Source organism: Arachis hypogaea, chromosome 18 (assembly GCF_003086295.3).
Source record: "Arachis hypogaea cultivar Tifrunner chromosome 18, arahy.Tifrunner.gnm2.J5K5, whole genome shotgun sequence".
Lineage (NCBI taxonomy): Eukaryota > Viridiplantae > Streptophyta > Magnoliopsida > Fabales > Fabaceae > Arachis > Arachis hypogaea.
This window is the reverse complement of record NC_092053.1, coordinates 4,469,122-4,613,300: the sequence shown is the minus strand read 5'-3', so window position 1 is coordinate 4,613,300 and position 144,179 is coordinate 4,469,122. Positions and strand designations below refer to the sequence as shown.

The window sequence follows — 144,179 nt, the reverse complement described above, 5'->3', positions numbered from 1 at the left end:
TGTCATTAATTAATTAACACACATAATCGCCTTTTTATGATCTGTACCTTGCAAATTTTAAACCACCTAACTACTTGAGTTAGTTGGCAGTTACATTTGCACCCCCAAAAAGAATAATAAATGAAAGCTGATTTTGGTTGTTACTAGTATTTTGGATAACCTAATTATTATAATTCTTATTAACAGTGCATGCACATTTTATTATTAATTACAAGTTAGTAAGTGCATGCATCATCAAGGTTATGATTATATTAGGCTTGGGGTTCGAACCAAATTAATAGTAAAAAAGGGTGCAAAAGTTTATTAATTACTTTTCACTCTTTAATTTATGAATGTGTTACCTGAGTTAAATCCTAAAATGATTGTGCTGTTTATTAAAATTGTCTCTGAGATTTCAATTACACCAATGACGTTATTGAGACTAACAAAAGTGTATCACATTAGTCACTGTTCATTTTCTATTAACGACGTGATGACATGACTTAATAACGTGGGTTGTTAGTGACATGTGTCACTCCATGGTTTAGCCACGTATAATGGTATGATAATGTGGTGACCAGTGACACATGACATACTGATGTGGATGGTTGTGTCATGTGTCACAATGCTATTTTTGGCCACATGTTTGTTTGTGTCACGTGTCGCAACAGTATTTATCCACATGTCATCCATTGTGTCATCATTGTATTTGTTCACCAAATTAGTCCCTCACTTTACATTAAGTGACTCATTTTAGTTTTTGAAATTGAATGTCATGCACCAAATTAGTCCCTTCACCAGTTTTTTCTCATTTTTTTCTATAAATTCAAAATTCTCAATATCTTTGAATGCATTAATTTCAATTCTATTTTTCACATGTTATTCAAATACAAGTGCCTTCAGTTTAGCCCATTTACACATAACGGAAACGTGTATTCCATAAGTACAAAAAAATATTTATTTTAATTATTGATTTCTTGTTAAAAATACATATTTTTATATGAAAAAATGTGTCTAATCAATCATATAATTCTTTTTTTATAATAACATACTTATATATTACAAAATTTACCAATGTTAAATTATGGGTAAAGTACTAAATTGGTCCCCTAGGTTTGGGCGTAATTCTGTTTTGGTCCTTAAGGTTTAAAGTGTTCTATTTGAATCCAAAAAAGTTTCATTTAGCATTAATTTAGTCCCACAATGAGGTCAAAACTAAATAATTAACAAAATGTCCTACATAACAACAGTTCAAGAACAAAATCGATAATCTGGAGAACAAGTACAAGCTCCAGAGGCACAAAATCAATCATTGATGCATAAATACATTTATTTATCATTTTCTTTAGTTTTATAGAAAATATTTTATTTATATTATAAAAAAATAATAAATAAATGTATTGATGTATCATCAATGGTTGATTTTATGCCTCTGGAGCTTGTACTTATTCTCCAGATTATCGATTTTGTTATTGTACTGTTATTATGTAGGACATTTTGTTAATTATTTAATTTTGACCTCACTGTGGGACTAAATTGATGCTAAATGAAACTTTTTTGAATTCAAATAGAACACTTTAAACCTTAAGGACCAAAACAGAATTACGTCCAAACCTAGAGGACCAATTTAGTACTTTACCCTTAAATTATTATAGAAAAATAATTATAAAATTAAAACTAAAATTTAAAACAAATTTTTGAAAGCATTTGTATTTAAACAATATATGAAAAAATAGAATTGAAATTAATGTATTCAAGATATTGAAATTTTTAAATTTTTTAAAAAATGAGAAAAAATTGGTGAAATAACTAGTTTGATGCACGACATTCAATTTTAGAGACTAAAATGAGTCACTTAATACAAAGTAAGGGACTAATAATTTGGTGCATTTACAATGATGACATAATGCACGACACGTGGACGAATACTATTGCTACACGTGGCACAAACGAACATGTGGCCAAATAGCATTGTGACACGTGGTATAACCATCCACATCAGCATGCCACATGTCACTGGTCACCACATCATCATACCATTACACGTGGCCAAACTATGGAGTAACACGTGTCACTAACAACCCACATCATCAAGTCATGTCATCACGTCGTTAATGAAAAATGAGTTAGGGACTAACGTGGTGCACTTTTGTTAATTTCAAGAACGTAATTAGTACAATTAGAATCTCAAGGACGATTTTATTATACGACGCCAATCTCAAAGACCATTTTAAGATTTAACTCGTATTAGGTACCATAAATATTTAACAGACGATATATTATATATACGAACAACCAAATATGAAAATGATAGCATTTGTATTTAGTTAAAAATTTAATTTTAATATACTGTTATTTAATTTTAATATACTCTTATAATATATAATTTATTACAAAATTTGTATAGGTTAAATTGGATTTTGTTAAACCTAAATTTGATCTAGATATTTTATTGAATTATTTTTTTTAAAAAAAATCTAATCCAATTTTAAATTAATTCGAAATATACTAGATTAAATTGTGACTATCCAAATTAAATTTTACAGGTTAGATTTTGCACATTTATAATTTTTTACGTAATTTTGTTATATTAATATTATATTAAAATTAATTTTTTAAATTAATATTAATTTTTTATTAATAATAATGTTAAATATATTAAAAATATAATTATTAATATTATTTTTTTTATTGATTTAAATTTTTGGGATAAATAATGAGACGATAGAATAGGCTATATTGGTCTAGAAGGAATGAAGGATGGTTCGGTTGCTTACTATAGTCGTACGGCTATACGGTCCAATTAATTAGTATATTTTATAGTAGATGTTGTATGTCCCTCTAAGATCAGATACTATTAACAGGTAATCTTTTGGCATCAATATAAGGTATACTAAGATATCAATTTTTATGAAGTATTGATATTTTGCTGTGTTATTGTGTTTGTATATTGGACATATTTTAGATACGATATTTATCGATATTCGTTTAATATGTGTGTTTGTTGTGTCCAATCGTATTTTAATAAAAACTAAAAAAATTTTGAACATATTTGGACACATTTAAATATAATCACGTGTCAGCGTGTCCAATCTTATTCTTAATATATATTCTTGAAATAAATTTAGATATAGTATATATTATTATTTATTAAAATAAAAAATATTTTAAATACTTGATATAATTAAAATAAGATATTAAAAATAATTAAAAAATAATTTATATTCTAATATTAATAAAATACCAAAATATTATTACGATTTATCTAAAAAATACTTTATATTTTATATCTATACGTGTTTCCGTATTTTATAAGATTTTAAAATTTATGTATTAACGTATCCCGTGTCGTATCGTATCTCGTATCCATATCAGTATCCAAACATCATAAATTTCTATTATTTATAATTGTATTGTTACCATTTTACCAGACACCTAATCACATAATATAAATATTCAACAAAGCAGTACTCGTAGTCTTATATTTTTATTCTTACACAATTCAATATAAAATTATAAACTATCAAAATTTATTTATTTATTAATATGTATTGTCTTTTTTCTCTTTCTATCTCTCTGCGAATATCAACAATAATTAAACGACAAACGCATAAAAAATTATAATTATATTAGATGTATATTAAAATTAATTATTAATATAAAATATATATTAAAAATAAATTAAATAACATATAAATATATAATAATTGATTTTAATAGTTAATTTTAGTATATAAATAATATTTTTAAAAGAATAATAATGAGTATGGCTATGATATATACTTGTTGGTGTTGGTTTTAATATTAAGACTTTACAGCGACATGTCACGGCCTTGGACACACTCCAACGCTACCGTGATGGCACTCGGACTTACTCAACCTCTTGAGCTAAGACCAAGTCAGCCTAACCCTCAATACTTAGCAAGAAAGCTAAGAACACAAGAGAACACAAGAGAAAGGAAGCTTTGGTGGAAAGAACACTTTATTACTCAAGTGTTGGTTACAAATGATTCACACACCCAAACTCTAACTCTTATCCCTATTTATAGCCATCCACCTCCTCAATGGATGGTTAGGATTAAATCTAATCAATGGTCCAGATTAATCATCCAGAACCTTCTTTACAAATATCTATCCTACCACAACTCTCTAAATGTTTCTAGATTATTCCATATCACTCTTTATACTTCTATATACATCTACACTCTTCTAGAATACTCTATGACCTTCCAGAGTCTTCTAGAACCTTCTAGGGTATTCCAGAAGCTTCTAGGACATTCTAGAACGTTCCGGAACCATCTAGAGTATTCTCAAACACTCCAGAAAGCTATTCAAACACTGTTAAATCTAACCTTCAAAAATTCTCCGTGACATTCTCCCCCACCTAATGCGCAGACGTCCTCGTCGCGTTCTGTTCATGATAGCGCTCTAGGTGTTCTTGGAATTGCCACAGATCTTCGCGAGTTTCCCAGCTAGCTTCAGTTATCGGGAGCCCTTTCCACTTGATCAAGTATTGGATACTTGGTGGTACTCCTCTTCGTCGCACGACGCGATTAGCTAGGATCTCTTCGATTTCTTTGTCAAAAGATCTTGTCTCCCACTTGATAGCTTGCATGCCTCCTCTTCTTATCTGCCCATTTCTTCATCCTCTTGGCAGCTTTGTCGAGGTAAAAACGAGTGACATCTGCTTGTTCTTCCCATGACTTAATCATATGATAAGCTCCAGGGCTCTTTCCTGAGTAAGAGGAAGAAAGAGAGTGAGGTGTAAGCGGCTGTTGTCCAGTCACAATCTCAAATGGGCTCTTCCCTGTAGACTCGCTCTTTTGCAGATTGTATGAGAATTGAGCAATGTCTAGGAGTTTTGTCCAATCCTTCTGATTAGCGCTTACAAAATGCCTTAAGTAACACTCAAGTAAGGCATTCACTCTCTCAGTCTGCCCATCGGTTTGAGGATGGAAGCTTGTTGAGAAATGAAGCTCCGACCCAAGGAGTTTGAACAGCTCTGTCCATAGTCGTCCTGTGAAGCGTGGATCTCGATCACTAATGATGCTCTTAGGCAATCCCCAGTACTTCACCACATTCTTGAAGAATAGTCGTGCTGCTTCCTCTGCAGTGCAGTCAGTAGGGGCAGGTATAAAGGTAGCATACTTCGAAAATCGATCCACTACTACGAGAATAGATCCAAACCCCTCGGACTTCGGTAAGGCAGAGATGAAATCTAGAGAGACACTTTCCCACGGTCGCTCTGATGGAGGCAGAGGTTCCAACAACCCACTTGGTGTCTTGTTTTCAATCTTATCTTGTTGGCACACAAGACAAGTCTTCACATAGCTCTCCACTTCATCTTTCATTTGAGGCCAATAATAAGAAGATTCAATGAGTGCTAAGGTCCTTCGCTGACCTTGGTGACCAGCCCACTTGGTGTCGTGGCATTCTCTTACCAACTTCCTTCTCAGATTGTCCCATTTAGGAACGTATAGTCTTCTCCCTTTTGTGTAGAGAAGGTCATTTTCTAACCAAAATCTTTTGGTCTTACCTTCTCTAGCCAACTCCACCAACTTCTTGGCTAATGGATCGTGATGCAACCCTTCCTTGATGATATGCATAATATCTCCTTCCACCATAGAAATGGCCGCTAACTCAGCCTTGCGACTCAGCGCATCTGCTACGACATTAGTCTTGCCTGACTTGTATTCGAATTCGAAATCAAACTCAGCCAAGAAGTCTTGCCACCTAGCTTGTTTGGGGCTTAACTCCTTTTGAGTTTGGAAGTAGCTTGTAGCCACATTGTCTGTCTTGACGATGAAGTGTGAACCAAGCAAGTAGTGACGCCAAGTTCTCAGACAATGCACCACCGCGGTCATCTCCTTCTCTTGGACAGTGTATCGCCTCTCTGTATCATTCAACTTGCGACTCTCAAAGGCAATAGGATGTCCTTCTTACATCAGAACTCCTCCAATAGCGTAGTCAGAAGCATCAGTGTGGACTTCAAATACCTTTGAGTAGTCGGGTAGTGCTAGTACTGGTCCTTCTGTGATAGCAGCCTTCAACTCATCAAAGGCCTTTTGACACTCCTTTGACCATTCCCAAGAGTGATTCTTCTTGAGAAGATCAGTTAATGGTGCAGCCTTAGCGGAGTATCCCTTGATAAACCTCCGATAGTAATTAGCCAACCCAAGGAATGACCTCAATTCGGATACCTTGTTTGGCGGCTCCCACTCTTTGATAGCCTTCACCTTTCCTTGATCCATGCAGAGAGTTCCACCTTTAATGATGTGTCCCAAGAAGTGGACTTCGTCCCTTGCAAAGGAACACTTTTCCTTCTTCACATATAGGTTATTCTCTCGCAAGATCTTGAACACGGTTCGTAAGTGTTCTACATATTCCTCCAAAGTATTGCTATAGACAACAATGTCATCCAAGTAGACCACTACAAACCGATCAAGGTAAGGTCGAAAGATCTCATTCATCAAGGTACAGAAGGTCGCAGGAGCGTTGGTCAAGCCAAAAGGCATCACCAACCACTCATACGATCCATACCTCGTGACACACGTGGTCTTAGGCTCATCACCATCGGCAATTCTCACTTGGTGATATCCTGACCTCAAATCTAGCTTTGAGAACCACTTGGCTCTACCAAGTTGATCAAACAAATCGGCTATCAAAGGAATGGGGTATTTGTTCTTGATGGTTACCTTGTTAAGTGCTCGATAGTCGATGCATAACCTCAATGAACCATCATGCTTCTTTTGGAATAAGACTGGTGCGCCATAAGGTGCCTTCGATGGACGGATGAACCCAGCATCTAGCAAATCCTTGAGTTGCTTCTTCAACTCCTCGAGTTCTGGCGGTGCCATTCTATACGGTGTTGAGGCGGGCGGTTTTGCTCCTAACTCCAATTCAATCTTGTGGTCCACCTTCCTCCTAGGTGGTAGTTGTTTTGGCAACTCGGGAGGCATCACATCCTTATTTTCTTCAAGGACTTCCTTGATTTCGGGAGGAACGTCTTCTCTTTCAAGTGTTGGCTCCTCTTGTAGTAGAGCCAAATATGTAATCTCTCCCTTCTTGAACCCTTTCTTGAGTTGCATAGCGGAGAGTATCGGTGGTCCGCCAACTTTAGAGACTGTAGGGACCATGCATGGAGACCCTTTCTCCATGATGCATACTACGTCGTAGTATGGCATAGGTATTATATTTGCTTTCCTTTGCAAATCGAGTCCGATGACTATTTTAAAATCGTCCATGGGTGCTACTGAAAAATCCACAAGGCCCTTCCAAGAACCAAGAGTCATCTCAACCCCTTTTGCTACTCCTTTAAGGGGTTCACCCTTGGTATTCACGGGTTTGAACCAGCCATTCTTTTCGGTGATCTTTAACCCAAGCCTCTTTGCTTCATCAGGCGTGATGAAGTTGTGTGTAGCACCAGTGTCGATCATAGCCATGACGGGTTTTTCATTGATAAAGGCTTTGACATACATCAAGCCTTTCTTTTCTGCAGTACTTGTCTCTTTGGTCTTCACAGCATTTATGTGTTGGATAGATCCAACACACTCAGTTACTTGAGTTTGAGCTTCTCGTTCCTCAGCTATAGATGCCAAAGTTCCTAGCTTGGGACAATCCTTCATTTGGTGCGGTCCCTTGCACACGAAGCATCCTCCTTTGGGCACGAAAGCCTTCTTCTTTTCTTCGTACTCTTTCTTTGAAGAGTATTTTCCTTCCTTCTTGGTTGAGAAGCTCTTCCCCTTGTCTCCCCCACCTTTAGCAGAACTAGGCTTGGAGGAAGACTTAGGTTTAGAGTCTCCCCTATGATACTCAGTGAGTGATTCGGCCACCACGATGGCCTCATCGACATCCTTAACATTCCTTCTTTGTAGTTCTTGCTTTGCCCAAGGTTGGAGTCCATCAATGAAGAAGAACAATGCATCCTCTGATGCTAAGTTGGGAATTTTAAGCGTGAGAGTAGTAAACTCCTTTACGTAGTCGCTAATCGTACTCTTGTGCTTCAACTCCCTCAACTTCTTCCTTGCTTCATAAACCACATTCTCAGGGAAGAATTGTCTTTTCAATTCCCTTTTGAAATCTTCCCATGTGGCTATGTTGCAAGTGCCCTTTTCCATATCTACGCACTTTCTCCTCCACCACAAAGTAGCATTATCAGAAAGGTAGAAAGCTGCAGTGCGTACCTTTATTGCTTCTTCGACCACCCCTTGGCCTTCGAAGTACCTCTCCATTTGCCATAGGAAGTTCTCCACCTCGCGAGCGTCCCTTACGCCCTTGAACTCCTTTGGCTTGGGGAGATCAATCTTTGTCGTCTCCCTTATAATGGTTGGTCGAGATTTCGCCTCCTCGAACCAAACTCGAACTTCCTCAAATAGCTTTAAGGAATTCTCAAGCTTCTCTTCAATTTGGAGCATGCTTTCTTTGAAAGCATCTAGTTCTCCTAATACGTGAGCCTCGAGGGTCTCCTTGTCATGTTCTATCCTTTGGAAGCGCTCATCCATAGAGGATAGAACATTTTCCAACATAGAAACTCTTTCTTCTAAGAAGTTAGAGTCCTTACCTCTAGGCTCACTTGAAGAACGGACCTTCTTGCCTCTCCATTGAGAAAGAATAGTATCCCTTCCCCTTTGAGACTCAACATGCTCCATGGTGATACTAGAAGCCATTCCCACAAGCGACTTGTGCTCCCTCTCGAACCTTGCTCGGATACCAAATTGTCACGGCCTTGGACACACTCCAACGCTACCGTGATGGCACTCGGACTTACTCAACCTCTTGAGCTAAGACCAAGTCAGCCTAACCCTCAATACTTAGCAAGAAAGCTAAGAACACAAGAGAACACAAGAGAAAGGAAGCTTTGGTGGAAAGAACACTTTATTACTCAAGTGTTGGTTACAAATGATTCACACACCCAAACTCTAACTCTTATCCCTATTTATAGCCATCCACCTCCTCAATGGATGGTTAGGATTAAATCTAATCAATGGTCCAGATTAATCATCCAGAACCTTCTTTACAAATATCTATCCTACCACAACTCTCTAAATATTTCTAGATTATTCCATATCACTCTTTATACTTCTATATACATCTACACTCTTCTAGAATACTCTATGACCTTCCAGAGTCTTCTAGAACCTTCTAGGGTATTCCAGAAGCTTCTAGGACATTCTAGAACGTTCCGGAACCATCTAGAGTATTCTCAAACACTCCAGAAAGCTATTCAAACACTGTTAAATCTAACCTTCAAAAATTCTCCGTGACAGACAAAAGACAAAACATTTAAAGTGCAATGAAATTAATGGCTACTGCTTTCAAAGTTCAAACAACTCAATTGAGTGTGCAACAAGAATGTCTCATCCTCATCTTCAGCAGATACATGTTCATTCTATATTTCTATATCACCAATAAGCTTCCGGCCACACAAGAAAGTTTAATTTGCACTTTTAATATATATACACAAGTGAAGTCTATATTGTTTATAATAGGATAGCTATGATGGTTACATAATTTTAGTAATATTTAAAAAATATTATTAAATAATAAAATATCATTACTTTAATTTAGTAATATTTTTCACATGTTATTAAAGTTGTATAGGCATTATAGCCACTATAGTCACCTATTGGGTGTACTATTATTACTAGTCATTTGCAGGCTCATTTTTTTGGTTATGGAGGAGGGACAGGTGTTGTGCCGGATTATAAAATGAGGGGGTGCTACACCGAAATGTATGACAGTTTTTGGCTCAGATTTAGTAGGAAAAAATTGAACCCTCTGAATTTTTTGTTTTGAAAAATTTGTAAGCAAATCAGAGGGTCCGTTTTGCTCGTGGTATACGAAATTCACATAGAAGAAATCAGACCGTGCGATATGTCCTCATTAAAACGGATGATCCGTTTTCTTTGTTGGATTTTTTTTTTTAATTTGGTTATACTAGTTGCTGGGTCCGATTTTTGCTTGAGAGATTTTTTTTTTTTAATTTACAGTAAATGAAATCGGACGGTCCGTTTTAATTATTATATAATTTTTTTGAATTAGGTTACACAACTCGGTTGGTCAGACTTGTGTGTGTATATATATACTTGCGAAGGTGTGCGAACCAAAGACAGCCGACCAGATCCAACTTTCTTCATCTTGTTCGACTTCTCTTCTTTCTCTAGGTCTAGTGTGTGTTTACTTGGGTTTGGAAAAAAAGTTGATGGTGAAGTTGCTATTTTTATTTAAGTGAGTGAGAAGAATGGATGATAGAGTCCTTTTGAAAGTGTATTATTTTGGTCAGATTTTGTTGCAGACACCTGAAGGAGTAAAATTTGTTTGTGAAGATCTGTTAGATGTTGTTATTCCCTTCACAATCTCATTTGAAGAGCTTAAAGGCGTGATTTGTGAGAAGATAGATTCGGAGATGTCAAGAAAAATATCATGTATTTCATACAGATATCATGTACCAGTATTTGGTGGATTCGTCCAATTTCAGACCAAATATGTAACGGACGAAGCAAGCATGCAAGAGATGTTTTCAATGTATATTGAAAGTCGTGCTCAAATTTCGTTCATCGAGTTGTACATTGAATTCGAACAATCTGAGGCTGACCGAAATATTTTACGAGAAGACTACAATAGTGAGAGTGAGGAAGAGTTCGAAATCAACGAAGTTGTTGGTCAAGACGGAGATGAAGATCAAGCCGACGGCAGTGTGGCTCCGAATGTGACAGACGTTGCAAATGCACTCGCGAACGAAGAGCCATTTGAGGAGCCATCTTTCTTGCGAGTTTTGGATTTAGAAACCATGCATGCTCCGGAGTTTCCGGACTATATGAGTGCATGTACTCGTTTAGCATTTGTAAAAGAGGTTATTTAGACAAGTTTAATATAAAAAGAGTTTGAGTTAATTAGTATTTAGGGTCTAGTATTCATTTAATTAATATGTTAATTAGGATTTATTAATAAGTATTTGTTAGAGTATTTATGAAGTTATTTAGGCGATTGGAACTTATTTTTAGTTATTTAGGGAATTTATATTTATTTAGTTATTTAGTTAATTAGGATTTATTTATTAGTTTATTTATTAATGAGTATTTATTATAGTCTTGATGAAGTTATGTAGGCGATTAGTATTTATTTTTAGTTATTTAGTTAATTTATATTTATTTAGCTAATTATGATTTACTAATGAGCATTTGTTATAGTATTTATTTTTAGTTGTTTAGGTGATTAATAATTATTTTTAGTTATTTAGTTAATTTGTATTTATTTAGTTATTTACTTAATTAGGGTTTATAACTGATTGTTTATTATAGTATTTATGAAGTTATCTGGAAGATTAGTATTTATTTTTAGTTATTGAGCATAATTTGTATTAATGTGTTTGTATTTTTATTTAATTGAGATTTAGATAATAACGTAATGTAAACCTTATTTATATCATTATTGATGATGTGAGTGCTGATTTAATATTTAATTTTGGTCATTAAACAATCGTGTATTAAATACTTATGGTATAGCTGCCTTCCTGGCAGAAGTTCCTTTTGTCGCAGATGGTGAGTTCGCCATGGGGATGGAATTCAGTTCTAGGGAAGCTGTTATTAAGGCGATGAAGGAGTATACCCTCCGAAGATCTGTAGACTACCGTGTGTATGAGTCGGAGTCGTTGACATTTTATGCGAAGTGTACACAGTACGGGTCAGGGTGTGATTGGCTTATCAGAGTTAGCATGATCAGCAGAAAGCACTGTTGGGTTATTAGGAGGTACAACGGCAGTCACACTTGTACCAGAGCAACCATTTCTCAGGATCATTCGGAGCTGGATTCAGATACGATTGCCGAAGCCATAAAGCCGTTGATTGAGGCTGACCCCTCTTTAAAGGTAAAATCAGTTATTGCAGAAGTGCAGTTGAAGTTCAACTACACCGTCAGCTATCGGAAAGCATGGTTGGCAAAGCAAAAGTCAGTTGAGAAGATATTTGGAGGTTGGGAAGCATCCTACGAAGCGTTGCCCATATGGTTCGAGGCCATGTGTCATAAGGAGCCATCAACTGTCGTACATTTTGAGACTATGCCTGCATATCAAGGGGATGACTTGGTAAGTGATATCCGGGTATTGCATCGAGTCTTTTGGAGCTATTACCCCTACATTAGAGCGTTCAGACACTGTAAGCCAGTTGTCCAGGTGGACGGGACTCACTTGTACGGAAAGTACAATGGTTGCTTATTAGTGGCCGTTTCGTAGGATTGTAACAACAATATCATCCCGATTGCATTTTCTATTGTCGAGGGAGAGACCTCTGATGCTTGGCACTTTTTTCTTAGTAACATACGTCAACATGTTGTGACTCGGGATGGTGTGGGGCTTATATCGGACCGACATGAGTCCATAAATGCAGCTGTGAAACGTAGTTACGGAGATTGGTCACCTCCTAGATCTTTCCACATGTTTTGCATCAGGCATATAAAGTCGAACTTTCTGAGGAAATTCAAGGCACCCTACCTGCAAAAGCTTGTCGTCAATATAGGTAACATTGATTCCTTCAAAGTTTGTTATTAATGAAACTGCGAACAATCTAGACATCCTGAAACTTATTTCTTGTTTGGTATATGATATTGTTTAGGATATTCGCGGACGGTTCGTGAGTATGAAGTGTGTTACCAGCATTTACGAGAGCGGGGCGAGGCGTACACTAACTAGTTAAACCGTATTCCCCGTGAACAGTATGCGTTGGCCTTCGACGGTGGCTACCGATAGGGTCACATGACGACTAATCTAGTGGAATGCATCAACTCAGTCTTGAAGGGTGCACGCAATCTCCCCATCACTGCACTTGTAAAAGTAACGTTCTACAGACTTAATGAGTTGTTCACACGGAAAAGAGCAGATGCGGAGGCGAGGATTAATGCATGCCATGTTTTTACTGAGCATGTGACCTCCAAAATTCATGCAAATCAACTTGCATCAGGAAACATTCAAGTTAATTGCTTCGACAGGTAGAATGAAGTATTTGAAATGCGTGAGATGCCAAGTTGAGTGGAGTATGCTGTTGACCTCCGTCGTCAAAGATGTGACTGCGGTGAGTTCCAGGTGGGCCGGATTCCTTGCCGGCATGTGTTTGTATGTTGTGCAAATCAACGACTAGATTGGCAGGTGTATGTGCATGACGTTTATAATATGGACTAGGTCAGACGCGTTTATCGGGCTAGGTTTAGGCCACTAGGGAATCCTACTACGTGGCCTTCTTACAATGGTCCTCGATTCGTACCGAACCCGTACCTGAGACGCGTTTCCAAAGGTCGGCACAGGATGACGCGCTTCTTGAATGAGATGGACACACGTATGTTACGCCGTCCAAGGCAATGTAGGCAATGTGGAGTTGAGGGACACAGTTGTAGTAGATGCCGTCAGGGAGGTGGTCCAGGTACCGACAATAATGCGCAGTAGATGTATATGATATTTGAAGCATTGTAACCTATGTGAATGCCTTGTATGATAAATGAATAATTGCTACCTGTGTCACTGTACTTTATGGTAATTGAACCATCGTAACATGTGTTAGTGTACTTCATGATAATTGAACCAGTATAACATTTGTGAATGTACTTTATGGTGATCGAATCATTGTAACCTGTGTCAATGTACTTTATTATATTTGAACCGTCATACATAATTGTCAGAACCGAACCGGTAATCAAACCGGCCAGACTACTGTGTCACTGGGCTTTCAACAGTTCATTCTGGGTTTGACCGGTTTGTACCGGTTTTCTTCCTTGCATGGTCCAAATGTGGGACCGGACCGATATAGGATCCAGTTCACTGGTGTTCCGGTCGAACCGGCCGATCCGGTCCGGTTTTGATAACACTGCCATCGTAACCTGCTTCATTGTACTTTAATGAACATAAGGAACATCAACTGAAACATACAATACAATATTTAGTTGGTACTTAGGAGACTTTAGTCTAGGGATGTCAATGGGGTGGGGCGGGGGTGGGGGATGCCTCCCTGCTCCCCGTCCCCGCCCTCAAATTTTGTCTTCTTCCCCGCCCCATTCTCCGCCATGGGGGAATAATTGCTTCCATCATCATTCCCCACGTTCCCCGTGTTCCCCATTCCCCATCTGCTTATGTTGAACATTTATACGAAAATTACCATAAAAAATTTAAAAAAAATAAAAAAACAACAAAATGTCAAAACAACACACAAACATACATATCTTATGGCGAACGACGCATAAGAGGGCGAACGGAATAGGGTGCACGGGGCGGTGCGGTGATGATGCAGTGAGTGGGCCGGCTGAAACGACAGTGGTGAGGCCGTGACGATGGTGGTCGGAGGTGGCTGGCTGGGACGACAGAGAGAACGCAGAGGAAGGGTGCAGAGACGAAGGGTTTCACGAGGAGCAGGGTGAGGGACTGAGGTTATTTAGGGATTGGAATGCGGCGCTTTATGTGGGAACTGGGAAGAGGAGTTAGGGTTTTAAATTATATATATATATATATATATATATGCAAAGTGAAATGACTTAAAAACCAAAATCAAAACTAAATTCTTACGGGTATTTAAGTAATTTAATATATTCAGGGATTGTGAGGAATACGGGGATGGGGACGGGGATCCCCGCTCGGGTCCCCGCATTTGCTTCGGGGGAATTTTGTCCCCCATCCCCGTCCCCGCAGGGAAAATTTCCCGCCATCGGGGCCCCATTCGGGGCAGTCCCCGCGGGATCCCCACTTCCTGGGGATTTTTGACACCCCTACTTTTGTCATACATAAATAGTTAAAGTATACATTAAGAAAGATAACTGATACATTGATAAAACTAACTACTACTTTCTCGCTGTCTACTTTCCAAAGTTCACGATATTCTTGCATTTCTTCGCGGTCTTTTTGAACACAGACGGAGTGTATTGACTCGCGCTACCACGCGGTGGATCAATCCTGAGATTGTAGCCTTTGCCTGTCTCACCTGGAGTACAGGTGTCACCTGTATATAAAACCATCAAACCAAGCAAGTATATAGTATAATCAACCATAACCAACATACCATACATGAACATAATATCATCAATTGAGAAAGCAGGTATATAGTATAATCAACCTTAGAAAAGCATACCATACATAAACATACTATCATCAATTGACCAAACATTTATATAGTTTAATCAACCTTAACCAACGTACCATACATGAGCATAATATCATCAATTGACCAAACAGTTATATAGTTTAATCAACCCTACACAACAAACCATACAATAGTATGATAACATCAATTGACGGGAAAAGCTTATATGATAATTGTACCTGCATCATTACGGGATTCTTCATCCTGGTCCATGTCCTCATCTTCTTCCTCCTCCATGTCCTCATCCTCATCCTCCTCGTCTTCCTCGTCATCTAGCTCATCCACTAAGTACTCAGCAGTCTCATGCTCAAAAGTCTTAGCATTTTCTTCAATCATAGTCATTGAAACACGGTTCGGGTTTTGACTATTAAGAACTCCTCGACCACCGTCACTCCTACTAGAATCACCAGATACAAACCCTCCAGAAGCACCCGAGTAGGTATGAAATGGAAATCTCGCGTCAAACGAATACCTACCCGCCATGAAGTCGGCCTGGTGGCTATATTGTGCTTGGCCGGCATCTGAGGCCATGAACCCAAGCAAATGGCTAAAAGAACCTCCCTCTCCTGAGTCAAAATGTGGCTGATGTATCGGGAACGACGTAGGAAATTATGTCTGAGGTACATACTGGCTTGTGGAATAAGGTTGTTCTTCTGGCGGTGGAGGTGGAGGTGGAGGTGGAGGTGGAGGCAGAGGCGGTGGTGACTGTGGCACCTGCTCTTCATTATCATCATCCATAACCTAGTCACCCTCAACATCCTCTTGGACCGCAAGATCCGACAAGTTCAAGTGATCGCCATACTTTGAACGGTACCAGTACATATAAGTATCTAATGGCTGCTGTGGAGCCATGAGTTCCTCAGTAAGAACGTGATTATACCTGTTTGTCTACTGCATCACCCAAAATGAATGAGTCGTGGCTGTGGCCCAGTTTAGATTCTTAGGACCAGTTAAGACTTCTCCGTGTGCGTGGTTTAGATTCCGTTCCTAATGAGGAACTCCCTGAACGAAACCGAACTGTCGTCTAAACCTGTCGGTAGCATGCCATTCAATACACTCAAAAGATACCAGTGGCACCGTTGCACTCCAAATCACCGAGTGCATGTAGATGTCAGCAGGAATTATGTCTGGATCAACACGATCAACAGAATATGCAACCCACAAAAACTGGTAACAGTAAAGCAAGCAAATAATTAAAATCCAAATAACTAAATCACTAGACCTGACCCAGATACAATGTGAATGCAAACACACCTGGCCTTCCTGAAGTTTATCCAAGGCCTTCTTAAAATGAGCAAGCTTAAGATATCTATAGACTCGGTCTCCACGCTTCCAGTTTCGTCACCTAATATAACGCATCTCATTAACACAATTGATTTCTAAACATGAAGATACCAGGTAAATATAAGATAGTGTAACCTGTTTGCAAGCAGAAAATTGCGAGGTTCCCTAGGAACCGGTGCTAGATATGGTAGGCGCATCCATGCCCAACACAGTAGAAGTGTCAGTGGACCATCGACTTCCTTACAATCAAAACGTGAGGCCCTGCATAAACTCCTGTATAGGTGTGCTAGGCAGGCTGATCCCCAACTATACTGTCCAATACTAGCAAAATCACTCAGTAGAGGCAGAAACTTTCAGTGGACAGATGCCCCAGACTTGTCTCCAAACAATATCGTACCGATCAACAACATGATGTGGCACTTAACGTACACCTGTATACTATTCTCATCAGTCAACTGTAACCGTTCTTTTAAATCCCGTAGCCACGTCAGTTTTATGCCGCTTCCTCGACAATCAGACTTTCTCGGTGCGACCCCAAATTGATGTAGACACTCTGCCTCTAAGGCCTTAAAACTACTCAAAGTCATGCCTGTCACTGGAAGGCCGTCGATCGAAAGACCAAAGATCATAGCCACGTCTTCCAGTGTCACGGCACATTCACCAACTGGAAGGTGAAAGGTATGTGTGTCCGGGTGCCACCTTTCCACTAAAGCATTTACCAGTACTTTCTGACATTGAACTACTCCAATCTGACTAACATGGTAAAACTCAGTTGATCGTAAATACTCCTCCACTCTCTCATTGTACCGATCCGGAGGGACAGGGTGATCACATGTCATCATCCGTAAAGCCTACAAAAGCATAGCAAAAGCACGATTCAAATTACACAACTATCATACATAATTTTAAAAATCTAATTAAAACATATAATTATATTGAATCCGATTTACTAAGTAATAACATTTTCATCTCTAATTTTAATTAATGTACATAGAGCCTATATCTAACTTACTGCAGATAATAGTCACTAATACATACTTTCACTTTCTATCTAACTAATAATGTTCCAATGTAATAATAATAAAACCTCAACTAAAATAACATACTTCTATACATTAAAAGGCTAATAGGAAACAAGTTATTACTACCAAAACCGCAAATAAATTATACTTGACAGATCCTAATTTACTATTTGAAATTATCAACATTGTTCCAGAAAAATATACACCAAAAGTATCCTAAAATTATAATTTTTAGAATTAATTATAACAGTTAACTAATTAATTATTATTTCTAAAATTATTATAAAAAATTATAAACAAGTCATTCTTAATACTAATCTATTATATTGAAAAAACGTCTAAACAATAATTACTTATTTTTAAATACACATGTTGCTAACCATTATTTAAACATATAACCATAAATTCTTAAAATTAAATATAACAGTTAACTACTTAACTCTAATTACAAAAATTATTACAAAAATTTATAAACAAGTCCTATTTAATATTGAATTATTCATAACAAGTCCTATTTAATACTGAACTATTCATACAGTGAAAAAATTTCTAAACAAGAATTAATTATATTTAAATCCACTTATCTAACTATTATTTAAATATATATTTCTAAATTTTTGAATTTAATTACAGTTAACAACTATAATTTCTAATATTATTACAAAAAATTCTAATATTAATTTTTTTACTTCTATTCTGTTATTAAAAAAGAATCTAAACAACAATTAACTACATTTAAACATATATATTTCTAACTATTATTTAAACATATATTCCTAAATTTCTACAATTAACCATAACTTCTAAAATTATTCCAAATTTTTTTAAAAACTAATTTTTTTAATAATCTATTATATTACAAACAACTCTAAACAAGAACCAACTACACTTACACCTTATTTAAACATTTATTTTTAAATTTCTATCAATAAATCTATACACTAATTCATATATATGTTCTTCAGATCAACTCCTAACAACCATAAATATCCTAACAACTATAAATATAATTAAATTTCTAAAAATAAAAAATAAAAATCTGAAAACATAAAAAAGATTTCAAAAAAAACTTACATAATCAGAATAGCTCAAATATTTTACAATGTGAAGTTCCGGACGATCAACATTTCTAGATTTTGATTTCCTTGACATTTTAGCTTTTTTTTTTTCTCAAACAGCAGAAGCTCAAAACGTTGAGGGAAGAAGAAGATGGAGTTCTGTATGTTGGGTGGGGAAGGAAGGAAAAGTGAATTCGGTTGGTACGCATGCAATGACTCGGTTTGGTAATGTTAAAGGGGCACCGTTTGTAGGGAGCAAGCATTCAACGACGCGTGGTTTGGACAAGCGTAAATCGGATGGTCCGTTTTTGGACCAAAAAATCGAAGGGTCCGAGTTTCCATAAACAATTCGCAGAGTCCAATTACTGTGTTCCTGACACCATAGCTCGATAAAACTTTCCTGCTCTCCATATCCGCGTCCTACACGAATGAATAAAATTAATTTGCGGTCATTTGCATCATCAACATGTAAATACAATATAATGTAACGTACATGTATAACAAAGTAAGTTGTAATTAAGTTTAATTTAATTTTAAAAATAATTAAATTATGCTGATGAGGTTTTATTAGTTATGAAGAAAAGTTTCACCATGTTAAGTAGAGAGATCTGGTCAAATTTATTGAAAAAAAATTAGGCGTTCAAACTTTTTTAATTAAGTATTTAATCAAGCCACAGTGTATTTTTTTAGAACGTATGTATATATGTATTGTCATAGCTGCTGGTTTTTTTTTTCTTTTTTTATTATCGTTTGTCGACGTTGTTGTTGTCTTTTTTTTCTTCGTTTTTTTCTTTTTTTGTTTATTTTTTTTTCTTTTTATTCTTTCGTGTGTCATTATCATCATTATCATTATCGTTTTTTTATTGTCTTCTTTTATATATGTTTAGAAACATTATTGTCGTCGTCTTTTTTATCGTCTTTTTCTATATGTATTTAGAAAATTATAACACAAATTTTGATTCACAGCATAGAAAATTTTGATGCATACAAAAATTTTTAAAAGACCATATATGCACAGTACAGAAATTTTAGTACACATCACAAAACATTTGGTATATAATACAAAAATTTTGGTGACCAACATAAATTTTTGAAGAACTATATATATGTTTCAAATATTGATATTTAACTAACAAAATATATACAACACAAAAATTTTTTATGTACAGCACAAATTTTTGAAGAATCACTTGTCAAGAACATTGACTCACCCAATTAACAAATTATATTACTAGCAAAAATTTATGTGTTATATACAAAAATTTCTATGATATATCGATAAGTTTGTGCTTTGTGCAAAAATTTTTGTACTATGTCAATAAATTTTTATGCTCTCCAATAAAAAAATTTATGCTAAAAAAGCATAGAAAAGAAAAGTGGTGATGCATATATGTATTTTTTTTTTAGACTTAATTACAAAAAGACTTATATGTATAATATCTCTATTTTTTATATTTTTAAAATTTATTTATGCTAAACTCTAGGAATATTGAGTTTCTTTAGTTATTTTTTAAATGAACAATTATTCGAGAGTATCGCGAAATTACAATTTATTACTATTGTTTCATTTTGTAATTAAATTTTCTTTTTGGTAAACTAAACTACTAATTTTAGATTATTATAGTAAAATCATTCACGAATTAATTTAATTTTACTTATAAAAGGTTTTATATAGAAAATTTTATGTAAAGAAAAAATGTATATTTTATAAATAAGAAGGTGTGATAAAAAATATCATTTAACATTTTATAAAAAGAGTTATTTTCTCTAATAATTTTCATTAAGCTTCAAATAAACTAATTGTCACTTAATTTGTTTATTTATCCTCAAATTTTATGTGTATAATTCGATAATAATTTATACCGGTAATAACTCAAAGATATATTTTTAGCCCTCTATTTTGAATCTTCCCCTTCAGTGTATACATTAGACAAACACATCTTGAAGTCCACAGACATCAATACAAGGAATAAAAAGAGAATGAAGAATGGAAGATTTATTTGAATAGCCATATTATATAGAGAAAATTTTACTTTTTTCTTCTTATAGATGTTAATATGATAATTTTTTTATTTGTAAAATACTAAAATGTATATTCTTTTTTTTTATAACTTTTAAATTTTTTTTTTAATTCATTTTAAATTTTTTGTGTTAACTAATGTTGATTTTATCAATTTTTAAGAAAAAATAAATTATTTTTTACAAAAATATTTTTTAGTAAAAAATTTATTTTTTGTCATTAAATTTTGCTTAAGAAAATACTCTTTAATAATTTATTTTTTTATTGATTTAAATTGTATTTTTACCAAAATATTTTTAAAAAAATTAATGATTAAATTATTTTTTAAGATATCCCTCAATAATTTTTTAATTATTAAATTGTGATTTTACCAAAATTTTTGTTAACAATTATTTTTATATTTTACTATTAGTTTTTCGATATCAATATATATTGTTTTAACATTAAATAAAAAAAAAACTTACCACTGTTAATATGTATAACAATTAATATATATTAATATCGAAAAATAATCTTATCAATATTTTTTTTATTTAATATTAAAATAATATATATTGATATCGAAAAATTAATAATAAAATATAATTATATTTTTTTAAAATTTTTTTAGTAAAATCATAATTTAATAATTAAAAATTATTGAAAGATTTCTTAGAAAAAATAATTTAATTATTAAATTTTTTAAAAAATATTTTGGTAAAAATACCATTTAACCAATAAAAAAATAGTTTATTAAAGGATATTTTGGTAAGCAAAATTTAATGACAAAAAAAAATAAAATTTTTGTTAAAAGATATTTTTGTAAAAAATAATTTTTTTAAAAAATGGATAAAGTTAATATTAGTTAACACAAAAAATTTAAAATAGACTAAAGAGAAGGTTTTTTAAAAGTTATAGGGGAGGAGAATGTACATTTTATAAATAGAGGGGAGAGGAGTATCATTTTAGCATCTCTTAAAAAAGAAAAGTGAAATTTTTTCTATTATATAACTAATAAAATTTATTATTTTTATTAATAATTTATTAATTTTAAATTTTAATAATATAAAAATAAAATATTAGTTTAAAGTATTGGCTAACAATTATAGAGGATGTTGCCAATGAGTTAAAACTCAAATGACATAGTCTCTCTATACTCATCTAAGAGATCGTTTGGTAAAAAAAAAAACAAAAAACAAAACAATTATAGAGGGTGTTACTCTTAAAGATTGATCTCAACCCTTAGGCTTCATTTATTTAGTGTATAGCATAAGACATAGACTATATAGACATAAAAATAAAATACATGTATACATATTTTATGTTTGGAAAAGAACATACATAAAATACAGAAAATTTTAAAAAGTCAATAATATTCACCATCACTACTATCTATATTTTTTCATCAACTATTACACTGATTTTTTTTATATCTTCATTCATAACGATTACAGTGTAGGAACCAATGGAAAGAAATTGTCTATAACATTCAGATTATAATTTTTCTTAAAAGTACAGATTAATAATAAAAAATAAAAAAATAGAACTTACTACGACAGGGTAGAGACACAAGTTGCAGATGTGAAGATTTGGAAGAAGGCAGAGAAGGAGATTACGAGGAGGAAGCGGCAAAAAAAATTAAAGAAAGGTTGAGGAGAAAGAAGAAAAGGAAGATGACAATGAAGATAAGATGGAGGTGAATATGAAGACGTGACATGTCAACGTCAAAGCCAGAAGGTGACACAGTGACAGAGGCACTTCAATGTCTTTCTGGCAGCAGAGGAGGTTGGTTGGTAACGGAAAGAGAAGAGGCAAAAGTTAAAACGGGGGAGAAGGAAGGAGAGAAGAGATGAAAAGATCTGAAGATGGATGAGAGGAGAAGACAAAAGTAAAAATATAAAAATAAAACAAGAGTAAAACTATCAAAATAATTCGTGTTTAAATATTAATTTTTATGTCTCAACTTATTAGAGGTACACTGAATACATGTAATCTGTATCAATCTATGTACCTGATAAAATCGTGATCTGGATATGATTTTATTGAAGAAAATAAGATTGAAGTGGAAGAAGAAGACTCAGAGAAAGTGAATTTGCCATATGAACAAATGCAAAACCTAAAATTAAAAAAAAAACCACAAAGTACATTAGAGTACATATTGTTATCCACTATTTATAGCTATTAGAAAATTAACCTTACTAAAACCAAACTCAATATGCTAAATAAATTAACTATGGTTATGAGGTAATTACTATTGCTAGCTTCAGCCTATAACCAAAACAAACTTTTCTATCATTCTAACTAAAGTTACAAAAATGAATACTATCAAAAAATTATTCAACCATAATCAGTTATACAGCTTGCTTTTGTGAGCCATTAAATACCAGCTTAATATCATCTCCAACATCCTCCCTCAAGTTGAAACTGATTGAATTAGTTACAAGTTCAGCAACATTATTATCATCTTTCCTTGAATTAAGACTTGACCTCTTATCATCCACAAAATATCCTCCCTCAAGTGGGACGTGTAAGTCAAGCATGCCCAACTTGAAAAGTAAAGGTTCAAAGACACCCGGTGATAATGCTTTAGTAAGTAAATCAGCCGTTTGATGAGCTGATTTAATAGGTAGCAATTTCAGTACCCCTGTTTGAGACTTTTCACGAACAATGTGACAATCTACTTCAATGTGCTTGGTTCTTTCGTGAAAGACCGGATTAGCTGCAATATACAATGCAGATTGATTGTTACAATAGAGATTGATTGGCTGAGGATGAGATACATGGCAGTCATTAAGAAGATAAAGAAGCCATTAACCTTCTCGAGTTGCTTGTGCCATGGCACGATATTCAGCTTCTAAGGAAGAACATGCTACAGTTGTTTGCTTCTTACTCTTTCAAGACACTAATAAAGAACCTAGAAAAAAAAATACCCAGTTATTGATCGACGAGTATCAGAACAAGTTGCCCAATTCGAATCAACATAACCAGTCAATTTGAGATCATTATTTGAAGAGAATAAAAGACCCTTAGAAGGAGATTTCTTGATGTATCAAAGAACATGTAATGTTGCCTTGTAATGGTCATTAGTTGCACAATCCAAAAATTGGCTGAGCTTCCCAACTACAAAAGCAATGTCCGGACGAGTATTGGTGAGATATAGGAATCGTCTGAGCAGTCTTCTATACTGTAATAGATCTGTTAATCTTGTGCCATTCTCTTTAGAAAGTTTTCCATTATACAGCATAGGAACTAAAGCAGGTTTAACTTCCAACATACCATATTCCTCAAGCAAATCAAGAGTGTACTTACGTTGATACAAAGCAATTCCTTTGGAACTACGAGCAACTTTCATTCCAAAAAAATATTTCAACCGGACTAAGTCTTTAATACTAAATTCAGCATCAAGAGCCCTTTTAATATCTTCGATTTCAAATAGATTATCTCCAGATAAAACAAGATCATCAACATAAACAATAACAATATCCAAGCCAAGCTTAGTGTGCTTGATGAACAGAGAGTGATCATGAGGAGACTTGATAAAACCATGTTGTTGAAGAAAATCATTTAATCTTAAATTCCATTGATGGCTTGCCTGTTTCAAGCCATATAAAGAACAATTCAACTTACAAACAACACCATTTGAAACATCGGGGGAGGTTTCATATAAGCCTCTTCTTGCAACTCACCATGCAAGAATACTGTATTAACGTCTAATTGGTGAAGTTTTCAGCCATGGACAGCAGCAAGAGTAAGAATAAGTCGTAAAGTGGTGATTTTTACAACCGAACTGAATGTATCAAAGTAATCATAGCCAACTCGTTGACGAAAATCTTGAGCCACCAAACGTGCTTTGTGGCGTTCAACACTACCATCTGGATTAAACTTCACTTTAAAAATCTACCCGCATCCAATGATACACTTTTCAATAGGCAAAGAAGTAATAGACCAAGTCTTATTCTTCTCAAGAGCGAGCAATTCTGCACTAATTGCATTTCTCCAGCATTCGTGCCACACAGCTTGTTCATAAGTCTTTGACTCAATTGTTGTGGTTATTGCTAGGGAAAAGGCTCTATGGATAGGGGACAACTTCCCATAATCTACCATATGAGATAGACCGTACCGCTTGAAACATGATTGGTTACTAGAGCTTCCTGTTCTAAGTAACATACAATGATAATCTTGAAGATAAGAATGTGGTTTACGTGTACGAGTTAGTTGTCTAAGATCCTGATTATGCATGTTATCATTTGAATGAGAATTAGATAATGCACTATTTGGTGGACTAGTAGAGACTACATGTGAATCAGTGAGTGATGTATGGTTACTAGGCTCATGAAAAGAATCAGTAGTTGCATGAGATGGATGAAATACATTTAAGGAATCATAAGTAAAAAGATCAAATCCATAAAAATTAGAATCAACAATAGGTAGAGAAGAGGCACTTATGGATTTTGTGAGCATGTCATCATGAAAAGATTTATAAGAAAAATAATGTTCATAAAAATTCACATTTCGAGACAAAAATAGTTCTCTAATGTGAATATCAAACAGAATATATCCTTTTGGGCCAGTTGGGTAGCCAAGAAAAATACTCTTTCTTGCTCGTTTATCAAATTTCTTTCTTCCATGAGTTAACGTCGAAGCAAAAGCCAAGCATCCAAACACTTTAAGGTGACTAATGTTTGCATCCTTACCAAATAAGGTAGCATAAGGGGTTTTATGTTTTAAAACTGGAGTGGAAAGTCTATTAATTAAATGAACAGCTAAACCAATAGCGAAATTCTAAAAAAATTTTGGCAAGGACGATTGAAACATTAATGCTCTTGCAATGTTAAGAATATGTTGGTGTTTCTGCTCAACAATACCATTTTGTTGAGGCGTCTCAATACGATGTTTGATGCACTATACCTGTGAATTATAAAAAAACATCAAATTTAAACTCAGGACCATTGTCAGTTCGAATAATCTATACATGAGAATTAAAATGTGTTTTCACATAGGCAACAAAATTCTGGACCAAAATGCTGGCTTTTGACTTTAATTTCATGAAATAAATCCATACAAATCTGGTTTTATCATCTACTACAGTTAAAAATTATTTATAACCTTGTAGAAAAATAAGTGACATATCGATATGTATTAAATCAAAACAGTTTAAACTTGTTGTTTCACTAAGGGTATATGGTAACCGTTTCTGTTTGGCATAATGGCAAAAATCACATGGTTTAGAGCAAGTAGATACAGGAAACTGCACACAAGAATATATTTGTTTGATAATATCAAATTTGCTTTGGTGTACATGACCCAATCTAAAATGCCATAAATTCTCAATAGAAAAATTTAAAGTTTGTGTAACCAAATTTGCTGTCCTAAGATTAGAAGAAAGTAAAATTTTGTCACTATGACTTTGCATGTCTAGAATTCTAATACTCCTATTATATGTTGTATTTTTCATGTTGTCCTTATGTGCTAACTCTAATGCAGGAAAATCTAGCATGTATAATCCATGCTTTGCTCTAGTTGTGCCAATCATCTTCAAAGAGGACCGATTCTGTATCTCACAAAGTTTGTCAGTAAAAACACATTTGCAATGCAAGCCTTTTGTAAGTTTGGAAATAGATAAAAGATTGAAGTTAAAACTTGGTATGTACAGCACATCCATGAGATAGAATGTAGCTGAAAATACCATAGTTCCACTTATAGTTGCAGTAGTGTGTGTTCTATCTGGTAATTTTACCAGAATTGGTCTTATATGTCTAAAATTTGTAAAAAGATGCAATGAGTGTGATACATGATCAGTAGCTCCTGTATCAAGCACCCAAGAATTTGAGAAAAAAAATTATTGACAAAAATCGTGCAATATGAGAGCTCATGCAAAGTTTATAAGTCTCTCAAAGTATACCTCCACCCCCTGCATTTGATTGACTGACATCTCTCACATTTGCTCCTTGAAAAAACTGTGCACACTCCTGTCGAAGAAAGGTAAGCAGTGCATCTCTCAAACTCTGATTGAATTGGGATTGACCATCAGCTTCTTTGTCCTGGTTGACATTGTGGGTGCTGCTCTCTTCAATTCCAGCAGCAAGATGATTAGTCATAACTCCGTTACTAGTTTCTCGTGGCCATTTCTGCCTTTGTAGATGAGGTGTAAATCCATGTTTGTGGTAACAAGTATCCACAAGATGCCCTGCCTTGTAACAATAAGAACAGGTCTTAGGTGCTGAATTCCTTCCACCTCTATTTTCACGAGTTTCTCGTCCTCTTTCTCTAAAAACACTGCTTGGATTATTGTTGAAATTATGAACTGAATTGCCTAAAGTTAGGTGTAGGAAATAAACACTTGCTGGATCTACAAGTAAATTGGTACTCGATTGTGGCTGCAAACTCGATAGTTGGCTTATAATGCGAGCTAGATTTTGAAGCTGAAAGCTCTCATGTGACCTCGACATTAGGTTAGAAGGAGTGTTGACCATTGATTAGCATCAATGCTCTATTTGTATAAAAAAACTTCACCTCTTTCACGATCCTCCACGCTCACCGCACCATGATATAATCGTGATTTGGATCTGATTTTATTGAAGAAAATAAGATTGAAGTGGAAGAAGAAGACTCAAAGAAAGTAAATTTGCCATATGAACAAATACAAAACCTAAAATTGAAAGAAAAACCACAGAGTACTTTAGAGTACATATTGTTATCCACTATTTATAGCTATTAGAAAATTAACCTTACTAAAACCTAACTCAATATGGTAAATAAATTAAATATGGTTATGAGGTAATTACTATTGCTAGCTTTAAGCTCTAACGAAAACGAACTTTTCTATCATTCTAACTAAAGTTACAAAAATGAATACTATCAAAAAATTATTCAACCATAATTAGTTACAACTTGCTTTTGTGAGCCATTAGATACCAGCTTAGTATCATCTCCAACAGTACCAACGTGTTCTTCAAAATTTTTGTATCTTAATAACTAAATAGAAAAACATGTGTCAGCAGTTAACGTGTCTCTATCTTATGTTGACACACTCACTAACTAAACACTACCTTAAAAAAAGAGACAAACAACCCACAATGCTTACAAATATTACAAAACAAATATTCACATCTCAAATAGGAGAATAAAATAACAAAAAAAATATACACTAAAAAAACTATACAAACACTTTTACTATTTCAAAAAAGTTAAATTATATAGTTGGTCTCTATATTTTTATTGAAATTGAAAATTAGTCCCTACACTTTAAACGTTTGTAATTAGGTCCCTAAACAAAATTAAATTTTGTAATTTAGTCCCCACTGTTCAAATAACATTTGATTTAATAGAATATTCGTCAGCATATTCGCTATCTTAAACATGTGACTTGCACGTGTTCGACAGTAGGGTCTAATTTGAAATTTTAGTGAAAGTATAGTAACCAACGGTATAATTTAACTATTTGAAAATGACCAAAAACTCCCTAGGCCATTTGAACCCACCCCTCCCCTCTCGTGCTCTCTCACTCTTACTTTTTCACTTTCCAAAACAGCACCCCCAACTGCTACTCCCCCTCCCATTGTTGCTGAACTCCACTTTGGCGGCATTCGTGCCTTTAGCGTAAGAGGTGAAAGAATCTGCACCCACATTGGATTGCTCTCTGTAGGTGGTGAAGCTCTCGACGATGTCGTTTCTGCCGCTGGCGTAGTTCGAGAAAGTGTTGGTTGGGTTGTTCATGTCCACACCATATCCTTTGAACATGTTGTTGCCGGCGTTGGTCAGAATAGGATGTGAACCCAAGGTTAGGGACATTGACACTGGTCCTACAGCGCTGGAGCTGTAGGTGTGGAAGGATTGGTCAACAACATTGTTGGGTACATACGCATATTTATACTACTAGGGGATGCAGAACTTTTATAACTCGGACGATGTGGGACTAACTCATAACACAATATAATAATATATGCTAAACTAGACTACTTTAATTAACGACACAAACATAAAGATACATGCTCCCGCATTATTCGCCCTGGGTTGGAAAGGGGTCCTGCATTATCCTCCCTGGGTTAAAAACGGCTCATCTTGTATTGGCGAAAGATTCAATTGGTGAGTGCATTTGAAAGATGTGAAAAGGCATAGCTAAGCTTGATTCTTTTGACCATTTACATGTTGTAACGGAGTTAATACAATCTTCTTGCCATCTTTGATAAAGGAGTATGTATTTTTGAAACCATCATGAATAGCTCAACGATCATATTGCCAAGGACGTCCTAACAGTAAATGACACGCGTCCATTGGGATGACGTCACACCATACTCTATCCTTGTATTTACTTCCCATAGAAAATTGGACACAACATCGCCTTGTTACTTTAACTTCATTCTCCTTTTTTAACCAATGCAATTTGTAAGGATGATGATGTAACTCGGTTGGAAGCTTCAGTTTGTCTACCATATAATTTGAAACAACATTTTCACAACTTTCGCTGTCTATGATGACCTTGCAAACCTTCTCTTCAACAGTGCATCTTGTGTGAAAGATGTTGTGGCGTCGCCAACTCTCGTCTTCTATTACCCTTGCAGTATTCAAGTTTCGACAAACTACTAAAGCTTCTCCACAATCGGGTGGAACTTCTTCAATAGCATAGTCAACCTCATCTTCCTCCTCTTGCTCCTGAATTGGTTCTTTATTAACCTCTTCCTCGACAAGAGTGATAACCCTTCGGTTTGGACAATCAGCAGGAATATGCCCAAAACCTTGACATTTGAAGCATTTCCTACCTGATGATCCATGCTCCTTGTTGCCTTTAAAAAATCATGTCTTCACTTATTGTTGGACATCAAGGATGACTTCTTTGTCCTTCGGTGACTGAGTGTTATTTCTTTGTGTTCTTTGCTTTTCAATCTTTAATGACAGCCTAATGACATCATCCAAGGTCCAATATGGTTGCAGCTGAACAACATCAGAAATTTCTGTGTTCAGTCCTCCAAGATAACGAGCAATTGTTTGTTCTTCAGGCTCTTGAATGTCACACTTCATAAGCAGTTCTTCGAAGTCCATTGTATATTCTTCCACAGATAACGACTTTTGCCTCAAATTATGAAATTTGATGAAGGTGTCTTGCCTGTAATGTTCAGGAAGGAACTTGCGCTTGAGCTCACGACGTATTTTATCTCATGTCTTAATCTTTCTTCTTCCTTCTCTTTCTCGCTGACGCTTGAGATTCTCCCACCAAACTGACGCATGCTTCTTCAACTTGATTGCTACAAGCTTTACGCGCTTGTCATCTGGAATGTCTTTTAACTCGAACACTCTTTCCACTGTGCAAATCCAGTCGATGAAATCATCTCGTTGGAGTCTCCCTTCAAATTTATTCATAAGTCTTTAACTTTGTGAGTCATGTTGTGTCGTGCTCGTCGTGTGGACAAATCTTCAGACGAAGAAGAATAATGAAATAGATTTGCATTATCTTCTTTGCTAGAAGAACTGTCATCACCCTGCCTGCCATTATTATTTTGAGCAACTTCATGTTTTGCAAGTTGCTCTTGCAACTCCTTAACTTGACGGCGTAACTCCTCCATTTCAATCTCTTGAGTAGTTCTACGAGCCATCTTTTACTACTATGCAATGAAGTTGATGCTTGGTGTCGATGTTATGATGATGCACAATGATGATGGGAATGCACCAATCATGATGGGAATGAATGATAATCACCAATAAAAAAGACACCAAAAGAAGAGAAAAGAACAATATTACCCGGAACTTCGCAGCAGACAATCCGTACTGACGACGACTCGTACCAACAGCAAGAGAACCGCACTAAAGACCGTACCCACAAACCAAATAAAATTTTACTGGAGCAAGTCGAGGACTGACCTTGCTCTGATACCAAAGTGACGCCGAGACGTTGCTTGGGCCACCAATCTTGGCGAGGTTAACAACCCCACTATGGTGAAAATTGCCAAGAACCCACCTTGGTTGGCTAAGTCAAGGATGCACCTCTTACTCAAAGAGCCTAGAGGAAAATAAGCACACAGCTTATTTCAATATATAACTCAATCAATTCAACTCATAAACAAAAGGGGTACATACGCATATTTATACTAGTAGGGGAGGAAAAACTTTCATGACTCGAGCAATGTGGGACTAACTCATAACACAATATAATAATATATGCTAAACTGGCGTAGCTGCTGAAACTCTTGGAATGGCCGGCGAAGTTGCAACCGTAGCGGCGGAAGTCATTGATTGGGATGTTGGTGTCGTCGGAGTACTTCTTGAATGCGTCGGAACCACCGGGTCGACTCATTCCGTAGTTGGTAAAGTTCTTGTCCCCATAGCCGGCAAAGTTGGCGTCCTTGTCGTGCTTCTCGAGCAAAGCTCCAAGGTCTGGGAAGCAGAGGAGGTTCGTAGCGGCGTTGCAGCTGGACTTTGGCGGTGGTGGCTCAGGGTGGTAATGGAAGAAGAAGAACAGAAACGGTGAAGAGAGAAAGAGGAAGAAAAGGGAGATGAGGATATTATGGTAAATGTGTTTTTTTTTTTTTACAGTAAACGTCATTGAGAAAAATTATATTTTGTACAGGACCTAATTATAAATTCTAAAAGTGTAAAGACCAATTTGTAATTTCAATAAAAATATAAGAATCAATTATATAATTTAACCTTTTTAAAAATAAAGCCATCACAGATTACCAAAATCACTTTAAAATTTATTTTCCGCCAAATTGATGTACTTTTTTTTCCTTTGATTTTTGTTTTAAGGCTAACATTTCGCTTACTTGAAAAGTGCAGATAAAGAGAAAAGAGTAAGGAAATTATATATATTAAAGGCAAAAGTATATATTGTCTTTACAAATAAAGACCCAATGAGAAATAAGAAAATAAGTTAAAACACTACAAATTGCGTAGGCAACTTTTCTTCTCCCACCATGTTCATCAGTATGTAGCATTAGTTTATTGAGCGTTAGAAGCATTGTTTTGATGTTGAAATTGAATAAGATGGCCCCTCCAACAAAACTGTGTGTGTGATGCGCACGTTATATTACAAGAGAAGCTAAGTGAATGAGTTATTTTTATAACTAAATGTGATTAAATTTTTTTAATTAAAATTATTTATTATTAATTTTTAAGTTATTAAATTAATTTAGTTAACTTAATTACTAAAATAATCTTGTTATATAGCAACCAATAATAATACACGAAAAATGTTAAAAAATTAATAGAATTTATTATTTTTAATCAATAATATTTAAAAACGTCAACTAAAAATATGTTATTAAATTATTAAACTAAAAAAATTAAATTAATAACTAAATATATTATATAAAGGTTATGCTAGGTAATTAATGATTTTTTTGAACAATATGAATAATGGATTCTAAAATTGGTCCAATTTAAATAAAATACACTACATTTTAAATTACTCACCTAAATCTTAATATTAGAATAACTATCTGCACACATAATAAATTGAACATATGATATATTCATTTTTCAAATTATTTAATATTTTAATTGTCTACTTTACTTTTCCATTATATAATAACAATAATTTTTGCTCCCTTCAAGAATCTCACCCAGATCCCACAAAGTAGGAAAGTGAGCACATATATAACGCAAAACAAAGTACAGAATAGGCATACTCAAACTATACCTAGCTAGTCATAAAAAAAAAAAAGAAAAAAAAAAAAGAAAAAAACTATACCTAGCTAGCTAGAGAAAAACGTAAACAATAATACCACCTATCATTCAAGGGAATAACCTCTTTAAAGAATATTCTATCTAAATATACCATTTTAAAAATTTGATATATTATTTTTCGACACCAGTATTGATTATTATTTAAAATTGACTAATTTAAAGTCTGTTAAAATATAATTTCGGTTAAACCTGAGTTTCTTTTCTTTCTTTTTTTTTTGTTTTTTGGATAATTTTTAATATTATTTATAAATACCTTAATTAATAAGATTTTTTAATCAAATAAGTAATATTAGATCAAAAATAATTTTTTAACCGTTAGGGATATAATCATTAATGTTACCTTTTTCTATCGCTTAAATTTTTGAGATTGGTAGTTTCATGACATAATATCAAAATTCTGTGTCCAAAAAATCTAGAATTCTCCAAAAGTAAAAAAAAACAGCATAAAACAAATAAAAAGAAAAATAAACCTATGCAAAAAAAAAAAAAAAAAAAAAACTCTTGTTTGAAAAAAATGTTATGAATATAACCATTAATGTTATCTTCTCCTATCAACTTAAATTTTTAGAATGAATAATTTTATGACACTAACATTCTAAAAATATACTATTATTTTTCTTTAAATTATATATATATATATATATATATATATATATATATAAAACTCTCCTTTTCAATCATGCCTTCATTATTTCTTCCTCCCCTGTGTGTGCTTAAATATGCCCTTGGAGGAATGTGTACCTGTTTATTTTTCATTTCGCAAGAGTTCCAATTTTTTTAATACTATATTATTATTGTTTTGTTTTCCTCTTCTACCCCTTTCTCATATACTTTTAGGCTTTTAGCAAATACTAGTCATGGTGTGAACTTGGAGATTAATTGAATAAAGTTATCTGATATTCCTACCTACCTATAATCACATTTTTTTAAATGATCTCTCATCTAAAAATCAATTTACTTATATCACATGATAACATAACTTTTTTCACAACTCATTTTTAAATACTCCATCCTTAGTAAATAAAAACTATTGCACTTCTTGACTTCTTATTAATTAAACAAATTTTAATATTTATTTATTATATTTTATATCAATAATTTAAATTTAAAATTTATAATTTATAATTTATAATTTAAAATTCAAAATTTAAAGTTTAAGATTTATAAAAACACTACACTCTTTTATTTTTTCAAAACGTATTAACATTCGCATTTTTTTACACCATTAACACATCGAATCAAATTCTCGAAATATTTTTTTTTGGTTTCCCACGTTATCCTCCAACCCAACAGGTCAAAGATTAATCCGTCGCAGTATTGAACTCCATTTAAGGGTTTATCGCAAATTCTCGAAATATTTTTAATGAAAAGGCTAGGCCTCTCCTTTTCTTTTTCGCAACCATGTCCAGATTGATGGAATCAATTTCATTGCTTTCTTGACTTCTTCACATGGATTCCAATAAAATTTCAGAGGGATTCTAGTGTGGTCGATTGTCATTCCAATTCATCCATTATTATTATTAAAGTAGCTTAGTGTGCTATGCCACTCATGCCATGCACCTCCTAACCTTATAATGTTGATCAAATTACTAAGTTCATGTTGATCTTAACAATAATGTATCTTAATTTATTCAACTATATATGCCACTAAAAGTACGCAAGTGATGAGAAAATAAAATCATCTAAAATAAAAAAAAGAATGAAGCGCAGCCCATATAAAACATAGAATAATTCCAAATGAGATTTTTATATTTGATGGAGATATAAGTATTGATATGTCTCTTTTTATTATTTTAAACTTTTAAAAAATACGATTTTATAATATAATATTAGAATTATGGATAAAAAATTTAGAGTTAGATTCCTGTTATTTCTCAAGAAAAAAAAATAGTATAAGATGAAAAAAAGAAAAAAATATATGTAATAAATTCACGCAAACCCCAAAAAAATTCTTGCACGAAGAGTTGTGATTGATATGTTTATTTTCTTATTAATTTAAATTTTTAAAAGAAGTAATTTCATGAATTAGATGCAAATTAAACACAAAGCACAGTGATACTATATTTTTCAACCAAAAATTATTAAATATTTTTCTTTTCAGTTGTCATAACAAAGATGTAGGTTTCACATATATATTTTAACTTCCAAAGCATAAACCAAGGTTGTTGGCTAGCTATATATATCATGCATATCCATGAGTGTCTAATTAAGCTAGGAAGCTCTAGGGAGGTAGGAATCTATGTATCTCTTGTCCAAGTTTACACCACATTTATTGGCACCTAGATTATGAGAGCAAGAAAAATGTGAAGTTTCTTAACTACGAAATGAAAATGTTCTAAGTTAGGTATCAATTAAGAGTTAATATTTAAAATAATTTTTGTCATTTGATTTTCGATTTAATTTAATTTTTTAATTTTTAATTGATTCAAATTATACTCTAAAAATTTAAGACGTGATTCAAGTTGGCCACTTCATTTATTTCCATCATCAAAGAAATGACGTGGCACAATTAAATGACTTTGTTTTGTTATTTGCATTCTAAACGATGTCGTTTTATTCCTTCCCATTTTTTTCCTTTCTCAATGTCTAAACCTTCCACCACCCTATTGTTACCACCTTCAATCATACTTTTCCAACCCACCACCCTCCTCTTCCTCACCTTTTCCCCCTCTTGTTCAGTTGAGACATTATCACTCACTCAACTATAAAGCTATTTCTCAAATTTTAGAGTCACGATGAAAATCACTACCACATAATGGCCAAGTTATCCAATACCATCTTCAACCATATTTCTACTACTATCACCGTCTCCTCCTCCACAACCGCCTCGAGTTCTGACTTTTGTTTCTCTCTCTCCACCAACTTTTTGTTAGGCCCATCTCTTAAGCTCACTTACTCCCCCACCGCCACATCGACCGCCACAACTTCCCTCCCATTCTCTCTTTCCTTGAAATATGGGTTGGGGCTGATGGGGGCCCTTGCCACTCTCCTTTGGTGTTTTCTGCCAGCTTTAACCTTTTCTCTTTTTATGTCCCTCTTTCCTCTTTCTTCCTCCATTTTAAACCCCAATTCCATCATTTTTTCTTCAACAAAATAGTATTTTTTCAGTTGGCAAGAGATGAAATTGGAGTTTTTTTGTTTCAGAGACAACAACAACAATCATGTTAATAATACCTCTGGAACTGTGTTTGTTTTTGAGCGTGAGAAGAGGAACAATAGAAATGGTGAACGACGTAGCATTTTAGCTGGTATTGCGGTTATGACTAGGATAGTAATGCTTGTGACGAAGGGACTTCTGTTGAATATGCATTGAGGAGTGAACTTTCGGGAGAATTTCGGAGTTGAAGATGTCGTATTTGACAATAAACAAGATCGGGTTATAGAGGATTGTTGAGCAATTTAGTTATACATTAGAGAGTTGAGGAGGAGGGTGGTAGTGATAGTGGTGAGGGTGGTGGGGTTGGGAAGGTATGATTGATGGTAGTGGAAATGGGGTGGTGGGAGGTTCAGACATTGAGGAAGAGGAGAAAAAAGAAGAGGAGGGTAGAACGACATTGTTTAATTAGGTGTAAATATAGTAAAACGACATCATTTAATCGTGTCACGTCATTTTTTCGGTAATGAAAAAGGACGGAGGGGCTAATTTGAGTCACGTCTTAAAGTTTTAGGATACTGATGGATCTAGTTGAACTTGAGAAGGGGGGGTTGAATCAAGTTGGCTTAAAACTTAAAGTTTCAAACTCTGTTTCAGCTGTTGCTCGAGTTGCAGGAGATTTTTTCATTTTATCTCGTGCAGAATAAGTAAAGAGTAGGGATTAGAAGATGAAGGCCAGCATGTATCTTGGTTTGGATTCAACGTGCAATGAATCCTATGTCCAGTCTCCACCACAAACCATGGTGAAATTTTCACTAGAATTCTCAGATTACATACACCAATACTATTGAATTACTCCCTAATTCAACTAGTATCTACCCCTAAGCTTTCTACACCAAAGCTTAGCTTCCCATAGTGCTGACCCAACTAAGGAGGGGAATCAAAACAGATTCAGACTCACCAAGTGCTCACCCAACTTGGCAAAGGGGAACTAATCCTAGTTCAACAACTCAATACATCAGAAATCAGTGCGTATTCTGCATCACTCATGCCTTTTTTCTCTTGGCTTTTCAACTTCTCAATATTAGCCTTTTCAAAACAGAAAATGACACAAGACATGCATAATACAAAGATCAGAAATTAAGCTTGAGTAGAAGAAAAAAATTCTAGCTCTGTGTTAGAGATGGTGCTCTGAGTGTGTGCTCTTTTTTTCTTGCTTTGAAATGATAGAATGAAACTTCTTATATATCTTCAGCTTGCCTTCAATTTTGCCTCTTCCATTTCCTTGTACCAGCTGCTTGTTGGAACTGTCACTGCTGGCATGCAGTCCTTTCTTCATCATGCTCCACTACCTCTGCTATCCGAGGAGCTCGACCACTACCTCTGTTGTCCTTTGTTTTTCTTTCTTCCTTAGCAAGCTCTCCTTTTTCATTTTGCTCCATTTTCCCGCTGCTACTGCTCTTTGCTCGTTTGTGTTTTGCTCAACCACGATCCAGAGTGGTGCTCTGCTGATGTCCTTGAGTTAGTGGGTGTCCTAGTGTCATTTCTTGCTTTTACAGAGCCACACCTGTCTTTGCTTTTGTCCAGCTATCCTCATTTGCTTTTAGCAAATACATAACCATTTATTTTGCTGAACGGTGCTATGAGGAGCATTGGCTCTTTTACATGGCTGAAGCATAAGCTAGTCTTGGACTTATTTAATTTCTTGAATAACCAAGTGGATAGACCAGTTTCATTGTTTGACAGTGAGAAGAGTTATGAGCCTGCCACAATAAAACACACATTAAATAATATTGGGCTTTCAACCCAAATGAATATTTGTCATCATTTATATACCCAAAATCAACTTAAACTTAACCAATACAATTTGGGCCAATTGAAAATTAGAAGACTAAATTGAGTCGAAAATTAAATTTTAGAGACTAATTTGAATATTAACTCTATAAGCTAATAATGTCATGGTTTTAATTATTATTTTTGCCCATTCACTTTTGCATCAAAGGGCAACAACGATATTCCTCAAAATTATTGACTAAGGGAGGAGACGAAGTGACTCCATTTTCTCACTAAGTGCTGCAAACAGGGTTTAGCAATGTGCATGGATTGGCTACAACCTACTTAATTGTAACAATATCATGAAAGATTTTGGACAAATACATTGACACAATACAAAATGAGAACTTGAATTTCTTCTCCAATCATATTTACCAGTAATTTCAGTCTATAACAATCAAGTGTAATAATACTTGCCATATACGTAAGCTATTTTCTAATTACCATTGTTATATATATGCTTTGAAATAAATAAGAAAATGATTATCTTAGAGCAATCGGCCACTCATCACACTAACTTAAAGTAAATGATTATCTTTACATTTAAAATGCAAAAAACACTGAATTTAAGAAAAATGAAAGGACCTTAGGAGTTAGGACCCTTTCATTTCGCCACGTAATTGTAAATAAAATTAACATTTAATTAAATAACCAATATACTCCAAGACCAATAAGAAATAGACAACAAAAAATTCACATGATATCGTTGGTCTCACCAAATTTAGAAAGCGTTTAATCTGCAAGAAGCTTTTTGGAGTCGTGACTATACCCTTTATGTCTTCCTCGATCATATCTAACAATCAACCAAATTTTTTTTATTATTGACCACGGTAATAAATTAGCTCAAAGGAATGAGGGGCTGTGCTGTGTACATTAGTTAAACGACATACAACAACAAATTAAACGACAACAACTTGTTTTAATTCTAATCTAAATGAAAAGTCTACTAATTATATATTTTTTTTAATCAAAAACTCAACACAATAAGGTGGAGCATGTTAGAATATAATTAGGATCAATTATGATCAATTAAAATTATTTAGTATATCTGAATATTTATTATAGGAGATTATGTCTTTATTATTACGATTCTGTTAGTACCTATAAATACCCTTTATATTGTATCATTCGACACAAATTGAATAGACAACTTGATTACATTCAATAATACACAAATCCTTTCTCCAGTTTAGTCTCTTATTTCTAACAGAGCAGTTAGAAAATACAAAATTATTAGGTAACAAAACAGAACATTAAACTGTAGTCATCTCCAGCATTACCATCAACAACTAGAAAGATCAAAATCAGTCCACTCTTTATAACTCTTAATCGACTTGTTGATAACTTCCGCAACACCTGCTTCTTGATTTCTGAATATCCTATTATTCATTTCCAGCCAAATATTTCAGATAATAACACAAAAATCAATCAACCACCTATTGTGTTCATCCTTTTTAGTAGGAGTCTCTGTCTAACTCTCGAAGTGTTATTTAATTGTTCATGAAACAGGCATAATTTTTTATAAGCAAACAATCAAACACACCACATCTGTCAAATAAACTCATAATCCAAAAATAAATAGTAATCATTCTCAAAATTTTTTTTACACAACACACAATCAGTATCATTATTTTGACCAACAATGCCTAGTCTACTAATTATATTAAACAAAATGGTCACATTATTGATGAATGACAAAATTTCATCAATTCCTAGTGTAATGCTTTCCCACAACAAATTAAAGGATAAAGGAAACAAAAAAGCTAATGAGATTGTTTGCCAACATCTGTCACACACATCTAATCTTAAGAAGAAAGAGAGGCACAACACAACACAGCCCCTCATTCCTCTTAGCTAATTGATTACCATAGTCAATAATAATAAAAGAATTTGGTTGATTGTTAGATATGAGGGAGACATAAAGGGCAAGTCTCAAACCCTAAAAGCTTCTTACAGATTAAACGCTTTCTAAATTTGGTGAGACCAATGATATCATACGGACTTCTTGTTGTCCATTTCTTATTGGTCTTGGAGTATAATGCTTATTTAATTAAATCCTTATTAATTATATTTACATAATATGTGCCCAAATTAAAGGGTCCTAACTCCTAAAGTCCTTTCATTTTTCTTCATAATGGGAGAGAATATTGGCACATGCTTATTCATATGTACCTATAGTTTTGGTTCTAGATCAAAGCAACATCGGTGTCAGTGTAGTCTAGTGCGTTTTAGTTCACTATTTTGTCGTTTTTTTATATGCTTCTGTGGAGTGCGGAACATCTATTATTGCACGGATCAATTCACTAAAACCATCAAAATTATTTTTAGCTTTTAATAATTAACCATTCTTACCCACCAATAGGTTAAAATTAAAATTAAATACCCATCTCTGAAACTTTTAGATTTTGTGGAAAAAGTTTTCTAGCACGAGTGTAATGCTAAAGAGGAAAAGAAATAGGTATAAACTTATTTTTTGTATATATATATATATATATATATAGCACGAGTGTAATGCTAAAGAGGAAAAGAAATAGGTATAAACTTATTTTTTGTATATATATATATTTGTGGGAATTAATTGAGTAAAGTACTTATAACAAGAAAAATGTTTCAAAATTTTGATCCCATATATTTGAAACAATTATGCTAAGTGTACATTATAATTACTCATTAAAATCAGTCATTAGTATAAAATACATGTTAAAATATAAATACATATTAAAAATAAATTAATTCATACACATTTATATATAAATATATTGGTGACTTGTTTTAGTTACTGATTTTTGTGTAGGAATAGTAGTTTTGTATTTTAAAGTCTTTTCTCTATTCACTAAAAATTTAATATAGAATGAGTTTAATTAGGGAGTTAAAGCTTTTTTCAACTAATTTATATGTATATAAGTTATTTAAAAATTATTTTTTATTTTAAATCTTATTTAAACACTAAATTTTAAATTATATATTCTAAACTTTTCAAAAAATGAGAGTTTCAAGAATAATTTAAGAATAAAAAGTTAGTTAGCTAGTGTTAACTAATTAAAAATTAACTAGTTTTCAATACTTATTATTATTATTATTATTATTATTATTATTATTATTATTATTATTATTATTATTATTATTATTATTATTATTATTATTATTCAATTGCTCCCTACAGTTTCGCAAAATTTTTAATTAGGTCCCTGCACTTTTTTTCTTTTTAATTGAATCCTTGTACCAATTTTTTTAATTGAGTCCCTACACTATTTTTTCCTTTTATTTGGGTCCCTGCACCAAATTTTTTTTTAGTTGGGTCCCTATAAAATTAAAGCAATTACTACTAAGAAGGATCTAATTGAAAAAAAAATTAGTGTAAGAACCTAATTAAAAAGAAAAAAAGTATAAGGATCTAATTAAAAATTTCACAAAACCAACAAATAATTAAATCTTATTATTATTATTATTATTATTATTATTATTATTATTATTATTATTATTATTATTTAGTCAAAAGCTAGTTTTTTTTAATTTTTAGAGCCTAAGGCCTAGTCAGCTGGAATCAATATATGTGTATTCATTCCGTCTATCTATAATTCTATATTATATTTTGATTTTATTAACCCTACTAGCTATGGCATGCATGTGAAAAGTTTCCTTTTGGCAACCATCAAGTGATGGTAACAAACAAAATTAAAACAAATTAATCTTTGGAAATTTACTATTATCGTCTATTATTTAGGGCTAAGTCACATAATAATCAATTTTAATTTAAATATTCACCGCATGCAAACAATTAAGTACTGGCAGCAAATTAAAGCAGTGAAACTGGAAAGGCAATATATATAGGAGGTACAACACATACATATAGAGACAATCCACGAAAATAAATAAATAAATATTTTGAAGGGTTTTAGTACCTTTTTAAGTATGCCAATGATTACGTGACTTAGTTGAATTAAAATGATATAATTATCATCAAATTATCATTTATATACCTTAAAAGGATACCTAAACCCCATCAATAAAACACTATATAATCTATCTACATATCTACATATATATATTTAAGTAATGCTACATTATCAACAAAATTTATTATTTTTAATTAATGGTTTTATTTTAAATATTAAGTACTAAATTTTAAACTTTAAATTTTAATCGTAAAAAAATAAAATATTGACTAATATATATTGATAAAAAAAAAGTATTGTTTCCTTAATATTTCTCATTATAATATACAACAAGAAATAATCGGATTGGAACACGATTGTATATATTGATATGGCCAATAGAATTTCATTCAGAACCTTATCGGTTTAAACCTTAGAATAGTTAATTAGGTTTTCATATGAATGCATTCGATTTTCTTAGAATAGTTATAATAAGAATGAAGATATTTTATACCTTAAAACAATACGCATCATTTTAACCTATGGTATGAGATATCACATGATGCACACACATGTATAATAAGAAGTGTTTGAAAAGATAATATTGTTAGAGATATAATCTTCATGTATTTTTTTTTATTAGTTTAAATTTTTTTAAAAAAAGTATTTTATATATAATATTCGAGTTTTTTTAATTGTCCGATAGATCTACAATTCGATCCTAAAAGAAAAAGATAAATTACAAGAGTTGGTGGGTGACAAGATTAGTTGGATGCCAAAAACGAAGCGAATGTGATAAAAAAAGATTTTACAAGTCAACCCCAGATGAAGATACCTATGTGGTTTAAATAGAATAATTGACAAATTAAATTTTTCAAACAAGTAATTAAGGACGGTGGAGCGGGAATTAAAGGCCTTCACGAGATCATTACAAACAGTCTGTCCCAAACTCTGTGTTAAGGATTAAAAGATTCTAAATCTATTACATTTAGAGTAATCATACATGCTCTCCTCAAAATTTGTTTTATTTTTCTCTCATTTTTAATATTAAAAAAATATTTAAATATAAAAAATAACTCATCAATCTTTTTGTTTCACTTTTTGTAAACAAAATTACTATATCTAAAGTTAGGAGTGAGACTTGAACCCAAAACTTCTAAGTAAAGAGAAGAAATTATATCGTTTGAGTTATATAGTTCATTAGTGAGTAAAAATTCTTCTTATATCTAAAAAGATATAATATAAATATAAAAAAAAAATTTACTTTGATTCTTTAAACTGGATTTGGATCTTCTAAATTTTGAATTCTCATTTTAGAATGTAAAATATGATCTCTCACCATTTATTTCATAAGTGGGACCAAAAGTAAATATGAAAGAGAAACTATTTAAAAATAAATGGTCATACTTTATCCTCTAAAGTAAAATTCAAAATTTAGAGAATCTAAATCCCTTTAAACTATGTAATGCTAGTTTTTTAGTTTTTATTAATTATGTTACATTTACATAAAAAATAAGTATTAAATTTGTTATACGTATAAAATATATATTAAAATATAAAATATATTTTTAAAAATAAATTAAATAATATATATATTTATTTACAAATACGATTGATTTAGTAGTTATTTTTTTTATATATGTAACATTTTCTTACTCCTTATTCTTTACACCTCTTGAAGTTCGTGTGACTTAATCATTAAAGTAACTTATTTCATGTGGAATAAGTCGTTGTCAACAGAAAATTTCCGTTCATTCAATTCCAAAGATTATTAACTCTCACTTGAACCAAATTAGAACGCTATATTATATAACATATGAATTTTTTTTTATTAAAAAAAAAAGGCAACATGATTACATGGAGATGATGATTTAAGAAGATAAATTATTGCTCACAAGGCTTTTTCCGAAATTGGAAGAATGATTACGAAATGCATGGTCAACTTTTCTCTGCCTTACGTACACCAAGTTGCATCTCTAATCTTACTAGCCGGGCCGGCAAGGGCAATTCCATGCCTCCCCTAATCATAAATTGGTGAAAATTCAGGTGCAGTCGATTTTATGTAAAGTTGATAGCTGAGAGGTGTTAGATAATTTGGCCGATTTGACTAAATTTTTATCTAACGTCTCTCAACTATCAACTTTACGTATAGTCGATTGCACCTGAGTTTTCACCTCACAAATTAAGCATAACATCAAATCAAATGCCAAGGAATTTTCATTTATTGAATTCTAGGTTATCCTTATTAGCGGCTTGGTGGTGTCATTAGTCATTGAAATCATGGTCATTAGCCGATTCGGTGGTACTTGCTAGAGTCATTCAAAGTTTTTTTTGGTCTTATTATTATTAGTTATAATGAAATTTCGCATCACGGGGGGACAATCAAATTAATGAGACGAATATAATTGTTCATTTCAATCGGATCAAGGAAAAGGTATATTGTGTTTTATTTATTTAGGTTTAATTAATTGTCTAGGACATACATGGGTTGAAATCTTTAAGTAAAGTATTAGAAATTTCATAGTGAAGAGATTTTAAAAAAAAAATATTGTAATTAAGATGTTAAAAATCTGTAATACTATTTTTAATTATATTATTGAAAAGCTTAATGAGTGACTTGATAGATAAATCCTATTTATAATTTAACATTCTCATCTTCAAAATAAAATTATTATTGTTTCTCATGCATTTTATCTATTGGAATTGACCTATACCTAATTGGACTAATAATCAATAAGACCCAATAAAGCTAATATTAGGTGTTGGACAATTAGATAATAACCGGACGGCCCATAGAATTGAAGTAACACACGTAGGTTTGTTTTAAGGTACTAGAATATAGATTAAGACTCAGTATTATATTTATTAGTGTAATATTAATATTAAAATTTTAGTGTTTCAGTATTTTCAAAAAATGAGAATACAGGAAATTAAAGTTTTTAAAAATAAAAACTAAAACTTAAATAACATTTTATACCTAAAATATTCTTATTTCAATTAATTAATTTTAATTTTATTCTTTGTTCAAATTAAATTAGAATTTTATTTTTATTTCGGTCTTTGTCTCCTATTTTATACCAAACACAATACTGAAACTTATTTCCGTCTTTTTGTCTCTCAATTTTCTGTTTTTATTAATCTCAATCTCTCGATTTTTATCTCTCTTCCAAAAACTATCTAAATTATATACTCTTTATATATATACTCTCTAATTTTTAGACCATAGGATGATTATGATATCACTTGCTTTGATTAATGATGTCATTTAATTTTTACAATAATTCAAATTGTTAAGTAGTTTCACATTTTTCATGGACCCATCACCTATTGTTCTCTTCAACAATTCAACCTGTATTTTAATTTTCTTATTGCAACTCAAAAAGTTATCCAATAATAACTTGGAAGATAAACTCCCAAGAATTCCTCTATGGATAAAAGAGGCAAAAAAACATAATAATCTTGATATAGGACCACCAATTGTGTAATGTCTGTGTTGTGGTTGTGGGTATATATATATATGGTTTTACTATCATTATGTTATACTTTTATGCATAGGAGGGGGACCATATAGTAATAAAGTAGTAATGCACACCCACGAGTAGCCAAGTTTCCCTTCATCTCTAGGTATACATATACGAGAAATTATTATTACATGTTTATAAAATATTCAGAAAAATTATGCATAATAAGTATAATACATCAACACTTACTATTTAATTTTATGTATTTTTATATAATTGTTTAAATTTTTAGATTAATAGATTCATAATATAGTATGTATGACGTTAAGATTAATTTTTTTTATTTAAAATATCACTCGTTGTTTAATTAAATAATGAAATTTAGTTAAATATTTAATTAATTTTTGTATATATAAATATATATAGCAATATCATATGACTAATAAAATTGATTATTTTTTGTTATATTTAGCTAATATTTATTTTTTTTAACAATAAAGTTCAATATAGTAAGTAGAGTAAAAGAAAACAGAATAAATAAAAAAATAGGACTAACAAAAGTCCATCACATTATTATTTTTAAAATTGTTATCGACCATAAAAAAAATTTACACTATTTCACTTCTTATAACTCACAAAAAATTTATTAATAATTACCGCAACAATTCATTCTTCTTTCTAAAATATTCCTCTGTCTCTTTCCATTTAAATATTCTAAATGACCGTAAAAAATTCTATGAATTATTTTTTTCACTTTTCCTTTTTATTAGATATTCTTATCCAATTTTTAAAATGTTGTTTAATATGCTTAAAATAGATAATAATTTACCTATCTCGAGTAACTAAATGTACCATATTTGTTAAATAAATTTACAGTCTAAAAATAAGTGATGAATATATTTAACATCTTTTTTATATAAGACACATATATTATCCTTTTGATCAATAAATCCAAATCTATTCAATCTCTTCTTAGTATTTATCCTGTCAATCAAAACAAATCAAACAAATAGCTAAATTTTTGGAGGAATCAAACCTCTCTAAATAGTTCTTGTAAAGTTGTAACTTGTTATATCATTTAAAAGATTTTTTGCCTGTAAAACCAGTACAAAGGAGTTGAGTTAGTAAAAAATATACTTACTTTATCATACTTGTATACAATTATATCCTCTTTGTCTATTATTAATTTAACTAGTCTTAAGATATCATAAAACTAATTCGTTGGTTCCAACTTTCATTGATATAACTTTTTTTGGTCTATTGGAAGTTCTATATCCATTCTAACTCATTCTAAAATCTACAATTTCGTATGAAAGATCATTTTTAGTTTGACAAATTGAAAAAAACTTTTAAATATTTTCTTTCAACAAATCACATTGCAGCCAATTATTTTTTCATAATCGAATTTTTTTCCATCTTTTATTTACCTCCATAGACAAGTCATTAATCATTTTGTAATTAACAAATATTTTTTCATAAACTTTCTTTGCAGATAGTATCTAATTAGATAATATCACATTAAACTTTAAATTATTACAAGAGCATACATTTTTCTTTTATAATGGACAATTCTCTTTTGAAAAATACCATCACTATTTAAATAAAAACGCTCTATTTCGAATCACTGTATCTCCAATTTTCAATTTATCTAATTTTTTCGGAGCTTATACTATTTCTTATTTTTTACCATCTTTTTATTCCATAAAAATCTTTTATACAATACAGTTAACTTTTCTACAATTATTTTGGTATCTTATACAAGTTAAGATAGTATACCAGCAAGTTATTGAACGCTTTAAATTTTAAAGTCTTAAATCATAATTTTAATAGTATAAAAATTTGGATAAAAATATTAAAATGTGTAGAATTCACCGTGAATTAAGTGTTATTATTTTGTTCTTAAAAAATTAATTTTTAATAAAATAATTTGTTTAGAAAAATTATTTTTGTCTTTACAAATAATTTTAGTTTAACAAAATATACTAAATATAAAAAGACACTAAAAAAATATAAAAATTAGATTTAAATATGACTTTTTATAGTCAGTTCAGAAAAATAAATTGTTTCTATCTACTAAATTTAGTAATTTTATATTAAATAAAATGTTTTGACAATTTTTTAAGTGAATGCAAAAAGTAAAAGGAACTGAAAAAAAAATTAAAATCAAATTTTCTCAGTTTTTTGTATTTATTGTTTGAATAATTTTTTAATTGTTCTATAAAAAAAATCAGAAAAAATTATGAGTCATTTATTGCTTATAAAAGATTACTTTTTATCAAATTGAATTTATCTTCGGAAGACCAAAATATAATTTCTTTCTTTAGAGAGTTATTTTATGAAAAAATTAAACTTTTTAAGGGTTAAAAATAGTCTACTCCCTCTCAATCTATTTCTCTCTATATATAAGATAGCATAAACCCAAGCTCATACACCATCAACACTAACCTCTTTTCGTCTTCATTCATTTTGAAACCTTGCAGAGACACAACATATCTATATATATATATATAGAGAGAGAGAGAGATGGAGAGACAAGGAACAGAAGATATGAAGAAGAAGCAATCAAAATTCAAGAGGATTTGTGTGTTTTGTGGTAGCAGCCCTGGTAACAAAGCTAGTTACAAGGATGCTGCCATTGAACTTGGAAGAGAATTGGTAATAATCATAATAATAAAATGCATCTTCCATTTCTAATCCTTTTTCTCTTTTAAGGAGTTTAATTCTGCTGTTTCTCTGGAACACTACTTGTCTTTACTTTGATTTAATCTTTGTCCTGTTTTAATTTGTTTTCTAATGTTTGTTTTGATTTGATCCTCCAAGTTTATTTCTTTTTACTGTTGTGCTTGCTAGGATTAAGTGATTTGATATCTTTGACTAAATTATTATTTAACCGTTTTTAATTATTAACTTCATATGAAATTAACTGCAGTTGAGTTTTTACCGTAGTCAATTTGGATCCTCTGTTTTGGGGTTCTCTCTGTTCCTTGATGCATTATGTCCCATCATTTCTAGTTTAGTTTCTAATTCTCATGAACACATACATACAGAGCATTAATTAGTTCTGTAATATTTGGTTTGTTAATGAATTAATAGGTGTCAAGAAATATTGATCTGGTTTATGGAGGAGGCAGCATTGGTTTGATGGGATTGATTTCTCAGGCTGTTTATGATGGTGGTCGCCATGTAATTGGGTGAGAGAGCATCATCATGATTATTATTCATTCCCATTGGTGCTAGCTAAGCTAATTTAATATGTGATATGATCATATGATATGATGATATGATATATGATATGACATTTCTCTCTCTATATATAATTGTTCATCTCAGTAACTTGTTTTTTCTCTGCAGAGTTATTCCCAAGACACTTATGCCAAGAGAGGTAATGTTAAGGACTGTTATGGAAGCATATTCATCATTGCAAACACACAGAATTATCTTACATTAATTTTATCTAAGTTCCAATGTCTTGGACTTAATAGTACTATATTAGTAGCCTAATATCTAAGGAATATTTTAAGCATTTCAGATATCCTAATTTTGATCATTGTTCTCAATCAATAAATCACCAAAAATGTACTTAAAATATTTTAATATTGATAAAATATTTTTAAATTTTATTATCAATAAAAATACAAACAACAATAAAATAACAAAGTCTTGTCCTATTAGATAGGATTGGTTACATAATCAAACGATACTATTGAGTGTTGTTATGTATCATATCTACAGAGAGACCATTTACATGTAAATCTCATTTGACCACTTCATGGATAGTCTTCTTAGATCTTCTTCTGTCTTTCATCCCTTGTCCATTTTCCATTTCATCTACCTTCCTGACTGTGTATTCTGTCGATCTTCTTCTCATATATCCAAATATATTTAAATAATTTAAAAACGTATCAAAATATTCAATCGTGATTAGACCCTATTTCATTAAAAATAAAATATAAATTTATTTGTTAATGTCATAGTCTCACTTACTACATAAAAAATTCTATTTGTCACCTCTTTTTTTTTCTAACGTAAAACGTTTTAGTTCACGAATGTGCATGTTTATCGTGTTTTTAAATAATTTGTAAGTGTTTTTTTTTATAATAAAATTGAAGACTATTTTTGTCAATAACAAAATAATTTGAGTATATTTTTTATAATTTATCCTAAAATATATATACCCTTAAGATTAATAACTAAAATTATTGAAATATTCACAATTTTAAAATACTTTGAAAATTTTTCAACATTTAAAGTGAATTGCAGCCATACTTTTGTTATCCCAATTTTATCCGAGTCATAACACATTTGTCCTTTTTTTTATTCATGTACGGTTCATATAAAGTTAGGAGTATTTTGTTTCATCACATTGTATTCATGTGTATTGTATTTTGCTCACAATTTGGTGCTGTCTTCAAACTTATCCATCAATACACCTGGCAATCTGGGGTCTTTCCCTTCTGCACCATTTTTGTCCTTCCCTCAAATTCCATATATCTCTTTACATTCTTATATCCCATCATTTCTTCTTTTATATACATATATTCACTCCCACAAATTAACCCCAAAAAAAAGGGATTATTACATCAAACACTTATTATTATGCTAAATTTTATAAGCAAGCAAGAGTGTATACTGATAGAATATTGGATTAGTTGGACTAAACTATTTAAAGTAAATAATTCCTTAGATAATTTATACCATTTTTTATGATATTATTTTATGAGTTTAATAATTTTAATGTACCAACAGAATTACACAATCGTATAATTATAATTATTTTTTTAGATAATTATTCATACAACTAATAAAAAATAATTATTTTTATTAATATAATATTATGTGATTAGATTTAGATATACATATAAAACAGTTTTATATTAAAAATGATATTAAAATTAAAGAATAAATTACTATTTATACCCATGAAAGATACAGATGCTGATAAATGTATCTATATAAGAATAAAACGACAATTATAACCACAAAAGATAGCTTATGTGTGCCAAAAGTACCCTAACAGACCAATTACGTAACCAACGTCTGGGTACTTTTAGCACACAAAGACCATCTTCTGTGATTACAATTGTCGTTTTATTCTTATATGAGTACATTTGTACGAATACAAATGATAATTTATTCAAAAATTAAATTATTATTTACTTCATTGCATTGGTTATAAATATTATGGACCGTAAATTAATGTAAGGAAGACATGGTTCTCCCAAGGAGTAAGAAGCGGTAAAATGATTACAAATTGAGCCCACAATGCTGCAACAATCATCATTGCATTTATTTAACACCTCTACTATTCCCCTACCTAATGCTACTACTACTACTACTACTACTCCATTGACCATGCATTACATGCTCAAAATCTGTTGATATATATATTATTTTTTCTAATTTGGATTATTATTGATTTGGGGTGCAGCTTACTGGAGAAACAGTGGGGGAAGTGAAGGCAGTTGCAGACATGCATCAAAGGAAAGCAGAGATGGCTAAGCATTCTGATGCCTTTATTGCATTACCTGGTTCGTACAAGTTATATTAACCTCATGCTTCCACCAATCTTCATTTCTTCTCTAACATACTTTTCTATTTAGTCAAATTCAATTCCATGAAAATGATTAACATTCTTTTAAAATAGTTTAATTTCCATATAGAAAGAGTATAAAAAGAGGTCAAATATATTTTTTATCTTTAAAATTTGTTAAAAATTTTAAAAATATTTTTAAATTTATTTTATCTTAAAATTTTTTTATTTGTATTAAATATTAATTTTTTAAAAAATTTAAGATTAATTCAACAACAATTTCACAAGAATAATCTTCAATATAAATAAATCAAGCCTAGTTGTCATGCATTATTACTGAATTGGTTTTAAATTTTCTAAATATTTAACTGTTAGGAAAATATTTAATGCAAATCGAAAACTTCAAAAATATAACTAAAGTAAAATAAAATTTAGGAATATTTTTAAAATTGTTGACAAACTTTATATTTATAGATTATTTTTAAGTATTATATTTAAAAATTAGTTATTTTGATTGATATAATAAATAATTAGTTGTTTATAAAAATTTGAGTACGATAATTTTGAGAATCCGACCAAATCAAGTAGTTTAACTGAGTTAACCAAAAATCGAACATCAAATTAGTCCAATTAAGATAAAAAAAAAAAAGTTGTCAACAAATTGGTTAAAAAATTAAAAAAAATCGTTCAAATAATCTATTAATCGCACTAGTATGATTTTTTAGCAAAATAATAAAATACAAAAAAATTATTAAAAAATATTTTTATACGTAAATATATTATTTTATTGTATCCAGTTTAACTCTAATTAAAATTTAATTGAACTTTTAAATTTTAAACTTTTAACTCTATTGAATCAATTGCCGCCAGTTCCATTTTCATAAATTCGAACTTCGCTTTATACGTTGATAATATATGGAAATTCTTAAAAAATTAAAATAAAAATGAGGGGACTTGATCATTTGACTATGAAAATGCGATTTTCGTTAATTTTTCAATATTATATATTAAGAAAAAGTTTAGAGGGCCAATATTTTTATTAAAATTTAGTCCGCACTTAATCAGTAAAAAAAAAGTGAGTAATTTATTACGATTAGATAAAATCTTACACGATTAATTAAAAACACCAATAATTATCAATTAATGACTACAAATAATAAAATTTATTGCCACTAACACCCCTCTTATATTAATTAACATGGACCATTACAAGATGAGATAACACATGCTAATATACGAAACAACAAACAATATAAACATCAAAAGATGCCATCATCTTTAAAAGAGTTTAGTGATGTTGCTTTCTTTTCTTATTATAATTGGGTAGAGTTGCTTTAAAAGGTTAAAAGAGCACAACTATACATTAAGAACATTTTCTATAGCCCTAAACCCTAGCTAGTAGCTACGTCCATTTATGGCTATGAATAATAGTGTTTTGTATAACATTACTGTTTCCTCAAAGTGATACACGCCACAAGTTTTTTTCACATGTGACGTTTCAGTTTGCAAATCATTTAGCTGTGCTATTAGAAACTTAATAAGTGTCTGAAAATAATTAAATTGATAATATAATAATAATACAATTTCTTCCACGGGTGGAGTCTAGACATGTCTGGGACAAAACCACGTACGTTGTCTCTTAATAGAATTTTGAACTTACGTGATGCACCTTATCAATTTCTATATTACTACATGACAAAAATTCTGAGATGAGGTCAAATTTTATAAAGCAAGTACCAAACTAAATTCTTAATAATATATGTAATGTAAGGAATCTTGAGTTACTTAAACGTCATGTGTCGGATTTGAACCTAAGGAACGACATATATGTATAGATTTTATGACTAATTTTTCTCATCAAAAGGTGAACTCCAACGAAATTAAAAATTGATTGTTAGCTAGTTATGAAGTTTAATCCTTACCACATCCCTGTCGGTCTCGTTGATATATCTCTGTCCTTTTTTTTCCTTTTTTGATGTGTGTGGTTTTAATGTTTTATATCCAAATCTAATAGAGCAGTCACAAAATAATATCGTATAATTAGAATATCATATATAAACACGAGTTCAATTTACATCCAATTGGGCAAGTTTTTTTTTTTTTTAATTCTTTTTTGTTTATCTAGTAAAGCGGGGATCAATGAGAATTTTTTTTTTTTTTTTTTTTTTTTTTTTTTGGTTCGGTTTGGCACATGATTCACTAAAAACCTAGTTGGTAGCTTACCCCCAATAGGCCCAAAGAAACAAGTGGCCCATGATCTGTCCCCCTCTAACAGGATCCAAAGTCCAAACCCACTTTTTTATGTTTTTCTTTTTTCTTTTAAACTGAAACTAGAAAGGGATTAGTGAGTGGTCAGTTCACTCGTCTTTAAGATAGCGTTTGGTGGAGAGACAGAAACAGAAAGACTGAGACTGAGAGACAGATATTTAAATAAATCTCAGTATTCTGTTTGGTGTAAAATGGGAAACAGAAATTGAAACAAGAATGAAACTCTAATTTAATTTGCACAAATGGTAAAATTGGAATTAATTAATTGAAATGAAGGTATTTTAGGTATAAAATGTTATTAAAGTTTCAGTCTCAATTTTTAAAAATTTTAGTCTCCTGTGTCTCTATTTTTTGGAGGTACTGAAATATTGAAATTTTTGAGATAGAGACATAAATTTTAGTATCAGTTTCTGAACTAACAAACATAATACTGTGTCTCAGTCTTTGTCTCAATACCTCAAAACAAACGCTATAAATAAATATTGGAGATTTCGAATCATACTTTGTGCATGCAGTAATTTCATTGGCCAATAGCAGACTCTTAAATAGAGTTTAAATTCACGACGAATTAGTCATTGACTTGTGAGGTAGAAGGATACCGTGAATAATAAAAAAAATTCCACTTGTCATTGTTGTCCCTTTTTTATGTTTTTTAATAATGATGTTATGTAATTATGTTATGTATGTCATGTTATGTTATGTGCATGAAGGTGGCTATGGCACACTTGAGGAGCTTCTTGAGGTCATAACCTGGGCTCAACTTGGCATCCATGATAAACCGGTAAACATTCTATCAAAATTCATGCGTTTATAAACAACTATACATATATATTTTTTTTACTTAAAAGTATTCCATGTTAATTAATTATGCATAGAAATTGAGTGAAATGATAATGATGGAAATGTTTTGTGTTTGGAAGGTGGGGTTGCTGAATGTTGATGGATACTACAATTCATTCTTATCATTCATTGACAAAGCTGTGGAGGAAGGGTTCATCAGCCCCAAAGCTCGCCATATAATTGTGTCTGCCCCAACACCAAAAGACCTTGTCAAAAACATGGAGGTACTTAATTAAATAATTACAAACTCCTAATTAATAATTATACTGTTAATAATGACATTTGGTGTTACATTCTTATAGGAATATTTCCCACAACATGAAAGAGTTGCCTCTAAGCTAAGCTGGGAAAGTGGGATCTGAAGAGGATGGAAAATTGGTGTAGAGGGCAGTTTAGTCACATAGTTATAATATTAAAAAAAAAAAAAGACTATATATTATTATGGTAGATGACCAGAGTTTCCTGAAAGCCAGAGGATTCTTTGTGCTCTTATATAATATAGTATTTTGTTTAGTGTAAAAGTACAGGGTTAATTGACCTAATTCTAACTATTAAGGTTAATTAACCAGTACTAGTACTACTCTCTGTTCAATTGTGAAGAAAGTTGGGTATTTTTCAGACCCCAATCAATGTTTTTATTACAAAAATAGAGGCATTGAGCAGATAGAGCTCAGAGAATTTGTGTAGAAATTAGCTTTGTAATATCTCTGTTTTCTTTTTCTCCTATTTCTTCAATTTTTTAGTTTCAATAGATCATAGCTATTGTTGGATTACAAGTAAAACTTACACATAATATTCAAGCCAAATTGGAGTTAATTCAGAAGATAATAAGGAAGAATTATAATTAACATTGTTGATCTTGTGGGTAAATCGGACAAAGCCCAAACATTATACAACATCTAAGAAGAAACTAAATGGGCTTAACAAATCAAGGAAAAAAAAGACAATTCAATACTCCAAAAAAAAGAGAGACATGGTTGATTGATAAGAATTTAAATCTAATTCTGACAAAAAAAAAAGAATTTAAATCTAATGTAAGTAAAGAAAAAAAAAACAAAGAAAACCTAATGCCAACAATCAATTATCACCACTCAGACCAAAAACAAAAAGAATGTCAACATCACTACCTAATTCTTAAGTACCTAATAAACAGCACTTATTGTCAACATCAAACTCAAGTCTCAATAAATAATAAGCCTAAATGGGGAGTTTAGACATCTCCAGTAGAAAATTCATCTCAATCTCTATTTATGGTTCACTTGTTACAAAAAGTAACTCCACATTAGCTTTTACGTCATAAACAGTAAATAAAAACTTAAAGTATCTCTTTTTTCCATTAGAAGGAATTAACTTTAGTTTCTATTGTGGTCCCACTTAATTAATTAATTAAAATACATATAATTAATTTTTTTCAATAATATTATTTAAATTTATAAATTTAAAAATAATTCACTATTAAAAGATATTAATATTAAATAAATTCATATATAACAATAATACACAATATATAATTCGAAATTACACTAATTTATAATTTTGTATTTACAACTGCTAATTTTAATAATATCGTTAGCATTTTAAATTTTAAAAATAAAAATAACCAACTCAACTAAAAATTATTTTGTAAAGTGTAAAAATTAAATTTATTTTTTAATATAAGTAAATTTAATTAATTATAATTTAATATAATAATATAAATAATATTCAATATTAATTATGATATAAATAATTAATATAAATCATTAATTAAATAAAAATTTAATTATTTAATCTAATTAATTATGATTTAATTATTTAAATAATTAATATAAATTATTAATTAAATAAAAATATAATTATTTAATATAATTATTTAATTATTTCAAATTTTATATTATTATTTTTTTTATAATAACTTGCTAAGTGGCAAGTTATTATTGGTTGATTTGAGTCCCTGCTTAGAGAGACTCCCTCACCTTGAGACCCGTGGAGGAACTCATTCCTTATCCCCTCCAATGGTGCCTTTCTGCTTTTGTCATAAATAGAACTTCAAGATCCGCCCATTGGAGTTGCACTTAAATTAATGATGAATTCACTTATTTACTTAAATAGACATCAAAATTTAAATTTTATTTTATATATACAGTAATTTATTAATTAATTTTTGATTCATGAATAACCAAAATAAAAAGGTATACCGTTAATATTAAAAGAAAGGTATAAGCGCTATTTCATAAGAGGAGTATTAGAGATTAGTAAATTTTGTAATTTATAACTATTAATTAGTTATTATTAATATTTTTAATAATGTAAGATTATATTTAATAGTGTTGAATTACTCATTTTTTTATTGATTAAATATTGGCCAAATTTTAATAAAAATGTTGTGCCATATATAACCAAACTAATAACATAAAGATTATTGGGGTTGGGTAAAATACTAAAATGTGATTGATTGCCAAATTCATCCATAAGTGTGACAAAGTGTTGTTGCTCAAAACCTCCACAGCTTCGGTACTTCGCATCTGCTCACAAAGCGATCATAGTGAATAGGTTGGCATATCAAATGTTATGTCACACATCAAAACTGCATGAAGGAGCCTAAATTAAACAAATATTGCATGACATATATAATTATCAATCATGAAGGCCCCCCATCAACTAAAATTGTTGAGCGTTATAAAAAAACAACGGTTTTAGTAATTAAAAGATTTAGAGTTGCCATCTCTATGATGCAGGGCGAGAGAACTTTAATAATCACTCACTTTGGCCTTATGTATATAACTCATCACCTATATTTCCTAGGTTAACTTTAAGAGTGTATCTATTTTATACTTTTAGGGCATGTTAAAATTAAATTTTTTTTATTAATAATAAGTTTATTATATGGACATATATTAATTAAACTCTAACTCTAATAGACTAATTAATGATAAAGTGACTAAGATGAACCATTATTCAATGCTAATAAATTTACATTCTTTTAATATCCCACGAGTCGCTGTTTAAGACTGGAAATTATGGTAATTTTTTCATTCAATTATTCAATGTTAATAAAAGACGTGTCACTTGAGTCGTGATATCATTATTAAAGTAAGAACTATGAATTCATATAGTAATGAAAATGAATAATATTGACAAATATGTATGTGGTTTATTATAATATAACATAAGAGTTGACCGGTCAGAATCAAATTCATGCAATAACTTTCACACGTGTCAGTTTTCTACGACATGGCACGATCCCATAGGTCATTATATTATTCCTTTTCAAAAGAAAAGTAAAAAAAGTTGAAAAATCAAAGCAGGGGCAGTTTAGTCATACTATAAATTCGTACAATGGAAAATTTGAGTCTCGCCGTGGCAAGAACGGTGCTATTCATATAAAAGCTTCCGCTAGTTCTTCTCTTAAACACGATCGAGAATCGAAGAAGAAGAAGAAGAAGAATGCAAACGCGATTTTCACCTGAAATCGATTCTGTAAGTCTCTGCTTATGCGTTCTCTCGTCGTAGCTATAACTTCATTTTTTTCCCCACCAAATCAATTCTGGTGCTCGCGTTTAGCTTGCGTTTTGTGGAAGCTCTGAAAATTTTCGGTGTTGTGTTGTATTCGTTTTACCGTTTAGGTTTTGAAATGCAGATCAGTGATGCAATGTCGCTGTGAAATCGCACAGTTTGCTTCTCGACGTGGTAATTTACTTAAAACGCAGCGTTAGTTTCGTTTTTTGCGTCGTTTAGAAGTTCACGATGATAGTGGCAGTTTTTTGTGTTATTGGAGTATCGGAGCAAGAAATGGTTAATCTGTTACTCGTTAATGTAATAAACAACATGCTACTATCTTTTTTCTATCACTGTTAAGTTTTTTAACTTTGGAAGTAGTTACTCTCTGACTCTCTGTATCTCTAACATGTTATCACTAATATGCAAATTTTTATTACATTTTTATTTTGTATAAGTCACATGATATGCATCCATTGTTGTCTTCACTCAGATGGAAGGATAGATAGTTGTATGCATGCATATAACTAAAATGCGCACTGATTCCGGCGACTATGCTGTTTGTGGCTCATGCGGGGATCACTCTTTTTGTTGTTGAAGGATCATATATTTGCTTCATAGTCTGTATAATTACCTCTCTCAGGTGAAAATATCTTGATTTGATTAACAGAGACAATAAGTGGATGAGAATCATGCATCGCAAGTAAGAACACTTTTTTTGGTACTCGTTTTTTGGTGTTCACTAAGCCAAAAATGCTGAAATTAGTTTATTATTTCTGCTGCAGTGCAGTTAAAAGATCAAATGAGGGTGCCAGGATTATTGCCACAGCAACTATGGGAGTTGCTGTTGGATTTTTTATTGGTATTTCACTTTCATCCTTGCATTTGACTAAGGTAATATTTGTAACTGTTATTATTTTTTCTTTGCATCAGACATGTGTAATCCTTTTTTATTTTCCTTTTTTCCATCTTCTCTTTTTTTTCCCCTTTTTTTCTTTCTTGTTTTTCTCCTGTTACATTATGCAGATTAGCTTACTTTCAAATGTGGAGAATTCTTTTGAAGTAGGATCTTCTGGAAATGTAAATCCTGAAGCCTTAGGGTCAGTTAGTTTATTTAAGGTAAGTTCTATGCTTATTCTTTAGATACTTGCATAGGAATGCACTTATATTATCTGAAACATAAATGGCTGCAAGTTTATCTATTACTTTTATTTTATTTTTTCACAAATGCTACTTCTATAGATATATGTTCCATCAAACCCTCGCGGTGCAGAATTACTACCTCCAGGAATTATTGTATCAGAATCTGATTTGTATTTGCGCAGACTATGGGGCGACCCAAGTGAGGTATGCTATGAAGCAGTTATTTACTATGCATGAAAATATCTGTGAATCCCCTCCCCCCCCCCCCCTCTCTCTCTCTCTTTCTCTGTCTCCCTCTTACACACACATGTGCATTTGTTGTCTATGGGTGGTGAACAGAGAGCCATGCCGACATGTTTAGCAATTTTTCCTTCACTTAATCTATGTTGCAAATGATATAGGAAAACAAAATCAAAATTATTTCCCCCTGGTGCATGCTTAGAGTGCCCATATGGGTGGTGTAGATGTAGACTTATCTCAATTCTGTCAAGAAGTAACTCCTATGAATCATATGAATGAGATCATTACGTGCGAGTGTATGAGGAGGTTTGCTTGAATATGTTGGTTAGCTTATACAGATAGTGCTTACATATTAATACATCTGTTTCCCTGGTATCTTATTCACTAAGCTTGCAATGAAACACCAAATTCTGCAGGATCTGGAGAAAAAGCCAAAGTATTTGGTGACATTTACTGTTGGTTATGATCAGAGGCATAATATCAATGCTGCAGTCAATAAGGTTACAGAGATGGACTGTGCTTATTTATGTGAATTTATTTACCCTTTTATACTTTATTCAAATGTACTTACTATCAAATTGTTTTGTAGTTTTCTGATGATTTTGCAATTTTGCTCTTTCATTATGATGGTCGGACTAGTGAATGGGATCAGTATGAGTGGTCAAAGAATGCAATCCATGTTAGTGTAATGAAACAAACAAAATGGTATATACTTTCCATTTTTCCTATTGTTATTTTATTTAAATTAATCCGTAAGCTTTTTAACACACACACACACACACACACACACACACACATATATATATAGAGAGAGAGAGAGAGAGATTATTATTCATTGACTCCTTGAGTTCATATTAGTTGCTTCTTTCTTGATGTATTGTAGGTGGTATGCTAAAAGGTTTTTGCATCCTGATATAGTATCAGCTTTTGAATATATTTTTATCTGGGATGAAGATCTTGGAGTGGAACACTTCAACCCAGACGAGTATTCCATCTTTTCAATCTGCTCAAATTTGACATTATATGCAATTTTCCCCCTTGTTAATTAGATGCATCTATTCACCTAGGTTTATTAACATAATCAAAAAACATGGTTTGGAGATCTCTCAACCTGGTCTTGAGCCCAATAACGGATTGACATGGGAGATGACAAAAAGGAGAGGGGATAGTGAAGTTCACATGTATTCCTTTATCCTTTCTGTTTTCTACCTTTAACCACTTATGTAATGAGGTACTTCATTGTGACTTTCAATTATGTTCTTAACACGTTTAATTATGTATTGGTGAATAGGGTTACTGAAGAGAAACCAGGTTGGTGTAGTGATCCACATTTGCCTCCTTGTGCTGCGTATGTTCTCTCTTTCTCCTTGGTTGAAAGTTAATTCTTATATTGTAATTGCATTGTCATGTTCTTTTTCTACTTAGATAACGTTATCATTTATTTTGTTCTTTTAGATTTGTGGAAATTATGGCTCCTGTCTTTTCTCGGGAAGCATGGCGATGTGTTTGGCATATGATTCAGGTATTTATTTATTTTATTTCTTATCACATATTTTACTTTTGGTAATTTCTTTTGCATAAAATATGTTGGTTATAGCTAACGAATAGGTGATTTTTTGTTTTTCCCATGCATGCAAACCAATAAATTACCCTGATGAACTTCCCAACTATGTTTACTTGTAGAATGATCTAGTGCATGGATGGGGATTGGATTTTTCTCTCAGAAGATGTGTAGAGGTAAGCAGATTCCATTATCTATTTATTTTTACTCGTTCCTAATGCTAGGACTTTGAAACCATGCGTATTTACATATTGTTAGTGGGTTTGAGCTTGGGCTTTGACTCCAGTACTTGACCTAATTATTGAGAGTAGTATTGAATTAGGAATGATATAGAGTGAGTGAGCAAGTCAGCGAGCCTTCTTCTGTGGCCCTAAGCCTACAGTTTTTTTGCTTCTTAAAAGAGCTTTTGACTTCTTTCGTGTTAACCAATATAATATTTGAAGGGTTTATATTATGTGGAGACCTGTATATCTTGTGCTAAATATCAGGTTACATCTCATGGCTAGAATGAAATTACTCGAGTATGGTATGCTCTAATCGAACCTAGTTTGTACTGTTTCTGTAGCCTGCGCATGAAAAAATTGGTGTAGTTGATTCACAATGGATTGTTCATCAAGTAATTCCTTCTCTCGGACTACAGGTTAGTCATCATCCAGTAGCTTAATTTTTCCGAGAGAGAGAATTTTCGAGAAATAATTTTTCTGAGATGTGAATGTATAACCTTTCAGGGAGAGGCTGACAATGGACAAGAACCATGGGATGCGGTATGTGATATGTGAATTTCACCGTTCACTCTAATCAAACAGTCCTTTGCATTTACATCTTCCATTTCACGTTACCTTATCTTTTAGGTCTTATTAGAGCAACAACCAGATGCATATGTATATTTTGCTGTTTGCCAAACAGATGATATGAACATTACGAGCCATAGTTTGATTCTTTTGGTGTGATGACCCTTTCAGGTGAGAACCAGATGCAGAAATGAATGGGCTGAGTTTCAAGCTCGCATGAATGATGCTGATAAGTCGTATATTGAAGGACTCAACAACTATCGAAAAGGTTAACGAATGTGCCTATGCCGCAGCCCCTCCTCTGCCTTCCCACTGTACATGTTTTACTATTACGCACACTTAGGATTTTCTTGTGTATTAGTTTGTTTTCCCAGGCCCAGGTGCTAGGTGTATTTTCTGAGCTTGTGTTCTTTAATATGATAATATCCTTGCATTTTTGACACGCATCTCTACTCTAGTTACAAAAAGTAAAAGAAAGGTAAGCACGATTCAGCATTTTCCCCGAGTACACAAATTGTAGGTTCTAGTAATGGTAAAGGGCTAAAATAGTTGTGACAAGAGAGGGTATCCTCTTTTCACTGATAGCTTAGGTTTGAGGCACTCGTTGTTCTGTGATTTTGATGGGAATTGGAATGGTGAACGGTCGTTGAAGAACAGAAAACAATTGTCGGAAATTTTCAGTTGTTACTAACTAGTGTTTGGAGAGACAGATTTTGAATCTTATCCAACGATAGGAGTCGTCAAAGATATGAGCTGTGAATATGAATGATTATAGCATGGCATGATTCCTTAATACGATATTCTTAAATTTATTTATTCTGAGGAAAATGATACGCACCTAAAAAAGATGGTAAAAGGACAACTATAAATCATAGATAGACGACCAATGAGAAATCATGAAAGACGTTTGAATTGAAAGACAAGAGATCGTGAAAAACTGAGGAAAATACTCTTTTCTTTTTCAAACAATGATTTTCTGCCTGCCATTGTTGAGGGAGAGAGAGAGAATCGTGTTGCCTTATCAAAAGTAGGTAGAGATTGCAGTTAAAAGTTGGTACCTTATATGCGATGCCAAAGTTTTCCTTATTTTATTAGTATTATTATTATTACTATTCTCATAAAGTTACGCATAGTGGAAATTTTAAAAAAAGAAAGAGATTGAATGCAATGATTTATATGATGCTCATATGCGATGAAATCCAGACAGTTTAGAAACATGCATCCAAGGAAATTGAAGAAGAAATAAGAAAAACACTGTTTTATTCTATTTTATTTTATTAAATCCTCTTTTGTAATTAGCTAATTAGGAGTGAGGTTGAAGTCTGTTGGAATGGAGTTGGAGAGTGTTGCTTGAAACGACAGACACCTCACTTAATAAAACGAAACGTTGGTTTCATTCACCTTCCTGACTTGTGAGTCAAGACTTGTTTAGTATTTTGTTCCATGAAAACCCTTAATATGTGGCACTGGGACAAAATGTAGCAACTAATTGGACCAAAAACGCCCTTTTGATTTTAACATCTCATCGGTCGATTCTCGCTCTGTGCTCTTTTTTGCTGCTTTTGGACCAAAGAATAAAAACCGTGACATAACATTCTTGTGAATACACCAAGGGCATTTTAGTAATTTAAAATAAATGAATGTCACAAATCGTGGTTTTTTTCTTTATTAAGGGGAACATGTTTGTAATGCAATGTGTTGACTACTTGACTATATTGCTTCAAATTGCCGTTAAACTCCCGCCAGCACCAAGAAGTTAACGGCGTTAATTAGGCACCAACCGAACCATCCAAATTAAATAAAGCCACAAAAAATGTGCATAAGCATTCCCATACAAGCTTGTACCCTCCAATTTCTCTTTGTATCTTAGAATATATCTATAATAGAGCTCTCTCATCTTAACCTTACAACTTGAGTGGCTTATTGGAGTTGTGGAAGCCCTTTACGAACACATTCTATAGTCATTTCTACATTTCCTAAGTTAAGGTATGTAATGTATATTATGAAAATAACTATATTTATATATATATAAGAACATTTTCTTTTTCCTTCTCTTATTGTGATGATCACTTTCAGGTATCATATTACAACATATAATAGCTCCTAGGTCGATCTCAATCTATATTGTATAATCCTCTTAATCAAATACTATATAAGGTACGTGACCATAGAGGAAAAGGACACATTCTTCTTGATGACTATTCTTATGCTTTTTAAGTGACCAATAGTATATAATAGGTATTTGAAGTTAATACTTTTGTGGATTTCATTTCTTTTTCATCATATTAGATAAGATTATGTTATGTACTAAGTCCTGAACTAAGAATCATGGAAATTTTATTGGTAGAAAAAGATGGGAGAGATGTCAAGCTTCCAATTGGGTGTTATTGGTGCACTATTTCTCTCAGTGGCTTCATCTGTCTCCATTGTCATATGCAACAAAGCCTTGATGAGCAATCTTGGCTTCCGTTTCGGTGATTTTCATTATCTTTTTCTGTCTTGATAATATATAAATAGTTAATAAATATCAAGTGTATATTTTAATGTGTACAATTAAATCTGACATAATGTCTAAGTAGATAAAAAATTGAGATTTTACGTAAATTGACCTAGTAGTAGTAGAAATATCATAGACTGGAATGACTCATTCAAAATCGTAATATCAAAATATTTTAAGAGTTAAATCAAGATTCTAAATATTATAAGACATCTTATGAGATACTAAAACGACGAATTTGATTAATTTTTTCAATTTATGACAGCCACAACACTTACTAGTTGGCATTTGATGGTGACATTTTGCACCCTTCATGTGGCTCAACGCTTGAATCTATTTGTGAGCAAATCCATTGACATGAAGACAGTCATGCTCTTTGGCATTCTAAATGGCATCTCCATTGGATTTCTCAATTTGAGCCTTGGCTTCAATTCCATTGGATTCTACCAGGTTAATTAATTTAATTATCTCAATGTATTAATTAATACCATAAGTCAATAATAATATTAAGTTAAAGTTCATAAACACTAAAAATATGATAATGTGTTGCAGATGACAAAACTGGCAATAATACCATTCACAGTGCTACTAGAAACTGTTTTCCTAAAGAAACAGTTCAGGTACTAAATACTAATAGTAACAAAATAATTGAATTTGGAAATTAAAGGGTAATTAATGCTTAATTTACTTACTGCAAAACCTTATGATAACATTGTGCAGCCAGAAAATAAAGTTCTCTCTATTCCTATTACTTGTTGGAGTTGGCATTGCTTCTATCACAGACCTTCAGCTCAATTTTGTTGGATCCATTCTTTCCCTTCTAGCAATCATAACTACATGTGTTGGACAAATTGTATCCTTCAATGCTCTCTTTCTAGAACATAATTGTAATTATTATTGTTATTGATTAATTACTATGATATTTAATTGGTTAAATTACACAGTTGGTCCCTACACTTTCAGTAAAATTACAAATTAGTCCCTATACTTTAAAAGTTTGTAATTAGATCCCTAAAGAGAATTAAAATTTGCAATTTAGTCCCTATCGTTCAAAAAAGTGTTTGATTTAACAGAATATTCTCAGTATATTCTTTATTTTAACAGAATATTCTCAGTATATTCTGAGAATATTCTATTAAATGAACACTTTTTGACCGGCGGGGACTAAATTACAAATTTTAATTCTTTTTAGGGACTCAATTACAAACTTTTAAAGTGTATGGACTAATTTGCAATTTCACTAAAAATGTAGGGACCAACTGTGTAATTTAACCTATTTAATTTGGATCCTTAACTTTGTGCTTAATTTAGCTTACAAACACAATACAGAAGAAGCTGAATGTATCTTCCACACAGTTGCTATACCAATCTGCTCCATTCCAAGCAGCAATTCTTTTTGTTTCAGGCCCTGTAGTGGATCAGCTCCTCACCAAGCAAAATGTCTTTGCATACAAATATTCTCCTATAGTATTGGTGATCATTAAATCCAATTGTTTTTAAGATGCGCAATTCGATATTCTAAAATGATTAAATCAGATAGAAATCATCGTCTGTTAACTTTTTTACTAGAGACCAAAAAAAAATAGCATAAACTTATCTTATTTAGCATTAATTAATTATCGCAACAATTAATGAATGCTAAATAAAGCAAGTTATGGCTGTTTTTTGCTGATTTTCTTTGGTTACCAAACATTTTCGGAATTTTAATATGAAAGTGTGACTTATATATTCTAAGGTGAATTTACTTTGTTAACAAAATTTCAGGCATTCATTGTGCTATCATGCTTGATAGCTGTTTCTGTGAACTTCAGCACATTCCTAGTTATTGGAAAAACATCTCCTGTAACGTACCAAGTTCTTGGCCACCTCAAGACTTGTCTTGTTCTAGGATTTGGCTACACATTGCTCCATGATCCATTCACTGGAAGGAACATCGTTGGAATACTTGTTGCCATTTTTGGTATGGGATTGTACTCTTATTTCTGCACTGAAGAGAACAAAAAGAAACAATCAGGAGATCTTCCATTATCCTCTCAGGTACTTGTTATGATCTTCATATGATACGGCGTTTGGTAATTGTTTTATGCCACAAAATACAAAGATACTGAGATAATAAAAAAAAAGTTTAATTACTCTGTTAGTCCCTATAATTTCGTGAAATTTTCAATTAGGTTATTATATTTTTTTTTCTTTTTAATTGAGTCCCTACACTAATTTTTTTTTCAATTAAATCTTTCTTAATAGTAATTGGCTTAATTTTATAGGACCCAACTAAAAAAAAGAATTGGTATAGGGACCTAAATAAAAGGAAAAAAAAGTGTAGATACCCAATTAAAAAAAAATTGTTGTAAGGACTCAATTAAAAAGAAAAAAAGTATAGGGACCTAATTGAAAATTTCGCGAAATTATAGGGACCAACAAAGTAATTAAACTTAAAAAAAAAGATAACGTTTTTTGTTTTTATTGACAAAAATTTTGATAAATTTTATCTTGAGTTTTTTTTTTTTTTTACAAATTGCATCTTGGTATTAGAAATTTTTTTGCATGTTTATGAAATTTTGTTGGCTCTTTCTTCTTGTCATGCTGTATAATATCTAGAAGTTTATAACAATTTATTTTTTCTTTTTCTTTTTTGTTTTAATTAATTATTTTTCACAGGTTAAGGACAAAGATAACACACCCCTTTTGGTTGGGAAAAACAATACTGGTCATCAAGAAGAGGAAAATCATCATGAGGCTAAGAAATTAAACAAAGAGTCATCTATTTAAAAAAGAATTTGGCTCTGTGTCATTTAAGATTTCTTATTGTATCTCGGGGTTCTTTCAATATATAGGGCTCTTTAATATTCAGTGTAAATCAAATTTTGTTTAATAAGTTTTCTGTAACTTTAAGTCAGTGCATTATTTCCTTCAATTGCCAGCAATGTGTATGTTAAACTACAGGAAATATAGCCTACTTGAAATTGTATTCCTTTTTTCTTTTCTATAAAACTTCCATTCTTTTTAATAATATTACTCAAAAAATGTTACCAATTACCACTTTTGGTTTGTAGTCACTTTTATCTTTTGTTGTTTGTTTGTTCCTGACGGTAATCAGTGGCTAAAAGAGGGGTTGAATCTTAGACACATTTTTTTGAGTATCACTTTCTGCCTTTTAAATTAGCTTCAAGAGATTTTTCTGCGTTTTGTCTCATAACCAGACATAAGACATTTTATTTTTGTCTCGTAACTAGTCAGGAGATATTTTTTAATTTTGTTTCATTCGCAACAGAAATAGAGATGGAGTAGAAGAGAGAGAGAATTACACCAAGAAGTATCCTGATTCAACTGCTAAGTGCAATGCAGCCTACGTCCAGTCTCCATCACAACAATGATGGAATTTCACTATAATCAACTGATTACAGACACCAATTCTTCCCTAAGAACTACCCTTTCCTATCCGAAACAAGTCCAGAATCTACCCAATACTGAACTTGACTTGGTCACCTACCAAGCTTTCAACTGCTAAGTGCTAACCCAACTTGTAAGGAAATTCCCACATAATCATGATACACAACACATAGATGTACAAAGGACCTCTAAGACACCTATGCCTTTTTAATTTTGTACCATCTGTCTTTTACCACTCACTGACTTTTTCTTACAAACCTCACACTGTTTGCCTTTTTCACCATGAGACTCAGACAGACAAAACTAAAGAAAAGAAAATAAAATGTAACACATTGAAGGAAAAGAACTTCTGTTAGTTTGGGTAGCTATGAGAATTTTGTACTTACTCTCCTTGTTTCAAGCCTTGACCGTTCACCCTTATTATAGAAGGGGAAGCTTCCAAGGTTGAAACGGTTCAATCGAGCCAACTTCTTCTTCTTCAACACCAAAATCGGTTCGAACAAAGAGAAGAGAGAGGGAACCGAAAGCAAAAACCAACATACAATTACCTCTCTCTCATCTCTTCTCATCAAACTTCATCAATTTGAGCCTTCCATCTTGACTTAGTTCCCAAAAAGGATTTCTGACCCTTGATAAACGCTTGATTGATCATTGACAGCTCCATCTGTTCCATTTTTGCTTTCTCCTTCACGTAGCTACAGTAGCTACTTTCTGTGATAGATGAACAAAAAGTAGAAACGAGCCATACCATAAGGATCTTCTTCTTTGACCGAATCAGATTGCTACCATTTTTAGGCATAGAGATCTTGAGGCTTCTTTACCACATCTTTCCATTAGTGGTAAAGATCTCAATCACGCCATGCTGTAGATCTTCCTTTTGCAAGGACCATCATCACCTTGGCCGCTTGCTTTCTTCCTAGCTTTTGTTTTCTTCTTCTGATTACTTGCTTCTAATATCTTCTTCTCTGACATTGAAATGACCGAAGTGAAGAGAGAGAAGGGAGAAAAGCTTTCAATGAAAGTAAAGAAAGAAATTAAAATTCATTTCCTATCCTCTATGCATAGTAACGTGTGTGACAATAAAAGCAATCAAATCAATTTCAACTTTTTCTTTTTAGTTACCAATGCAATTAAACCGATGTTAATTAAATTTGAATTCCATCCAAAAGGGGAGTGGTTAACCGAGGAAAACATACATCATTGCTTTCTTTCTTCTTCCAATTTTCGGACTAAGCCTTGTTGATCTTGTAACAAAGATTAATTGGACTTGCTCAATAATTTTCTGGAACATATGAATAATTCAGCTATATGTCATGTAGAATATTTGTGCAAAGCTAAATATATTTTCTTAACATATTTGGACTTTAAATTGTTTTATGGCCAATGACCAAGATCTACACACAAAACAAAATTATTAACTAAATAATTTAAAACTTTAAAGACAAATTAATAATTTCTAATATTTTTAACATGATCATCACAATGAACTTAAAGTTTTCTAAACTCAACCGTTCCTTCATTTGTCTTCAACCTTGCCTCCTCCATCTCCACCTATTTTTTTTGGAAGCCAACACTATAATAATAATTCAACAAATTTCAAGGTTAATTTTATAGGCTGAGCTTTTTTACATATTCAAAATTTTTATGTAAAACACGAGAATATTTGGTCATTTTAATAGTAATAGACTAATAGCACAACTCATTACTGACGTATTGTAAAAAAAAATTTCAATTATGTAAAGAAAAAATACCACTGACATTTTGTAATAATTTTTTTTGGTTATGTAAAGATAAAATATTATTAATATTTTATAAAAACTCACAACAACATATAACACACTATTTGAGTTATTTTTGAAAAATTCACTCCAGTGGTCAAATATAAAAAAAAGTTATAATCTTATAAGGATATGGCTAAAGAATTTCTTTTATTTTTATTGTAATAAATGAGAATTTAGATTTATTATTAATTTGTTAGAAATTTTTGGTGACTGTAATTTAGCTATAATAAATATAATCATTCGTTTTTTTATTTTTTAAAATCTTATTTCGGTCAAGCTAGTTTCTTTTTTCTTTTTTTTTCCTCAACTGATTTGATTGATTAAAAGTTGAAGGCCTAACCTCATACATTCATTCATGGATTTATCATTACAAAACGAAATTCTAAACTAATTCTACAATTCTAAAATCTTTATTTTTTCTTTTGGTAGGACAATTCTAAAATCTAAACAATAAAAAATTCTTTTTTTTTTGGTTGCCCAACAATGAAAATCTTAATTATCTAACGTTAGAACTTTTTTTTGTTTTGGTCGGAATCCTTTTTGAATTCCATCTTAGAAATGGAATTTTAATGGGCCCCCTGGATCAGCCCACCAAGATCTAAACAATTATTGATCCTGCATTTTTAAAGATTTATTCTTGTAGCTGATGTCTAACTCAAGTGGTAAATTATATGTTTTTTAATGTTATATTTGGGTTCGAATTAATGAATATATAATGTTGTACTTATAATATATAGGATTGGAAATTGTCTAATTTATCTGATGAAAACAAAACAGATTTATTTTTTAAATTAAAAAAAATATTTTTAAAATTAAGTTAGGTTGATTTAATAATTAATTCATTAATCTATTTTTTTTTGGTGTGTACCAGGGTATCCATCAGGCCGGAAGCCCAATGACTAATCCCTCGGGTACTGCAGAGGCACACAAAGTGGGCGACCCTCCCAAGCAAGCAAACTCCATTCCCATCCTCCATTCCCATTCATTAATCTATTTAAACAAATATTAGAGAGTTTTTTTTTTGGTCAAGAATATTAGAGAGTTTAAATCTCATCTTGTGTACAATAACTAATTAGGCCAAAGGATATCGCAAGTAACCGGAAAAAAAAAAAGATAGTTTTTCGAGACATTATAATGTAGAAAAAAAATTCACATGTTGTCTTGTGTTTGGGACCTCCGAATTTTTTTTTTCTTTAAGACAAACCAATTGTATTGGAGGTTATAATGGAGTTCCTCTGTTCCCCAAAATAAATAAATAAATAACAATCGGAGTTCCACCGCTTTCCAAAAGAATTTCAATTATCAATGGTTGAATATAATAAGTTAATAACGGGTGCTTTATTGAATTTTATTCGTGTGGGTTAGTTCATGGACTGAGAATAATTTGATTGATGAATGCTCACAGAATATTCTTGTTGTATTAGATTAAGTAGATTATTTGTCACTAAACTAATTGTGATCAACACTAATTCTGTGTGATTGAGAATAAATTGAGTACCAAGTTGGCAAGTTATAATTTTCCAGCTTACATGGATTATTTTGAAACAAAAACTAGCTATCAAGTCTTATTTAATAGTTAAGCATTTAAAATATGTTAAGATTATCTTATCTTTTTTTAAAACTCTATCAGAAAAACTTCTATTCAAGTTTCAAATTAGGCGTTTCTATGATTTTCGAATTAATAAAGTGTATTATTCCAGAAGACGTTTCATTGATTTTCAAATGTAATATAAGTTAACATTTATGATTTAATACATAAAATTTTGATCCGCAATTAAATCATATTTTCAAACTAAAATATAGTGTCTGGTACTAGTTATCTTCTTTTATTTGCATAATTTTTTCTTTGTAGGTAGACCAACTAACCTTCCAATATTAAGTTATATATGCTCCATATATAATATAATATATAATTATATAAATTACAAGGTGTTCCTGTTGTGATAAGCCGGGTTTAAGGTATATTTCGTCCTTTTTAAGGATTGAGTTCTCTTTCGCCTAAAATGGACGAGGTATACGTTGGCTTCAAGAGAAACAGTAGTGGCGGCTGGTGGACACCTACAAAAACACTCTAACGCTTAAGTTAGTAAGAATAGAAGATGAGTATAATGTTACTCAGAGTGATTAGCGTACTTTTTACATAGTTGGGGTTCGGTATTTATAGAATGTTACATTTTCAGAGAAGTTAAAATATTTCTTGATCTTTCGGTCATCATTTGAGTTTGTTTTTGAGTGGGTCGTTATCAGCAAGATTCTTTTTAATTGAAGATAAGCCAAGTTTGGTATTAACTTTGGATTCCGATTTATAAGCATTGTTGGACCTGGTTATAACTACCGGATCACAGCCCCAGGTTCAACCTATGATATTTTTCAATACATTATAAATCCGAATGGTGATAGTAAATATAGTTCGAAATAGTGATTGTACTCATAGTTTAGAATAGTATTTGTAATAGTAGTAGTCCCCAAGTTGAACTTGTTGTATGTTGAAAAATGATAGTCATGCTTAGGAATAGCTTTAGGTGAATAATAAAGTAAAAGAAATTATTAGAAATAATGGTTAAATAGTGAGAAAAAGTTCCAGAGTTTGATTTAATGGCATGGAGAATAAAATATTTCTTTAAAAAAGTGTTGGTATATATCTGTTTGCTTTTCCCGATTATAGATGCAAATTTGATTGGAATTACGCTGATGTATAAGTGTCGAGCTGTTTGGATTGAATCCAACTTATAATTGTCGATTGATTTGAGTACATGGAATGAGTAATTAATTGGAATGAAATAAATAAAATAAAAAAGGATAATATTTAATATAGGTATTAAAAGAGGTGATAGAGGTAATTATGACCTACAGTTATTTTTTCGGTTACCAAGGTTATAAGGACCAGTTTGTGATTTTGATGAAAATGGAATTTGAATGAATGATTATGATGGAATCTGAAAGTAAAGAGTATGTAATCATGATTGTTGATCGCTTAATTGTGGTAAAGGATGGATAGAACGTGGGTTAGGGCTTTTTTTGAAAAAGGACACATATAGTATGTGAAATCATTTGGTGTTATTGTTTAAGTCGTGTGATTTTGAGAATGGAGAATAGAGGTTAGTCTATTTTATTGTTCTTTCCTTGTCTTCTTCTATAGCATGTGTGGGCTCTATGTAGTAGCCTCTGGATTGAAAAATGGGGATGGTAAAAGAAAATAATAAAGGAAAAAAAAAGAGATAATGAAGATATCATAGTTGAGGAGGAGTTCATATGGGATATGAATGATCCGTTTGGTTGGGTGTCTAAGCTAGTGAAGAAGCGTGTGTCAGTGTTTGATGATGATAGTGTGGCTCAATTGGGGATAACTTGTTGGATTAGAGAATGCATGGATATAAAGATTGATTTTTTGCCATGCACCATGTTTGATTGTGTGTTCCATTGAGGAGAGAGTTTTGAGTTTTTCTTCATATATTCATATGTCTTAGTTGAATTGAATATGAAATTTTTCTTTATTGAGTTTGAGCATGGTGTGCTTACTCAGTTGAAGTGTGCCCCGTCTCAACTACACCCAAATGCATGGGTGTTTGTTTGGGAATTTGAGATTTTGATGGAGTTTTTGGAAGTAGAACCTTCATTGGAGGTGTTTTTTGTTCTATTTCAGTCGATAGGAGTGAAAAGATTGGTTTGGGTAACTCTTAGTGGGAGCCCTGACCGAGCAATATTTTGCGCCTTTAAATCCTCTTTCAAAGGATTCAATAAAATGTTTTTAAAGGTTAGGTCCTCGAAGATAGCTTTCCCTTTTATATAGATGAAATATTGATTGAGAGATTTTCGTTATACTGGGATCCGCGACGAAGGCAGATCTTAGGAATGGGTTATATGGATAGTAAGGAAGGGATAATTGTGGATTTTCTAGTTGAGGGAGTGTCTTCTCATAGATTGTTATCAGTGGTTGAACTATTGGGATACGAATTTGATAGAGAGGCTTTAGCTGATTATATAAGTAATTTTGTGTTTGTATAGTGCTGATATGGTATGAATATTTCTGTTAAACGTTTGTGTTTCATATTTGTAGGTGAGAAAGTCCCAAAAGTTACTCCGAACAGTTTGTGTGCCTTTTTCAAAGCAAGAAATTCAGAGAGAGAAGGGTCAGCTAGCACTATTCGTATTGAAGGAGGTACCGAGGTGGAGCAACCAAGGAAAAAGTGATTAGCGTTAAAAAAAGAGAAGTTGGTGTTGGAGGTAGCAAGCAAGATATGATAGATCTTGTGGAGGGGGTGGGCAATTGGTGAAAGAGCCCACGTTGGAGGAGGTTGAGTCCTATATTGCTAATCAGAAAGCGTTGCATACCTTCAAAGGGGTTGAGGATACGAGCTCTCTTTGGAGTGATCATTATCCATTTGCCAGGTTGTCTGAGGAGCATGCACAAGCTCCTTCTGATGTGGATTTTATAAGTGGTATTGGTGATGTGGTCCTGGATCAGTACTTGCAGGTATATAGATAGTTTGATTGTATTTGTGTGATTGAAAAATGAATTTGCTAATTTAGTTTTTGTTGTGAAGTAGGTCATAGGGGCTCGACTTATATGCATAGGTCGGACCTGTGAGTTGAAACATAGGAGTGTTGTAGTGGATAGAGAGGAGCTGAACAAACTTGTTCAAGATAGAATTGAAAAGGAAAGGAATTGTAGAATGCTTGGAAAGAGCTTATCTTGAAAGATGAGGAGTTAAAGAGCATGAAGGATGAAGTTGGACTTCTGGAAAGAAAAGAAAAACTCTTTGAAACCAAAAGAACCGAGTTTGAGGTTAGAATTACTAAATTGACATTGGAAAAGAAAAATGCAGAAGAGGAAGAAGATAGCTATGGCTTTGAAATGTTGGATGAAGGATTTGACAGAGCCTCTAAATAGGTTAGGTTTATTGCACCAACAGTTGATTTTTCTATTATAGACCCATGTAAGGTGGTTTGCAATGGGAGACTGGTTAATGATGATGTAGAACAGAAGAGTCAGGATGATAATATGGCCACCCCTTAATAGTTTGAAAAGATTGGAATTGTATGTTTTAGTTGAACAATGTTTGTAAGTTTATGTTTGGATTTGGTTTTGTTGATAACTGTTTGTGTTTTTGATGAATTGGTACCCAATGTTGTTGGGTGAACTCGTTTGCTTTATATATGTGATGCTTTTGCTTCGATATGTCTATAGATTCACTGCAGATGATGTCTGAGTATTGTGAGATTGTTGTTTTTATTTGTAGGTTGATTGAGGTTGCGTGATTTGCATGATAATTATTCTATATGCCAGTTGATGCTTTGGAATAGTTTGATTAAAAAAATTGTTTTTGACTTGTAAGGAGTAGAAATATTGATGAGAAAAAGAGGTAAATGTTGACCAGGTTTGGCAAATGTCTATAAGTAATTATACAAGATAGGCTAAGTAGTATGTGTTGTTTTTGAATTTGTAAGATTGGACAAGTATGACTAGTAGTAATTGATAAGGGTCGTTATTGATAGGTCAAATAAGTAGTGTTAGTTGCTGCCGAGTTATTTGGCAAATTGGTGGACTGACGTAATAGGTTGGTTTGGAATTGGGAGTAGCGTAGGTGATGCCGATATGCATGGGAGTTTGTGGTTTGTTTGAAATTATTCTGACTTATAGGTGTTGGGTTGTTTTGAAATGATTCCGACTTATAGATGTCGGTTTGTTTGAAATGATAGATAGCTTAGTAGCTTATACCTTTGAAAACTGAAGTATAGCTCGATTTTGATTAGTTGATTAAGTCACTTGTTTGCGGTTTGAATATTTATTGATAATCGATCACTGAATCAGTAGATGTATTTAGATATTTGTTTGAATTTGTTGGGATGCATGTTTGTGGATAGTATCTGAAATTGTTTATTAGATAATAGAGGAGTAAGAGTCGCAATTTGTTTAAAAGCCGAATTGTAATTTGGTAAGAATTGAGCTTGAATATTGGATCACGGTATTTATTTGATAAGTCTGAGCAGTTTGACTGATTTGTAATTTTCTTTTAGGATTTTATCGTTTGAATTGTAAGTCTGTTCCGGTACTGAAAAAATTAGTTGCAGATAATTTAGTAACATTAGCGTTTTTTATGAGGAAATATATCTCAGTTGGAGATTCGGTGAGCTGAATGTATGTGATTTTGAAGATTCGTAGTAGAGTAATTTATTTTTATCGTGTATGAGATAACTTATAGATCAATCAGAAATAATGATAAATGAATTTTAATAGAAAAGATTGAAAGTAAAAGAATAAAGATTATTAATAAAAGAAGCGAACATCACCGTGTTTCGACTTATGAGCTTATCTGTAATGCATCTTTAGGCTAGTCTTATACATTGATTTTGGAGTTAAGTTATGTTAGAAGGTGTAAATTGTCCAAGTTATAATCCGCATATGACAGTACTGTTGCTGGAGTTGTTTTGATGAGATGGTCTATAGCACTGCCTGAATTTCTTTTTATCAGCGTGATTGTATTATCATGTATATAAAACTTTGTGCAGAAATGTATGGTAGAAAAAATAGTACCAGATATACTTAAAGAGGGTCAATCAAAAATGAAATACAGACTAAATATTTTACAACAAAATATAGCATGTCCAATGTTAGTATATGAAATAGTAAGATACATAAAAGTGAAGCAGTTCAAGTATATAGAGTAGTGTATACCTTATAAGAGGTCATGTCATATTAAAAATTAAAATAAAAGAATTATATAAGCAGGTTAGGTTATGTGTACGCATTGTATTATCGTGGTATAATGTCTTATTGATTTGATTTGTTTCGGCTATTCGTCTTTCGATTGTTTTTTGAATTAATTTCAAATTTTTCTTTTTGTACAGAGAATTGCAAACACATGTTTTGAATTCGTCAGTTAAAGCTAAAGCTGAATCCTATTATTCCGAGAACAAATAATTGGAGAGAATGAAAACAAAGAAATGTGGATAAAACAGCATGGATTAACGCCGAGCAGTTAAAAGGCGATTGAAAAGCAAAATAGTAATTATAGCAATAACAATGTAAATGACAACGAGAGAAATTCATTGTAAATTGGCTTTGATTGTTTGAATCATATATGATTTTTCGACTTTTGGTATACATCAGAAATAATAAAATCAATTTATTTGATCAAATGCTTGCATAATTGTGCTAATTCAAAGTTTTTAATGAAAACATGGGAACCAAAAATGTTTTATATGTAGCTAGAATTATGTGCCATTAGATAATATTACCAGAGCATTTGGCAAAATTTATTTCCTTTGTTGATGTGTTTGGAGTGACTATTACCATGGTCATTATTCCTGAGGTGTGGTCATCACCGCTGTCACTGTTACCATAATTTCTCTGGTCCTCCTCATCATCTTGTTTGTTTTGGTTCAAAAGTTCGGTTAACTTTTGTACTTCTGCTTTCAGTGATTCCTTGATCACTAATAGTTTGACTATAGTAGAGAGTTCAGGAAGTGAATTATTTTGCTTTTCTGCCATTGATTAAAACCGACAAAAGAGTGTAGGTAATTAGACAAAAAAAAAAAAGATGATAGTGGGATTAAGTAAATCCAGTCCCACGATGGGCGCCAAATATTCTTTTTGTGATAAGTCGGGCTTGAGGTATAGTTCGTCTTATTCAGAAATTAAGTTCTCTTTCGCCTGAAATAAAAGATATATACATCGACTTTAAGAGAAATGATGATAACAGACATCTACAAAGACACTCCGACGTTCAAATTACGTTCTTCATTGTAATATTGACTCCATTATTCAAACTTAACACCACGAGTTATTACCTTCACTAGCATCCTCCATCCTTCAATTCAATCCAAACCTAACCCAATTAATTTTGTACTAATATATATAATATAATGAAATGCATTTTGACCAATACCAATATAATTAGTAAGAGCCTAAGAGGAGAAGTATTATTATAAGTTTCGCATCTCATATAATCTCTTAGTTTATAATTAAATATCAAGCAGTTATAATCTCTTAGTTTATAATTAAATATCAAGCAGTCTATTTTTTTTAATTGGTTTTTTAATTGGTATTTAGTTATTATATGTTTGCATTAGTAGTCATCTCTCACCATTTTATCTTTAATTTTTAGAGTGAGTTAGTTAGACCCTCTAATAAAAAAAATAACACCATATTTATATAATTTTAGTATTATTTTTAAAAATTTAGCTAACATATATTCTAACAACACACAATAAAATTATTACTAATAAAAATTTTAAATTTTTTTAAAATAAATATATTAAAAATTTAAATTTTATATTTTTAGTTTTTTTTAATTTATAATCTTAACACTTGTCTTTATAATATAAGATAGCTTAATCTTATTTTTTGATTAAATGTTACTTTCAGGTATTCTTTAATTTTATCATTATTTTATAATAATTAAATTGAGTAGTGTTAGTGTGGTAGTTCTATCCGCCACCAAAAGACCCATACTTATTAAAACCTTTTTCAGCCTCTTTCCAACAAGTTGCAACGATCAAGGCTCTTGAATTGGTCTAATTAAGCCCCCCTTTAAAATTAATCAGTTCCGATAAATTAATTTCATCACGACATAAAATTAACGATAGATTTTATAAAGCATTTTGTTCTGAACATACACTATGAGAAGACAAAGGAAACCATAAGAAGAAAAATAAAAGTTTGAAAGTGGGGAATATAATAATAGCAATAGGTCACCGAGTTGCATAGGTTAGACCATTATTTCTCTTTGAATAGTAGTACTATACATAAAAACTTCCATAAGTTTCAGGTATTATCCCTAATTGGGAATCAAAATTGGCGAATACATGATTTATTTGAACAGAAATTCTTGGGAGTTAGTAAATTTCAATAATTTTGGTGGATATTTGGTCTGTATAAATGTTAAATTTTTTTAATAAATAAATTAACAATCGTATGGAGTTAATACTCAATTTGATCCCTAAATTTACACATGAGTCTCAATTTAGTCTTTGAGATTTTAATTGCCTCTATTTAGTCCCCAAAATTTATAAACGTATCTCATATTAGTCCCTGAGACGATTTTTAGTATAAAAACGTTAATGGAGCGTTGTTATAGACTATCAGATGTCACGTTAAAAACTTGTAAAATGATATAGTTTTGGTTTTGGCATTTAAATAGTTCAAAAACGGTATCATATCACTTATTTTGTAAGGTAAAATTTTAATAAACACTATTTACGATGTTGTTTTTGGGTTATTTGAGTGACAAAACTAAAATGACATCATTTTACAAGGTTTAGTGTGGTATCCGACTGTTCACGACAGTGTTCCGTTAACGTTTGTACGTTGAAAATTGTTTCAAGGACTAATATGAGTTATGATCACAAAGTTTGAGGACTAAATAAAAGCAATTGAAACTTTAAGGACTAAATTGTAGCTTGCACGCAAGTTCAGGGACCAAATTGAATATTATCTCCAATTGTATGCAAATTTTAATAAATATGTGAATATAAATTATATATTTTATGTGTATAAATTATTATTAGTTAAATATTATTCTAAAATAATAATATTTTTTGATTATGTAACGTTGCTGGACTAACTTCTAAAAAAATGAGGGAAAAAAAAAGATGTTGTTGGTATTAATATTATATATGTTAATAAAACATCTATCTAGTAGTAACTAATACTAAATTAGTAAATTAAATTTGAGTTGGATATAGAAGAGACTTGTCTTTTCCTAACAAAAAAATATCGACGGTTTGATGCCAGCAAAAAGTATATATATATATTGTATGTCGACCAAAAAAAAGGTCAAATTGTCAAAATACAGTATATTAATTATTAAATTAAATAACGACGATATAATTAATGATGGGTATATTTATGAACTAACATGAATACATAAGTGGGTGATAGATATTTGATGTATACTTGATTTTTTTTTACATGCAAGTAGCTTTGAATGTTTCCTTATATTAGAACACCTTTTCAATCCGAATAGTAATTGGTAGGTGCAAGAGTTAAGATATAATTAAGGAAGACGTATGGTAGAAGAATGATGGAAGAGGCATGCATGCATGCATATAACTCTCATTTTCTCATGCAATAAATTGAGTAGATCAGAACACCATTATTTAACATTTTGCAAATTAAATAATAAATATATACATTAGGGGGCCCTCAAACTTATTAGCTACACTATACTCCTATAATAAATAAATTTATCCAATGCAAAATAATTTTATACAAAGATTAATTTTTTTTTTCTCTATCGCTATATGTATGTAATTTAATTTGTCATTTTTTTAGATAATTTGAATAAAATGTACTCGTATCAGCATAAGTTAGGTTATTCACTACAGTTAGTTAGAGTAATTATATTTAATTAGAATTTACTTCTTGTTTTGTGTTTGTATATATACCACCAGCAAGAATTTGATTTAATACAATCAATTTATTTTTTTTTCCCAATTCTTTGATCCTTCTCATCTTTTAACATGGTACTAGAAGACATTTTCTTCTACATTCTTCCACAAATTTCATTCTCTTCTGGACAGTGGCAGAGCTTGAAACAAAATTTTGGGAGGTCGGATAGAAGATAATTGTCAAGATGCTTTTGATATGGACCCCATTTAAAATAAGCTTGTCTAACCTCGTCTATTTGATTTGGGTGATATTGCCAAATTTAAAGCCGTTTTCCAGGGTCTCGTTCCAAAAAATTAAGGTCAAACTCATCAGATACAACTCTTTGAATTTTTTGAGATTGTATCTCACTTTCTTCGTGATTCATTAAAGTAGAAGAACTATGTACAGGTATTGATATTGTAAAAGTTATATGTTCTCCTTCTTGAATATTAGCCTTCCTCTTAAAAAATTATCAATTCTTTGATTTTTCATAATTATTTTATATAAAAATTTGAATATATATCCTGTAAAATATGTAAAAAAGAAATTAGAATGACAAATATTAAAATTTATAATATTTATTGAATTTTTTTTATCAATTTATACAAATACAATAATATCAATACTTATTGAATATTCTAATATTTTTTATCATATAAAAAATTAAATTAAATAAACAGTGAAATATAAAATGTAAAATGTAAAATAATATTAAATTACATAAATAAAAAATACCTAATTTTTTATATTTGAACTCAAAGGTAGAGAAAGTGTTGCTTATTAAATAGAGAGCTGCGAAATGCGAATACACTCAGTTAAGTCCAAATCCAACATGCTTTAAATATTTAAAACTAAAAATTATTGTACAATAAAAGCAAAAGATGAAGATTGAACTTTGATATTTTAAGCCATAGCAAAGTATTTGAGCCAACTGAACTAATTTTTTATTTTTTGAAGAAGTATTACTAATTTTTTTACCAAAAGTTTGGGGGTCATGGCCCCCCTTGTCTTAACTAAGCTCCGCCCCTGCTTCTGGAACTTTCCTTCTCCTTTTTATTTCTTTCCTCTTCTCATAAACTCACACAATAGAGTTTGATGAGAGCTTGATTACTTTACTAATTTGTGATTGTCTATAGTGAAAGCAAGAAGCTCCGATCAACGAGTTTAGAGAAGACGTTCTGAATCTTTCTACCCCAAGATTCATTGATCCTACAATGGCAGATCCATTTACACTCTCCACGGCAGATCAACCGGGTTTGATCCTCGTCACTCAGCAACAACTCACTGAGGAAAACTACCACTCTTGGCATCGCGCCATGAAGAAAGCCCTAAATGCCAAGAGAAAGCTTAGATTTATCAGCGGCACAATTCCAAGGCCAGATCCAGCTGCAGATCCTGATCAATTTGAAAATTGGTAATGTGTCAATGATGTAGTGAGCACTTGGATCCTTAATTCAGTTTCAAAGGAAATTGCAACCTCACTGGTTTATGCAAATTCTGCTGAGGAACTTTGGCATGATCTCAAAGAAAGATTCGAACATGGTAACGAACCTAGAATTTTCGAGCTAAAAAGGGAACTCATGAACCTAAACCAAGGTGCCATGACTGTGTCTCAGTATTTCACCAGGATCAAAATGCTGTGGAAAGAGTTCAGTTCCTATCGTCCAGTGCTATGTAATTGCGGTGATGCCTGCTCAATGCACGACTTTCTTCAATCTGAATACGTACATTTTCTCATGGATCTTGATGAATCTTTTGCACAAATTCGTGCTCAAATTCTGCTTATGGAATCTCTACCATCCATCAACAAGGTTCTCTCTCTTGTAGTTCAAGAAGAGAGGCACAGGTCAATTGGCGCTTCCTCCTCCTCAAATCAGGTAGCTTTCTTGGCAAAGAATAATCAACCTCAACAACTGCTCCTTGGACGAGGCAGGGGACAACAGAAGAAGAACAGGTCTATGTGCTCCTACTGTGGATTGCTTGGCCACACAGTGAAAAAATGCTACAAGATCCATGGCTTCCCTCCTGGGTATGGCAGAGGACATGGAACAAAGCCATCAATTCATCATGTTGCAGCCTCAGAGGCACAGTTCACACTAAACCTGGACCAGAACCAGATATAGCAATTGATTGCGTTACTCAGCAATCAGCAGATCCAAGATTTACCAGTAGCTGATTCCACTAATGTGGCCACACTTGCATGTATAGTCCTCAACTCATCAGTTTCAAGAAATCAAATGTCTCAAAATTGTTGGATCCTTGACAGTGGAGCGACAATTCACATAGCATGTGACTTGAACCTCTTTTCCAATTTTTATACCTCTAAACATTTTTCAGTAACCCTCCCAAATAATTCTGTTTTCACAGCAAATTATGTAGGTATCGTGATTGTCAGTCATAAAATCACATTGAATAATGTTCTATATGTACCTGAATTTTCTGTTAATCTACTATCAATTTCCTCTTTTCTAAGAAACACACAAATCACAATCACATTTGGCCACAACTTCTTTGACATTCAGGACCCCAGTTCACTGGGGAAGATTGGGAAGGGTGACTTAAGCAATGGACTTTACATCCTGAAACCTAAGCCAACTTCCAAGATCACTGCACCAGTTTAGGTTCCAATACCTGACATTGTTAAAGTCAATTTCTGTCAATCTGAGCTTTGGCATTTTAGATTAGGCCATGCATCTAATAAAATCTTACAAAGTTTATCCCCGTTCAATAAATTCTTTTCCAATTCTGTTTGTTCAATTTGTCCTTTAGCAAAATTCTAAAAGCTTCCTTTTGAGTCACATAACAACATGTATCCGAATGCATTTGATTTAGTTCATTGTGATGTTTGGGGACATTACCATGTGCCAACATATAATGGTTACAATTTTTTTTTAGTATTGTTGATGACTGCACAAGATTTTACTGGATTTATTTTTTGCATAACAAAAGTGAAGCTGCAGGTTACCTCATACAGTTTTATACATTAATTGAAACTCAATTCAATACCAAGATCAAATGCATCTGATCGGACAATGCAAAAGAATTGGCCATTACTGACTTCTTGCATGAAATGGGAGTCTTCCACCAGTTCTCTTGCCCATACAGGCCTCAGCAGAACGCATTGATTAAAAGGAAGCACCAGCACATCCTTAATGTAGCTAGAGCACTCTATTTCCAATCCAAGGCCCCTATCTGGTTGTGGGGAGAGTGTGTCGCCACAACAGTATTTCTGATTAATAGGACACCATCGAAACTGCTCAACTTCAAGTCACCATTCGAGATCTTGTTCAATAAACAACCGACATATGAGAGGTTAAGGGTCTTTGGCTGCCTGGCATATGCAGCTACTAATTTAAATGGAAGACCGAAATTTAATGCTCGAGCTGACCCATTAGTGTTCATTGGCTACCCAATAGGTTACAAGGGATACAAACTATACAATTTAAAATAAAAACAACTTTTCGTATCTAGAGACGTTGTTTTCCATGAATCCATTCTTCCATTCACCAACAAATTAAACCCTGACCTTAATTATGATCTATTCAATGACACATTGCTCCCAATACCTACTTCGGATCCAGACCCCACCCCTTATGTGCAACCACTCCTAGAAAATACAACTACTGAAACCTTACCACCTCCGTGCCAAAATAGTGCCATACCTGGTCCTGAGCCCCCCAACCTCTTAGAAGGTCCACCAGACCCCATCAAACCCCTCACTATCTTCGAGACTATGTCCAGCATCACACCAACACTCCATAACCAATTTCCAACTACCTTAGTCACCACATACTTAACCATGCTTATTAAGTCACCATTGCCAATGTGACCAAAAATACCTAAACCACATTTCTATCATCAGGCCGTAAGACATGAGCAGTGGAGACAAGCTATAACTGAAGAACTCACAGCTTTAGAGACGAACAACACTTGGCAACTAGTCCCTCTACCACCCGACAAACACACTATCGGCTGCAAATAGGTACACAAGGCAAAATTAAAAACTGATGGCTCTCTCGATAGGTATAATATGGCCCGTTTGGTTGCAAAAGGCTATACATAGTAGACAGGGATCGATTTCAAAGACACTTTTAGTTTGGTGGCGAATATTACCACAATCAGGGTTCTCTTAAGCATAGCAGCCGCGAAGAATTGGAATCTTCTGCAACTGGACATAAACAACGCTTTTCTTAATGGAGAATTATTCGAAGAGGTTTACATGGAAGTCCCACTTGGGCATCCACAGAGAAATCAGGGTTTAGTGTGCAAATTAATGAAATCACTCTATGGTTTGAGGCAAGCCTCACATCAATGGTTCACTAAATTCTGTACAACACTACTCTAGCATGGATTCACAGTGTAAAAGTGATTACTCCCTATTTTCATTTGGTGACGGTCTGTCAACCATTGTCCTCTTGGTCTATGTCGATGACATCATCATAGCTGGACCCGACAATGACAACATCAAAAGAGTTGAAGCGAAACTGAAGGCAGTCTTGAAGCTCAAAGTTCTCGGTGACTTAAAATTATTCCTTGGTTTGGAGTTGGCGAAATCCAGCAAGGGAATTTTTTTGTCCCAACGTAAATACACCCTTTCACTACTAGAGGACACCAATTTCTTGGGTTGCAAACCTGCTTCCTTTCCCATGGATACAAATTTGATGCTTCGCGCAGGTGAAGGGGAGACCTTGGCTGACTTGTCTGCTTATCGCAGACTCATTGGCAGATTACCTAACAATCTCCCGACCAGACGTAGCCTTTGCTGTCACCAAACTAGCATAGTTCATGTCTGACCCTCGTGTCCCTTATCTTAATGCAGTTCACCAAATTCTTCGGTACCTTAAGTCGGCTCCGACACAAGGCATTTTATTTTCAGCAACAAACAAATTCAATCTATCTGTTTACGCTGATGCTAATTGGGGAAGCTGCCTTGATACAAGACGTTCCACAACTGGTTACTGTGCCTTCCTTAGTGATTCTCTAGTATTCTGGAAGAGCAACAAACAAGCAGTAGTCTCCAGAAGTTCCACAGAAGCTGAATACAGGGCTATCGCGAATGCATCTTATGAAATTGTGTAGCTGCTTGGATTGCTAAAGTTTTTTCACATCGATCTCGATTCAGCCATACTTTTCTGTGACAATATTTCAACAATTCACATGGTCACTAACTCTGCTTTACATGAGCGGTTTAAGCATTTCGAAATGAATTACCATTTCATTCGTGAGAAGATAGCATCCGGTACAGTGAAACTCGTGCACATCTCCAACAAGCATCAAGTAACAGATATTTTAACAAAGACACTTCTTTTGCCTCAGTTCAGATTTTTGATAGCCAAACTGAACATACATGATATCTATGCTCCACCTTGATGGGAGATATCAGTATAAGCTAGGTTATTCACTATCGTTAGTTAGATTTATTATATTTAATTAGAATTCACTTACTGTTTTGTGCTTGTATATATACCACCAACAAAAATTTGATTCAATCCAATCAATTCATTTTCTTTTTCCAATTCTTGGACTCCTCTCATCTTCCAACAACTCCACCCGCCACTAATAAAATATAACCCTTTTTTTTTCCTTTCAAATCTTACATTTTAGTTTATATATCCTTAACTTTTATGAAAATTAACGTAAAAGATAATTCCTATGTGAATATATATATATAAAATAATTATTTAAGATGTATTCTTAACCTTAAATCCTTGCATGCACCAGGATGCATTGAAACACCTTTTGAATCACTCTAAGCATATAATTACGTAAAATACTTTAAACATATATAGGGATATGATGGATTACTGAAATTGACCCAATAAAAAGGTAGCAACGCATATATGGCATAATTAGTCACACTCCATAATAATCACATTCAGTCCTATCATCATCAGTAATAGAGATCAACTATATATTATATATTACGTGTGTATAAAAATATATATCAATTATTAATCAATTATTTATATAAAATATATATTAAAAATAAAAAATAATATACATAAATATACAAAATTATTTTGATCATCAATTTTTCATGAGCGTGCATATATATATATATTGGATTATGTAAAATCTATTTTTATTTTTTATTATTCTTAATATATATATTATTTGTGAGGAAGTGGGATTAGGCATCTTAAGAAGAATATACATACAAAAGCATATACATGTGTGTTAGGTTATCCAGCAGGTCCCATTCACCATGCTAGCTACTACTAAATTTTATATCAAAACTAAATGACAACGATAAATTTAAATGGTCCCAAATCTACACCATTGGATCTTAGGTTCTTAACAAGTTTTATCCTCAAATTTTTTCCTTATTTTTCTTAATTGTAAATATGATGATTATTTATGTTATTTTCTTTTCTTTTTTTTTTTTTAGAAAAAGAGATAATGCTAAATTTTATTGTATCACTATTTCTGCTTTTATGCCTGCTTGAATAATAAACTCAAATTTAATATAGACGGATTATGCTTTATTATTGTTCTCTTGGAATATTCCTTTCAACCTTTTATATCCATTTTATATATTTTTAGACACACACACATATGTATGTAATTTTTTAATCCATAATTTGTAAGTTAATTATCTTATAAATGTTTATTTGTTGTAGATATACATAAGAATCTACAACAAATGATTTTCTTATACATATATATTAGAGTGGCTTATGTAGTTATTATGGTTTTGGTGGTTATATATATAGTTATTGTAGTGTTAATGGTTAATTAAAATGGTGTGATGAAGACAAGAAGTTTGGTGTGATTTCATATATTATGGGTTGAAATTGATAAATCAAATTAGATCAAAATATAAAGAATCCTGCTAAGAAGCCAATGGATTATTTATATAATGTGTATAATGGGCTGTTGAATTACAAAATGAACATTCTCCATACTATCTAGAATAATCATCCGAGTACTATGAATAATAAACATCTTTCCAAAAGCTTAAATTGATTTTGGGATTCACCATCCAGAGCTCTAATACCATGTCATGATACCACTCATCCCAAAAAATTTTAACTGATAACAAAAAATAACACTAATTATTATATCTCTAATACTCCCTAATCCTCCATTGTACACATTGTACAAATATTCCATTGGCTCCTCGTACTTTTCCAAATATAAATGAGTTAAGGCAGCCATCAACGACAGAAGTGGCCATATCTTACAGCAAGTTTTGTCCTCTGTATATATTAAGTGTGTGACTAAACCTCTACATATAACATGGGCGACGCGTCTTATTGCCAACTTGATTAATATCTTCCAATTTTTATTTTATTTTATTTTTTATGTGGTTTATGATAAGACACAATCTATATTCTATACTATTAATTAACGAGTTTAATTTTATAAATATACACACATATAAAATATTTACACAATTTTCTAATTAAATCCTTATAAAATGAAGTGATTTTTGTAATATATAATTAGATTCATGTTCAAATATATCAAAATTAAAGTAAATTGTAATGAAAAGTATTTATTGTGTGAAAAATATTGAGAAGAATTAAAATAATAATTTGATTTTGCTGTATTAAAATATAAATAAATGTTTTACGTATAGTTACATGAATAAAAATAATTATTTTTTAAAAATATTATATAAATAATAATAAAAAGGTTGATATAATTGAATAAATAGCTATTTACTATAATAATAGTTAAATATGAAGTATAGCAGAGAAGCAGGGGTATAATGGAAAGAAAGAAAGAGACATAGGGATAAAAAGGTGGACAATGAGGGTAGTAATGAGTAGACTAGGATAGAATTTTGATCTAACTTTAATTTTATCTGTGGATTGAGAATGTGCTAATTCTAACTCTATTCATTTGCGATACTCAATTTTATCTGAGTTAACAAAAAAATATAATATTATTATATAACCTAATAAACATACAAATTAAAAATTTAATATAAATAATATAATTATCAAATGTTTAATTTTACATAAATTTTTTTACTTAAATTAATAACATAAATACAAATAAAATTATTGAAAGTCTATGAACATTCCATTTACAGTAACAACACTATCACTAGTCTATAAACGCAAATACGACACTCAATGCGAACACGGACACGGAGTACTAACAAGGAGAGTAGTCGGAGAGGAGCACAAATTTTTGGTTGAGAAGCATAGAGAAATGGAGTCCGGAGAGGAAAAATTAGGGCTGGCCACTAAGTGATGTGAGTGAAGAAGTTAGAGTTGTGTTATAAGTGGGTATTTATATATTACTAAATATAATTGAGTTTTATATAAATAATAATATTAAATTATCAAATAATAATTTTAGTTTAGTAGTTAAATATTTTTTTATTTATACATATATAAAGTGTGAATTGATTAGGCAAAATTAAATTCAATCCACATTCAACCCTACTGCAACGAATCGAATTGATAATCCTACTCAATCATATTAAATACCCACAAATAGGATATATGTTGCCACCACCAGCAATAACATTTGGTTGAGGTGGTTTATAAAGGCTCACAAGTAGTCGCAATGACCACAATTATAAACAAGACAGAATCCTAACTAGTATTTTTATCCATAATAATATTACGAGAATCTAAATATTTTAAAACTACATTGGCCATGACACTATAGATTATAATACAAAAAATTTATAATATTAAACTACTTTTATAAAAAGGTTGTAAATGACAAAGTTTTCGTCGACTAAAAAGACCAAGATTTCTGTAAATAAAAAATTAAATAATAAATTTTTTAGTTACTATTTTCATATGAAAGAGTTTAATTTTTTACTAACAATTAATTTCAATTTTCGTTATTTAAAATTTGAAAGAATTTAACTTGTATACTTTTATATTTGATTAGGTGTTAAGTCTGTTGCACAAATAGAAATAATTAATTTTTATGTCTATTTAAAAATAATATTTTTCCCTCTATATATAAAAATATAATTAGGTATTAGCATAAAAAAATTGATATTAATAGTTATAAAATTAACTCAAATTTATTTTTTTAAAATAAATAATTTTGATTCTAATTTTTAATCACAACATTAGTATTTTTTCTAAATTATATGTAATAAATATTTAAGAACAACCGAGTAAAAAAACAGAATAAAAAGATACGTAGTAACAATTTAAAATTAAATAAAAAAATATATAATAATATTTTTTATTTAAATTATATTATATTGTTAATTTTATTTTTTGTAAAATAGAAAGATAGAGAAAAATATAACATGAGAGAAAAGAGAGAGAAAGATAAAGAAGAAAAATGAGAGAAGGAGTTTGTTAATTTTAAAAACTAAGAAAAAATTTTATTTTAATTATAATGAAAAAAATCTGGTAACATATTTTGATTTGTCAAATTACTAGTATAAAATATAAATTATAAATTATATATAGAGTGAAAAGAATAGAAAGAAATAGAAAAAAAAAGAGAGAGGTAGATAAAAGAATGTAAGAAGGATGTTTATTAATTTTAGAGAAAAATATTTTTCCTAAATTTTAATAAAAAAGTGTCATGCGATATATTTTAGTTATTAAATTAGTTAGTAATATATAAATATAATATATAATATAGTTATATTTTAATTTTAATATTTTAATTTTAATTTAATTTTAATGTAATTAAAAAATATTATATTATATATTTTAATTGTTAAATTTATAATTAATTATTGATAATGATATATAAAAAAAATAAAATGAGTGAAAAAATGAAAAAATAAAAAAAAAGAGAATTATTTAGTTTAAAAAAAAATAATTTTAATTATAATAAAAATAATAATATGTGTCATATTTTAATTATAAAATTAGTAATATATAATATATCTTGAATTACGTTTTAGTCCTCATAAATGATGTAAGTTAAAGTAGAGAGATAAAAGAAAAAAAGTGTGAAATAAAAATAGTATTAGTAAGTAGTAACGTGAGAGGCAATCTTTGTCTTTTGAGAGAGGAAGAAAGTTGAAAGGAATTGAGTTGGTCTCAAGTCACAGGCTCACAGCACAGCAGAGCCAAGAGAGAGAAAAACACACGCCACCCACATATAATGGAAATTCCGCAATTCCGATGCAACAACACACACTGCATACTTTTCTGTTACTTCTAACTTCCCACCACCACTACTTCACGATCTCCATTTTCCTTTTCACTTTTTTAATTTATTTTTAATTTGAAATAAATTGACAGCTGTATCTAAAATGATTAGAGAATAGTGCGAGTCAGACACAGTCAGAGACGAGGGATCGGAGTTGGTTGCTGCCTCAGCTTCTCAGCTATGGCAAGTACCAGTAGTGCCACTACCACTGACGGAGATGCCGCCGCCGCCGGAGGAAGAATGGAAGGATGGTTGTATCTCATACGCTCCAACCGTATTGGACTCCAATTCTCACGGAAGCGATACTTCGTTCTCGACGGTAACAACCTCCGCAGCTTCAAATCCTCCGCCAACCAGGTTCGTTCCATAGGACCACTACTTTCTTAAGAGTTAATATCAATTTTTCAGTTCCTTCCATTCGTATTAAGTTACTCTCGATTTTGTTATGCTATTGAACTGAATGATTTCATGAATCTATTTTATTCATTTATTTGTTAGTTCCTGAATGCTGACGTAAGCCTTTTTCTGTATATGAACATTTATATAGTTTTTGTATTGGCAGGATCCCGTTAGAAGTGCTATTGTAGATTCCTGCATTCGTGTGATGGATAACGGGAGGGAGAGCATTAACAGAAAAGTATGTGTACTCCTTTAATTTGTTTTTAGGCCTTCAATTTTAATGTGTTCAAAACCACCGGAATGCTGATTTTGTTTGTTTGCACGTGTTGTTGCAGGTGTTCTTCATGTTCACACTGTATAATTCTTCAAATCACAATGATCGATTAAAGGTGAGGTCGTTATTTTGGTTTTCAGATACAACTTCTTGTTTGATGTTTCGCTTTTGTTTCAATTACGAAACGTGAATTTGTAGTTAGGAGCAAGCCGTCCTGAAGAAGCAGCCAGGTGGATTCAGTCTATTCATGAAGCATCTTTGAAGGTACAAACATCTGAAATTTTTTTAGCATACAAAGGAACTGTTTTACCCATGGAAGAAGCTCTTGCTACGAACTTGTGTAGGGTGCCCCTGATACTGGAGATGAGGCTATAGGTTGTTCTAAGAGGAGATGGCAATCCTTTAGGTAAAGCAACATAAATTTTCATATGATGCTTAAATAATTTGTGCTGAATAAAATAAAATAGAATTATGAGTTATCTTAATTACAATTTTGTGCTACATCATACTGATTTCTTTTAATGGGACCTGGCTTACAGACTAAGTGGATCTTCTAGTAGATGTCACCCAAATTCTGTAGACTGGACAGCTTCTTCTTTTGACGTTATTGCCCCTTCACCCTGGACAATCTTTGGTTGCCAGAATGGTAGTACTTCAGTGTCTGTTGTTTGAGTTAGGAATTCTTTTTTAATTTTTTTTGGATATTTTACTGAAGCACAAGAGCTAGCAAAATATAATACATATGTTTTTATGGGTGCAATGTAGGTTTACGACTATTCAAGGAAGCAAAGGACAGAGATTCGGTTGCAAAGGTTTGCAGATTGTTTCCCGTGTAACTTTTGGTATAAAATTATGTTAGACTTTTGAGTTCTTGAATATGTTCCTATCTCTAGAAATGGGATGATCACCCAGCAATAATGGCAGTTGGAGTAGTTGATGGAACTTCAGAAGCCGTTTTCCAGACTCTTATGTCTCTTGGTCCTTCAAGATCAGAGTAAGTGCATTAATGCACATCCACCAGTTGCATTGTTGTATTAACCCAAAGATATCTCCTTATTTGATGCTTGGATATCTGTTAGGAAGCAGCTTTGAATTGTTATTCTGACATCTTAGCTTAGGGATGTTGCATATGTCTCAATTGTTTTGTATAGCATTACACTGTGCAACATAACATAGTATTGTTAATTTGATACATAAAATTAATACATCACAAAAAATTAATACATCAATGTTATTATTTGGATTGGATAAAAGATGAACTGTTATAGTAAAAAATAAGATAACATAGCATAAATTTAAACTTCCAAACGGTCTTTCCCATGTTATTCTCCCAAGAGTTGGGAAGTGAAATGTGTGAAATTGCTCCAGCTTCTATCTTTTAAGTTTGTCACTCTCCAAAGGGACTTTCCCATGTTGCTCTTCCTAAACCACGTGAAGTGTGATATTTGTGTAAGTGTTTGAGATTCTATCTGTAAGTCTCACTCACCAAAACCCATATCAAGTTCACATCGTGCAATTTACCTGGACACCGAGCATATGATTATTTAGTTTTATGGTCAATAATCGCGGTGTTGGGGAAAGGTGGAAGGGAGTGCCTTGTTTGGAAAAAGTAGTTTGTGGGAATGTGAGTTGTATATATTAACTTTAGGAATTCAATATGCAAACTAAATATTATGTCGTAGAGATATAATAGCTTAGTGTACTGTGTGCGGAAATTTTGGCACAATTCTACTAACCATGTTTGTTGCTATTATCAATAAACATTAACTTGCAGATGGGATTTCTGTTTCTACAAGGGGAGTGTAGTCGAACACCTAGATGGTCACACTGACATTATTCACAAACAGCTATATAGTGATTGGTTGCCTTGGTAAGACCCAATAAGCTTTCAGTGCTGATCATGTATCACTACTTGTTTTTAGGTAATATCATCCTACATGCTCTTTCTATAGTAATATTTTTGTTGTTGGCTGTCACTTTTTTTTAGGGGAATGAAACGGAGAGATCTCTTGTTGCGACGCTATTGGAGGAGAGAAGATGATGGAACCTATGGTAATAGTGATTTGTTGAAAATATATATGCTCATGAAAAGCTCACATGGTTTTACATTCTTAATAAAAGTAACTTCTTTGACTCTCCTTGTTGCAGTTATTCTTTACCACTCTGTGTTTCACAAAAAGTGTCCTCCTCAAAATGGCTACGTTCGTGCCTGCCTTAAAAGTAATGTATGCTGAAAACTGTTGATATAGCCTATTCTTCAAATCTATTCTATTAGCCTGTTTGGTACTCTATAGCAAATCGGATATTATATAACTTAATATTGGAAATCTAGAATCATATAATTGTTTTCTTTTTCTGTTATCTTAATTCTGGAAGTTGTTGGTATGGTATCTATAGGAAAAGTTATGTATACAAGTAGCTGAATGTGACAACTTACATTCACTTGTAGGTGGAGGTTATGTTGTATCACCAGTGAACAAAGGAAAGCAATCGGTTGTAAAGCATATGCTTGCTATTGATTGGAAGTCATGGAGATCTTATATTAAACCTTCTTCAGCACGTTCCATTACGATTAAAATGCTTGGCAGAGTTGCTGGTAGTCTTATTTTGCAAATAAGTTTATACTAGTGGACATAACTTAGTATTATATCCTTACCTAGGTGTCTACATTTATTTTATGTCACCAGATAATAGATATTAGCGTAGTTAATTGGAACATTAGTATTAAAGTTCATATTAACTTATTATTTGCAGCATTACGGGAGTTATTGAAAGCTAAGCTAGGAAATTGTCCTCCTTCTGATTATTCATCTGGAGAATTGATAAGAAAAAGTGGGCTTCGTCTAAATGGAGGAGAAATAAGCTCTGATACCGAAATTCAGGCTGGAGATGAGGACGCTAATGATAACTTTGATGAAGAAGTAGATCAAACACAAGAAGAGCGTGCAAGCCTTGTTAGTATGAATGATGCAGATGACAAGTTTTACGATGTTCTAGAACCATCGGACTGTGATGAGCCAGAAAATGAATGGATGGCCGAATGTAGTCACCAAAAGACTCAGGTAAAAGCTGTTTGAAATAGTTTGTTTAATAATTGACACTTACGACATTCCAAGGGAAGCTTTCAAGGGCCGGGGGTGTATGCTACTATTTAAGTATGTTTTAATATGCATTTTCCATATAGTCCAGCAATTTAGCGTTTATCTTGTCAAAACCCATTGGGTTCACCACCACCCATGACATTCCAAGAGATGCGCATACAGGCAGGGCTGTGTTTGAGAAATTTTAACTTTGTATGTCATAAACACTTTTTATGATGCTGGGTTGCTCATCTCATTTGCGGCTTTTCTCCTTTTAACATATTCTACTGGAAAAACCAGAAGTTATCAACTGCAGCTAGTTTCGTGAGAAGATTGCATGACCTTGCAGGTACTTAGTTTTGTCTTTGGTGTTATATCGCATTATCCAGGTTTAATTATTCTTTGATTAACAATGACTACAAACAAATCCACTACAGTTCAGAAGAGGGGTTATGTAGACTTGCATGAGATGGCCAGGGAAGAGAGTATCTCATGTGCCTATGGATCCACTCTTCCAAAAGATCCTACTTGTACTTTACCTTGCAGTTTGACAGAAACAGATCCTTCTACATTCCTGATTCGTGGAGAAAATTATCTAGTTGACGGCAAGAAGGTATAAGCAACAACTCCTTATCACTTACATGATGTTATCAACAAAACATAAAGTGGGAAAAGCTGTTTTGGCAGTTCCTTGCTTTCACCTTTTTCTATTTTCCATTACTTCAACAATCTATTATGGGCTGATCAAGCATTAGATATTGTCTTTCCCTCCTACAGTATGTGTTGAAATACACTAACTCCTAATCTACCGAATAAATAGCAGTTAGATTTAGGTGTTAGGTTTTTTGCTAGTGATGTAATTACTAATCAAGCCAAACATCTGCAGTCCTTTCAAAATTTCCGAAGTGGTATGACATGCTTAGTTTTCATGTTTATTCTTTGGTTGGCTTTTTTTTTATCACTAGGTTAAAGCAAAGGGAACCTTGATGCAATTGGTTGCTGCAGATTGGCTGAGATCTGATAGAAGGGAAGATGATCTTGCCGGCCGTCCTGGGAGCATTGTGCAGGTTGCTTGATTTCCATTCTTGTGGTCTTCATTTCTTGAATGTTCATTATGATTTGTCATTGTCATTGATTATCAACTAAACATGAAGTATATACTTGCAGAAATATGCAGCACAGGGTGGGCCTGAGTTCTTCTTCATTATAAACATTCAGGTTAGTTAGTAGGTTGTGCTTATGTTTACTAACATAAATATTTTCATAACGCTTATTTAGGTGTTTCTATGATCCAGGTTCCAGGTTCTACTACATATAGCCTTGCACTATACTATATGATGAATACCCCTGTGGAAGATGCTCCCTTGCTAGAGAGTTTTATAAAGGGTGATGATGCCTTCAGAAATTCGAGATTTAAACTTATACCATATATATCTAAGGTTAGTATAGTAATTGCTGGGCACAATTAACTCTAGTTGTACAACCCAAAATACACAAAATAAGTAAATGGTATAAGAATCTCTCTTTTAAATCCAAAATTAAGATTATCTCAAATAATGCATTGGGTTAGAATCCTCTCACATTGCAGCTTGCATTTGACCCTAGGCATTTCTTGACCCCGTGCAGATTTTGTAGAAACATTTTTTAAAATGTGAACGTGCCTTTTCCTAATTTTCTTTTTCAACCAATCACTTGTCTCTGAGTAATGTTCCTTTTTAATCTGTGATCAGCGATAGCTATGTCGATAAGGTCCTCTTCAAGGAGGCAAAAACTCTATTATTTTTCCATTTGTTTAATCCATGGATAGTAAGAGACTAAGAGTTACACAAGTTTTGTTTCAGGGTTCATGGATTGTAAAGCAGAGTGTAGGGAAGAAGGCATGCCTAGTTGGTCAAGCATTGGAAATCCACTATTTTCAGGGGAAGAACTATTTGGAGGTAAATTTTGCATAACTAATGGAGAGTACATGGTTTGTGACTAATTTAGAAAGTTAAAACAATTAGCATATGATCTTTGGTTGCTATATCTTAGGTTAAATCATACTACACGACATCCATCGATTTAAACTCCCTCACATTTTATAAATTCAAGAGTAAGAGTATTAGGAGTAATATTACTTAAATATCAGGAAAAGGTTTGTGTATACTCTTACAAATTAAGGAGTATCATATGTAATATCACTTAATATCAGGGGATATTTGTGTAATTTACTGAAAAAAATGGTAGGAATTCAAGAAATAATAGAGGCTATGTGGATGTGTGCATCATGCATAGAAGTGATCAAACTTTTAACTAGTGCTCATCTTGAAATCATGATATCCATTGCAGCTTGGGATTGATATTGGATCATCAACTGTCGCAAGAGGTGTGGTGAGTCTTGTCCTTGGGTACCTCAGTCATCTGGTTATTGAGATGGCCTTTTTAGTACAGGTAGAATGATCTTGTTCTTTTTCTTTCTTTAAATTAAGTTTTGTGAAAAAAAATTGAAATACCATATCATTAAAAAACTCCTAAATTCTCGTATTTGAATCATCTTCAGAACAATGCCGTTGGGTGGTTATCAGATCAGTTTCTTATATGCCTTTGTGCTAATAGGTGTGACATGCATCCTGTTTCAGGGAAATACTCGGGAAGAGCTCCCTGAATTTCTTCTTGGTACCGTCCGGCTTAACCATCTGGATGCTTCAAAATCAGTTCCACTGAAACCATGATTTCCGATGAGACTCGTACATTGTGGAGGAGGAAACTTCCAAGTTGCAAATGTAGATAATTGAAATTCTAGATTCTTTGCCTCCATAAATTTACTTCAACAAGTCATTATTTTTTATTCAATCAATTTAATTCTCTGAACCAGTTCTGGAACTGTGAGCATTGTTAGGAGGAGGATGAATATGTAGTAGGATTAATCTTTTTGAAATAATAAAGTAGCATTGGTTCGGTAGAAATGAATGTACATGTAAAATTTAAAATAAGTCATTATTCTACTGTTGCCCTTGCAAAGAGAGACTGAAAGAAAAGAGCAGAAGCAATTCAGTTCATGATTGCCAAAATACTTAAACATTCATAATGGTGTTTTTAACATTAATAATTCATTCCATTCTATTTCAAAAAATAGACTATGCTACAACTAGTAGTGAACGAGAATGCTTCTTGTGCAAGAAAACGACTTCGCCAATAGTTGTTAACAGATAGCAGTTGGGTGTGTATACCTCACTTGATAAAGATATCAGACAAGATAAAGTACATGCTTTTTTCTATTTCATCTCCGTGTGCCCGAGGTCACATATTTTCACCGCTATTCTATGTCGGTGCCACGAAGCATTTGAGAAAAATGAGAAAATAATATAAATAAAAAACTTTAGGCCAGTATTAATTGATTACTTCCATCGTCACTTGATCATGCTCTAATTATTAAGATCTAACTAGTTATGACAGTACTCCTCGTTACTATTGTATTTTTGTACTTTTGAACTTATATTAGCCGCGGTTTTTATTGGACAGTAGTGACACTAGGTTAAGTACAAATCTAATAAAATAAGCACGTGCTATAGTTCCTTAATAGCTAGTTTATACTTTCATCTGCTTTTTTCCAAATAATTAATCATTTCCTTTGATCCATTTTTCTCGATGGTAGATCTGACAACTATGTCTCCTTATATTTAGATCGACCATCTATCTAAAATCTACCCATCTTGGTCTCTCTGTTCTGTTTTCCGTAGGTGCTGTTTCTTTTCCTTTTATGTGGTTAAAACGTTTTCTTTCCCCCTGTGGTGTCTTTTTTATTTTCAAGTTTCCACTTTTCCTTCGCTTAAATGATGTGCAATTCTGCCACTAGTTAGAATTATGAACACGCTTTTACATTACATTAAGCCCAAAACTAATTCCTTTAATTATAAGCAATGAACAAATTACTTTTCTTTGTGCACTAAGTGTCAGCATTTTTATTGCCCTTAAACACGTAAAATTGTTGCATTTGCACAATAATAATAATAATAATGATAATAATAATAATAATGAGAACAGGGCTGGTCCCACGTGGAAATAAGAGTCCCAGGAATTATTAAATTTGAAAGGACCCATACTCATTGGGACGTAACAGGTAATGAAATAAATCTCATTGGTCCCGTGGTGATCGTCGGTGATCGCTCCAATCAATTTTTGGTTTTTTCTTTTTGGTTCAAATCACTCCAACAAATCTCTCTAAGATACATTCATTCAAATCACATATATTAATTTCCATTTAGATCCACCTTTTCTTGCTTTAAACAATTCCTCCCAGATCCATATCTCGTGCTTCATCACCCCCTTACCACCTCATTTGACCAACCTTCTTTATTTATTTATTTATTTTCCCCACTCCTTATTTACGTTGTTTTATTGACATATCTAATATATATAACTACTATTTTATATTATTGGTAGAAGAGCAAAAAATGGCAGCTAATTATATCATTTTTAGAGAAAAAGTTTATCATAAAAAATGTTAATTTCAAAGATATCAATCATATCATAAGACTAGTTTTCTAAAAGAAATGAAATATAGGTTTAATTTGATTATGCGTGAGAAAAAGAATTATTGGCCTTCTTTCCAAAAGTAAGGAGAAAAGTTCCTTTACCAAAATGAAAAAAATAGGATTTTTCTTGTAGCTACTAGCTTGATCAACTATTTAAGTTAACAAGTGAATAAGATTTTTAGGTTTCTTCACATTTTCATTCTTTATTTATTTGTGGTTCTACATTGTAGAATCCTGTATTTACACATTTTCAAGAGCATTGGCAGGAATAAAGAATGGCTTTTGGCTCCATCCAAACGGTCAAAACAAAATGCAAATATATATATTATATAAAATTTTACTAATAATAAAAAAATTATAAATATGTTTAATTATACATCGCTACATTAATAAAAATAATAACGTCTTATAAGTTATAACTATAACATAAATGATTATCTAAAAATAAATGTAATTTGATGTATATATAGAATTGTTTAAATATACAACATTCAACATAGAAAAATCTAATTAATTAAAAGTGAATATAAGAATTAAATGTGACAAGTAAATAAAAACATAAATCAAGGTTTAAAATTGAAATAGATGGAATGATACAGGAAAAGGAAAGTGAAAGAAATTATTTGTAAAGAGAAAGCCTTTTTAATGGAATAATAATAATAATAATAATAATAATAATAATAATAATAATAAATGGTCAAATTTATTTCTAAAAAATTATTTATTATTAAATTAATTTTAAAACTTTTTTTAATCAAATTAAATTTTAAAATATTTTAAATTAGTCATATTAATTATTTCGTCATTTTTATTACGATGCGTTGATATAGTACATTAAACAAAAATAACAAAATAATTAATATAACTAATTTAAAAAATAAATAATATTTCATGCATGAATTTCACCATTTTCTAGTAATAAATAATATAGATGGAAAGAGAAATATTTATTTAACTCACGAGAGCAACAGAGGGTGCAGGATAAGGTGTTCCGCATGGTAGCATCGCACAGCACTGCACAAAAACAAAACCTAATTTACCAAATTCGGACACAAAGAGATTCAAAGGAATCTCATTTCCCTTTGATCTTTTGTGCGTTCTGTCAGATTAATCTTCAGACTCTGTCGCCATTTTCATTATCACTGATTCACTGAGCAATGTGCTCCATTTCCTCACTGAAGCAAAACCATGTCTGAGGTACTTTCAAAGCGCCTCCCTTTCCTTCTTATTTTGTGTTCTTTTTATTTTCCTCCCTCTGTTTTATCACTATATATTGCATGCGCTCTCCATTATTTCATGTGGGCATAGATTATTTTTTCCTGCAAATTGATGGCAAATGTGAAAGACTGTCCTTTTTAGCTGGGTTTTATTTTGCTTTTTGTATTTTTTATGAATATAAAAAACACATAATCTCACTGTGACTAGGTTAATTTCAAGGTGAACCAATTTGGACCTGACAAGATAACATTCCCTTACATTTATACCATGCTTTTAGAATAAGTTCTTAATTTGTAGCTAATTTTCTACGGATAATCAATAGTTTGTAACTTTGTCTTGTTACTTTTTCGTTTGAGGTATGATATAATGTAATAAAGCAAGACATGATAATGCTTATAATTTGATGTCATTTGTATGAATTGTAATATTGTGGAGCAGGATGTTGGTAATAATATGAAGGACTCTTGGTTTTTCGAGAAGAATTTTAATGGCCTGTCCGACGAGGCTTTTGATGATGTCTTCAGCTTTTTAGATTTCCCGTTGGAAGATGTGGAACCGAATGTTGTTGAAGAAGACTGGGATGCTCAGTTTAAACGCATTGAGCCATGTTATGATGTTTTTTCGGTGTCATCGACTGTGCTCTGTAGTGATAAAACCCAAAATGAAAAGCCACAACTTGGGGGAAGTTTCTCTGGTTCTGTAAGTATTTTAATTTGCAATTATGGTGTATGGAATGCAGACTTTGATGTCTTTTGATCTGTGTAACTTTTTTTCACAATGCACTTATGTTGCATGTACTTAATATATTCATGCTGTTATCATGTGCAACTGAAGTAATATGAATCCATTGACGTTGAAGGATATATTGTGATTATTTCTTGCTTTTTTTTTTTGAATTTGTGTTACTGGCGATGACAACTTTGTTTTATATGATCCATGTCTTTTGTAAAATATTTGTCCTGAAATTTCATTGTAAACGTTTGATTGGAAAGATTAAGAATTATACTTAGTCGGCTCTTACTTTCAATGGTTAGAATTTTTGCCAAAGCTTTGACTTCTAAGGAAAAGTGGAACAGTGGGTGTAGAAACTTTGCCAATTTGACAAAACAAATTATGGCACTCATTTGTAGAATGGGCAAGAGGCGATACTTGTAATTCCTTCATGGGTAAGAGAAGGAACTTGTAGAATTACCTTGGTTTTTGGTTTAGGGAAATTGGAGAAAAAATGTGAAAGAATAAATATTAGAGTCTCAGTTTTCATAAATTTACTTCCTAGGTGGTATATTGGGAGAACATGGCACATGATTTAATGTCTACTGCTGAGCTGATTTCACAAGTATTAGAATGTCTCCCAGCAGTACTGACTTTGCAGTGTGCAACTCTAAATTGGCTCAAAACTTTGCTGCTACTGCCGTTTACTCATTCTTCACAGTAGCGGAGATCATAATAAGAGCAATGATATCTACTTAGTTTTGAAATAATTTACTTCGTTTCATCTGATACTGATCCAAAATCTCCTAGAGATGCTGCTATTATTCTGTTTGTACTCTGTAGTGCACGCCTTTATGCACCCGAAGTTGGAACTTTACAGGGTTGCATAGTTGCATGGCAAGGGGAGAGAAAGGGAGGAAGCTGGAAGTTAAATTCCTTTGTCTTCTATTCAGGTTGCCCAAACTTTCCTCTTGGTATACACAAAGCTGGTAGTTAAAGTATTTTGGATGGCACCAGAAGGTCTAAAACAAAACAAAGAGAAAGAAACACAGAAAAAAAAAAAAAAATATATATATATATATATATATATATAGAAAGAAATAACAAGGGAGGGAAATGTATCATCTGGTAAATTTTTAGTTGTATAAATGGTAAGCTTTATCAATCATTAGGTTCTAAAAAATGGGTGCCCTTCTTTCTGTTATATACACACAAAAGAACTCAAGAAAATCTCAGTAGTCATGCCTTAAATTTTAGGAGTGTCACCCTCAGAAAGTGAGAATTATCTGGCAACAGTATTTAGACTGTGCTTGAAATGCGGAAGTTTTAGTCATTTTGGATGATGAATATATGGCAGCATGTGTAGAATATCTTCTTGTGTTCTTGAAGAAGTGGATGAATAGAGATATATCTTCCTGTGTGTTGTTATCTGGTCAATGACCAGATAAACACATAATTATTGGCCCCTTGCGTCTCTGCATAGATTTAAATTGTTTAAACTTCTCTCTGTTAAGCTGTCTGCTGCAACTATTCCTGGGTGATTATAGGTTAAGTTTTCCTCGGTGGATCTGTTTAATGAAAAAAGAGTTAGTTTGCAGTGTGTAGTCATACATGTTTTAGAGGCAAGACTTTGCAGACCTAGTAGTTTGAGTGAAAAAAGGCTCTTTGGTCCCTGATATGACAATTTTCCATAGCAGAAGCTTATAAATGATAACACTACGAGATGCATTCAAACAGTAGCAGCCTCTTACAGGATGGCTGTGGAGTGGAATATGGATGTAAATGTTAGAAGAAATTACCTAGATTCCTTATTTGTTTATTAATTTCAAATGTGCTTAGGTAAATTGATCTGTGATTTCAAGATAATCAATCATATAATTAATGTTGCATCTGATTTGAACTCTCTGTTTTTGGGTTTGATGATCATTTTACATTGCAGAGTAATGAGGTTTCTCCAATAAAACAGCTGGATGAGACTGCTGGATTGGATGTTGGAAAAACCATTCTGAACCAGAATTCATCTCTCAATGGAAAAGATTTGCATCAACTTCAAACCTACAGCCCAGTTTCTGTTTTTGAAAGCAGTAGTACTTCTTCAGCTGAGAATTCCAACTTTGATCTACCTGCCATCCCGGTAAAGCGTGCTCGAAGCAAGCGCCAGCGTGCATCGAGCTTCAGTCCTCTATTTGTGATTCCTTCTGTTCCTACTTCACCGGCTTGGCAAATTTATGAAATGAAAGTTGACCCGGAATCAAATTTAGGGACACACCATGCCGGGAAATCATTAAACAACACGAAAAAACAGAGGAAAAAGGATCTCCCTGTGCTTTCAGTTCACAATGACATGAAAAGATCTTCATCACAGGAGCCAGTTCCCACCAGAAAATGCATGCATTGCGAGGTGACAAAGACCCCACAGTGGAGAGAGGGACCGATGGGTCCAAAGACGCTGTGCAATGCCTGCGGTGTTCGATACAGGTCTGGTCGCCTCTTCCCCGAATACCGGCCAGCAGCTAGCCCCACTTTTGTACCATCAGTGCATTCAAACTGTCATAAGAAGGTCATAGAGATGAGAAGCAAAGGAATCCAGGCAAGCCTTAGGAATCCATTGTCGGCGATGTCAAACCTTCATGGAAATTCTGTAGGATAATATTACCTTTGGATTTTATAATTAGAAGGGAAGTAGTCCCTCCCAGACAGAACCCTCCTTGTTTTAATTTATTTGGTTTTTTAGTCTTATGTTATATTCCTTAGCATCATTTGTTTTACTAATGTAAATTGTTTGGTGAAATAAGAAGGTAGTAGGGTACAAGTACAAGATCACTGATTAGTGTTTGTTAGGCATTCAAGGGAACATGTTATCTGAGGTTAGGATTTGGTATATAAATTTCCAAATATGTATTTTCATTGCTTTCTTTCTGCACATGGAAGCAACAGAACAGGTACATGAACTGAAGGGATCAAAGTAGGGACAAAGTACAATGATATATCACATGGCTATTATAACATGACACAAATTTACAGGGTAAAGCCACATGCATTGGATCTGCAAGCTGGAATGGTGCCTTTCCTAGTCAACCTCAAATATGAGAACTAGGTTTTTTGATATTTTATAATATATTTTGGTTTATTAAGAGTATCCATCACTAATTCCTTTGCTGCAGGTCCTACTGTTCTTTTTAATTATTGTTATTATTTGAAGTTGTTTAATTTAGTAGAGTTAGGCCCTCCTAAAGCCCATTTTGTTTTCTATGGGCTGGCTTCAAATTTTTTTTAAAACAATTCATGAGATGTTTTGTAACGTTTTTCTCAACAATAATACTAATTTTCTCTTCTTTTTTTTTTTTTGGTTACCCTCTTCATTATGTACACTTATAATTTTTTAAATGGCTTAGGGATTTTTTGTTAAGGTAATTTCTTTGGTATTCCACAATAATTCAACGGAATCGTAATGTATTGTAACTGTATGCATTGTAACTTGTTTTTTAACTGGAGTTGGCCCAAAACATTAAAGCAGCCCACAATGACATTTTCTTAAAGGAGACAAAAAAAAAGGTTCAAACTTACAAAACTTACAAATTTTGGTTATTTTTAACTAATTTTTTTTATTACCAAATATTTCTGTTTATCCAAGATTACAAAAAATAAACAATTTAGCACCATCAAGCATATCTAATGAAATTCACCTTTAAATGCTTTTTTGTTTTTGAATTTATTCAAGTGACAAGTTCAGGAATCAAGACAATTAACAGTGCCCCTCTAACAATAAATTTGGGTTGATTGAGTGGTCAGTTCACTGAACTAATTAAATAAATGTTAGAAATTTTAAATCTTATTTTATGTATGCATCAACTTATTAGCCTTGGAATCCACTCTTAATCAAAGTATTACTATCTAGATTATCAAGCAGCAAACATGCACAAATTATGGCGCATTATCATAATAACAGTCCAAACAGGTAAGGTAGCGGCGGTTAGGGGCATCAGCTAAATGAAAAAAGGATTAAAACAATAGCATAGAATAGGTTAATTAATTTGTTGAATTTATTGGCCCTATTGATATACTTGTTCCACATGTTTGTACATGCCTTATTTTAAAGGAATGGCCATGAATGATTTAATAGTGGTCCTATATACCTACATTTATATACACTCTAAAATAGATACATAGAGTTTGGTCTTAATTATTACTGTGATATGATGTTTGCATGCATTACTATTCTATTCTCTCACACTCACTCACTCGCCCATGCATCCCCACACCCTAATAGCTAACCATGCATGTGAAAAACCTATGATTCTAAAGTCTAAAAAGGACTGAATATTCCCCTAATACCTAAGGATAATAGCATAGCATATATTAGGTATTAGAAATGAAATGAAATCAAAGTACATGCCATTAATTAAACCTAGTGTATGTGAATGGACATCTACCTTTTCCATCCTCCCTAGTCCATACGCATGCCATAACATTCTACTTTTACACATCATTCACCAACACTACCCATTCATTATATTTCTATACTTATTATCCTACTCAATTCTTAAAGGATAATAGTTACCAAGGGAACCGAAATCTTTATCCCATTTCTCGTTACATTGGTTAGTACATACGTAATTAAATTTGAATTCAAACCAAGACATAGCTTTTAATAGGTTGTAGCTTGTCAAGCACTTATTAATTTAGTTGAATTCAATGAAGCTCCTACCACTATATTATTATATTTATTCATATATATGATGTCCTTTTCCGCAAAGCATGTTTTGTTGGGGGTACTCAAGAAAATGAGTTCTAAATTAGAAGTTTAGAAACTCAACCATGAAAACAAAAACCAAAAGAGAATAATTAATGAGTGAACGGTGTTGGAGATGAAAAATAATGTGGCTAACTAATTAAAACGAAAGTAAGTAGCAGCCAAGAACAAACGTTAACCGCTGATCCGACATTCTAACTCTCCTGAGACTGAAATGTGACACGTGGTGTTGTCAAATGCATTGCACAACACCTTATATATATGATATAGTATTTTTTTCCTCTAATGGATTTTGTTCTACCGCTTCTTCTTTTACAAGTTTTAAACACTCTTTACTTTTACAGTGTCAAGTATTGTGTTACTCTTTATTTTAATTTATCAAAAAATAAATATTCTTTAAGGTTCCAGTGAAATAAAGGTATTATACTAATATAACAAGTTATTTTTTTCCATAGTATCTTATAGATTTGAGTTCTATTTAAAAATTTGTTATTGATTAATAAATTATTGTATGCACAAGACAAAATTTAAACTAATAAATAAGTGAGGTAATTATTCAACTAATCTAAGTTATTTTTTTTTTTGGTTTCTTACGGTATCTCCTAGCTCGGCAAGCCAAGGACTAATCCATCGCGGTACTAAGCTCCACTGCATGCACAAGGCGGGATTTGAACCCCCGACACTTGCTTAAGCGGACTAGTGAGCTAACCACTACACCAACCCAACTTGGTTTAATCTAAATTAGTTAATAAAAAAAACCAACCTAAAAAAATTATCGCATGGTTCTTTTTTTTTTTTTTTTGCAATGGAGGGCCGAAGCCCAAAGAAGAGTAAGTACCAACAGCATTCAGTAGCTCGTCCCCAATACATCACAAGAAACTAGAAACGCAATATTATTATTATTATTATTATTATTTCCACATTACATTATTTGAATCTTCGACGAGTCTATAAATTGGGAACATATGTTTCCCTAGCTTGAAAGTTGTATGAAACCTTGATGAGATTATTGTTACTAAATTCTCCTAATTAGTAAATTTGATTATTTATTTTAAATCCAAGTAGCAACATGACAGCATGTGAGTTTGGAAATTGGGGGAGATTATGAATTGATGGTGGCAGCGGCAGATGGTTGCTTGCTTTCTATTGACTCCATTCCAACCCGCCAACCACCGACCGTCTTTATAGCATCATCCCATATATACTCACTTCTCATTTCTCAATATCCAATGCAACTTTCACTTTCGGATAACAATTCTATCACTTTTCCACTTTCCTATATATCTCTAATTTTACATTCAATTCTTAACAAACTTTTATCATGTACCATACATATATCTTTTAAATTAAACCATAAATAAAATTAATTAGGGTTTTAATATATCTTTTGATATTTTATTTTTATTTTTCAATATATCCTCTGACTAAACTAATTTATCGTGAATTTAAGTTATGAAATTTGAAATCTTGATATTTGTTTAAACGAATATGTCAGTTAATTAGCTACTTAATTAATTTGATTATATATTTTTTGATAATATTTACATATAAAAATGATAATTAAGATAATTTAGTTAAATATAAAAAAAATTTTGTTCATTTTTAAACTGTATTTATTAAATAAAGAGTGATACACTCTTTATTAACTAAATTAAGAGAGAATGATACTTTTTTCTTCTACGAGATATTTAGATGATACTCTCTTTTCTTCTATTTCTAAAATATACATATCTCCTGTAAAAGTTAAATAACATACACTTTAATTTATTTGATTAAAATATTTTTTAATAATTAACTTTACATACACTAATTATTTTATTGTTTCAAAAAATGATGTAATAATATAAAATATATACTTATTATTATTGTAATAGTTTTTGTTTATTTTTAATATTTTAACTTGTTACAAACATATTTAATTCAAAATTTTTTATATATTTTATGATTAATAAAAAAATTTAAAAAATTAAAATTTATTATATTAATAGTTATATATGTAATTATTAATAATAAATGTATACTAAAATTAACTATCAACATCAACATCAGTCACTATGTATTTATATATGTAATTATATATAAATATTTAATTTATTTTTAATATATATTATATTATAATATATATTTTATATTAGTGACTAATTTTAATATATATCTAATATAGTTATACATCAAAGAGGGTCATCACGGAATATCAGTTATAATTTGTAAAGTATAGTAGTTGTAGTAACTTCCAAGCGAATAAGAAGTATTAATATATGTAGGAATATTTGATTGGCTTAATGACAAAAAAAGAAAGAAAAATAGTGTTGTTGGGAGTGGTTCTTTGTTGATATCTGTTTGGTGTATAATTAAAGTGATGATTAGGGCGTAAGAATAAAATGCAAGAAAAGAACAAGAAAAACTTTCCGTGTCCCGTTGGTTTGTGATACCCAAACGAGGTTTTAGAGAGCCAAATCTTTGCATGACCTGAAGGCACCGTTTTACCAGCCAAAAAAAAGAGTCAGCAATGAGACAAAAAAAAAAAAAATAGAAAAAGATAAATAGATCCCTGATTTTTTGTCTCACGGATATTTTTGTCTCTAACCATTGAAAAATACTTTTAAGTCCCTGACCTTCACAAAACTTAAACGGATCAGTCCTTCCGTCCAAATACCTCTGTCAGGACTGATCCGTCCAAATGCCTCTATCAGGGACTGGTCCATCCAAATTTTGTGAAAGTTAAAGATTTAAAAGTATTTTTTCAATGGTTAGAGATAAAAATATCCGCAGAACAAAAGGTCGGGACCTATTTATCATTTTTTCAAAAAAAAGCTTTAACTTCACCATATCAACACATTTCCATCTTCCTTCTTCATTCCGGTATCCTTTCACATGTGACATGTTCTTCCTTATTTTATCTAATATATATATATATATATTGCCAATAAATAAATAACACAATAGTAGTCTCATTATTTGAGACCCTTTTGGATAGTACATGAGACATTAGTTCGCTTATAAAAATAGGACTTCATCATGATGGTTTAAGATTACTATTATATATAAATTTAATTTTAATGTATTTTTAGTATTAAACGTTTTACTCACATAATATTATATTAATAAAAATAATTATTTTTTATATTAACGATATAAATAATCATAAAAAAATTGTTATAATTGCATGTCATATATATATAACACTATTTGTCAAATATATATATATTAAAAAAAGCTTTGATTCTCACCTAACTACAATCATATACATGTCCTTGTTTTATGGGAAAAAAGGAGGAGGAAATTAAAATTTCAAATTTGAAGGAAAAACAACAATACATTTGGCTGTTGATATAATTTGATTATTACTACTCACCTTTTACAATGGGACGGAGTAATAAGTAATTCATCTCAATCAGAAAAGTTTCACGGATCATATATTCAACATAGACTTTTACTGTAAATTAATAAATTGAATTTTAACATATAAGTCCCACAAAAAAAACATAATTAATAATAAAAAATATCACTTAAAAACAAACCATTCCCTTTCATAACCGAAACATAAGTTTTATGAGAGAATTATTGTCCCGTAACCAAGAGCATGGCCCCCCATTTTTTATTTTGTCTTTGTCTTTCTCTTTAATTAATTAATTACTTTGTCCATGTATATATTACTTTGTGCAATTCTTTGTATAAGTTTTTTATCCTCATGTCTCCTCACATTATCCATCGCCAAAATTAGAGAATATGCATACATAAAAGGATAAAATATATTTAAATTAAGAAGATGAACTAATTTAATATTATATAAAATTAAAAAATATTCCTAAATATTATAAATAAATAATGGTTAATTTATTTATTTTAATTAAATTAAAAGAAGTAATAAAATAACTAATATTATCTTAACATTAAAAAATAAATAATTATATAAATTTAAATTTTGATAAATATATTAATTAATAGAATAGTGTTCTTATACTCACTTAAAATTTTTAGATTCAAATTTTATTTTTAATTTAAAAAAAAAATGCAGAGCGCGTGGAGAAAATAATGTGTGAAAGAAAGGGCCAAAGCCAACCAATTTAAGGACCGCTTTTTTATTAGCATGGTCCGACCAAACACTCGCGGGCCCTCACTTCCCTCCCACACCATTCCCACTCTCCCTTATTGCGCGTGTATTCCACGCATCATGCCTCTCCACTTGCAATATCTTGGTTGTGATATATTTTACATTATTATCTATTATTTTTCTATTTATAGGATATTCCCGTGATTATAGTCAAAGTTAATTATAACAATTGACGTGATGAGATGTTTTAATTGAATAACAATATATATATATATAAAACAAATAAATCTTTAATTTTTTAATTCAAAAATATATAATTTTTTGATTGATTGAAAATATAAAAAAATAAATTAATCTTTTAAAGAGGTTTAAATGTTCTATATTTTAAAAAATAAATAATATTTTTATATTTTTAATTAATTAATAATTTATTTATTTTTGAAATAAAAAATTAAAATCTATTTATTATTTACTCTAAAAAGAACTTGTTTATATTAACAACAATGCATTTTAATTAAAATTTGTTCTTTTCTTTTTTTGTCACTTGGGTGAAAGCATTGATGTTATTCCGAGGCAGGGGGGTAAAACTAGTTCTATTTTAGAATAAAATAAACACATTATTTGTATTTTTAAAATATTTATCTCATCTATAGTATTTTTTATCTTTATATTTAATAATTATAGTTTTTTAAAAGATATGTATATTGTTAATCATATTAGGTTAAATTTATTTTTGTTAACGGAAATAAATTTTTATATTTTCAATATATCAAATACATAAAAATTTAAGAAAATTATTATTATACTTTTAAATGCACCCTTGGATTTTTTTATTATTTTACTGTATTCTTCAATCCAGTAGACAATAATTAATCTATTGTAAATTTGAGTTTTATTTAAAAGTTTGTAATCGGCCAATTTGTTGATGTATATATAAAATGGGATTCGAGGTTTATCGTTGACCAATAAATTATTATATGTATAACTCGAAATTCGAATTTTCAACACTTATTTAAACAAATTAGTGAGTTAATCACTAGAAATCTAGAACAACTCAACTTAATATAACCTTACTTAAATATATAATTTTTTTATTTGTGCTTATTACCATGAAAAAAATTAATTGCAATATTAAAAAGGCAGTTCCAGAAAATGCGTTATTTTGTCACCTTACGAGTAATTGCAGGCAGAGAGTGGGCACTGAACAGTGGCAAAAGTTCACTCGCACATTTTTTTTTAAAAGCCTTCAATTTTGTTCATTAACTCGCGATATTTTCTGACATAATGCTCTCTTTATTATTTTTGGAAATTACCACTTTGCTTTATTATTTATTATTATATCGTCATAATTATGGGACCAAAACAGTTCCATTTCCTCTTCCCACTAGTTGATTTATTTATACATTATTTGTTTGTTTATATTAATTAGAGAAATTGTTTTGGTTTGGCTGGCTAGCCTCACCAATAGGTTTGGTTCTGTTGTTGTTTATAGCCTTAGGATTGTGTCTGTGCCTCTTATGTGTTTGTGTTTATGTCTCTGTGACTCTCTGTAAGCAACTCAAAAAGTTGTGTCTCTTTCTTTCTTCTTTCTATTTCCTTTCATGAAAACTCAGAATGAAGCAAGAGGTTACTGTGATTGAGTGAGCCAGAAGAACAAATCCAATTCTTAGGTCCCTTTTCAGTGTTTTCTTTTGTTGGTTTTTCTGATTTATTTTCTTCTTCATCTCAACGTGTTTGAGGAAAGTGGCTTTGAGTTCTTGCTCTGAATGTTCCTGCATGGTCAAAACGTGATCGAATTTGGAAACCTCATGTGCAACCGCTTTGTTCTCTGTTAGAGTAGGGGAAGCTGAAGTTCCTATCTTTGTTGGGGGTTCGAAGATTCTAAGCTAAGAACTTTGGAATCAATCAAAATCCCTCAGCTGCAAATTTTCACCCTCCAAACTTGTCTGCTGCTAAGAAAGGTAAAACATTTACTCTGTTATGTTCCTACTTCCAATCCAATGGTTTTCCACTGTGTAAATCAATGAAGAAAGTGACTTAGCTTCCTATTGTTCACTCATTTTTCCACAGCATTCACCGAAGGATAGAATCAGAATCGGAATCAGCATCAGAACCAGAAATAGCAAAACCACCATACCAAAAAAACTTCAACTTTTTGTGCTCCCCTGTTTCTACACTCTGTTTTTCTGCCAAGCCAAGAAATGAAGGAAGCTGAGAAGAGCTTGGATCCGCAGCTATGGCATGCTTGTGCCGGTGGCATGGTTCAGATGCCTCCGGTGAACTCCAAAGTCTTCTACTTTCCACAAGGGCATGCCGAGCATGCACAAACTAACGTTGATCTGGGAGCTCCCCTGAGGGTTCCTTCCTTCATCCTCTGCCGCGTGGCGCAGGTGAAATTCCTTGCTGACCCTGAAACCGATGAAGTCTTTACAAGGATGAGCTTGGTTCCCCTGAGGAATTCAGAGCTTGATTCTGATGATGGCGGTGTCCTTGATGCCAATGCTTTGGAGAATTCAGAAAAGCCTGCTTCTTTTGCAAAGACCTTAACTCAATCCGATGCAAACAATGGTGGGGGGTTCTCTGTTCCAAGGTACTGTGCAGAAACAATCTTCCCCCGACTCGATTACTCCGCAGAGCCGCCGGTTCAGACCGTGATCGCCAAGGATGTTCATGGTGAAGTTTGGAAGTTCAGGCACATATATAGGGGCACACCGAGGAGGCACTTGCTCACAACAGGGTGGAGCAGTTTTGTCAACCAGAAGAAACTGGTTGCAGGGGATTCAATTGTGTTCCTGAGGGCCGAAAATGGTGATCTCTGTGTTGGGATTAGGCGTGCCAAGAGGGGAACAGGTGGAGGATCGGAGGCGCCATCGGGATGGAGCTCCGGGAATGGAAGTTGTGGCCTTGGCTCTTATGGAGCATTCTCTGCCTTCTTGAGAGAGGAGACCAAGCTGTTGAGGAATGGTTGTGGGAATTCGAGTCCCGGTGGTGGCGGCAGTGGTTTGAATGGAAAAGCTAAAGTAAGTCCTGAATCTGTGAGGGAGGCTATAACACTGGCTGCTAGCAATCAGCCATTTGAAGTTGTTTATTATCCAAGGGCAAGCACACCGGAGTTTTGCATCAAGGCTTCGGCTGTGAGGGCAGCAATGAGGATACAATGGAGCACTGGGATGAGGTTCAAGATGGCCTTTGAGACTGAGGATTCTTCTAGGATCAGCTGGTTCATGGGGACCATTGCTTCTGTTCAGGTTGTTGATCCTATCCGCTGGCCTAATTCCCCTTGGAGACTTCTTCAGGTACTACTCTTCCATCCTGTGTTGCTTATTCCTTATTATACTGCATAAAATTTGACACTCTAGATATTCTTTTTGGTCTGAGCATGTTTCCAACAATTAAGTTCCTAATCTGTTTTCCTTGGAGTTGTGCTTGTGATTTGTTATGGTTGACTTTTATGGTCTTTGTTTGGAAAATCTTCTTGTCAACATATATAACACAAAATTTAAGTCAATTTTTATGTTTTGTATGCTTGATTTGATTGTATTCAAACCACCATAGTTTAATTCAGATCAATCTAGTCTAGCAGAAAAGCTTATCATGTCATGTTTGATTAATCACTTGTAGGTTACTTGGGATGAGCCAGATTTGTTACATAATGTGAAGCGTGTAAGCCCATGGTTGGTTGAATTGGTATCAAGCATGCCAGCCATCAATCTATCGCCCTTCTCTCCGCCAAGGAAGAAACTCCGGTTTCCACAACACCCCGACTTCCCCCTCGACGTTCAATTTCCTATACCGTCGTTTTCAGGCAACCCCCTAGGGCCTCATAGCAGCCCCTTGTGTTGTCCATCTGATAATGCTCCTGCAGGCATACAGGGAGCCAGGCATGCTCAAATTGGAATATCTCTTTCAGATCTCTACCTTAACAACAAACTGCAGTTGGGGGTGATTCCGGCCGCGAATGTTCAGCGACTGGATTTGCATTCGGGGTTTCCCAGTGGCGGCAACTTCACTGGCCATGACAAGAGTAAAGAAAGCTTGTCATGCTTGCTAACCATGGGAAATTCTCACAATAAGAGTTTGGAGAAGTCTGATAATGTGAAGAGACACCAATTTTTGCTTTTTGGTCAACCAATACTCACTGAGCAACAAATCTCCAGAAGGCCTTCTTCTTCTGGTGGTGATGATGATGTGTTGCCTCAGAATGGTACCAAGAAAACTTCAATAGATGAGAATGAGAACAAAGACAAAGACAAAGAGAAGTGGTTTTTCAATGACTCTCAATCTCCTCTTTCACAACAATTTTCACCTGGTAAATCAAAATCATCTTGTAGCACAGAGTTATCTTGGCAAATTGGGTTGGATACTGGTCATTGCAAGGTGTTCATGGAGTCAGAAGATGTTGGAAGGACACTTGACCTGTCACGTCTTAGCTCCTATGATGAACTGTATAGGAGACTCAGCAACATGTTTGGAATCGAAAGATCTGAGTTGTTGAGTCATGTACTCTACCGTGATGCAACTGGTGCTGTCAAGCAAACTGGTGAAGAACCCTTCAGGTATACATATTACTATTCCTTTGTTCATCTTATTAATTTCGTGGAGCTACTACTTTTTACTTAAAATCTGACACCTCCATGAAGTTCCAGCATGAATTTATTCTTTTATCAGATGCATCATGCATATATATAAAAAGAATATATTTTTTTTGAAACCATAAATAAGTAAATGTTATTGGTTTTTAATGTTTTTTCTGCATCATCACATTGCAGTGACTTCATGAAGACAGCAAAAAGATTGACAATTCTGACGGATCCAAGCAACAAGGATGCAAGGAGGTGAGTGAGTTATTGAGAACACTAAAGATTATATTATATTATATGAATTTAATTTTGATGTCCTGCGAGTGTAAAACAGTTTTACACATGCATCTAATTACATAATGTCATGTCAGTAAAAATAGCTTTCTTTTACGTTAATCGCGGAAATGATCATCCAAAAGAAATGCGATGTAAAGCATGTTACGCTTTCAAGACATCAAAATTAAACTCTTATTATTGTGTTATATTATTATTATATGTAATGTGTAAGTGCATGTGACATTGAGTGTTGTGTGTCATTGCAGGGCATGGATTACAGGTACTCGTAATGGTGAACATGGATTGGATGCATCAAACAAGACAGGTCCTCTTAGCATATTTGCTTGATAATAATATGGTGTTGCTGTCTCACTATAATGAGATTAATACCCTCTTTTTTGTATTTGACGAGTTGAATTGAAGGACGAACTTTCATATAGAGGGGGCTCCAATTATGAACTGAGCCATTTTTAAATTCACACCAACATTGCCGTCTTTGTTTTTCTATGTGCAAATATATAATATCATTATTTTCCTGCATCAATGTGAAGACAATTGGGAACCTTTTGAGTTTTAATGATCAAACGAAAAAAGAAAAAAAATGAAGTCATCAGTTTGAAGATCCACCATTTTTTTTGTCACATGGCTATATGCTTGTTCTTAGTGGATTTTAATGTTTTCTCTTTATTGTTAACCGCCATTTTGTTCAACCAGTCGCATTAATCATCTACAGCTATAAAATATGATGCGGAAATTACGTAATGATGATTACATTCAACAGAGTACACTAAGAAATAATCCTGTAAATGTCATAATCTATGATTTAATAGTAAAAAAATATATGATAAATTGACTATAAAAAAAGATGAAAATTTGTAACAAAGCTTATAAGAAATCTATTAGTACAAAATAATTTTACTAACTAATGCCAATTGATACCCGGTATATGCATTTTTATTATAATAATTGATTATTGATATTTTCTTGTGGTATAAGATTTTGACTTTCTAAATTTTGCTGATTTGATTTCAAATTTTAGGTGAAAAATAGTGGCATGGCTACTGTCATAGTTTTACTGTTTGTGGAACAATGTGAAACTTTGTCTTCTCTGCTATTTTAGGATAATGACATTGACATTAATAATTAAAAGACAAAAAAGTTAAAAAGGAAAGATTTGTCTGTTTGTCAAATTAGAAGTATCATTATGTGAGTTATGTGTAAGGAAATTTCAGTAAAGAATTAGCACAACCCGCAAGCTACTTATTCAGGGTAGAATATGTGCACCATCTACCTAAACAAGACATTAAAACGTAACAGTAACACTCTGACTAATTCCTCAAAACATTTTCAATTTCAAAGTTGTTCACACACTCATTATTTGTTATTAATCAATTAATGGAACATGGAACTCCCCACAATCACCGTCACCGTCATTGTTCATTTACTTCATTATATGCATGGTTTGGTTTCACTAGCAAGACATATAGTAATGGTAGGTTAGCCCCATCTCTATCACTAGTACACTCAATTAATAACCTAATTATCAAAGAAAAGCTTCAAAATGTTATTAAACCTAGCCTATGCCAATACCCAATAGTATGCATGTTGATCAATTAGGTCACATTTTGATGACTATTTAAATTTGAGAAGACAAATATAGAGATGTTGAAACATAAACATCGTACCTTTTTTTTTTTAAAGTCAAAATTGCACAACTTTATATATATTATTAATAAATGCTAACGTGTTTATCAATTTATTTTTTTTATTAATTAAATAGAATAACGTATGTTCTGAAACATTGATCTTGGGCCTGGATGTGAGATCCAGACTCTTTTTGGGGCAGCATCCAACTTGTTCCTACGCCGAGGTTCTGCCGTCCGAATTCCTCTTGAAGAGGTGGGGGTAGTATTTGCAAGAGACTCCGATACTTAAGTTAATAAGGGCTTTAGGCAGATTTTTTAGTAGATTAGAACATAAATTATACTTGAGAAATGTCAGGGTATTTATAGTAGAACATTAACCACTTTTGTTAGAGTAGTTCTATCTTTATTGGTGGATGACCATTTTCTTTTTCTTAAAAAGGAGCTAGAAATATATGGAGAAATTCACGGAAACAATTTACTTGTTTGGACAAATAGAACTAGACTTTTATTTGTGCTTCTGATCTTTTTATCTCTTTAAAGAGGTCAGATACGAATTAGAGGTCTCCTTTATGGATTGGGCCCCTTATTTTTCGTGGGCCTATCTTTATTTGTTTGGGACACGATATGAATAATATATAATAACAAATTTAAAATTAATTGCGATGGTAAGTATATTATACTGAAACATCATGAGTTCAATTCTCTAAATTACAAAATCAACCTTTTTTTTATAGATTATATATATATATATATATCACAGTAACTCTCACCTATATTCTCATTATATATAAAAGTATAGATATAGATATTTTTATTCTAAAAAAAGTTACCAAACATAATCTTAGGGTATTGGTTGATCAAACGTGGTTTGGGGTTTTGGTGCAAAGTGTGAACATATGTTTGGACCAAAACCAATTCTTTAGAGTGGTGAGTTGCATAATTAATTAAGTTGTTAGTTCAGCCAGAAATTGAAAAATGCCTTATTAACTCACAATGTATGTTTGATTTGGCTAAGTGAATTAATTAATGGGGAGGAGGATTATTCAATTATTATGTCATCAATGTTGAAGACTACCGATCAAATCAGTTGGCTGACTTTGATGAGGATTGATTGATCTCATGAGTCCAAATAAAAAAAATAAAAAATAAAAAAAGGGGGTTCGGAATTCAGAGGTTGGGATCTGGAAAAAGCAGAAAACATGATATGGGTTTTGAAGTTGAAGCAAATTGTGATGTTTGGTGTTGTAAACTGAAAACACAAATAAATTTGATTGTTTGTAATAAAGGAGGTTAGAATAGAAGAGTAGGGACAAAGAGGGTGGAACCCAATCCCAAGAAAACCACCTTAACAAGAGTGCTTTGGTGTAGAGTCCTAAACAAACCACACGTGGGAGTGGGACCAGACCAATACCTAAACAGATGAGACCTGAATTTGAAGACCACATTCACAGACAAGCTTCACGTGCATGCCTTTTTGATGCTTGTGCCTTTTCCTCATCTTAATGGCGTTTTGGGATTTGACTCCTCCCAATTTTAATGCCTATTTCATCTCTTCCTTCTTCTTCATCTTCATTTAAGATTAATGGTTCATCATATTTGTCCGGCTAATTTTTTTTTATACGAGTTAAAAATGAGATTATTTAGTGTAATTATAGATGGATGAATTTTGCGAAAAATCAACACATAAAATGCGTATAGGACATGTGTCAAGCTGCAACAACACGCTTTTTGCGTGTTGTATCAATGTTTTCTGTACATTTATAATACTGAATATTGGATAAAGAATGATTTTGTCACTCTCAAAATTAATAGTCATTTTTTGTGTATTTTATAACATTATTATGCATCTTTTTTATTTTTTATTTTTATAAAATTTTATATTCAGTGTAATTTGGAATTAATATACAATAGATGAGTGACATTATCAATTCTAGAGTGACACAATTACTCTCCAAAAATATTTAAACTATATATTTATTTATTAAACAAGTATTTTTAATCAAATTAGAATCAAATATTCTCTCAAATAAGTATTTCCGATTAAAATGTAACATTATTATCTTTATTTTCAGTCATATCCCTTATTAGTACTACTCTTAGCAGCCTTAGAATAAGTGATGACAGAGAATAAACAGATAAAGTAATTAAAAAAAACTATTATTGTACTAATCTAAGGGGTAAAAAGGGTAGTAAATTTGTAAATTAATTTTAATTCTTATAACTATAACATATTCCAAGTATTTAGTTTGTAATACATGTGATTTAAAGAGGGATCAGTGTGAGTGAGTTTGCAAAAACAATGTAGCTTGGGGTTTAACCAAAGTGCAAATGAAGAAAAATATAGAATGAGTCAAATGGTCAAAGGGGGGCATGCATTCAAAGTTTGTGTGGAAATAGGAAGTAAAAATATGAGGGAGTGATGGCAATTCACAAGGTACCAAAGACAGAAAACTAGTTCCAAGGAATTGAAGTGCCTTGTTTTCAGCCACCATGGCGTACTTTCTGGACCTTGTTTTCTTTGCATTGGGATAGGGTGGCATCTTCCCATTTCCCTCTCCCACATTTCACTCTTCATAATTAATAATAATAATAATAACAACATTAGGCTGACGAATTTTAATATGGAAAAACTTTGTTAGGAATAAAATTATTTGTTACTTTTTTATATCAACTTAAATTTGTAAGATGAGTGATTTTATGACATGGTATCAGAATCTCAAGTGCCTTCTCCTATCAACTTGATACATAGCGAGTTAGGGACAGAGATATGGTGAAATTGGCCTCCAAGACCCACCAACCCGTGCGGTGGACCCTTTCTCTCTCAATTTATTTTAGTTGTTTTTCTTACCAAATTACAAATAATTAAATAAATATACAACCTAAGAAATACTTCTATAAAATGAGGTGAAGATTAAATTCAATATTCAGGAGTCCCGTGAGTCCTATTACGTGGAAAAGTGGGATATGACTTTGAATTTTGATCATCAAACATCAATTCAACCATGAAATTATACCTTATATGGATTAACCACAATTGAACTTCTCGTGAGAAATTGGCTTAGCCCTTCACGAAAATTATGAAACATCTCCTTCATAATCAATTTCGTTGTTTCTTTTGAAAAATGAAAATGATTTATTTATTCTTTTAAATTAGTATTTTGTGCATGGCTTGTGAGAAAAAAAGATAAACTAAAAGCTACACAAAATACCGTAGTATAATAATATTGGGGGTGAATAATGGCCACTTTATCAATATTTTTTTTTCTTAGAAAAAAGTAACTTAATGCCATAGTTGAGAAAAGGTTAAATGCTAAACTGAGCAATAACTTAATATTACAACCTTATTGTATTGAGCAATGTTTATTTAACCAATATTTCTTTTCATGTACTGCAGTTGTCGCATCTTGTAATGGATTGTGGCCTTGCAGAATTATGTAATAATTCAAATGTGCAGCCGACAACGATTCATGTGTTTTGTAGTATGTTGAATTTAGCCATGGATTATGATAGGAACAAAAATATATTAAATTAAAGTCCCTAGCCCGAATTTTGTTAAAAGCAAATTATTCCTCCTACAAGCACAATTCAGCAATATGCGGAATTAATTGATATTGTTAACCTAATATTACATATTATAGGTGGATTGCTATGAAATTCGATCCATTTCGAGTACCATTATATTTTTTTCAGGATTTTATATTTCCTAACAATGAGAAATTATATGAAGAATAAATGAGATACCCAGTCTAATAAATATTGTGTCTACAAATACATTGATTCGTAATTTACATTAAAGAGAATTGGGAGGGTATATGGTCCTTGTCTCATTGAAGCATTTTCAATCTATAAGCTACAAGAAACACTTGAGCATCGTAACATATGAGCACCATCATAATCAACATGGAACCAGGACCAGACTAAATGAAATTCGATAAATATGGGGAAGTGGGAACCCATATATCACTTACAGGAAAGGGCAAAACTTCAAATAATTAACAAGGATTAATATCTAATAATAAGCGATGACAAGTAAAAAAAAAAAGGTAAAATACAAAACAACAGGACATAATTGAAACAAAAATATACTGTACAGTAATTGCTGCATACGCCCTTGCTTGTGAGGTCCAGTGGTGTAGATCAAACTCTTCATACACATTGAAGACAGATTTCCACCATCACTCCAGAACTGCGACCTCTTGATCAACCCTCCAGTAATTTGCATCATTAAATTCCTTCATTCCAGGGCCACCCTCTTCAGAGTTCTCCTTTTCTGACTTTTTAGGAACCATGTTCTTTAATGGCCCTGCTTCCCCCACTATCCCTTCTTTCAGAGCCTGATCCATAGCTTTCTCGGTACCTTCTACTTCTACACCTACAAATTCAACATCCTCTTCAAATAGAGAGGGTACTGCTGCTGATCTTTGACTTGCGTCAACACCCTCTTCAATCGAATCATTGGTAGCTGGCGATCCATTTGAAGGAAGAGATTCTCCGTTGGCAGGGGAACTAGGAGAAGGGCTGCCCGCTTGAGTTTTAGTAGAAAGATTGCTATCAGTCTCATCGTGGTCCACAAAGGGATTTGTGCTTGAGCTTGAGCAAACAACTTGCATATTGGAAGGTTCACCCCATCCCCCCCACTCAGGTCTGTCCCCAAACAACTCATTGTCCGTTGCCTCAAACCTGAAGAATCCCATATCGTGGGATGCACTTGCCTTTTCACCATCAAAGTTCAAAGCACCTTCACTTCCATTCATGGAATTGCTAACGTTTAATCCATTCAAGTAGTTCATACTTGAGCTAGATGTACCATCCACGTTACTTTTGCTTTCTTCTAATTCTTCATCTTCACCAACCACTACCTCGTCATCGCTACTATTGTTGCCACCATTTGTAGCACCACTCAGGTTTATGTCATCCATCATCTCTGAGGATGTTGCACCACCAGCTGCATCCCCAATTCTGTCATCTTGGAATGCAAACCAATTGGAGTTTGTGAACAGACTACTGCCAAAAATAAAATAAAAAATGTTATATCCACTTCTAATTTTTTGCATCATAGTTAAATGCAAATCGACTTCCATGCATTTGCATTAACATACAGACAGCATAAATTGATGATCAATGATGCATATCCATTCAGAAAAAGAAAAACGATGAATGTATAAATTTGAAAAAAAGAAGCTATTAGATCATAATTTCAGATTGAGCAACAGCAATGTGCTTCCTTTCGTCAAACTTTTTCAATAACGATTTCAGAATCGCACAAATGCAGATAGAACTATGCATAGGACCCAAGTAAACTATACTCTGCAGCAATATCACGTATAGCTCCAAACTCTGAATTCTGAAATGTGATTTAGCGTCATTACACAGTCCACCTGTATTATCCTTTCCCTGATATTAATTTTTGTATATGAAGGGAAAGAACAGCATAGGTAGGCAAAGTAACAAAGACACATCAAGAAGAGAAGTTCCAATGTTACCATGTGAATGGGAAAACCTAGAAACATATATGCACAGCATGCCAGTAATGAACAGAATTTTTTAACTTAATATAACATGCGCACACAAGACTTCTTAAAAATAATATCATAATCACCAATTAATCCATAGGACAATCAGATCCAACCAAACAAAATTGCTGTAAGATGAAAATGACTCACCTTCCTTGATCCTCACCAAGTCTTAGGGACGATATGACTACTTGGGCAGAGTCATCATCAAAGTAGACATCCTATAATTTGTACAATAGATAAATTAGCCACAAATTATTTAACAAGAGTACACGGTAAACAGAAGTTTGTGCTTATGCAGTATGCACAAGACAATGACCATATCACTTGGTGACAATGACAAAGGGCAACTAATGATCCAGTGGTAAAACAACTACAGCACATGCAAGCTGTGCTAAAAAGACCAGCAGGGCCAGAATAGCAAATAGATAGCCATCCAATCTCCAAATGGACACATTTTTAAGAGACAGAATACTGGTTCTCAAAAGTAAGAAATACATTACTTAACAAGAGTAAACAAAATATCTACCTCATCATCTCGCTCAATGCCGTTATTTTCCTGCAACCAAACCAATCAAAGAATTAGTCTGGCATTTAAGTTCAGTGCCCAAACCACCTTGGGCACACTGTAAAAGGAAAAAGGAATAGAAAATAGACATATATACACACAAAAATGGGAACATGAATGCACCCAGGGGAGGATGCCAACTACAAACCTCTTCATTATCCTCAGTTCCATAAATTTTATATCCAAAAGCCTGATTCAAATTAGTTGCTAAAGCTGCAACGTCGTAGTCCCTGTCATGAATGTCATCATCATCACTATCCCTCATCCTATCATGTAAAGCAGTTGGACGCCTGCACATATAGGAAAAAAGAAATGTCAATCAACCTACAGGATAACTAAGTATACACATAAATCATAACCTCACTTCAGTGGTTAAATTTTATTTTAACAGTTAAAATGAAGGTAACACAACAGACATGATTCATTTTCATTCAATGAAATATGCAATCCAGAACCCTTATTCAAAAAATAAAATCTAACTTTTGATCACAGTACTACTAAGCATATCATAGTCAGCACCCAAAATTTCTTAAATGCCAAAAATATCTTGATCCTCTCCGGAACAGTAACTGTGTTAGAACAGGTTGAGTATGATCAGAACTTACCCACAAGCCCACCGATGAACATTCTCAACCACATTACGTTCCTGAAGAACTTTAGCTTGCCATTCATTCCACTCATTATTTTCCTGCAGACGTTGAATCAAGTTGCAAGATTTCCATGGAAGTTACATATATTAGAAAGCAACTTTCTATCAATGAGATCAGCCACATGGTTTTTTAGAAGCAGCAGCAAGATATTTCTTCAAATTGTTAGCTTGTCCATGATTTCATAAGGAAATTATAATTTAAAAATGCACAGGCTAACTACTCATCAGAAAGAAATAGGAGTTCCGGTGCAAAAAGGCTGGAATTTTCTATACATAAGAAAAAATACATAACCAACCTGAAGACATGAAAGTATGTTGCTTCGATTATGTGATAAGTGATAAGCTTGTTAGCAACTCGAGTAATATGCCCAATATTTCCCACGCGTGGTGCCCGTTTCCCGGTAGCAGGTACAGTAGGCTGCAATATAGCACCAGTTTAATGAAGAGGCAATAATAAGCTTAAAGTTAACATGGAGATTAAGTGTACAACTAGGCATTATCACTCTAGCTTATCTATGCGTCATTTTCCAGTTTGATTCAATACAATAGAAAATCAGGATAACTAGGATCTAGTATAAGCAAATTATGTTTCTTGCATCCAAAGTTTTGAAGAGTTCCATAAATAAGGCTTGAACAGTAACAATTAAGTCATGACCAAGACAATCTCCAATCAGTAAGTTCCATTTACCAGATTTTTGTCAGCAGAGAGAATAGAATCTTTATCCGCACTAATAACTCTTCCAATTAAATCACACTCGTGAAGAAGATGATCAACAATTGCATCATTTCTGCTCTCCAAACATGAAAATATGATACTTTCTACATGATGGTGTAGTAAGTTATTGAATGGATACCTGTAATAGTATATCACACATAGATCAAATAAAATATCGTTAGTGCAATAAACAATTTCTAAAAGATCCACACAAGGTATCAAGGCTTCTCTAAACATCAACTATCAAAAAAATGAAATATGCTTACTCAAAGAAAAGATCAATAACTCTTTGAATGGTTCCTGAGTTGGCCATTTCATTTTCTGCAACTTCATTTCCAGTTTTCAAAATTACTGCCATAAACTCAACGATCTGAAATATATTGCAGACAGGTCAGAAAAGAAACTACTTTCAAAGTTCAATTATCAGTGTTACCCTTGGGTAGGAATACATTTGTGCGAAAATGTCTAAATTTTGAGGAAACAGTGAAAATGATCATTAGAGCAAGAGTTCAACCTCAACAGATCAACTGCAACCTAGTTCTAATGCGGATATCCAGCATATCAAATTCAAAATATGAACACAATAACCAACCTTTAATCGATGCTTCCCGAGTGGAGGTCGCAATACTCCATATGTTGTAGGCAATATTTTTTCATCAGATGATACTTTCAAAAGCCTTAGCAAATCACCTGCCAACAGGAAAAACGTAACTTTTGGTATGATGTAAGGATTTTTTTGAATAAATGATAAATTTTGTACCCTAACAACCATTTCATTCTTGAAACCTATAACCTTTCAAATGAAATGTGATTGTTCATTTTCTTCCATAACGTTCTAAAATAGATGGAATATAAAAAAATTGAAACTATTATTTAAAACAGAAATTCTTGACAAGATGGGTCTAAATAGCCTTATATATAACAAAAGACATGAATTCAGATATACCAAGTTTAGCAAGCATTGCACCAACAGTCTCGGGGTTCACAGGAATCGGTGGCTCATACATGTGTTGACTTCGGAATGAATGAAATAAGGGGGCTGAAATAGCTGATCTTTTGGGATCCAACAAGGAAATACACACTGAAAGGCAGTTAACAAGGCTAGACTTTGACTGTGAATCTTCCAATGCATGATCCAAGATTTTTGCAACAAAACTGCATACAAATAGAAATATTATTTCACAGGTTCAGAACATATTAGGGGAGGAGAAAAATTAAGGCCTTGCAATACAAACCTTGGGCTTGAAAGTTTAATTGCTAAAGTAGATGAGGGATTTCGAGTTATTGAACATAAAGTTTCAGCTGCATTAGCATTAAGTTCAGGAGAACACTGGTTCAAATAGAAAAGTAGATGTCAGATAAGTTGCAAACAAAATACAAGGCAGAAGAAAGCTTATAATATCAAATGCATACAATGATGCAAAATGTTTATATCAACAAATTGGACTTTTCACAAACTATCTAGATTTGCTCTGGCCAATATCAAGCTTGTTGAAGAGTCCTCTGATCCATTAGTTAGGCTTCAACACACAAACTCATTCATGGCATGAACCACTTAAAAAAGTGAAAGTACAAAATGATTTCTTATAGTAGGTTAAATAATATCTCATAGATACCAATAACTAACAAACTAGTCTCCTCTTGACATGGTGAACATTATGATATATGCCAAATAAGTGCATTAGCACCACTAATACAGCTAATGAGCAAAGCTGGCTACAGTAACATAAACAGATAAATGCTTCACTTACAGATGGACTTAATTTATCTACAATCATCTCAAGCAGGTTGCTGTCAGCCAACCATTGCATCACATCAATAAAATTGGGATACACATGATCATCAGCACCAACTAATCGAATCAAAACCTGTGCAAAGAACTTATCTCAGATTCCATTCCAGCATATCATCAGATCACGGTATTGCTAATATTACTAACAAGTAGATGAATCGTATACCTCCATAATGGAAGTAATTCCAATTAAATCAACCAGTTGGCGAAAAACATTCTGATGGGCCTGAAAAGAGTGTTCTGAATCATTAATGAAATATGATTTCACAAGGAGACAACATATACTATACATTAATTATATTATGGTGCACACTAAGAAATCCTTAAATAAAGAAGCTGACAAGTAAACAATCTGCTTGTGCTTTTCTGTCACTACATTAAATTTTAAATATCAAGATAAATTATCAAACTAGTATAGTATTACAAAGTTTTACTTACCTGAACATAATTCATAAGTGGCACTGTCTTTCGAATCATTAAACAAACAACCACCTGTAAAACAGCATAAAAATCAGATAAGCCACAACTAAAAAATCTTATCCTTGTAAGCCGAAGTTGAAACTTTGTCAAACATATACCTTGCTAAAGTAGCCAGCCAACAAGGTGCTATGAGAACGATTAGGCTCCAAGAAGGAGAATAATAAGTTCATCAGCTGAATGTACAAGAATATGAAAGGAAAATCAATACAGTAATAAATTTCTGCATAAATTCAAACTCAAATAGAAGTTTCATTTATGTAATGAAATAGAAACCTCTTCTTCCTCCACCAAGGTCTTTAAAATGACATCAATTTCACATGTAAAAATTTCGCACGAAATGAATGGAAACCTAAGGACAAGAAAGATGATCAGATGTAAACAAGAAGGCTTAAGCAGTGATTATGAAGTACTTTAGCAACAAATTCTACTATTACTGCTTACTTGAAGGTTCGTTTGCTTTCAGCATCTTCTGGTGGTTCTTCAATAATGTAGCGCAACAACTGTTCAACCTGAGCTCGATCTCTCAGACTAAAGAAGAGGGAAATGGCAAATTATCAATTAATTTTGTTGAATCATATGAAAATGGTGGGCATGAAAATTGGGTAAGCATGAAAAACATGTACAACACTATGAAATTTGTTTCTGGAAGGGAAATGAGACATACAAGTTGATGAGTCGACTGTTTAAGGCCTTGCATTCTTGGATCACCTCCTCTTCATCAAGAAGCTCTTCCAAAGTGAAATTCTCCTTGTCTAATATTGCCTCCACCTGTACAGAACGGCAACACAAAATTCGCTTCAAGGGTTACAAAGAGTGTAATAGAACAAGAAAGTAAGGCACGCAAGCTTTAAGGTACTCTTGCTGTTGCCAATTAAACAGCCGGACCTCCAATTACGAGACTCAAAAAATGGAAGTCCACTCTAACCATGTAAAGCAAGTTTGCAGGCACAAATTGTTTCAGAATTAAAAATCTACCAAAAAGGGTAAAGCGCAAACTCTAGTCCTAGAAAAATAAATAGGCCTCAATTTCCCCAGTAAAATGAGTGTGCTAGCTAGCTTTATAATGCTCAAGGGTTTTTCATTGCTCACTGTTCCAAAGCCAAATTAAAATCCTACAGTAGAGGACCTCCAAACACGCCCTTTCGGCAATAAGAGAATACATAAAAGTGGTCAATTACATAGAAAAAGATTAATTAATTTGACTAAACGCATCTACAGTTTCTAATTGAAATCCTCCACAAAAAAAGGAAACAGGGTGGTAAATAACATCATCAGCTGCTGCAACATAATTCATGCCAAATTTCAGAAAAGCGCAAAACCCATTACAGTTAAACTCAATCCACATCCAACGGGAAATTAATAAAACAGGGAGCTGTTAGCGCAGTTTATTAGATAACATATAATTAATTTATTGCTTCCATAAAAAAACTGCTAAATAATTAGCAATAACATTAATCTAAAGGGATGATGGGAGCTATGTGACGCTTAAATCATTGAAAAGGGAGAAAAAGGGGGCACAATAATTGAAGGCGAAGTTTAAATGCAGCATAATTGACGCAATTAAAGTAAAAAATCAGCAGAACGGAGCTGGAATTAACAAAATAAACCCCAAAGATTAAAGGAAAGGAAACGAAAAGGGAAAAAAGAGAAAAAAAAAAAAAAAGGAAACTCACGGGAGAGGAGGAAGAGAGAGAAGCGAGCTTCCAAAACATGTCTGTCTAGAAGCAGAAGGAGAAGATTGAGCTGAAGCAGAAGGAGAATGGATCTGGAAATAGCTGAAATAGAGGGTTCCGTGATGGGGACATAAAATCGGAGATGGCGGAAAGAGGGAAGAAGAAAGGAAGAAAGAAAGTGTGTTTTGTAAACCCTAATTTTGTGGGAGAGGGATCGAAAAAGAAACAGGGCCGTGAAGATCGATAGAGGGAAACATACAAAAGAAAAGAGAAAGAAAGAAAGAGAGAAGAAAATAAGAATTTTTATTTTTTTTATGAAGACAAGAAAATAACAATGATATTAAGGAATTAAAAATTTTAATTTCTAGTCACCTTCAGTACCAAAATATTTTACATATATATAAATATAACATATAAATTATATAATCTATTGTAGTATTAACGAAAATATCTTATAAATATTAGTAGAAAAATAAATATTAAAAATTTTTTTACTAACAACATATTAAAAATAATAAACTCAATAGAAAATAAAATAAAATAATTATTTAGATGCGCACTAAAATGAATTATTTATATAAAATAATTTATATAAATATATATTTTTAGTATTGACTAAATCTTTTAATATTTACATAACATATGACATTTTTTAAAACAATAAATAAATCATTGAAAACAAAAAATCTTAGGTGGGTTTGCAACACTGAAATAATCGGAAGCGCTAAAGTACAAACGATGTACTCTAGAATTGCCAACATCATCCCACGCTACATAACCCTGTTCCCTTTAATATAATGCGTAACCTTTCGAAATTAGAAAAATAATTCTTAATTTTAAATTTCTTGAAGTTATAAAAAGCTACATAAAATGAGTCGGTATATTATTGTTGGTTTGATTCTATTTTCATTAATGGGTCTTCAAGCTTAATTGATTGTCATATGGAGTAGAGTTTGACCCCTTTTAAATTAAAAAAATGGCTTAATATTTAATTATTATTTGAATTTAACTAACATTTCTAATAACATATGTTAAAGTTAGTAAATTTTGTTTTACAAAAATTTTCAATACATTTAATATATTTATTAAAATTAAAAATTAAAAATTTATACTAATAAAAATATATTAGCTAAATTCTCATTATATTTGTCCTAAGAGTTTGAGTTCTTTAATTTTAAGAAATGCTACTACTAACTTTGGTAATGAACTTGATTACTTGAGTGTTTGTGTTTCTATACCCAAAAAAAAATATTAGAGTAAATTAATTGTTGCGAGATCTAATTTGGAAGTAATAAATACAACACAAAATTTTAAATTTGAGCTAAATTTATTGCAGTATTTAGTATGGAAAAGAAAAATGTACGAGCTGATAATTACATTCGAAAGATATTAAGAAAAAAGTGTCCCATTTATCTCCAATTTTTAAAAGAATAAAAATATAAAATTTAATTTGTAATAGACAAAACTTTTCATTTGTTCAAAAAATAAAATAAAGTAAAAGAGTGTTTAGAAAAAATAATTTAGCTGAAAAAGTATTTGAAATAAAACTAGCTATGAAGGTGACCGATCCACGTGGATTAGCAATTAGTATTAATCTTGATCTAGACTACGACCTACGCCATTAGTGAGTTAAAGCACCTGATTTGGCCCATGCCCAGTCCAAAAAAAAAAAGAAAGAAAAAAGCACGTGATTTCAGCTTAATTTTCACATCAATTCAATTTTTGAATTTTTAATGGCTTAACTTAGATTAAAATACAATTTGAACATAAGCATATAAGCATAGTTAACCTAGAAACTAGAGAAAGAAATCCAAATTATCATATCTGACAATACATATGGCATTATGCTTCGTGTGATAGTCAAGTGCGGGTGCATGGATGACAGGATTAACAATACATAACCTACCGGCAGATAGGGTTTAGGGCATGGTTGTCAAACTCACGAGTTAACTCGTAAACTCGTACGAATTTACGAGTTTAGGTAGTGGAATCGAGTTGACTCGGACATAAACTTATTTTTTGGTAGACTTAGCTAGATTCGGACAGAATCGCTCAAACTCACGAATTTACTAGCGAGTCAGCGAGTTTGAATTGGGTGCCCATTTTCGCCAAAACAGCGTCATTTTGGGCCAAAAAAAAAAAAATTACAGCTAACCAAACCACTAACCCAGTAACCCTAATTCGAAAACGGCGCCCTCATTCTCCACCACCACCAAGCCCTCACTCTCTTCTTCTTCTCCAACGTTCGCTGAGGCCACCACCATCCACCGGCACCGTTGTCTGCGCCGCCACGCAAAGGGCGGACGGATCCCTCAGCTCTCGCCTGTCGCCTCGCCTAACCACTACCAGTTTTCCTCGTGGAGTCGTGGTATATCGCCGACATCGCCCACCAGCCCACCACCCCCCATCGTTGTGTCCTGATGTCCTGAACTGGTGAAGGTTCCTCGTGCTACAGCCTACATCGCCGACACCAGCCCACCACCCACGTCGGAGAACTCGACGATTCACGGCAGGCTGTTCATCACCGCCCCTGTTCTGCGTTTGTCGGCCGTCGCCCCTCTTCTGCGATCTACTTCCAATTCTACTTCTGCTTCACTGCGTTTGCCTCCCGGCCTCCCCTGTTTGTCGCCCCTGTTCTGCATTGCCAATCTGCTTCAATTCTGCCCCTGTTCTCCAAGGTAATTTTTTTAAACAAATTCAAATATTAATAATTTTGGTCTGAATTCTGCAATTTTGGTTTTGAACTTCTGATATTAACTTTTTAAAATTTTTTTAGTTTAGTTTAAATCATACACAGAATAGGTTAATGAGATTTGATATGATGGGAAAAAAAATTAAACTGATGCTGCTTCATGCTTTAATAAGTTAGTAAAATGATGCTGCTTCATGCTTCATGCTTCATGGTTAAAATGTGTGGTTTACTGAAATGTTAGTGTTAGTTTAGTTAGTGTTAGTTATGAATAATTATAATTCAACTTTGATAATGGATCACTCATCACTTGGCAATTGAAATCTGAAATCTAAATTTGTTATTTATCAACTGAATCTGAAATCTGAATTTAGTTAGTGGATAATATAATCTGAATCTGAATTTATTATATGGGTTGTTGATTTTTAGGGATAAGATGAACATGTGGATAGAGGAACATGTGAATGATGATGATGATTTTGTTGGTTGAACCTGAGCCTGAAAGAAATTATGTTTCTGATGAAGATGGTGAAGATGATGATGTTGATGCCATGGAAGATGAAGATACCGGAAGACTTGAGTTTTAGACTTTATTAGAACATTTAATTGTTGCTTTGTTGTTTTCTTTTGTTTTTTGGTTGTGTCTTATGAAGTTTTGATTGTGTGTTTTATGTTGACTTGAACTAGATACATACTTATGAAGGATTTAAATGTGTGATCTAAAGTACTTGTTGTAACTTGTAATTATAGTAATATGTTAATTTATTATGTGTTTTGACTTTTGATGTTGAAATTGTTAAGTTTGAATGTCTATATCTGAGTAAATATATATATTATAAATGATATATATATTTTTTTATAAAAAATGTATAACAGGTAAACTCGTACGAGTCTACGAGTCGAGTCTAGGTCAGCTCCACGAGTTTACCTAAACTCGCGAGTTTGACAACCTTGGTTTAGGGTGTACCCTACTTTATCTTACCCACACCTAAGTGACCAACCACTAAATTAGTTAGTTAATTTAGTAATTTAAAGCATTTATTAATATATATAAAATTTGAAATGATTAAATTTTATATTTACTTTAAAAAAATTTGATATTTCTGTAAGTAGAGTAGGATTTAGAACTGTAGGATGTAAGTAGAGTTAGGGTTAAGAGATTTTAAACTCGCGAATAGAATAACATAGAATTTTAATAAAATTTTCAACCCGCATATAGGATTAAGGTATCCTATCCTATTCTACCCATTGCCAGCCTATAGATGGTTTTGGATGCTTGTTCTCTCTTGGTGAGATCCCTAGTTCGTATCGTCTATCGGCTCCTGGAGTGCCTGAAGTACGAGAAGTCCCTTCCAACGACAGTTATACTATAAGTACATCCACCTGCACGCCGTAAAAGCCTTAGAAAGTAGTGCAAGGATTGACTGAAAACATCCTTAGGCCACTACCGAGCAGCAATGGAGGATCATAACACTTGACATCCATCCTAGATACCGGAGACCCTCTATCTATCATTCAGTGAGATCGCTGATTGCTCTCCGGGGCCTTTCTCGAAAAGCTAGGAGTTCTGCTTTCTCACCCCTACGATAGGGCCTACTGAGGTAGCCAAGCAAGGAAGTGACCAAACACTAAGTCAACCCTGTCGCTATCGGTCGATAAGACTTTCTCTCGCTACGCATTCTTGTCCAAAAGCGGAGGCAGTTCCAGTCCTTGTCGCAGCTTCAAGCCAGATGGAGTTGTGCATCTCTGTCTTGTCAACATGTCATGGATATGAGGCATACTTTTACTTTTATCTTATCTTATTTTATTTTGTCAATTAAGAATAGTAAGTGTGCTCATAACAATTTTGTATGTATATTTAACATGATTACTTTAAAAAATATATACTTAGCAGAGATAGCACGGTTTTACTTTATGTATAACAAATATAATATATTAATATTTTTATCTGTAATAATATTATGGGACTATAATTTTTTTAAAATTACGATCTACTTTATTCTAACAGTATAAATTATGCATAGTACAAAAAATTTATAAAATCAAACTATTTTTACAAAAAAAATTGTACGTCGACAAAAATTTTCGGCTAAGAAGACCAATTTTTCTATAGATAAAAATCAAATAATAAGATTTTTAGTTATTATTTTTATATAAAAAAGTCTAATTTTTATTAATAATTAATTTTAATATTCATTATCTAAACTTTGAAACAATTTAACATGTATACTTTTACATTTAATTAGGTGTTAAGTCTGTTGCACAAATAGAAATAATTAATTTTTATACTTGTTATTTAAAAATAATATTTTTCTCTCTATGTATATAAAAATATAATTAGATATTAGCATAAAAAAATTATACTGCTAGTTATAAAATTAACTCAAAATTTTTTTTTAACAATTGAATCTTGATTCTAACTTTTAATTATAACATTAGTATTCTCTCCAAATTATATATAATAAATATTTGAAAGAAGAGAAATGAAAATATAGATTAGAAAGATAAGCGATGAAAATTTAAAACTAAATAAAAAATTAAAAAATATGCATATAATAATAATAATATTTTTTATTTGAATTATATTATTTTGTTAATTTTGTTTTCTGTAAAACAGAAAGGTAGAAAAAATAGAGAATGAGAGAAAAGAGAGAGAAATATAAAGATGAAGAATGAGAGTGAGAGTGAGAGTGAGAGTAAGAGTTTGTTAATTTTAGAAGAAAAATTTTATTTTAATTGTAATAAAAAATATTGAATGACATATTTTTATTTGTCAAATTACTAATATAAAATATAAAATATATATAGAGTGAAAAAGGTAGATGAAATAATTTAGGAAGGAAATTTATTAATTTTAAAGATAAATATTTTTTCTCAATTTTAATAAGAGAGTGTCATGTGACACATTTGGTTATTAAATTAGATAGTAATATATGATATATAATATAGGTATATTTCAAAATGTCATGTTGCACATTTTGATTGTCAAATTAATAATTAGTCATTGGTATTGATAATGATATATAAAAGAGATAGAGTGGTTGAATGAATGAAAGAGATAGAGAAAAGAAGATGGAGGAGATGAGAACTTTTTAATTTTGGAGGGAAAGATTTGATTTCAATTGCAATGAGGGAGTGACATGTGGCACATTTTGGTTGTAAAATTAGTAAGAAGGAGGGAAATATTTAATTTCAATTACAACGAGAAAGTGACATGTGGCACATTTTAGTTGTAAAATTAGAAAGGAAGAGGGGAGAATTTCTTATGGAGGAAAAAATTTGATTCCAATTGCAATGAGAGAGTTACATGTGGCACATTTTGGTTGTAAAATTAGTAAGGAAGATAGGAGAATTCTTTAATTTTGAAGGGAAAGGTTTGATTCCAAGCAATGAGATAGTGACATGTGATACATTTTGGTTGTAAAATTAAGAAGAAAGAGGAGAAAATTCTTTAATTTTGGAGAGAAAAAATTGATCCCAATTACAATAAAAGAATAACATATGACACATTTTAATTATAAAATTAGAAATACATAATAGATAATACACAATCCACATCATGTTAGCCTCTTTAAAAATTCTATTAATATAAAAACTTAAAATTAAAATTTTAGTTACGATTAATTTTGTTAATATGAAATTTATACAATACTATGAAAAAAATGTGATTAATAATACATTGAAAAAATTTTATATATTAAATTATTTGACCCTGAAATGAATATATTTTTTTTATGTTGTTTTTTAACAAAGTTATCACACGCTTTTTTTCTCCCGTATACATAAGTAGGTGCTGTTGTTTTTTTTTATTTTTTTTCTTTCTCCTCCTTTATTATTGTCATAGTTGTTATTTCTTTTTTTTATATGTTTCTTTTTTTATTATTGTCATTGTTATCACCACCTTTTTTTTTATTGTTTTTGTTTAATTTCTTCTATTTTTTTCTCACCATCCTCCTTTATTATTATCATTATTATCATTTTTATTGTCTTTTTTCTTCTTCTATATATGTTAAGAAAACTAGAACATAGAAATTTTGATGCACATCACATAAATTTTGATGCATGATACAAAAAAATTTAGTATACAACACAAAAAAATTTAAGAACTACATACACATAACATTAACACCCAACTAATAAAATATGTAGGGATAAGTATGGTTTTGGTCCCAAAAGTTTTCAGCCAGATTCGAAACCGTCTCTCATCTAATTTTTTATTTAGAATCATCCTTAACGTTTTTTTTCGTATTAAAATCGTCCTTTTAAATAAAATTTTTAACTTAATTCCTAAACTACCCCTATTTTAATAAAAAAATAAAATTTTAAAATAAAATAAATATAAAATAAAAAAAAAAGAAAGAAAGGGAGATACAGAGAAGCGGGGTGGGTGGGGAGAGAAAGAAAGAAAAGGGGGGGGAGAGGGTTCTTCTTCTTCTTCTTCTTACCGCCGACCCCACCGCCGCACCGCCGCCCGCCGCTTCTTCTTCCCGCTGCCGCTCGCCGCTTCTTCTTCCCGCCGCCCGCCGCTTCTTCTTCTTCTTCTTCTGTGAATTCTATGAATTAGATTTTTTGTGAAATTTGTTGTGGAATATTATTGTTGCTGATTTGTTGATTTGTTGCTTTCTATTTCTGCTTGTGTTAAATTTGTGCTTGAATTTGTTAATTTTCTGTTTATGCTTCTCTGTGTGGAGGTGGAGGTGGAGGGGGATGGGGGTGGGGGGAAGGGAAGACGGGGAGGGGGAGGGGACGTAGGGTGGGGGAAGGGGGAGGCGGGGAGGGGGAGGTGGAAGGGGGGAGGGGGACGGCGGCGGCGTTGGTGGTGGTGTTGGTGGTGCTGGTGCTGGTGATGGTGTTGGTGGTGCTGTTGGTGGAGGTTGTGGCGGTGGTGTTAGTGTTGGTGGTGGTGGTGGAAGAGGATGTAATTGTGTTGGTAGTGGTGAGGGTATTTTTGTCCAAAAAAATAAAAAGGACGATTTTAATACAAAAAAAAAACGTTAAGGATGATTCTAAATCGAAAATTAGACGAGAGACGATTTCGACTCTGGCTGAAAATTTTTGGGACCAAAACCATACTTATCCCAAATATGTACAATACAAAAAATTTGATACACAACACAAAAATTTTAGTATCCATCATAAATTTTTTAAAGACTACATGCTTAAAATATTGACACTCAACCAAAGAAATACACACATCACATAAAATTTGATGTAACCACAAAAATTTTGGTGCATATCATATAAATTTTGATGTGCAGTACATAAATTTTTAAAAGATCACATACTTAGAACATTGACTCGCCCAACTAACAAAATACATTCGTAGCAAAAAATTACGTATTATGTGCAAAAAATTTTATGCTATATTAATAAATTTGTGCATGTGTAAATTTTTTTGTGTTATATATAATTTTTTTTTGCTATATCAATAAAATTTTATGCTCTCGAACAAAAATTTATGTGTTGCAAAAAACGTGAAAAAGGAAAAGTGATGACGTATGTACACATTTTTTTCTGCTAAATTTGCGCCAATTTAATTAAACTTAATTATAAAAAATGTTTGTACATGTAATATCATGATTTAATAAATAGATTATGAATTTTGATTTTTTAAATAATGTTATGTTAAATTATATAATGTTATGTTTATTATTTTGTACGTTTTTTTTTTAATCTTTTTTGAAGATTAATTTTAATACCCATGACATTAGTGAAGATTCGGTTCTCCTATGATGACTAAAAAATAAAAACCTGTAATGGAGATAGAAAAAAGATACGATACATTTTTTTTAATAGATATGCGACGGAAATAGAGTACACAATTTCACCATAAAAATATTATTTATATACTAAAATTAATTATCAATATATTTATGTATGAATATATATGTATTTTAATTTATTTTTAATATATATTTATATTCTAATTTGTAATTTATGTTGGTGACTAATTTTAATAGTTAATATATATATATATATATATATATATATATATATATATATATATATATATATATATCATAATAGTTTCACGAAACTCCATTACTATTCCTAACCAGGGAATTAATTTGTTGAATTTTCTAGGACAAAGATAAGAAATTTAGGACTGCACATGAATCGGATAATATTCGTATATCTGCGGTAATTATCCGCATTCGATTCGAATTTTGCGGATATTATCTGATCCGCAGAGCCATCGGATCGGATTGCAGATTTAGAAGTGATATCCGCGGATCCGATCCGCAAATCCGCATATCCGCACATCTCATATAAATAGCATAGTTTAAGAAAGTAAATCCTAATGTGATATGAATTTTAGTGTGTTGTTTTATGAATTTTAAACCCTAAGAAAGTAAACAAAGGACAGGATTTAATAAACAATAATTAATAACCGCCAAAAAAGAACTACTCACTAAACAGCATAGCATAAAAGGGGTTGGAGGGCACATGTTTTGGTGGGCTTGTGCCTGGTGGTGGCTATCTCTTGGATCAATAAAATAAAATAAAATAATATTAAAATAATAATAATAAAACTTAGCGGGAATATGATTTTAATTTGATTTTTCGAAACAAAAAAATTCATGTTATGCATCATTCGCTTTGCTTGATTTGCGATTTGCAAGCTTTTTGTTTGCACTTTGCATCATACAATTGCACAAAAACATATATATGAAGAAATTAAATAAATCTGTCTTCAATTGACTTTAATAATTGATATATATGTAATCATATTTCTAGTCTATATGATATCATATATGACGCCCGTTAACATCATAATCCAGGAAGCACCCATAAGTAGCTGCGACCAAGACTTGGTGGCGGCAGTAACGGCGGTGATGGGACACAATGCTGCTAGAATTGTAGTAGAAAGTTGTACTCGTGGCTGGAAAGATATTGTTATAGTGCCGTTTATGTTAAGCTACCCGGCGTCACTAGGTTTTTCGGCCTCCCTCCTCCACCACACTACAATAATGTTTTCCCATCCACGTACCCCTACAGCCTTCTAGTACCGTAGCAGCATTGTGTAACGATATTATCATACAAGAAAATGGCTTTAATTTATATACGCAACAATTTTTTATCCCAAGAAAAGAAAAAGAAAAATATAGTAATTCATAATCTTTAGGCCTCATTATTTGATAAATAATACTCAAATTATTCGTCTATATAGAAAAAAAACTAATTCAAAAGTTTTTTTAAAAAAAATTTAAATCTGTAAAACTAACTTGGCTAACTTATTACCAAAATTAATATATCTAACCAAATAAAAAGTTCGGAACTTCAAACAAAATTTTTATCTCATACATTGCATTTGTTGCTTTTGTTTTACCCAACCAAAAATTAGTTGTTTGTGCCAGCAGTTCTAATGTTGTTTGTTTTACCCAACCAAATGAGGTCTTTGTCAATGCAGTCATTAGAGGTGACAGCAAATGACATTAAGGAACTTCAATCAAAATATCTACCGAATCTCATAAGCTTTCGCCCCGAAGACTAGTTGGGACTTAGGATTATTATATCCTGATTGTACGTACGTTTACATGTATATACCATAATGTTTGTTGACTTATTGTTCGAGTCGTCACTGCTTGGCGCAAATCTTTATTTATTTTCATGTAAAATCATTGTAATTCATCTGGGTTTGCAAGTGTAAATCTATTGCTAAATTATCAAATCAGTGTTGGCAATAAAGAAGATGAAGATAAGATTAGCCAAGTTAGAAACCAACGGTAGTTTATACTTAATATGACTACACAAAAAGGAACAAGTTAGGATGGAGATGGACCAACCAATGTTACTTGGCGGAAGTACTCAACATATCCTACATCTATAAATATCATCATTTGGCTGTGACTTTGGATCATCTCTGGGCAGCTTCTTCTGAAGAAGCACCAACTGAGACAGCTGCTGCATTGCTTGCTGACCCATTCTCAATGGGTGGAGGCACGCCCCATTTTCCATCAGACTCCAGGGCTCAAACAAATGCACTCCACCGTCTGAAAGTCCAACCGCAAATTGATTTGGTTCTTGTGGATGTGCAGCGATTACAAGCGGTTGCACGTTAGAACTGCTGGCACAGACAACAAGTGTAAAATGTTACCGACCTCAACCAGATCGTCTTTATACCATAAAACAGAATAGCTGAAAAGAGGTAACTGATGATACAGGTTGAAATACAACTACTGTGGACTTTGAAGGACTTAAAAGCGGAGTATCAAGCATTCAAGCTGCTTGCTTCCAATAGAGAATGAATAACGATTACAAATTAAACAATTCTACATGAAATTTGTACCTATAAAATGTTCTGTATTTACAAAATTATAACTGAGAAACAAATTAATAATGCAAGGAAAGAAATGTCTTGCAAACTTAGATAAAACATCCATCAAACAGGGCATTACCTGACACCTACAGAAAGATATGCAGAAGGATTGACTCGACAGCGTAATCGGAGGTTTGAAGCACTAAACACACGGACTGTTGCATCTAAGAAGCTGGCGTATATGAGCTGACTATCGCATGAGAAAGTTGCATGCGATACAGGTGCAGCAGAACTTTGTGGAAACCACTGCAATTTAGCAAAATGTATCGGATAAAAGACCAATTAAATAAATATGTGCAGTAAATATAAAACTCAGCTAAATGAATTTACCTGCTTTAGACATTCTAGTTTTGTTGCTTCATAAATTGCAAGCTGCGTTTCATGTACAACCAAGAAGCGTATCTGATCCTGATGAAACTGTACACGTGTATCTGCCTGCACTGGTTGAGTCCTTCACAGCAGGAAGTTGCAAGAATCTAGTCTTCCGTTTCTCCCATCCATCAGTATTCCACACACAAATCTGCACAGTAGATGAATAAATTCCCATATGACAACTAATGAGAATCACATTACCAACATCAAGCTCAAAGTAGGCCATTAATTGATGAGAACTATTTGGATCTCCAAAACTAGTTCCTTTAATGCAATTTAATCATCAAACACATTCTGGAGGCAAATCTACACTGAACGACTATTACCTGAGCATCTGCCCCAGAAGAAACTAGGACATTCAATACATGAGAGAAAGCAAGACCTGTGATTCTTTTAGTGTGGCCTTTGAGTTTACTTTTAACCTGCAAATAAGAAGGCTATGCATAAACACCAAATTACACAAATCATAAGTTGGAAGAAACAATTTATGAACAACAAACATACCTCATCTACACGAATCATCCATGCCTATAGCAATGATATTGTTATCCTGAGGATGGAAAGCAAGAAAGGTTGCAGCAGGTGGTGCAGGTATGAAAGTAGTAATTGTCTGCACTTGGGCCAAGATTGAAATTGATCAGTTACAAGCCAAATACAGTCTTGAATAACGATAATGACTAGGACTTATAGCTCACCTTAAAAGTAATCATATTGAACAGAGAAATCTTCCCCCCTGATGCTGACATTACATAAGAATCATTTTTAGAAAGAGCAAAGCAAGGAACAGCAATGTCATTTGTCATCAGGATGCCACTTGAAGGTTGCCATAGTTGAGGTGGCACACTGGCAGTGGCCTATACAAAGAAATGTAAACATCATGTATTCATTCCCAAGTCCCCAAATCATAAGTAATCAGTTGGCATAAGTAACTTCACATATTATCACACCTTACCAGAAGAATTACGGTCACTTCGCGGCCACTTCCAAAGCAGATGAATGGCATTTGAAGCTAATGCCAGAATAGCATTGCCTGAATTAGTGTATATCAACCTTGATATCTGTCGTACTAGGGATAGAGGTTATTAGATTACTTAGTTTGAAGAGGGTAAGGGGGTTAGAAGAAGGAAACTCGAGGGAGGGCTTAACATTATCCACCAAAGGTAGCACTTAGAAATACGCGGTCTTAGTTTGTTGTTTTTTTGTTTTTTGTTTATATATATATATATATATATATATATAAAGACATGCAGCAGCGATACCTTGTTCACGAGATCTGATTTTAGTGAAGAAAATAATATTGAGGCGGAAGAAGAAGACTCAGTAGATTTGTCATATGAAAATAAACCACTGAGTACAAGGGAGTACATATTGTTATCCACTATTTATAGCTGTTAGAAAATTAACCTTACTAAAACCTAACTCAATATGGTAAATAAATTAACTATAGTTATTCAACCATAATCAGTTATAGCTTGCTTTTGTGAGCCATTAGATACCATCTTAATATCATCTCCAACATCCTCCCTCAAGTTGAAACTGATTGAATTAGTTGCAAGTTCAGCAACATTATTATCATCCTCCCTTGAATTAAGGCTTGTTGAAACATTTATCCTCTTATCATCAGAATATCCTCCCTCAAGTGGGGCGTGTAAGTCAAGCATGCCCAACTTGAAAAGTAAAGGTTCAAAGACACCCGGTGATAACGCTTTAGTAAGTAAATCAGCCGTTTGATGAGTTGATTTAATAGGTAGCAATTGCAGCACCCCTGTTTGAGACTTTTCACGAACAATGTGACAATCTACTTCAATGTGCTTGGTTCTTTCGTGAAAAACCGGATTAGCTGCAATGTACAGCGCAGATTGATTGTCACAATAGAGATTGATTGGGTGAGGATGAGATACATGGCAGGCATTAAGAAGATAAAGAAGCCATTGACCTTCCCGAGTTACTTGTGCCATGGCACGATATTCAGCTTCTGAGGAAGAACATGCTACAGTTGTTTGCTTCTTACTCTTCCAAGACACTAATGAAGAACCTAAGAAAAAATAATACCCAGTTATTGATCGACGGGTATCGGAACAAGTTGCCCAATCCGAATCAACATAACCAGTCAATTTGAGATCATTATTTGAAGAGAAGAAAAGACCCTTAGAAGGAGATTTCTTGATGTATCGAAAAACATGTAGTGCTGCCTTGTAATGGTCATCAGTTGCACAATCCAAAAATTGGCTGAGCTTCCCAACTGCAAAAGCAATATCCGGACGAGTATTGGTGAGATATAGGAGTCGTCCGAGCAGTCTTCTATATTGTAATGGATCTTGTAATCTTGTGCCACTTTCCTTAGAAAGTTTCCCATTATACAGCATAGGAACTGAAGCAGGTGTAGCTTCCAACATACCGTATTCCTCAAGCAAATCAAGAGTGTACTTACGTTGATACAAAGCAATCCCTTCAGAACTACGAGCAACTTCTATTCCAAGAAAAAATTTCAACCGGCCTAAGTCCTTAATACTAAATTCAGCATCAAGAGCCTTTTTAATAGCTTCAATTTCAAATAGATTATCTCCAGATAAAACAAGATCATCAACATAAACAATAATAATAGCCAAGCCGAGGTTAGTGTGCTTGGTGAACAAAGAGTGATCATGAGGAGACTTGATAAAGCCATGTTGCTGAAGAAAACCACTTAATCTTAAATTCCATTGACCGCTTGCTTATTTCAAGCCATATAAAGAACGATTCAACTTACAAACAACACCATTTGGAATATCGAGACCTTGGGGGGGGGGTTTCATATAAACCTCTTCTTGCAACTCACCATGCAAGAACGCTGTATTGACGTCTAATTGGTGAAGTTTCCAATCATGTACCGCAGCAAGAGTAAGAATAAGTCATAAAGTAGTGATTTTTACAACCGGACTGAATGTATCAAAGTAATCATAGCCAACTCTTTGACGAAAACCTTGAGCCACAAGACGTGCTTTGTGGCGTTCAACACTACCATCTGGGTGAAACTTCACTTTAAAAACCCACTTGCATCCAATGAGGCGCTTTCCAAGAGGCAAAGAAGTGATAGACCAAGTTTTATTCGTCTCAAGAGCAAGCAATTCTGCACTAATTGCATTTCTCCAGCATTCGTGTTGCACAACTTGTTCATAAGTCTTCGGTTCAACTGTTGTGGTTATTGCTAGGGAAAAGGCTCTATGGGTAGGGGATAGCTTCCCATAATCCACCATGTGACATAGACCGTATCGCTTAGAACATGATTGGTTACTAGAGCTTCCTGTTCTAAGTAACATACAATGATAATCTTGAAGATAAGAATGTGATTTATGTGTACGAATTGATCTTCTAAGATCCTGATAATGCATGTTATCATTTGAATGAGAATTAGATGATGCATTATTTGGTGGACTAGTAGAAACTACATGTGAATCAGTGAGTGAGGTAGGGTCCCTAGGATCATGAAAAGAATCAATATTTACATGAGATGGATGAAATGCATCTAAAGAATCATAAGTGAAAAGATCAAATTCATTAAAATTAGAATCAGCAATAGGTAGAGAAGAAGCACTTATAAAATTTTTGGTCATGTCATGATGAAAGGATTTATAAGGAAAATAATGTTCATAAAACTCCACATTTCGAGACAAAAATAGTTCTCTAGTGTGAATATCAAACAAAATATATCCTTTTGTGCCAGGTGGGTAACCAAGAAAAATACTCTTTCGTGTTCGTTTATCAAATTTTTTTCGTCCATGAATTAACGTTGAAGCAAAAGCCAAGCATCCAAACACTTTAAGGTTACTGATGTCCGCATCCTTGCCAAATAAGGTAGCATAAGGGGTTTTATTTTTTAAAACTGGAGTCGAAAGTCTATTAATTAAATGAACAGCTAAACCAATAGCAAAATTCCAAAATTTTTTTGGCAAGGATGATTGAAACATTAATGCTCTTGCAATGTTGAGAATATGTTGGTATTTCCGCTCAACAATACCATTTTGTTGAGGTGTCTCAACACATGATGTTTGATGCACTATACCCTGTGAATTATAAAAAATATCAAGTTTAAACTCAGGACCATTGTCAGTTCGAATAATCTTTACTTGAGAATTAAATTGAGTTTTCACATAAGCAACAAAATTCTGAACTAAACTGCTGGCCTCTGACTTTAATTTCATGAAATAAATCCATACAAATCTGGTTTTATCATCTACTACAGTTAAAAAATATTTATAACCTTGTAGAGAAATAAATGACATTGGCCCCCAGATATCAATATGTATTAAATCAAAACTGTTTAAACTTGTTGTTTCACTAAGGGTATATGGTAACCGTTTTTGCTTGGTATAATGGCAAAAATCACATGGTTTAGAGCAAGTAGATGTAAGAAACTGCACACAAGAATATATTTGTTTGATAATATCAAATTTGTTTTGTGGTACATGACCCAATCTAAAATTTCATAAATTCTCAACAGAAAAACATGAAGTTTGTGTAACCAAATTTGCTGTCCTAAGATTAGAAGAAAGTAAAATCTTGTCACTATGACTTTGTGGATCTAGGATCCTAGTACTCCTATTGTATGTTGTATTTTTCATGTTGTCCTTGTGTGCTAACTCTAATGCAGGAAAATCCATCATGTATAATCTATGTTTTGCTCTAGCTGTGCCAATCATCTTCAAAGAGGTCCGATTCTTTGTCTTACAAAGTTTGTCAGTAAAAACACATTCACAATGCAGGCCTTTTGTAAGTTTCGAAATAGATAAAAGATTGAAGTTGAAACTTGGTATGTACAGCACATCCGTGAGATAGAATGTAGCTGAAAATACCACAGTTCCACTTATAGTTGCAGTTGTGTGTGTTCCATCTGGTAATTTTACCAGAGTCGGCCTAATATATCTAAAATTTGTAAAAAAATGCAATGAGTGTGATACATGATCAGTAGCTCCTGTATCAAGCATCCAAGAATTTGAGAAAAAGGTTTTTACTGACAATAATCGTGCAATATGAGAGCTCATGCAAAGTGTATAAGTCTCTAAAGGTATACCTCCACTTCCTGCATTTGATTGATTGACATCTCTCACACTTGCTCCTTGAGATGACTGTGCACACTCCTGCCGAAGAAAGGTAATCAGTGCATCTCTCAAACTCTGATTGAATTGGGATGGACCATCAGCTTCCTTGTCCTGCTTGATATTGTTGGTACTGCTCTCTTCAATTCCAGCAACAATATGATTAGCCATAGCTCCGTTGCTAGTCTCTCGTGGCCATTTCTGCCTCTGTAAATGAGGTGGAAATCCATGTTTGTGGTAACAAGTATCCACAAGATGCCCTGACTTGTGACAATAAGAACAGGTCTTAGGTGCTGAATTTCTTCCTCCTCTTCCACCTCTACCTCCACGGGTTCCTCGTCCTCTTCCTCTAGAAACATTGCTTGAATTTTTGTTGAAATTATGAATTGAATTGGCCAAAGCTGTAAAGTTCTGAGTCTCCAAATCTAATCCATTAAACTGTCTCTCTTGCTGAATAAGTAGAGAAAAAATTTCATTGATGTCTGGAAGAGGCTTCATCAGCATGATTTGGGATCTCACAGTCCCATACTGTTCATTCAATCCTCTTAAAAATCTCACTGCATAAGTTTCATCTCGATAATCTCTCATGGTTCCTAAGCCATAATCTCTCATGGTTCCTAAGCCACAGTCACATTTTTCATAGCATTCCTTGCATTGTGGAACTGGTTTGAAACTGTCAATGTCTTCCCAAATAGCCTTCAACTTGGTAAAATAATTTGTTATGCTTAGATTCCCTTGTTTCATAGCATACATCTCTTCTTCTAATTCAGCAATCCTATATCTGTCTCCATGATAATACCTATGCTTCAAACACTCTGTGCAATCTCAGCACTCAATGATAGATTTAGGACTTGTTTGGGTGAGCTTTTAAAAAAAGATCTTTTTTTGAGTTATCTTTTTTTAAAAGATCTTATAGAGAAGTAAAAGTAATTTTATGTTTGGATATCTCATGTAAAAAGGTCTTTTTATCTATCAATTATGTTTGGGTATAACAGTATAAAAGTACTTTTTTGTTCATTTATTACATGAAAAACATCTTTTTTTTAAGGAAAAAAAATCTTTTAAAAAAAGATGTAAATTACAGCTTCTCAAAAAAGATCTTTTTTTTATTTTACTAGTGCTTTTACTTTTACTACTAGAAATTTGCCAAACACGTTAAAAAAAAAAAAAGATATTTTTTCATTGAAAAAAGATCTTTTTTTAACAAAATAATGGCGCCCAAACATGCACTTAACCAAGAAACAACATAAGTATTACATTTATCCCATGCTACATATGCAGGATCATTTTTATTTGGTTTCACAATGGTTCCATCAACAAAGCCTATCTTATTCTTTGATTTCAGCGCTAATTTCATAGCTCTTGACCAGGAATTGTAGTTCTTAGCATTCAGCACAATTGGGACAATAGAAACTCCAGGATTCTCACGTGGATGTAGGAAGTAAACACTTGCTGGATCCGCAAGCAGATTGGTACTCGATTTAGCGCTCTGTGGCTGCAAACTCGAGAGTTGGCTTAGAATGCGAGCTAGATTTCGAAGCTCACCAGCTGAAAGCTCCTGGTTCTCACGTGACCCGTGATTTATCCCCGACATTAGGTCGGAAGGAGTGTCGGCCATTGATGCTAACTCAATACTGTATTTGTGGCCAAAACTTCACCTCTTTCACGATCTTCCACGCTCATCGCACCATGAAGAAATCGTGGTCTAGATCTGATTTTAGTGAAGAAAATAATATTGAGGCGGAAGAAGAAGACTCAGTAGATTTGTCATATGAACAAATACAAAACCTAAAATTGAAAACGAACCACTGAGTATAAGGGAGTACATATTGTTATCCATTATTTATAGCTATTAAAAAATTAACTTTACTAAAACCTAACTCAATATGGTAAATAAATTAACTATAGTTATTCAACCATAATCAGTTACAGCTTGCTTTTGTGAGCCATTAGATACCATCTTAATATCATCTCCAACAACTCCGAATCCTTAGAAAGTGTTACTGATTTTGAAATCCCTTGCTAGAGTTGTCTGTATCACCATGCGCGTCGGAATCACCGCTCGGCTTTTTCAACATAACACTCACGTGGCCGTTTATGGAAGATGAAGACCTACTGAAGTTTTTCTTCGGGCTCTTCGTAGGAGTTCTACTTGCGGTGTCTCGCCACCGCGTTAGGTAGCGCTTCGGACCACTTCTACCGATTTTTCGGCGTCCTCAGCCTACCCAGTGGCTTCATTGATGCGCCTTACACTTGGGCTCGCTTCTTGGACATTGCTTCTCTAGTGAGGAGGAGAATGAACACCCTCGGGCTGAAGACTCTGCCGAGAACAATGAAGACCCAGGCACGCCGGAGCTACAACTCTAGAGTTGAATTCCCCCTCAACCATTTGGTGATGAACTTGTTCGTTCTTTTTTTTGGGGGGATTTGGGTAAAAAAGCCGTCT

General features: G+C 32.4%; 9 protein-coding genes and 1 pseudogene across 26 annotated transcripts; 8 read left to right on the top strand and 2 right to left on the bottom strand.

Annotated features, from left to right (window-relative positions):
* Positions 1–5,918: 5,918 nt before the first annotated feature.
* On the bottom strand, positions 5,919–6,836 carry LOC112769436 (uncharacterized mitochondrial protein AtMg00860-like). The gene is made up of 2 exons (XM_072224731.1): positions 6,675–6,836; positions 5,919–6,365 (listed from the first exon to the last, which is right to left on the bottom strand). Exons 1-2 carry the CDS (start codon positions 6,834–6,836, stop codon positions 5,919–5,921), a joined length of 609 nt encoding a protein of 202 aa, XP_072080832.1.
* A 39,838-nt stretch (positions 6,837–46,674) lies between these two features.
* LOC112772985 (cytokinin riboside 5'-monophosphate phosphoribohydrolase LOG1) lies at positions 46,675–53,725 on the top strand. The gene is made up of 7 exons (XM_025818016.3): positions 46,675–47,052; positions 47,491–47,588; positions 47,749–47,779; positions 49,826–49,925; positions 52,906–52,976; positions 53,116–53,259; positions 53,338–53,725. The coding sequence occupies exons 1-7, from the start codon at positions 46,921–46,923 to the stop codon at positions 53,395–53,397; spliced, it is 636 nt and encodes a 211-aa protein (XP_025673801.1). The 5' UTR covers positions 46,675–46,920; the 3' UTR covers positions 53,398–53,725.
* Positions 53,726–56,355: 2,630 nt separating this feature from the next.
* LOC112772791 (uncharacterized) lies at positions 56,356–60,938 on the top strand. Of its 10 annotated transcripts, none has more exons than XM_025817796.3 (16): positions 56,372–56,494; positions 56,641–56,704; positions 57,006–57,215; positions 57,298–57,374; positions 57,539–57,631; positions 57,755–57,859; positions 58,312–58,395; positions 58,485–58,600; positions 58,779–58,880; positions 58,963–59,076; positions 59,187–59,243; positions 59,351–59,417; positions 59,579–59,632; positions 60,022–60,096; positions 60,185–60,220; positions 60,419–60,938. In XM_025817796.3, coding segments are annotated over exons 3-16 (1,083 nt in total). In that variant the 5' UTR covers positions 56,372–56,494; positions 56,641–56,704; positions 57,006–57,214; the 3' UTR covers positions 60,521–60,938. The 10 variants fall into 10 exon arrangements, with proteins under 10 accessions (XP_025673582.1, XP_025673578.1, XP_025673581.1 ...); XM_025817798.3 differs by having other exon boundaries at positions 56,377–56,494; positions 56,655–56,704; positions 57,156–57,215; XM_025817794.3 differs by having other exon boundaries at positions 56,377–56,494; positions 56,655–56,704; positions 57,156–57,215; positions 57,298–57,406.
* A 916-nt stretch (positions 60,939–61,854) lies between these two features.
* LOC112772767 (UDP-xylose transporter 1) lies at positions 61,855–65,783 on the top strand. Of its 4 annotated transcripts, none has more exons than XM_025817765.3 (9): positions 61,855–62,233; positions 62,324–62,404; positions 62,595–62,721; positions 63,010–63,194; positions 63,297–63,364; positions 63,465–63,597; positions 64,056–64,217; positions 64,509–64,781; positions 65,403–65,783. In XM_025817765.3, the coding sequence occupies exons 3-9, from the start codon at positions 62,601–62,603 to the stop codon at positions 65,511–65,513; spliced, it is 1,053 nt and encodes a 350-aa protein (XP_025673550.1). In that variant the 5' UTR covers positions 61,855–62,233; positions 62,324–62,404; positions 62,595–62,600; the 3' UTR covers positions 65,514–65,783. The 4 variants fall into 4 exon arrangements, with proteins under 4 accessions (XP_025673550.1, XP_025673551.1, XP_029150616.1 ...); XM_025817766.3 differs by having other exon boundaries at positions 61,945–62,233; positions 62,601–62,721; XM_029294783.2 differs by lacking the exon at positions 61,855–62,233 and having other exon boundaries at positions 62,368–62,485.
* Positions 65,784–79,501: 13,718 nt separating this feature from the next.
* On the top strand, positions 79,502–80,410 carry LOC140181211 (uncharacterized). Its single transcript, XM_072224730.1, has 2 exons — positions 79,502–79,701; positions 79,915–80,410. The coding sequence occupies exons 1-2, from the start codon at positions 79,502–79,504 to the stop codon at positions 80,408–80,410; spliced, it is 696 nt and encodes a 231-aa protein (XP_072080831.1).
* A 2,223-nt stretch (positions 80,411–82,633) lies between these two features.
* On the top strand, positions 82,634–83,366 carry LOC112769433 (uncharacterized mitochondrial protein AtMg00810-like). Its single transcript, XM_025813953.1, has 2 exons — positions 82,634–82,961; positions 83,107–83,366. Exons 1-2 carry the CDS (start codon positions 82,634–82,636, stop codon positions 83,364–83,366), a joined length of 588 nt encoding a protein of 195 aa, XP_025669738.1.
* Positions 83,367–88,136: 4,770 nt separating this feature from the next.
* LOC112771033 (protein ENHANCED DISEASE RESISTANCE 2) lies at positions 88,137–95,080 on the top strand. Of its 6 annotated transcripts, none has more exons than XM_025815600.3 (21): positions 88,137–88,739; positions 88,945–89,019; positions 89,117–89,170; positions 89,254–89,319; positions 89,400–89,461; positions 89,595–89,701; positions 89,821–89,867; positions 89,949–90,049; positions 90,830–90,925; positions 91,043–91,107; positions 91,204–91,275; positions 91,505–91,651; positions 91,810–92,117; positions 92,436–92,484; positions 92,573–92,748; positions 93,101–93,202; positions 93,303–93,353; positions 93,431–93,574; positions 93,977–94,072; positions 94,464–94,565; positions 94,754–95,080. In XM_025815600.3, exons 1-21 carry the CDS (start codon positions 88,563–88,565, stop codon positions 94,844–94,846), a joined length of 2,190 nt encoding a protein of 729 aa, XP_025671385.1. In that variant the 5' UTR covers positions 88,137–88,562; the 3' UTR covers positions 94,847–95,080. The 6 variants fall into 6 exon arrangements, with proteins under 6 accessions (XP_025671385.1, XP_072082011.1, XP_072082010.1 ...); XM_072225910.1 differs by having other exon boundaries at positions 88,180–88,739; positions 92,439–92,484; XM_072225909.1 differs by having other exon boundaries at positions 88,180–88,739; positions 88,930–89,019; positions 92,439–92,484.
* Positions 95,081–97,582: 2,502 nt separating this feature from the next.
* On the top strand, positions 97,583–101,485 carry LOC112771032 (GATA transcription factor 11). Its single transcript, XM_025815595.2, has 3 exons — positions 97,583–97,846; positions 98,306–98,566; positions 100,518–101,485. Exons 1-3 carry the CDS (start codon positions 97,838–97,840, stop codon positions 101,226–101,228), a joined length of 981 nt encoding a protein of 326 aa, XP_025671380.1. The 5' UTR covers positions 97,583–97,837; the 3' UTR covers positions 101,229–101,485.
* Positions 101,486–108,549: 7,064 nt separating this feature from the next.
* On the top strand, positions 108,550–112,785 carry LOC112771031 (auxin response factor 18). Its single transcript, XM_025815594.3, has 5 exons — positions 108,550–109,346; positions 109,456–110,681; positions 111,007–111,941; positions 112,155–112,220; positions 112,508–112,785. Exons 2-5 carry the CDS (start codon positions 109,587–109,589, stop codon positions 112,587–112,589), a joined length of 2,178 nt encoding a protein of 725 aa, XP_025671379.1. The 5' UTR covers positions 108,550–109,346; positions 109,456–109,586; the 3' UTR covers positions 112,590–112,785.
* A 4,824-nt stretch (positions 112,786–117,609) lies between these two features.
* LOC112771030 (uncharacterized) lies at positions 117,610–125,647 on the bottom strand (annotated as a pseudogene).
* Positions 125,648–144,179: the final 18,532 nt, after the last annotated feature.

What these genes read in the sequence shown, in the direction of transcription:
- LOC140181211 (XM_072224730.1), top strand. Translation starts at nt 79,502, where the DNA reads ATGGCAGATCCATTTACACTCTCCACGGCAGATCAACCGGGTTTGATC. An exon ending in CCTGATCAATTTGAAAATTG is followed by an intron (nt 79,702 to 79,914) that starts GTAATGTGTCAA and finishes GTATTTCACCAG; the next exon opens with GATCAAAATGCTGTGGAAAG.
- LOC112769436 (XM_072224731.1), bottom strand. Translation starts at nt 6,836, where the DNA reads ATGGCACCGCCAGAACTCGAGGAGTTGAAGAAGCAACTCAAGGATTTG. An exon ending in ACTATCGAGCACTTAACAAG is followed by an intron (nt 6,366 to 6,674) that starts GTAACCATCAAG and finishes AATACTTTGGAG; the next exon opens with GAATATGTAGAACACTTACG.
- LOC112772985 (XM_025818016.3), top strand. Translation starts at nt 46,921, where the DNA reads ATGGAGAGACAAGGAACAGAAGATATGAAGAAGAAGCAATCAAAATTC. An exon ending in TTGGCATCCATGATAAACCG is followed by an intron (nt 52,977 to 53,115) that starts GTAAACATTCTA and finishes TGTGTTTGGAAG; the next exon opens with GTGGGGTTGCTGAATGTTGA. An exon ending in ACCTTGTCAAAAACATGGAG is followed by an intron (nt 53,260 to 53,337) that starts GTACTTAATTAA and finishes ACATTCTTATAG; the next exon opens with GAATATTTCCCACAACATGA.
- LOC112772767 (XM_025817765.3), top strand. Translation starts at nt 62,601, where the DNA reads ATGGGAGAGATGTCAAGCTTCCAATTGGGTGTTATTGGTGCACTATTT. An exon ending in CAATCTTGGCTTCCGTTTCG is followed by an intron (nt 62,722 to 63,009) that starts GTGATTTTCATT and finishes AATTTATGACAG; the next exon opens with CCACAACACTTACTAGTTGG. An exon ending in CTACATGTGTTGGACAAATT is followed by an intron (nt 63,598 to 64,055) that starts GTATCCTTCAAT and finishes TGCTTAATTTAG; the next exon opens with CTTACAAACACAATACAGAA.
- LOC112771033 (XM_025815598.3), top strand. Translation starts at nt 88,563, where the DNA reads ATGGCAAGTACCAGTAGTGCCACTACCACTGACGGAGATGCCGCCGCC. An exon ending in TCAAATCCTCCGCCAACCAG is followed by an intron (nt 88,740 to 88,929) that starts GTTCGTTCCATA and finishes ACATTTATATAG; the next exon opens with TTTTTGTATTGGCAGGATCC. An exon ending in AGAAGATGATGGAACCTATG is followed by an intron (nt 91,108 to 91,203) that starts GTAATAGTGATT and finishes TCCTTGTTGCAG; the next exon opens with TTATTCTTTACCACTCTGTG.
- LOC112769433 (XM_025813953.1), top strand. Translation starts at nt 82,634, where the DNA reads ATGGATTCACAGTGTAAAAGTGATTACTCCCTATTTTCATTTGGTGAC. An exon ending in AAATTTGATGCTTCGCGCAG is followed by an intron (nt 82,962 to 83,106) that starts GTGAAGGGGAGA and finishes ATCTTAATGCAG; the next exon opens with TTCACCAAATTCTTCGGTAC.
- LOC112772791 (XM_025817793.3), top strand. Translation starts at nt 57,196, where the DNA reads ATGAGAATCATGCATCGCAA. An exon ending in TATGGGGCGACCCAAGTGAG is followed by an intron (nt 57,860 to 58,311) that starts GTATGCTATGAA and finishes CAAATTCTGCAG; the next exon opens with GATCTGGAGAAAAAGCCAAA. An exon ending in GGGGATAGTGAAGTTCACAT is followed by an intron (nt 59,077 to 59,186) that starts GTATTCCTTTAT and finishes ATTGGTGAATAG; the next exon opens with GGTTACTGAAGAGAAACCAG.
- LOC112771031 (XM_025815594.3), top strand. Translation starts at nt 109,587, where the DNA reads ATGAAGGAAGCTGAGAAGAGCTTGGATCCGCAGCTATGGCATGCTTGT. An exon ending in CCCCTTGGAGACTTCTTCAG is followed by an intron (nt 110,682 to 111,006) that starts GTACTACTCTTC and finishes AATCACTTGTAG; the next exon opens with GTTACTTGGGATGAGCCAGA. An exon ending in ACTGGTGAAGAACCCTTCAG is followed by an intron (nt 111,942 to 112,154) that starts GTATACATATTA and finishes ATCACATTGCAG; the next exon opens with TGACTTCATGAAGACAGCAA.
- LOC112771032 (XM_025815595.2), top strand. An exon ending in GGGGAAGTTTCTCTGGTTCT is followed by an intron (nt 98,567 to 100,517) that starts GTAAGTATTTTA and finishes TTTACATTGCAG; the next exon opens with AGTAATGAGGTTTCTCCAAT.